Source organism: Oncorhynchus tshawytscha, linkage group LG26 (assembly GCF_018296145.1).
Source record: "Oncorhynchus tshawytscha isolate Ot180627B linkage group LG26, Otsh_v2.0, whole genome shotgun sequence".
Taxonomy (NCBI): Eukaryota; Metazoa; Chordata; class Actinopteri; order Salmoniformes; family Salmonidae; genus Oncorhynchus; species Oncorhynchus tshawytscha.
The window spans coordinates 18,586,807-18,708,702 of NC_056454.1; the positions used below are offsets into that span (position 1 = coordinate 18,586,807).

Below are 121,896 nucleotides of genomic sequence, written 5' to 3' on the forward strand. Positions count from 1 at the left end.
GATAGAGTTCAGTGTGTCAAATCGGAGGGCCTGTTGTCCGGACCTCTGGCAGTCTCTACGTGCCACAGGGTTAAATTCTCAGGCAGACTCTTTTCTCTGTATACATCAATGATGTCACTCTTGCTGCTGGTAATTCTCTGATCCACCTCTTCGCAGACGATACCATTCTGCATATTTCTGGCCCTTCTTTGGACACTGTGTTAATTAACCTCCAGACGAGCTTCAATGCCATACAACACTCCTTACATAGCCTCCAACTGCTCTTAAATGCAAGTAATACTAAACGCATGCTCTTCAACCGATCTCTACCAGCACCCACCCATCCATCTAGCATCACTACTCTGGACGGTTCTGACTTAGAATATGTGGACAACTACAAATACCTAGGTGTTTAGTTAGACTGTAAACTCTCCTTCCAGACTCACATTAAGCATCTCCAATCCAAAATTACATCTAGAATCGGCTTCCTATTTCGCAACAAAGCATCCTTCACTCATGCTGCCAAACATACCCTCGTAAAACGGACTATCCTACCGATCCTTGACTTCGACGATGTCATTTACAAAATAGCCTCCAACACTCTACTCAGCAAATTGGATATAGGCTATTACAGCGCCATCCGTTTTGTCACCAAAGCCCCATATACTACCCACCACTGCGACCTGTATGCTCTCGTTGGCTGGCCCTCTCTTCAAATTTGTCACCAAACCCACTGGCTCCAGTTCATCTATAAGTCTTTGCTAGGTAAAACCCTGCCTTATCTCAGCTCACTATAGCAGCACATGCCCGTAGCTCGAGCTCCAGCAGGTATATTTCACTGGTCATCCCCAGAGCCAACTCCTCTTTTGGCTGCCTTTCCTTCCAGTTCTCTGCTGCCAATGACTGGGACGAATTGCAAAATCACTGAAGCTGGAGTCTTATATCTCCCTCACTAACTTTAAGCACCAGCTGTCAGAACAGCTTACCGATCATTGCAGATCATTCCGGACTGTAAAGCTATGGACAGGGAACTGTCGCCGGAAGTTCTGGACTGGGAATTGTCGCCGGAAGCTCTCGACTGGGAACTGTCGCCGGAAGCTTTTGTCTGGGAACTGTCGTTGGAAGCTTTGAACTGGGAAATGTCGCCAGAAGCTCTAGACTTTGGAGGCACACTGGAGACCTGATGCTTGGTGCCGGCGCTGGTGGTACCAGGCTGAAGACAGTGCGGGGAGCAGGCACAGGGCGTACTGGATTGTGGAGGCGCGCTGGAGGCCTGGTGCGTGGGACCGGTACAGGTGGCACCGGGCTGAATTCATGCACCTAGGGCGAGTGCGAGGAGCAGGCACAGGACGTACTGGACTGTGGAGGCGCACTGGAGATCTGGAGTGTAGCGCTAGCACAATGCGTCCTAGCTGGATGCTCACTTGAACCTGGCAAGTGCGGGGCGCTGGCACAGGACGCACTGGGCTGTGCAGATGGAGACACAGTGCGCAGAGCCGGTGCAGGATATCCTGGTCCAAGGAGGTGTACTGGAGACCAGGAGCGCTGAGCCGGCACCATCCGTTCTGGCTGGATGCCCATTCTGGCCCGGCAAATGCGAGGAGCTGGAATAGAGTGCACTGGGCTATGAATGCAAACAGGAGACACCATGCACATCACTGCGCAACACGGTGTCTGACCAGTCACACGCTCCCCACGGTAAGCACAGGGAGTTGGCTCAGGTCTAACCCCTACCTCCGCCAATCTCCCTGTGTGCTCCCCCCAAAACATTTTTTGGGGGGTTGCCTCTCGTGCTTGCCTTGTTGTTATAACTCCTCGTAATGTCGCCGTTCTGCTTTTGCTGCCTCTATTTCTTCCTTCGGACGGCGATACTCCCCCGCCTGCGTCCAGGGTCCTGCTCCATCCAGAATCTCTTTCCAGGTCCATTCCTCCTGAACATGCTACTTGGTCTGTTGTGGTGGGATCTTCTGTCACATTCGTTATAAGGATCGGACCAAGACACAGCATGGTATTTGTACATTCTTATTTATTTAAAGAATGAAACACTGAACAAAATAACAAAATAACAAAACAAAACATGAAGCTAAACAAACGAGTGCTGACAGGCAACTACACATAGACAAGATCCCACAAACACCAAAGGGAAATGGCTACCTAAATATGATCCTAACTAATTGACCGACATTGGTTCAAATGATTTGAAATACAATTAGACTGAGTGTTTTCTGTGAGCTTGATGTACAGTTTCTGTAGAGATAAATCAGATCAAGCCTGAGCTGTGCGGTGTTGTTGTAGAGTCTGACAAGCCAAATTTCTGCATAGTTTAGCACAGAAAACGTGCTAATTAACTACAATGACCATCATCCATTGCGCACCCTCTTAAATTTGTCCAGTCTGTGTGGAGCAAGACATGGAGACTGAGAGAAGAGAGAACTGGTGATCAAGAGGGATAGAAAGCAGCTGCTTCGCAAGTCTGAAAATACATGATCTAAGTTACTTAAATAATCTACAAGATCAGATCATTTTTAAATCTACCGATTCGTGCTGAAGCAGAGATGAATATGCGTACATTTAGATGGCTTTCTTTAATTGATCCCTAAAATTCTGAACCCATTATTCTGAACCCAACTCATTATATTCTGTTGACAAAATTCAAACACTGAAATGCAACATGCAACCATTTCAAATATTTTACTAAGTTACAGTTCATGTAAGGAAATAAATTAATCGGGCTCTTAATCTATGGATTTCACATGACTGGGAAGTCAGATGTTGGTCACAGATACTGTACCTTTAAAAAAAGTAGGGGGCGTGGATCAGAAAATCAGTCAGTATCTGGTGTGACCACCATTTGCCTCATAAAGCACGACACATCTCCTTCGCATAGAGTTGATCAGGCTGTTGATTGTGGCCTGTGGAATGTTGTCCCACTCCTCTTCAATGACTGTGCCAAGTTGGTGGATATTGGTGGGAACTGAAACACGCTGTCGTACACATCGATCCAGAGCATCCCAAAAATGCTTAATGGGTGACATGTCTGGTGCATATGCAGGCCATGGAAGAACTGGGACATTTTCAGCTTCCAGGAATTGTGTACAGATACTTGCGACATGGGGCCGTGCATTATCATGCTGAAACATGAGGTGATGGCGGCGGATGAATGGCACGACAATGGGCCCCAGGATCTCATAACGGTATCTGTGCATTCAAATTGCCATCGATAAAATGCTATTTTGTTCGTTGTCCGTAGCTTATGCCTACCCATACTATAACCCCACTGCCACCATAGGAAACTCTGTTCACAATATTGACATCAGAAAACCGCTCACCTACACTATGCCATACACACTGTCTGCCATCTGCCCGGTACACTTCTCTCCAGTGTGCCAGTGGCCATCAATGGGGAGCATTTGCCCACTGAAGTTTGTTATGACACAGAACTGCAGTTAAGTCAAGACCATGGTGAGGACGACGAGAACACAGTTAAGCTTCTCTGAGACGGTTTCTGACAGTTTGTGCAGAAATTCTTCAGTTGTGCAAACCCACAGTTTCATCAGCTGTCTGGGTGGCTGGTCTCAGACAATCCCGCAGGTGAAGAAGCTGGGAGTGCAGGTCCTGGGCTGGAGTGGTTACACGTGGTCTGTGGTTGTGAGGCCGGTTGGAAGTACTGCCAAATTCTCTTTCATCTCTGGCAACAGATCTGGTGGAAATTTCTCCAGTCAGCATGCCAATTGCATGCTCCCTCAAAACGTGAGACATTTGTGGCATTGTGTCGGGGTAGGCCTATACTGAATAAGCAGTGCTTATTTTGGTGGAGAGTTAGGCCCATCACTTGCTATGCCGAATACAAAAAAAAAGCCTTTTGTGTGTCAATGGTAGTGATGGTGCTTCTTCAATGTGTTTGTTTTATAGTGTCGAGGGTTGTTAGTTTGCACCCCAGTGGTCATATATTACAAGTCCTTGTTATGCACCTCTTCCAAAGACCACTAATGTGTGGGCTGCATTTCAGAAATTGTAATAAGGTCCATTATGATCGGATCGAGATGACATTATTATATATATATATATAGTAAAAGGAAATGACTCACTAAAATCAGCGCTTCACAAGGTCTCCCAAAAGAACAGGGTGTAGTTTATGAAGTGTGAAGGAGAGGGATGAAAAGCCCATTAAAAATGATACACTTCCAGATATGTAATTGCTATCCATTTTGCCAAACAGGAAAAATAATACCATTTTTTTAAAGCTTTTAACGGTGAGACTGGTTTCCTCATTCCCACTCTGATTCGACCAGGAAATAAGGGTTACAACGAGGCCAGAGTGCTCCACCTCTTACAAGGTCAAATCAGAGTTTATGGCAATTGTCTCTGTTGGTAGATACATTTGTTTTGCTGAAACCCAGTACTGTCACTGTATTATATGGTATGGGTAATGGTCATTTTTATGAACTCAGTTTAAAGCTTCTTTAGATACTGTGGGATCCGGGATTATTGAATCCCTTGATAAAGCAAAAAAGACTGTATAAAATAAATATTGTATGCTTTAAAAAAAATAATACTAATACCAACATTTTATACTAATACAGTTTCTCAGAGAAAGAGATTAAATAAAAACTATGAAAAAAGATAGGGATCAAAATGATTGGATCCCCTCTTTTCAATGCTTCTGCACCCTCCCCTTGCGAGGACAGACTTTCTCTAAAACATTTTATGAGATTGGAGAACACATTGGGAGGGATCTTGGACCATTCCCTCCATACACAATCTTTCTTTATCCTTGCTATCCTTTGTCTGCGCTTATGGACTGCCCTGTTCAATTAAACCACAGGTTTTCAAATGGGGTTTAAGTCCAGAGACTGAGATAGCCATTTCAAAATGTTGATTTTGTGGTCACTTAACCATTTCTTTGTGGAGTTTGATGTGTGTGTTTGTATTATATATGTTTTTATTTTTTTGTAGCATATAAATACTGAGCTACTGTATATTGTATGTTTTGATTGTTGTGATTGTTCCTGTCTTTGTGTTTGTTACACCAAATAGGCTGTTTTCGGTTTTTCACGGTTCTTGTTTTTGTATATTGTTCTATTTTCATCTTGATTAAAGATGTATCAAAATAACCACGCTGCGTTTTGGTCCGCCTCTCCTTCAACAGAAGAAAGCCGTGACAATGTCAAATCTCTAATGTTTAGGTGTAGCTTAGGCTGCTTCAACATGTATGTAATGAGTTTTTGCTTGTCTGTCAGGAGGGATTATGTGTTATCACCTTTCTAAATAAATACAGTAGGAAAGTGGAAAGCCTACTTGTGTGAACAAAAAAATGTGCTCGTTTTAATCTCACTTTTAATGGATGATGCAATGGAAGCAAACAAATCATTCTGAATTGATTTCCACATCCCAGAGAGTACAGTACATTCCCTGTTTGTAATGGTTTTCTTCATCTGAAGGAGAGGCAGACCAAAGCGCAGCGTGGTGGTTATTCATATTCTTTAATTTATAAAGAAACTACACATGAGATAACTAACAAAAACAACAAATGTGAGAAAACCTAAAACAGTCCCATCTGGTGCAAAACACAAAGACAGGAACAGTCACCCACAAACACACAGTGAAACCCAGGCTACCTAAGTATGATTCTCAATCAGAGACAACTAATGACACCTGCCTCTGATTGAGAACCATACTAGGCCGAAACATAGAAATACCCAAATTATAGAAAAACAAACAGACTGCCCACCCAACTCACGCCCTGACCATAAATAAATACAAAACAAAGGAAATAAAGGTCAGAACGTGACAGTACCCCCCAAAGGTGCGGACTCCGGCCGCAAAACCTTGACCTATAGGGGAGGGTCTGGGTGGGCGTCTGTCCGCGGTGGCGGCTCTGGCGCGGGACGCGGACCCCACTTAACCATTGTCTTAGTCCGCCTCATTGTCCGCCTCCGTGGCTTTCTACCCATGGCCACCCCTCTCAATGACCCCACTGGACAGAGGAGCAGCTCGGGACAGAGGAGCAGCTCGGGACAGAGGAGCAGAAGCTCTGGACAGAGGGGCAGAAGCTCTGGACAGAGGGGCAGAAGCTCTGGACAGAGGGGCAGAAGCTCTGGAGAGAAGGGCAGAAGCTCTGGACAGAGAAGGGCAGAAGCTCTGGACAGAGGGGCGCCTCTGGACTGAGGGGCTCTGGCGCCCCAGACTTCGGCAGCAGCGCCGGACAGGCGGGAGGCTCCGGACAGGCGGGAGGCTCCGGCAGCGGCGCCGGACAGGCGGGAGGCTCCGGCAGCGGCGCCGGACAGGCGGGAGGCTCCGGACAGGCGGGAGGCTCCGGCAGCGGCGCCGGACAGGCGGGAGGCTCCGGACAGGCGGGAGGCTCCGGCAGCGGCGCCGGACAGGCGGGAGGCTCCGGACAGGCGGGATGCTCCGGCAGCGGCGCCGGACAGGCGGGAGGCTCCGGACAGGCGGGAGGCTCCGGCAGCGGCGCCGGACAGGCGGGACCACCTGCAGGGAGGAGACGGAGAGACAGCCTGGTGCGTGGGGCTGCCACAGGAACCACCAGGCTGGGGAGACCTTCAGGAGGCTTGGTGTTAGGAGGAGGCACCTGAAGGACCGGGCTGTGGGGGACCACTGGAGCTCTGGTGCGCAACCTTGGCACCACTTCCCCAGGCTGGACAACTACTCTAGCCCGGACCCTCCAGAGTGCAGGCACAGGTTGAACCGGGCTGTGGATAAGCACGGGAGATCTAGTGCTCACTACACGCATCTCTCCCCTAGGCTCCATTCCCACATTTGCCCGGCACGAGCGGAGCGCAGGCAGAGGACGCACTGCACCCTCCCAGCGCCCCGGAGACACAGCACGCAGAGCCGGCGCAGGATAACCTGGACCAAAACTGCGTACCGGCGACCAGACCCGCTGAGCAGGCACCATACGCCCTGGCTCAATGCCCACACTCGCATGGCACTTTCGGGGGGCTGCCCTATAGCGCACCGGGCTATGGACACGCACTGGCGACACCGTGCGCTTAACCACATAACACGGTGCCTGACCAGTAATGCGCTGCTTATCACAAGCATGAGGAGTGAGCTCAGGTCTGCTACCTGGCTTAGTACCACACCTCGTCTGCCCCCCCCCAAAAAATTTTTTTGGGGGCTGCCTCTCGTACCTGTCGCACTGCCGTGCTGCCTCCTCATATCGCCGGCTCCTCTCTCCGGCTGCCTCTGTTCTCCTAGCTGCCTCTGTTCTCCTAGCTGCCTCTGTTCTCCTAGCTGCCTCCACCTGTTCCCATGGAAGGTGATCCTTTCCCGCCAGGATCTCCTCCCAGGTGTAGCAACCCTTGCCGTCCAATACATCCTCCCATGTCCAGGAGTCCTGTGATGCTGGCCGCTGTTGTTGCCGCTGCTGCTGCTGTCGTCGCTGCTGTTTACCACGCCGCTTGGTCCGAGTTGGGTGGGTGATTCTGTAATGGTTTTCTTCATCTGAAGGAGAGGCAGACCAAAGCGCAGCGTGGTGGTTATTCATATTCTTTAATTCATAAAGAAACTACACATGAGATAACTAACAAAAACAACAAATGTGAGAAAACCTAAAACAGTCCCATCTGGTGCAAAACACAAAGACAGGAACAATCACCCACAAACACACAGTGAAACCCAGGCTACCTAAGTATGATTCTCAATCAGAGACAACTAATGACACCTGCCTCTGATTGAGAACCATACTAGGCCGAAACATAGAAATACCCAAATTATAGAAAAACAAACATAGACTGCCCACCCAACTCACGCCCTGACCATAAATAAATACAAAACAAAGGAAATAAAGGTCAGAACGTGACACTGTTGTAGGTCAGTTAGGCTCACCAATGTATTTTAAGAATGTAAAATGTCAGAATAATAGTAGAGATAATTATTTATTTCAGCTTTTATTTCTTTCATCACATTCCCAGTGGCTCAGAAGTTTACATACACTCAATTAGTATTTGGTAGCATTGCCTTTAAATTGTTTAACTTGGGTCAAACGTTTCGGGGAGCCTTCTTCAAGCTTCCCACAAGAAGTTGGGTGAATTTTGGCCCATTCCTCCTGACAGAGCTGGTGTAACTGAGTGGGGTTTGTAGGCCTCCTTGCTCGAACACACTTTTTCAGTTCTGCCCACAAATGTTCTATAGGATTGAGGTCAGGCTTTGTGATGGCCACTCCAATACCCTGACGTCGATATAGGACTCTTTTTTACTGCAGATATCAATACTTTTGTTCCTAATCCCTCCAGCATCTTCACATGTTGCTGTTGCTCTGGGATTGATTTGCACATTTTTGCGCCAAAGTACGTTCATCTCTAGGAGACAGAACACATTTTCTTCCTGAGCGGTATGACAGCTTTGTGGTCCCATAGTGTTTATATTTGCGTACTATTGTTTGTACAGTTGAACGTCGTACCTTCATGCATTTGGAAATTGCTCCCAAGGATGAACCAAACTTGTGGAGGTCTACAAATCTTTTTCTGAGGTCTTGGCTGATTTAATATTGATTTTCAAATGATGTTAAGCAAAGATGCACTGAGTTTGAAGATAGGCCTTGAAATACATCCACAGGTACACCTCCAATTAACTCAAATGATGTCAATTAGCCTATCAGATGTTTAAAAAGCCATTACATCATTTTCTGGAATTTTCCAAGCTGTTTAAAGGCACAGCCAACTCAGTGTATGTCAACTTCGGACCCACTGGAATTTTGATACAGTCAATTATAAGTGAATTATAAGTTAAATAATCTGTCTGTAAACAATTGTTGGTAAAATTACTTGTGTCATGCACAAAGTAGATGTCCTAATCGACATGCCAAAACTATAGTTTGTTAACAAGACATTTGTGGAGTGGTTGAAAAACAAGTTTTAATGATTCCAACCTTATTGTATGTTAACTTCCAACTTCAGCTGTACCTCTGCAAAGTCTTTGTGGTTGCCCTTGTTAGCTGAACTTTCCCTCTCACCTTTCCCTCCACTGCTAAGTAAAAGCCAACTCTTGCTGATACGCTGCTTGTGAACCTGTTTCTTCTTATTGTGTTCTTTCATCACATTCCCAGTGGGTCAGAAGTTTACATACACTCAATTAGTTTGAATTCGCAGATCTTCATTTATGTGGCATTTTCCAAGAAGCTTGAATCTGATGTTGGCAATGAAAGGAGTTCTTCAACAAAAAAATCCACTACATTGTTGTTAGCATTAGCTCAAGATTCTGGCAGGGAAAACTCTACTCTGGTAGCTAGCTAATGTTAGCACTTGCTACTAACGTTAGCAAGGCAAATTGAAATAAATTCCACTTACTCCACACAAAAAGAAAGTTCTAAAACCAAGAAAACAATATATAATCTCCTTCCTCCGTCTCCTATAGTTTGAAGAAACTAAGTTGAATTGAATAATATCCTTAAAATGCTCAACTATCACACTTCACTCTGTCTCTGTCCAATATGTCACCAACTCACCAAGCTTCCCAACAAATAGAACCTCCATAATGCTCTGTGGCACAACCCCAATATACAACACTAGATTTGTTCTCTGCCCCTAATCCTATGATTGGATGGATAACATGTCAGTTCAATTTGCAAAAGCTTTGACTGGTTGGAGGACGTCCTACAGAAGTGGTCATAATTACCATGTAGGTCTATGGAAGGGGGTAAGGCCTACACGCCTCCTGGATTTTGTATTGAAGTCAATGTAGCCAGAGGAGGACAGAGAATAGCTGTCTTCTGGCTACACCATGGTGCTAGCCTAAAGTGTGTTGTTGAGACTACTGTAGACCTTTATTGCAAAACATTGTTTCAATCAGGTATTTGGTGACATGTGGATATATTTAGTATACTTTTAATTATTCTGAAACTCACTGAGTAGGATGGTCTTCCCCTTCATCCTCTGAGGACCCTCCACTGTTAGATGTAGTAGGCTAGCTGGCTAATCGTTGTCCATGAAAGGAAGTTAGGCTAGCAAGCAATCATTTTAGCCAGGTAGCCTAGGACAACAAAAACTGAAAGTGTGGACTGTATGACAAAGTCTTAGACAGTTTCAGAAACATGGAAGAGAGGAGGATGGCTTTGGCGGTTCACTACAAGTAGAAGATTCACACACGCAGAAATCAGAAATCATGATATTTAGCTTACGTTAATTGGACGAAATTGTTTTTGTAATCTTTTAGTTGTTATTGTATTAGGCTAAGCATAGGTGATTTGATGATGTGGAAATGTTGAAGTTGAAATGGTGCTGGAATAGTGGAGGCTGCACCTGTTTTCTTTGCTACCTGCGATAACTCTCCAGTGTTCTAAATCAATAGTTGTTTAGTAGTCCAAAAATGTCGGAAACATTAACTTGATTGGCCATGCTGCAGGTCATGGAACTGTTTGTTACATGCAATAATGCTTTGTGGACTCCACCGGACAGAGGTTGCTCTCGGGTTTTGTGATGAAACAAATGTGTGGTTGAATGTATTCTGCCACTGTGTCTTATTGTCTTAGCCTTAGGCCTCCATATCACAGTGGCAAGGCATATGAACTAACAGGTTATAGAGCAAACAACACAATTATCATAACACATAGGTTGTAATATGTTTTTTTTCTCTCCTGGCTTGGCTTCCCCAGTCATTTTAACCACACCCTGCACACATATTACATGTAGCCTAATGGAGCCACAGTCATTTTGAGATAACTGTATGCAGCTCAGGCCCACAGTTATCGGAAGAAGGCATGATATGTCATTCAGGAGGGAAGCTGTTTGGAAATGTTGAAAAAAATGAAGGATTAGACATTTTGTTCCGCTCTGACTGCTTTCGCCATTTATGGTGTGTCTGTGAAGCAAAGTCTGAAGAGACATAACCCACCAGATTAAAGATTATTCATAAACTGTCAGAACAAACCCGTTTGGAATATTTGGATTGTTTCACAGATTTCTTCCATAAAGAGGCTTTGGATTTGTGGAGGGGTAAAACGGTTTTGCGTAACACATTTTGCTCGTCACGGTGAGTTTAGATTTGATCAGGAAGTCCTTGAGTTAGATGTGCGTCAGATGCCAAATCTCTACACTGGTTTATTTTGGTCATTGCTATGATGTAGGAAGTATTACAGGGGTAAATGGAAGGCATTTTATCAAACCGTTGTGTCAAACCGTTTAAAATCTGAGATTATCCAAAAGATATCATCGATGTGATGATGTCTATATTTATCCTTTATTCATTTTCACATTTTTAAGCATTTCAGTTTGAAAGCAATTCACCAGAGTACATTTGAATTGCAGTTTGTTGGTTGAAAAAAATTTCCCCTTGACACAGTTTCCTCAGAATGTTTACTGCAACAGAAATTCTTATTTGCCTTCTTCGATACATTACATGTGATGGCCTTTTCTTGATTGATATCATGAATGATGTGAGTATACCTGAGGAATGCACAAAATGTCTCATTCTGTAACGGTTTTCTAGGTGTGAAGGAGAGTCGGACCAAAATGCGGCGTGTAGATTGCGATCCATGTTTAATGAACAAACGTAAAACACGAATCAATATTCAACACTACAAAACAAAGAACGTAACGAAAACCGAAACAGCCTATACTAGTGTAAACTAACACAGAGACAGGAACAAGGACACTAAGGACAATCACCCACAAAACCCAACACAAAACAGGCTACCTAAATATGGTTCCCAATCAGAGACAATGACTAACACCTGCCTCTGATTGAGAACCACATCAGGCCAAACATAGAAATAGACAAACCAGACACACAACATAGAATGCCCACCCAGCTCACGTCCTGACCAACACTAAAACAAGGAAAACACATACGAACGATGGTCAGAACGTGACAGTACCCCCTCCCCCCCCCCAAGGTGCGGACTCCGAACGCACAACCTAAACCTATAGGGGAGGGTCTGGGTGGGCATCTGTCCGCGGTGGCGGCTCTGGCGCTGGACGTGGACCCCACTCCATAATTGTCTTAGTCCACCTCCTTAGCGTCCCCTGAGTGGCGACCCTCGCCGCTAACCTTGGCCTAGGAAACCTAACAACGGACCCCACTGGACTGAGGGGCAGCTCCGGACTGAGGTAGCTCAGGACTGAGGGGTAGCTCGGGACTGAGGGGAAGCTCAAGAGGAAGTTCAGGACTGAGAGGAAGCTCAGGACTGAGAGGAAGCTCAGGACTGAAAGGAAGCTCCGGCAGGTTGATGGATCTAGCAGATCCTGGCTGGCTGGTGGTTCCGGCAGATCCTGGCTGACTGGCAGATCCTGGCTGAATGGCGAATCCTGGCAGACTGGCGGATCCTGGCTGACTGGCAGTTCTGGCAGATCCTGGCTGACTGGCGGATCCTGGCAGACTGGTGGATCCTGGCAGACTGGCGGATCCTGGCTGGCTGGCGGATCTAACTGATCCTGGCAGACTGGCGGCACTTGCGGCGCTGGACAGACTGGCGGCACTGGGCAGACTGGCGGCACTGGCGGCGCTGGGCAGACTGGCGGCACTGGCGGCGCTGGGCAGACTGACGGCACTGGCGGCGCTGGGCAGACTGACGGCACTTGCGGCGCTGGGCAGACTGACGGCACTGGCGGCGCTGGGCAGACTGACGGCACTGGTGGCGCTGGGCAGACTAGCGGCGCTGGGCAGACTGGCGGCACTGACGGCGCTGGGCAGACTGGTGGCACTGACGGCACTAGGCAGACTGGCGGCACTGGCGGCGCTGGGCAGACTGGCGGCACTGGAAGAGTCCGGCTGACTGGCGGATCTGGAAGAGTCTGGCTGACTGGCAGATCTGGAAGAGTATGGCTGACTGGCAGATCTGGAAGAGTCTGGCTGACTGGTGGATCTGGAAGAGTCTGGCTGACTGGCGGATCTGGAAGAGTCCGGTTGACTGGCGGATCTGGAAGAGTCCGGCTGACTGGCGGATCTGGAAGAGTCCGGTTGACTGGCAGATCTGGAAGAGTCTGGTTGACTGGCAGATCTGGAAGAGTCTGGCTGACTGACAGATCTGGAAGAGTCTGGCTGACTGGTGGATCCTTACAGACTGGCAGCTCCTTGCAGACTGGCAGCTCCGTGCAGACTGGCAGCTCCGTGCAGACTGGCAGCTCCTTGCAGACTGGCAGCTCCGTGCAGACTGGCAGCTCCGTGCAGACTGGCAGCTCCGTGCAGACTGGCAGCTCCTTGCAGACTGGCAGCTCCTTGCAGACTGACAGCTCTGGCTGCTCCATGCAGACTGACAGCTCTGGCTGCTCCATGCAGACTGACATCTCTGGCTGCTCCATGCAGACTGACAGCTCTGGCTGCTCCATGCAGACTGGCATCTCTGGCTGCTTCATACAGACTGACAGCTCTGGCTGCTCCATGCAGACTGGCAGCTCTGGCTGCTCCATGCAGTCTGACAGCTCTGGCTGCTTCATGCCGACTGACAGCTCCTGGCTGCTCCATGCTCCATGCAGGCTGGCAGCTCTGGCTGCTCCATGCAGGCTGGCAGCTCTGCCTGCGCTGAACAGGCAGGAGACTCCAGCAGCGCAGGAGATGAGGAAGGCTCTGACAGCGCTAGATAGACGGGAGACTCCGGCAGCGCTGGAGAGGCGAGGCGCACTGTAGGCCTGATGCGTGGTGCTGGCACTGGTGGTACTGGGCCAAGAACACGCACAGGAAGCCTGGTGCGGGGAGCTGCCACCGGAGGGTTGGTGTGTGGAGGTGGCACAGGATGGGCTAGACCGTGAAGGCGTAGTGGAGATCTTGAGAGCAGTGCTGGCACAGGACGTGCAAGGCTAGGGATGTGCACAGGAGGCCTGGTGCGTGAGGCTGGCACCAACTTCACCAGCCGACTAACACGCACCTCAGGACGAGTATGGAGCGCTGACCCAGGTGCCATCAAATCCCTGACACGTTCCGTCGGGCGAATTCCATGCAAAATGCACCAACACAGCAACTCCCTCATTTCTCTCTCCTCCACAGTCTCTGCTTCGCTCACCTCCGACACCGGCTCTGGTTCTGGTCTCGTTCTTGGCTCCTCACGATAAACAGGGAGTGTTGGCTCAGGTCTGACTCCTGACTCTGCCACACTCTCCCTGAGCTCCCCCCCAAGAAATTTTTGGGGCTGACTCTCAGGCTTCCTTCCGAGTCGCCGTGTTGCCTCCTCATACCGGCGCCTCTCCGCTTTCGCCGCCTCCAGTTCTTCTTTGGGGCGGCAATATTCTCCAGGCTGAGCCCAGGGTCCTTCTCCATTTAGGATTTCCTCCCGCTGTTGCTGTTGCCTGTTAACACGCCACTTGGTCCCGTTGTGGTGGGTGATTCTGTAACGGTTTTCTAGGTGTGAAGGAGAGTCGGACCAAAATGCGGCGTGTAGATTGCGATCCATGTTTAATGAACAAATGTAAAACACGAATCAATATTCAACACTACAAAACAAAGAACGTAACGAAAACCGAAACAGCCTACACTAGTGTAAACGAACACAGAGACAGGAACAAGGACACTAAGGACAATCACCCACAAAACCCAACACAAAACAGGCTACCTAAATATGGTTCCCAATCAGAGACAATGACTAACACCTACCTCTGATTGAGAACCATATCAGGCCAAACATAGAAATAGACAAACCAGACACACAACATAGAATGCCCACCCAGCTCACGTCCTGACAACACTAAAACAAGGAAAACACATACGAAAGATGGTCAGAACGTGACACATACTGCAGTTTTTCGCGAGTTAAAGTTTTATGAACCTGTCATCTCCCCGTTGATTTAATGTCATGACTCAACAGAAAAAAAACAAATAATCAATCATCTCACAACTATGAAAGAAACCAGCACAGGCCCAAGCTGACAGCTTGACATGCACTTGCAGTGGAGGTGATGTATTAAGGAGTCCATTTCAATGACTGTTTTGGGAAATATCTCACAATTTGTACATCGGCATGTATGGATATAGCAAGCAGCACTACTCCAAACCTATGGACAGTGAGTGTGATCTGACAGAAAATACAAACTGGCAACCTATATATTTTAAATCTCCTTCATAGCGAATGGATTCCCTCTTCCAAATCAACTGAGAATCACACCCACCAATTATCTCACCTTGTTTTGCGAAACACATCAGGGTTTTGCATTGGACACCTTATCTAGGGGGAACATTTTATTCTCAAAAGCAATTATCTGATTCACCATTCACCACCCGGGGGAATTCCCCCTGGTGGCATGTGGTATTTCCTGGTTGGCTCGTGCCAGGCAGTAGTGACTCAGAGGTCAGTGCCGAGCAGAGAGGGACTTTTCCAGAGCCTATGGGAAGGCTTGCCAGCGTCACAGAGTTTCCCATTCCCAGGCATGTGTGTTTCCCCAGTGCCAAGGGGTGAGATATCAGGAAACTTCACATTAATGAGGAAGAACAGACTCCGGGTGGTTTATATGATGACGTGGGAGAGTCGCTTAGTCATGTTCCCTTTCAAGACACACCACAAAAGGTTTTCAGAAGACAAAAGCACAGCTTTGGGGGGTTGTCTTTAATCTTTGGTCAACGTAAATGGAAAGTGAAGGGCTCTTCGTTATTTCAAGAGTGACCAGCGAGCGTCCAAGTAATAAAAGAAAGGGACGGTGGTAGGTGGTGATGACTGGAAGAACACTTGACTTGGCTGGGCACCCACTGTTGTTTGGCTTTGTGCGGACAAATTCCAGCGTCAGCGAAGGGTAGTTAATCACCAGCCCGCCATTAGGCTGGTTCCACATTGCCACACCGTCACTCCTGCACAAAGGCGCCTGACCGTTCCTCGCTCGAAGAACGCCACTTTGGCTTTGGTGACGAGCCCATGTGTGGGCTGGATAACCAGCTGCACCCGATGCTTTCTAGAGACATTGACGCATTCTTGGGGACGTTGCGCATCAAGTCCTTGTGGTGTCATTCATTAGTCTTTTATTCCAGCTCCAGTTGAGAAATGTGAGCGGTGACAGTCACATTAATGACTGTGCTGCGGCCACATCACTTGGCAGACTGTTTGGCAGGCCTTTCACTGCATTGTGGTCTCCATAAATGTCGAATTATGACCTTCAAAGATCACATCCTTGAAACTATAAACTGAAAAAATTACTGTTATTTCTTTCTCCAATCGCCGTGTTGATTGACACATGGAAATGAGCCCTGTTTAGGGCAAACCCTTGACAAATAAAACCCAAGCATAATGACTCCGTAAACGGTCGAGGTGCTTTGTGACAAAGCCGAATCCTCAGAATGTCCATTGCATGTTTGATAATGAGGACCATGTCTCCAGCTGTTTATCTTTGCCCCGTCCCGACACTTGCTCTCAACTCCCTGGTATGTACAATATGTTATTGTGTGCACAAGACACAAGCAATCAGGGAGAACTTCTCCCCAGATGATGCCAAAATTAATTCCGATACAAAGATGTCAGCCCTAAATCATAGTAGATGCTTGTTATTCTAATGCTGCTTGGCCACAGCTTGTTTGACTAAGGGCTTGAATATTCCATTACGGATCACAGTTGGACCTTGCCACCTCCATCATCTGTTACGTAGAATAAGACAAGTTCAAACGGGCAGCATTCATAATCATTAAAAGGCTATTCTGTATGCCTTTCTGCTCCGCAAGAAATGTAGTGGGGACTTGGTAGGCTGGAACCCAGATTGGATCTGCTAAAATGTGACATGATCAGAAAGTTAAGGGTTGTGCAAGGCAGATGCCGTGACTGAAGGACTAGAGCCCACCATGATTGTATAAGCCTAATCTCCCCGGTAGTTTTATAGGACCCAGCACCTCATCAAGTCCTCCCGTACAGAGATTTGCATGTGAGTCAGATCTCGCTGGCTTGAGACCTGATCATTTGTTCCATGCATTGCAGTAGGAATTTGTGTTTGCCAAAAATTAGGCCTAAGCCAGAGATGGCAGACAGGTTGTGCTCTGTGCTGATTTTTTTAAATGCAATGATTCATTGTCTTTTTGCCTCCAGTTATCAAGTCCATAACTATCAAGTGAGTCAGTAGGTTAGGATTGTTGTGTTAGGAAATTATTATTAGGGAACTGGCAAACAAAATCCATCTTACGACATTGGAAGCTCTTCTTTGGGTATTGGAACGAGGGAAGGACCTGGGACAGCAGTAGAAACCCTATTGGCTGTTCAGAAAAACAGCACAGGCTGTTTCAGGACAAGGAATCTTGGGGATTGAAAGCCATGACAGGTGTGTTTTACACACTATTTTAAATTAGAAGGAGACTCCAGATGTATTGAAGTGGACACTGAGATGGCCCACATGGGAGAACAGCGTATTTCTCTCACCTCATAAAACTTGACAGGGTCTTCATTGGGACCAACGCTCACCTTTGAATGGTTCATATCATGTCTGCAGAAATGATCCTCTTGTGCAATTAAGTACTGTTTCCACATGGTCAGGTCCATGACTGCTCTCAATTCTCCATTTGGAGAAGACTGAGGCCTATGCTAAAAAAGAGATGTGCCTCATTTAACTCTGTGATTTGGTCATTTCGTGACCGAGTCAGTGAGAGAAGGGTTTGAAATAGGGATATAGCCTTTTGCGGCAGCAATTTTTTTTATAAGGTTTAGAAATACTTAATGTAAAATTTGACTTAAAATTGGTTCAATCGATGGAACGTTCATCTCAATTGCCTGCTGCATGGAGACCTTTAAAACGGGACCCTCTTGTCTAGCGTAGCAGGAGTTTGGAACTGTTTGGAACTTTTTGGAACTGTTACATTGAGATTGATTCTCACGTCCTCTGCTTTTGCATGCTGTGAATCTTATGACATTTAATACAATATTCCCATATTTATGCTTGTGCACAGCCTTCTTGCATGAGTTGAAACGAGTAGCTCTTTGAGAAGTATTAACTACCTAAAACCGCCAGGGTTCTCAGAAATAATGGTTAAAATTGCACAATATGACAGTTCCATGCCTCTTTATTGCCAGGGTATATTAATCTTGTTTTTTAATGTACTGTTATGGTGAAACGTAATGGCCACAGAGCAAAATGTAATTTAGAGTGCAAGGTTTTATAAATGCAGAGAGAAAGGTGGAAACACAATATTCCAAACATCTCCCTTTGAGTTGACTCCAAATGGAGACAAAATGAGAATGTCTCATGTGACTCAGAGGACACACAACTCGGATCCCACCTCGTAACAGCAAGATGAACACCTACCCTTTCCTAAAACAATAACCAGGAGTATTCAGTTTCATTTACAGTGATCGAGAATAACAGGATATTTTCTTCTCTTCAGCCACTGTGAATGAGTGCTGCTCCTAGCACATAACAACACTGATCATTTCCAGTATTGTTTCCAGTATGGGTCACGGTGACTCATTCCAGGGTCAAGGGTGGGAATATTTGTCATCTCCTTGGCAACAGCTTCCATGTGTCTTATCCTTCTCTGTGCCAGGCTTGTATTTCTCTACACTACTCTTATCCCTCCATCCCATCTCCACAGAGAACAGGTTAATCTCCGTGTATGAAGAGAGAGATTTTGATTCTCTCTCTCACTCTCTCTCCATCTCTCCCCCTCTCTCCATCTCTCCCCCTCTCCCTCATGGTGGATGCTCAATGATTTCCTTTTCTCTGGCGGTAGAACAGGTGGTTGTCCTCTTTATATTTGTGGAAGCAGTACTGATCAGTCACCCTGCGAGAGTATTAGTATCATAACCTCCTGCCTTGTTACCAGGATGACAACGGTTCCATACCAGCATGGTCTGTTGTCATAGCTGTCATTGCCATGAACAGGAAACCCACTTGCGAGAAAACAGGATATAATAAAGACATTTACATTAAATAAAGCCTTATATCACAGTAACTACAGAGGAATAACACATGTAATTGTGACAACACTGTAATAACCTAGAAATTACATATACTGTAGTCATAATAAGTATTCCTCAAGGTATATATACAAAATGTACTACTGCGTATAAGTGCAGTCAGTGCACATTGTTAAATTGGTGTCGCTATAACTATTGGTGTCGCTTTAAATTAAGTGCAGCATAAAAAGGCTTCATATGCCTTCTTAAAACATTCAGAAACACTACATACCTGTGTTACAAATCATCTCTAACTATATGTCATGCTTTATAAAGGGTTCATAAATGTGGCATAACAGTGTGACATAAATACCAAAAGTCAAATGCGACATAAATCTGTGCTTTCTAAAGGGTGGCATAAGCACAGTTTAATAAAGGCCTTATAAATCATGTTAAATTGAGGCTTCACAAAGTATTCACAATGCATCTTGGTAGAGCATTGCAAGGATAGTGGAGTTTATTTTTTTCCTCATCAATCTATACACAATACCCCATAATGACAAAGCGAAAACAGGTTTTTAAGAAATGTTTGCTAATTTACAAGATAATAAAACCCGGAAAAAAGCTTATTTACATAGGTATTCAGACCCCTTGCTATAAGACTCGGACTTGAGCTCAGGTGCATCCTGTTTTCATTGATCATCCTTGAGATGTGTCTACAACTTGACTGGAGCCCACCCGTGATGAATTCAATTGATTGGACATGATTGGGAAAGGCACCCACCTGTCTATATAAGGTCCCACAGTTGACAGTGCATGTCAGAGCAAAAACCAAAACATGAGGTTGAAGGAATTCCGTAGAGCTCTGAGACAGGATTGTGTCGAGGCACAAATCTGGGGAACGGTACCAAAATATGTCTGCAGCATTGAAGTTCCCCAAGAACACAGTAGCCTCCATCATCCTTAAATGGAAGTAGTTTGAAACCACCAGACTCTTCCTAGAGCTGGCCGCCCGGCCAAACTGAGCAATTGGGGGAGAAGGGCCTTGATCAGCGAGGTGACCAAGGATCCGATGGTTATTCTGATAGAGCTCCAGAGTTCCTCTGTGGAGATGGGAGAACCTTCCAGAAGGACAATCATCTCTGAAGGACTCCACCGATCAAGCCTTTATGATAGCCAGACGGAAGCCACTCCTCAGTGAAAGGCACATAACAGCCCGCTTGGAGTTTGCCAAAAGCTGTGCAGCGATACTCCCCATCCAACCTGACTGAGCTTAAGAAGATCTGCAGAGAAGAATGTGAGAAAATCCCCTAAATACAGGTGTGCCAAACTTATAGCGTCATACCCAAGAATACTCGAGGCTGTAATCGCTGCCAAAGTTACTTCAACAAAGTACTGAGTAAAGGGTCTGAATACTTGTGTAAATGTGATATTTCAGTGTTTTATTTTTAATACATTTGCTAACATTTCTAAAAACCTGTTTTTGTTTAGTCATTATGGGATATTGTTTATAGATTGACGAGGGAAAACAACAATTTAATCAATTTTAGAATAAGGCTGTAACGTAACAACATTTTTACAAAGTCAAGGGGTCTAAATACTGTCTGAATGCACTGTTTATTTCTCTAAAACATTTCTAGGATGGCCCAACCTCTTTTCCTCCTGGGTGCAAAGTCAAAATTGGACCTGACCTCAACTTTTCCCATAAAATGCTGTGCTGCAGGATGACACACGCTCTAAATTGAAGTCATGCAGGCAAAAAATGTTGGTAGGGCCTTTTAAAATCCGTTTACATTTTTTGTCTTTGTTTCCCCCCAAATTACATTTTCTCAGTTTCGTTTGTCCAGTTTTCGTATTTCCTAATTTTTTTCTGGGTTTTCAAGTTTGTCACACTTTTTCTAATAGAAAAACAACAACAACATTTGATTTTATGTGTTCACAACAATGCTTAAACCACATCAGGGGATGACATTAAGAGGTCTTCCCTTTAAAGTTGTTTGGTTAGCGGGTTTCCTGTAGTGCAGTAAGTACATATGTGATGATTATGTATTCCATATACACTGATATCCATATACAGTGAAAGTCCAGCAACACTCCATATTATTCAGAGCCCCATGTAATGAAACCATACATTCTACAGATTTATTGAGTATTCCCTACAAGTCTTTTACTGCGGCACCAAGAAAGGTTCTTGCTCTAAGCTAATATGTATTCCATATACAGTGATTCACATTGGGGCATTTATTTGACCTCGGAACATGTTTTAAAACCCACATTTTACACAAATGTCACTTCAATATGAACAACTATGTATCATTGATTAGGTTTAGACAATAACTCAATATATCATGAATAAATACAGGTTAAATACAGGTTATTGACACTTTTATACTAAAAGAAATCCCGTGACACGGAATCACTTTTTTAGTGTTGCTGACGAGACACTGATCATGTGATAAGTTTGCAAATCAAATGACCACTTGTGGTGCCACTGGACAGCGGAAATCAAGTAACGTAACCTTTATTTATTGTAATTTAAATGAGTTTGTAGTAGTTGAGTGTTGTGTTAGATTACATACCGTAGCTACCTCAATCATTATTTTAAATAATTTCAGTGACTTCAGAGCAATTGCTATCCATCCGAAATTGTGCTAGCTAGCAGGCTCACCTAAATAAAAATCCACCTAGATACAGCCACATCTCATTGTCACGTCATGAGATTTGTAATTGAAAGAGGAATATAATAATACAGATCAAATGGAGTTTTCCATCTCCAAATTTAGAGTTTCTGGCGCAGAACAGAAATGCCTTATCCAGATGGTGTGACAACAAAGACATTTCCTCAATGGCCTGCTAACTTTCTTTGTTACTTTTAAGGTTGGAACCAACATGCAGTACCTCCAGCAGGAAGAGAGGCAAGAATAATTTGTCTGCCAACTCAAGCTACACTATTCACAGCCCTGTGTAATGTCCAATGTAATTGCACTGCTGGACTATTTTAAACTTTATATATTTGTATTGTTTTTAAAATGTACAAATAAAAGGAAACGTATGATTTAAACAAATATTTAATGTTTATTTGTTTTAGCTGTTAGTGATAATTCCTGAAGTGTTAATACATTTTTTGTTTTACATCATTAGGCCTTTATGTCTGTGTTATCAATGACCAAAGGTGTCTGACTTTATAGTAAGTACAGCGTCATACGATACAAAGCATTTATGTCTGTTTTATAAATGACCAAAGGGGTCTCACTTTAAATAAAGTACAGTGTCTTTATAGATGTATCATCAACAACCAAAAGCATCTCACTTCACACTAAGTATTACAGAATATTACATAAAATGTCAATAAATAGGTTATTAACGTTCTGCTGATTTATAAAGGTTCTCTTATGATCCACAGGTTGCTGTAGTGTGTTGATGGACCTACAAAGTTTGTGTGTATGTCAGAACCACACCAGGTATTCCTCTTCTCTTCCCATGCTGGAGACCAGGGCTTGATTACAACCTGTTAACAATAGTGACAACATGTTGTGGCTATTCGTTCAGCAGGGGAGTGGGTGAATGTATCAAAGACCTGACTGGGCCCAGCAGAGTTCGGATTGGCTCGTTTTCGTTGTGTGCATGTTTGTGTACTGAGGAACATGCAACTTCTTTCCAGAAGAAAGACACTTTCAATTTCTTAAGTTTGGGGGCTTTCATCGAGGTTAGTGTTTTTTGGTGTAACGTCGTCCCCAGGCTGTTGCACACACAGCACATATAAGCCTGGGATATCCACCATTCAAAGTTGGCCTTAGGGAGAGTGACCATAGAAATCTATAGGAGTGACCTGAGTAAAGTATTTGTCATCGTCACTAGTTAAAACACTCAAAAGGTCCGAATTATGGCTAAACCCTGCCCATTTCCACAATTGATCTTCCTAAAATGTGATTTTAAATCTAACACTAACTAATGAAGGCCAAGTTTGATGCACTGGGCCAACAGACCTTGTGCGCATTAGAGCAGATGTGTCTGGGAATGAGACTAGGTATAATGTGACTAATATGACTTCACTTTAGAGCATATGCCATCCTTGAGCACAACATGTCACCCTTCATAAAGTGGGTTATGTCACACTTGACATTGGTAATTATGTCAAACAGTTATGCCACATTTATGAACCCTTTATAAAGCATGACATATGGTTATAGATGCTTTAACACATGTATGTAGTGCTTATGACATATGGTTATAGATGCTTTAACACATGTATGTAGTGCTTATGAAGGCATTATGAAGACTTTACGAAGTCTTTATAAGCTGAATGTCATTTTAAGCAGGACCCAACTATTATACCTGTTGTTGACATTTTAAACTGAGGCCACTTATATTATCCACCACAAATTGTTAAAGGGTTTATGGGCTTATGCTCTGTAGCTCTGTCTCCGTGGTGTAAAAGAATATAGCAATGACTATACATGAAAATGAAAAACTCCAGGTTTAATTCACACCCATTGTACTCCAACTGTCTAGAGCATAATGGGGATTGTGTTGCCTCCATTTGTGGCATAATCCACAAAATGAGATTAATCAGTGCACAGACCTATCTGCCCTTAGACACAGAAACCCAATATGTTAATGTCTGACTCCAGAAAGAAGAGAAAAAAAATGTTTGAAATACTGCTCTACATGTTGGGGCAAAAGGTACTGTAAGTCTAATGACTCAGAGAATGTTTGAGTGTCAAGGTGCATAGGATTCCTGTGTCTCCATTGGGATGAACATAGTATTTGTTCATGAGTAAGGGGGGAACCATTGTGACTTGGATCTTGAGGGTTCACAATAGGGCCTGGGCAGATAAGCATGCAGTCCAATCCTTTACTCTACATGGGCAGGGAAGCCTACCGAGCTGGATTGACAATATTTTAGAATGTTTCTACATGTAGAATAGGTTTACTTTGCAGTTAGCAAATTACAGCCAGCACTCTGTTCAAACGCTACCAGTGTGTCCGTGCCTTAAAGAGCAACTGAAGGCAAAGACATAATTTATCTGGTTGAAAATGGCCTATGTGACATCAATATTAGTCAGAAACGTTTATTCCAGTGCCAAAATTGACTAAAATGTGTAAGTAGGATCACTTTGCCCATCCCAGCTGCCATATTGTAAAATTCAAAACCCTTTCTCAAGCATCTTGTGTCCTACCGTGGCCTGTTTTGTAACATGAGTGACTGTAACGCAAGTGACTTGATTCAGCTAATGTGGCCTGCCTGCTCAAACGTATCTGCTAGCTACTACTAGTTGGCTTCATTGACAAACACAGATATGGAACTTATCTAGCTAGCTAGTGATTTTGGGCACCGATAAACAGTGTGTAATAGCTTGTGCTTTATTTACGAAATTAGTCCTGAGCGCAGCCAGCAGCAGATGATGCAGTCCAATTACCTTTTCATTTTTTTTTACTTGAGATATACCGCACCAAACACCTTAGCTAGATGTAAAATTGCACAAAGACCTCCTCAGCAAAAACATCCAAATTAACTCCCAAGACCCGAATTTTGTTTTTCTTAATGAGCAGCAGGAAAACATGTGGAATAGGTGAGTTCATCCCCCTTTAATACAGTAGAGATAATATACTGTCAGATGTACTTTCACTTAGATAATCTTTACAAAAATATAAACGCAACAGGTAAAGTGTTTAGTCCCATATTTCATCAGGTGAAATAAAAGATCCCAGAAATGTTTCACACTCATAAAAATCTTGTTTCTTGTTTACATTCCTGTTAGTGAGCATTTCTCCTTTGCCAAGAAAATCCATCCACATGACAGGTGTAGCATATCAAGAAGCTGATTGTACAGCATGATCATTACACAGCTGCTCCTTGTGCTGGGGACAATAAAATGCCACTGTAAAATGTGCAGTTTTGTCACACAACACAATGCCACAGATGTCTCAAGTTTTGAGTGAGCCTGCAATTGGCATGCTGACTCAAGGAATGTCCACCAGAGGTGTTTCTCTTCACGAAGGAATGCCGGTTTCAACAGTACTGGGCATATGGCAGACAGCATGTATGGTGTTGTGTGGGAGAGCGGTTTGCTAATGTCAATGTTTTGGAGTGGCCCATGGTGGGGTTATGGTATTGGCAGGCATAAGCTACCGACAATGAACACAATTGCATTTTATCGATTGCAATTTGAATGCACAGAGATAGTGTGACAAGATCCTGAGACCCATTGTCGTGCCAGTCATTTACCGACATCACCTCATGTTACAGCAAGATAACGCATAACGCAAGGATCTGTTCACAATTCCTGGAAACTGAAAATGGCCCCAGTACATCCCAGTTCTTGAGCATGTTTGGGATGCTCTGGATCGATGTGTACAACAGCGTGTTCCAGTTCCCACCAATATCCAGCAACTTCACACAGCCATTGAAAAGGAGTGGGGGAGTGGGACAACATTCTACAGGTCACAATCAACAGCCTGATCATCTCTATGTGAAGGAGATGTGTCGCACTGCATGAGGCAAATGGTGGTCATACCAGATACTGATTGGTTTTCTGATCCACATCCCTACTTTTCTTTAAGGTATCTGTGATCAACAGATGCATAGCTATATTCCCAGTCATGTGAAATCAATAGATTAGGGCCTAATTAATTTATTTCAATTGACTGATTTCCTTATATGAAATGGAAGTCAGTAATATCTTTGAAATTGTTGCATGTTGCATTTATATTTTTGTTCAGTGTAGTTGAACAAACACACTGATATGCATGTACAAGCAGAACAGCGGATTTCGTCATCTTCCATCGACTTTCATGTGTGTTAAATTGTCAAGTGCCTTGGCGGCCACTGCGTCTTGCACGGCCGTTCCAAAGAGGCATAACGAAAACGACTGCATCAGTGTGGAAACCGCATCAAACCATTTCACCTCTCCACGCTCAACTGGTGACTTGTCTGAACCAGGATCCTAACATTATCAGATGGGAGATTGTAATCCCTCTCTCCCTCTCTGTGCTCTCAGTTTCACATAAACCCTCTTTCCCTCCAGAACGTTGTAGCTGGATGTGTAGAGACACAACGGGCCAGTGTCTGATTATCTTCACAGCTTCCTCCCTTTGTCCTCACAACGCAGTGAAGAGATCTTATCCAGAGCGTGTTTTAGCCTGTGCGTTCTCCCCGAGACAAGTAACAGTGTACCCAACTCAGGGGCCTGTCCAGCTCAATGTCCAATTCTTTATTTTAATTTATCTCATGTCTTCCATTTAACCCTGTCATAGACACTTGTCATTAGCTTTTTTTGAGTGGTGCCACAAATGAAATGTGTCAGACAATAAATCAAATTAAATTAAATCACATTTTATTTGTTGTAAACAACCGGTGTAGACTAACAGTGAAATGCTTACTTATGGGCCCTTCCCAACAATGCAGAGCGAAAAGTACACAATGAGTAACGATAACCTTGCAATATGCACAGGGTACCAGTACTGAGTCGATGTACAGGGGTAAGAGGTAATGGAGGTAGATATGTACATATACTGTAGGTAGTGGTAAAGTGACTAGGCAACAGGATAGATAATAAACAGTAGCAGCAGCATATGAGATGAGTCAAAATAGTTATTTGCAAAAAAAGGGTCAAAGCAGATAGTCTGGGTAGCTACAGTATTTAGTGAACTGTTTTGTAGTCTTATGGCTGGAAGGTTGAAGCTGTTTAGTGTCCTGTTGGTACCAGACTTGGTGCATCCAAATATATTTTTGATACTGTCGCAAAGCTAACTAAAAAGCAGTATTCCCCAAGAGAGGATGGTTTTCACTTAAATTCATGAACTTCTTTGAGGAAAAGATCATTATCATTGGAGAGCAAATTATGCACTCCTCTTTAAATCTGCGTATTCCTCCAAAGCTCAGCTGTCCTGAGTCTGCACAACTATGCCAGGACCTAGGATCAAGGGAGACACTCAAGGTTTTTAACACTATATCTCTTGACACATTGATGAAAATAATCATGGCCTCTAAACCTTCAATCTGCATACTATTCCAACTAAACTACTGAAAGAGTTGTTTCCTTTGCTTGGCCCTCCTATGTTGAACATAATAAACGTCTTTCTATCCATCGGATGTGTACCAAACTCACTAAAAGTGGCAGGAATAAAGTCTCTATTGAAAAAGCAAAAGCTTAACTGAGAAAATATATCAAAAACTATCGGCCTATATCGAATCTCCCATTCCTCTCAGAAATATATGAAATAGCTGTTGCGCAGCAACTCACTGCCTTCCTGAAGACAATGTTTCCGAAACGCTTCAGTCTGGATTTAGACCCCATCATAGAACTGAGACTGCACTTGGGAAGGTAGTAAATGACCTTTTAATGTCGTCAGACCGAGGCTCTGCATCTGTCCTCGTGCTGCTAGACCTCAGTGCTGCTTTTGATACCATCGATCATCACATTCTTTTGGATAGATTGGAAACCCAAATTGGTCTACACAGACAAGTTCTGGCCTGGTTTAGATCTTATCTGTCGGAAAGATATCAGTTTGTCTCTGCGGATGGTTTGTCCTCTGACAATTCAACTGTAAATGTTGGTGTTCCTCAAGGCTCCGTTTTGAGACCACTATTGATTTCACTATATATTTTACCTCTTGGTGATGTCATTCGGAAACATAACGTTAACTTTCAATTCTATGCGGACGACCTGCAGTTGTACATTTCGATGAAACATGGCGAAGCCCCAAAATTGCCGTCCCTGGAAGCCTGTGTTTCAGACATAAGGAAGTGAATGTTCTACTTTTAAACTCGGACAAAACAGAGATGCTAGTTCTAGGTCCCAAGAAACAAAGAGATCTTCTGTTGAATCTGACAATTAATCTTGTTGGCTGTATAGTCATCTCAAATAAAACTGCAAAGGACCTTGGCATTACTCTGGACCCTGATCTCTCTTTTGACGAACATATCAAGACTGTTTCAAGGACAGTTTTTTTTCCATCTACATAACATTGTAAAAATCTGAAACTTTCTGTGCAAAAATTATGTAGAAAAATGTATCCATGCTTTTGTCACTTCTAGGTTAGACTATTGCAATGCTCTACTTTCCGGCTACCCGGATAAAGCACTAAATAAACTTCAGTTAGTGCTAAACATGGCTGCTAGAATCTTGACTAGAACCAAAAAATGTGATTATATTACTCCAGTGCTAGCCTCTCTACACTGGCTTCCTATTAAGGCAAGGGCTGATTTCAAGGTTTTACTGCTAACCTACAAAGCATTACGTGGGCTTGCTCCTACCTATCTTTCCGATTTGGTCTTGCCGTACATACCTACACGTACGCTATGGTCACAAGACGTAGGACTCCTTACTGTCCCTAGAATGTCTAAGTGAACAGCTGGAGGCAGGTGAAGGTGAATGGAAAGGCACTGGAGCCTTGCTGTCTCTGCCTGGCCGGTTCCCCTCTCTCCACTGATATTCTCTGCCTCAAACCCTATTACAGGGGCTGAGTCACTGGCTTACTGGTGCTCTTCCATGCCGTCCGTAGGAGGGGTGAGTCACTTGAGTGGGTTAAGTCACTGACGTGATCTTCCTGTCTGAGTTGGTGCCCCTCCTTGGGTTGTGCTGTGGGGGAGATCTTCGTGGGGCATACTCTGCCTTGTCTCAGGATGGTAAGTTTGTGGTTGAAGATATCCCTCTAGTGGAGTGGGGGCTGTGCTTTGGCAAAGTGGGTGGGGTTGATGACAGACTAAGGTGGTTAGGAATATTTAAAAAAAAAAGCAAAAGCAGAGTTCTTTCGCAGAGTGATCAATGAAGCGAAAGGAAATGGCAAAGAAACTAACAGGGAAGAGGAGCTGACAAGTCCAAAAACATCCTTAATTAAAGGTTAATGGGATTCTAATTCAAGACTCCAATTTCATATCCACCAGCTTTAACATTTTTTGTTGTTGACTCTGTCAGGGAACTGGCTCAAATATTTTCAACCAAGACCACAGTTCTCACTCCCATAGATAATAATACAAATTTCAGCATCAGCAGTGGAAAGTATTATTAGAGATATCCATAAAAAGTGTCGTTTAAAGTTTGCCACAAGCCACCTGGGAGACACACCAAACATGTGGAAGAAGGTGCTCTGGTCAGATGAAACCAAAATTGAACTTTTTGGCAACAATGCAAAACGTTATGTTTGGCGTAAAAGCAACACAGCTCATCACCCTGAACACACCATCCCCACTGTCAAACATGGTGGTGGCAGCATCATGGTTTGGGCCTGCTTTTCTTCAGCAGGGACATGGAAGATGGTTAAAATTGATGGGAAGATGGATGGAGCCAAATACAGGACCATTCTGGAAGAAAACCTGATGGAGTCGGCAAAAGACCTGAGACTGGGACAGAGATTTGTCTTCCAAAAAGACAATGATCCAAAACATAAAGCAAAATCTACAATGGAATGGTTCAAAAATAAACATATCCAGGTGTTAGAATGGCCAAGTCAAAGTCCAGACCTGAATCCAATCAAGAATATGTGGAAAGAACTGAAAACTGCTGTTCACAAATGCTCTCCATCCAACCTCACTGAACTCGAGCTGTTTTGCAAGGAGGAATGGGAAACATTTTCAGTCTCTCGATGTGCAAAACTGATAGAGACATACCCCAAGCGACTTACAGCTATAATCGCAGCAAAAGGTGGCGCTACAAAGTATTAACTTAAGGGGGCTGAATAATTTTGCACGCCCAATTGTTCAGTTTTTTATTTGTTAAAAAAGTTTGAAATATCCAATAAATGTCGTTCCACTTCATGATTGTGTCCCACTTGTTGTTGATTCTTCACAAAAAAATACAGTTTTATATCTTTATGTTTGAAGCCTGAAATGTGGCAAAAGGTCGCAAAGTTCAAGGGGGCCGAATACTTTCGCAAGGCACTGTATATAGATGGTAAACAGAAGGGGGCCTAATATTGACCCTTGTGGGACCCCAATGTTATATTAAAGAGAGTCCGACTGAGTGTCCCCCAAACAAACCCTTTCACTTCTGTTTGTGAGATGGGAAAACATCCAACTAATGACTTCAGTGAACACATTAAGGAAGGATAGTTTGGAGAGGAGGAACTCATGATTCACAGTATCAAAGGCTTTTTCAAGTTCCAAAAAGACTGAGCCGACCTCACCACCTATGTCCAGTTTAGATTCAATGCACTCCAGAAAAACAGCAATTGGCTGTTTCGGTAGAATGGTTCATTCTGAATCCAAATTGCATTTGATGTATTGAGTTGCCCTCAATACGGTGGTCAGTCAGATGATCAGCCACCTATCTTTCAGCCTCTTTTGATAGAACTGGAAGAATTCTTATAGGCCGGTAATTTTCCACCAGTGTTGGGTCACCAGATTTTAAAACAGGTATCACTGCAGCAGACTTCCAAACATTGGGGAATAACCCATATTTGATAGACAGATGAACTAGATGTACAATAGGGGCGATAAGAGAATATTTGTGTCTCTTCAGGAATGCAGTATCAAGACCAAATACATATTTTGTTCTAGAGCTCCTGAAGAAGATAATCCTGTTGTGCCTATGGGTTCCCATACGGGAACTACACCCCCCGTTCAGCTGAAACGGTGCGCAGGGAATGCAAAAGTATTCTTAGAAATATTTAACCTCCACACATTAACAAGTCCAATACCTCAAATGAAAGATAAACACCTTGTTCATCTACCCAGCGTGTCAGATTTTTAAAATGTTTTACAGCGAAAACATAGCACATATTTATGTTAAACCACCACCAAAACAAAGACCATAGGCAGCCATTTTGTAGAACAAAAGATACAATCACAAAAGCAGGATTAAAAGAAAAATCATTCACTAACCTCTTTAAAATCTTCATCAGATGACAGTCATATGACATGTTACACAGTACATTTATGTTTTGTTCGATAATATGCATTTTATATCCATAAATCTTGGTTTACATTGACGCCATGTTCAGAAAATTCTCCAAAATGTCCGGAGAAATTATAGAAAGCTACGCCAGATAACAGAAATACTCATCATAAACTTTGACGAAAGATACATGTTCTACATAGAATTAAAAAGATACACTGGTTCTTAATGCAACCGCTGTGTCACATTTTTTTTTTACGTTACGGAATTAGCCTACCATGCAATAATCTGAGATGGCGCTCAGACGTAGCAATATTTCTCCGCTATGTTGGAGTCAACAGGAATACAAAATTAAAACATAAATATTCCCTTACCTTTGATGGTCTTCAATCAGAATGTAGTGGAAGGAGTCCTACTTCAACAATAAATCGTTTTGTTTCATAATGTTCAATTCTAGTGTCCATGTAGTAGCATCTGCTACCACTTTCAGCTCAAATGCCCAAAAAATTACTTCTGGTCCAGAATAATTTTGCATTAAAACTTCCAAATTACATATTACAGGTCAACGAAACTGGTCAAACTAAGTGCAGAATCAATCTTCAGGATGTTATAACCGTACAAAACGAATGGCATTCCAACTGGACAATCCTAGTTCATCTGGGGCTGACTGGAACAGACAAAGCAGCCTAACGCATATGCACCCTCAAGCACGTGAATCTTTTGTGACACCGTAGCAAATTCCTCCCCATTAGGTCAAAGTTCACAGCAAATGCTCGATTACACTTTCTACTGAATGAGGACATCTAGTGGAAGACATAGGAAGTGTTTCCAGATCCATAACTTGTTGGGAAGGGAGGGGTCGATGACGTCAAAGTTGCCCCAACTTTCAGGATTCCAAAACTAGTTTGGAAAATTGCCTGCCCTGTGAGTTCTGTTATACTCACAGACGTAATTCAAACGGTTTTAGAAGCTTCAGAGTGTTTTCTATCCAATAATAATAATAATATGCATATATTAGCAATTTAGGACAGATTTTGATGCAGTTCACTATGGGCACGCAATTCATCCAAAGGGGAAATACTGCCCCCTATCCTGCATTGTTTTCTAAGGACTCGAAGTGAGGCGGCCATCTCTATCGGCGCCATCCTTTGCCTTGATGACGGCTTTGCCCAATCTTGGCATTTTCTCAACCAACTTCATAAGGTAGTCACCTGGAATGCATTTCAATTCACAGGTGTGCTTGTTAAAAGTTAATTTGTGGAATGTCTTTCCTTCTTAATGCTTTTGAGCCAATCAGTTGTGTTGTGACAAGGTAGGGTGGTATACAGAAGATAGCCCTATTTGGTAAAATACCAAGTCCGTATTATGACAAGAACAGCTCAAATAAGCAGAGGGAAATGACAGGTCATCATTACTTTAAGACATGAAGGTCAGTCAATCCGGAAAATTTCAAGAACTTTTAAAGTTTCTTCAAGTGCAGTCGAAAAAACCATCAAGCACTATGATGAAACTGGCTCTCATGAGGACCACCACAGGAAAGAAAGACCGAGAGTAATCTCTGCTGCAGAGGATAAATTCATTAGTTACAAGCCTCAGAAATTGCAGCCCAAATAAATGCTTCATAGAGTTCAAGTAACCGGCACATCTCAACATCAACTATTCAGAATAGACTGCGTGAAACAGGACTTCATGTTGCTGCAAATAAACCACCACAAAAGGACATGCTTTCCAGTATAATGTATCTCTAACAGAGATGGCTGATTGGCCAATTTTACTGTGTTGAAAAGGGACAACGCAATCCCCTCTAGTTTACTGCCCTTGTTATCCTGGATGTGCTTTCCTTGAGCATGATATGCCGACATAAGGGTGGAGGGGCAAGACCATGCAGGATCTTAAAGACAAGGCTTGCATCTACATACTGCTTAAAGCTATCCAGACTAAATAAATTATGTTTTTAAATGATATCATAATGGTGGTAACTGTTTGGTTTGTTATTAAAAATCTTAAGTCTTTGTTTGTAGAGTGATTCAATTGGTTTCAGAATAGTAGCTCCTGCTTGTGAACAGCATTTGAGGCAATATCTCAGATGTGCGAAGATCACAGCATGCATATATAGTTTGGCGGCCTCCAGAGGAAGGAAAGGTCTGATAAACCTAAAGTTGGATAATCCAAACTTAACCGTGTTAACCACCTTTTTCACATGTTTCTTAAAATAAATCTCAAGTTGGAGTCTAAAATGACACTAAGATACCTGAAGTTAGACACAACTTTCAGATTCTCCCCATTAACAAGAACAGCTCGTTGGGAAGAATCAATGGATTTCTTAGAGAAATTCATACAAACAGTGTTGTCGATATTTAAATGCAGGCAAAAAGTATTCATCCATTTAGAAACATGTATCATAGCTTCAGTTAACTTGTTAACAACCAATTGTCTATTTTTTGAGTGTACATACAGAACTGTATCGTCTGCATACATCTGCATGTTAACTTGTGGGCAAGTAAGTGGAAGATCATTTACAGTGCCTTGCGAAAGTATTCGGCCCCCTTGAACTTTGCGACCCACATTTCAGGCTTCAAACATAAAGATATAAAACTGTATTTTTTTGTGAAGAATCAACAACAAGTGGGACACAATCATGAAGTGGAACGACATTTATTGGATATTTCAAACTTTTTTAACAAATCAAAAACTGAAAAATTGGCCGTGCAAAATTATTCAGCCCCTTTACTTTCAGTGCAACAAACTCTCTCCCGAAGTTCAGTGAGGATCTCTGAATGATGCAATGTTGACCTAAATGACTAATGATGATAAATACAATCCACCTGTGTGTAATCAAGTCTCCGTATAAATGCACCTGCACTGTGAGAGTGCACTCAGAGGTCCGTTAAAAGCGCAGAGAGCATCATGAAGAACAAGGAACACACCAGGCAGGTCCGAGATAGTGTTGTGAAGAAGTTTAAAGCCGGATTTGGATACAAAAAGATTTCCCAAGCTTTAAACATCCCAAGGAGCACTGTGCAAGCGATAATATTGAAATGGAAGGAGTATCAGACCACTGCAAATCTACCAAGACCTGGCCGTCCCTCTAAACTTTCAGCTCATACAAGGAGAAGACTGATCAGAGATGCAGCCAAGAGACCCATGATCACTCTGGATGAACTGCAGAGATCTACAGCTGAGGTGGGAGACTCTGTCCATAGGGCAACAATCAGTCGTATATTGCACAAATCTGGCCTTTATGGAAGAGTGGCAAGAAGAAAGCCATTTCTTATTAATGTATTATTTCTTACATTGTTAGCCCAGAAAATCAAAATTTTTATTACATATAGCCGAGAAGAACTATTGGATATAAGAGCGATGTCAACTTACCAACATTATGACCAGGAATACGACTTTCCCGAAGCACATCCTTTGTTCGGGCCACCACCCAGGACATTTGATCTAATCCCAGAGGCCGACCCAAAACAACGTCGCCGCAGAAGAGGTAGACGGAGCGGCCTCCTGGTCAGACTTCAAAGGCGTGCACACCACCCACCGCTTCCAAGTATATTACTCGCCAAAGTCCAGTCTTTAGACAACAATGTGGACGAAATTAGGGCAACGGTTGCCTTCCAACATTCTCTGTTTGATGGAAATAGGGCTATCTCGGGATATGATGTCAGAGTCGGAACAGACACCGGGTTTATTCATGCGTCGCGCTGACAGAAATAAACATCTCTCTGGGAAGAACAAGGGCGGAGGTGTATGCTTCATGATTAACGACTCATAGTATAATCATAACAAGATACAGGAACTCAAGTCCTTCTGTTCACCTGACCTAGAATTCTTTACAATCAAATGCCGACCATATTGTCTCAAAATATTTTTCTTATTGGTTATCGTCACAGCTGTGTATATCCCCCCTCAAGCAGATACCACGACGGCCCTCAAGGAACTTCACTGAAAACCATATATCCTGAGGCTGCGTTTATTGTTGCTGGGGATTTTAACTGGGAAATGTTCTGGGTAGCCTCAGAGAATAACATTGATTTATACGCTGACTCGGTGAGTGAGTTTATAAGGTAGTGCATTGGAGATGTCGTACACACTGCGACTATTAAAACCTACCCTAACCAGAAACCGTGGCTAGATGGCGGCATTTGCTCAAAACTGAAAGCACAAACTACTGTATTTAGCCATTGAAAGATGACTGGGAATATAGCCGAATATAAACATTGTAGTTATGCCCTCCATAAGGCAATACAACAAGCAAAATGTCGGTATAAGGACAAAGTGGAGTCGCAATTCAACGGCTCAGACATGAGATGCATGTCGCAGGGTCTACAGGCAATTACGGACTACAAAAAGAAAACCAGCCACGTCACGGACACCAACGTCTTGTTCTCCGTAGCCGACGTGAGTAAGACATTTAAACTTGTTAATCTTTGCAAGGCTGCTGGCCCTGACAGCATCCCTATCCAAGTCCTCAGAGCAGACCAGCTGGCATCACACTGCACACTGTCCTATCCCATCTGGACAAGAGGAATACCTATGTAAGAATACTGTTCATCGACAACAGCTCAGCATTCAACACCATAGTACCCTCCAAGCTCATCATTAAGCTGGAGGCCCTGTGTCTCAACCCCGCCCTTTGCAACTGGGTCCTGGACTTTCTGATGGGCTGCCCACCGGTGGTGATGGTAGGAAACATCTCCACCCCACTGATCCTCAACACTGGGCCCCACAAGGGTGCGTGCTCAGCCCCCTCATGTACTCCCTGCTCACCCATGACTGTGTGGCCAAGCACACTTCCAACTCTATCATCAAGTTTGCAGACAACACAACAGTAGTGAGCTTGATTACCAACAACAACGAGACAGCCTACAGGGAGGAGGTGAGGGCACTTCGATTGTTGTGTCAGGAAAATAACCTCTCACTCAACGTCAACAAAACAAAGGAGATGATTGTGGACTTCAGGAAACAGCAGAGGGAGCAACCCCCCTATCCACATAGATGCAAAGGTAGTGGAGAAGGTGGAAAGTTCCTTGGCGTACACATCACAGAAAAACTGAAATGGTCCACCCACACAGACAGTGTGGTGAAGAAGGTGCGACAGCGCCTCTTCAACCTTAGGAGGCTGAAGAAATTTGGCTTGTCACCTAAAACCCTTACTGCACCCTCACTGCAACTGCACCGCCCTCAACCTCAAGCTTCTCCAGAGGGTGGTGCAGTCTGCACAATGCAACACCGGGGGCAAACTACCTGCCCTCCTAGACACCTACACCACCCGATGTCACAGGAAGGCCAAAAAGATAATCAAGGACAACAACCACCCGATCCACTACCTGTTCACTACTCTACCATCCAGGTGGTGAGGTCAGTACAGGTGCATCAAAGCTGGGACCAAGAGACTGAAACAGCTTCTATCTCAAGGCCACCAGACTGTTGAACAGCCATCACTAACACAGAGAGGCTGCTGCCTACATACAGACTCAAACATTGGCCACTTTAATAAATCGATCACTACTCACTTTAAATAATGCCACTTTATTAATGTTTTCATATCTTACATTACTCATCTCATATGTATATACTGTATCTTATACCATCTATTGCATCTTGTCTATGCCGCTGGGTCATTGCTCATCCATATATTTATGTACAAATGTACAAATTCTTATTCCATCCCTTTAGATTTGTGTGTATTAGGTAGTTGTTGTGGAATTGTTAGATTACTTATTAGATATTACTGCACTGTCAGAACTAGAAGCACAAGCATGGCGCTACATCGCACAGACACTGCTAACCATGTGTATGTGACCAACAACATTTGATTTGGTTTTGATTTGACTTTGAATAATCTCAAATATTAAAATATATTTTGATTTGTTTAACACTTTTTTGGTTACTACAAGATTCCATGTGTTATTTAATAGTTTTGACGTCTTCACTATTATTCTGCAATGTAGAATAAAAATACTTGAATAAGTAGGTGTGTCCAAAATTTTGAATCGTACTGTATATATAGACATAGTCTACTGGTAAATATTATGGTCTGCAGTTTATCATTAGGCATTCTAATTTAGGCGAGCAAAAGCCTCGAGCCTTGCTTAACATTAGAGATTTTGCACCAACTGCAGGTAACAAGGAAACACCCCTCCCCCTCTCATCTTACTTGAGGATGCCTGGAAAAGCCAGCGAGGTATATATTATCCATGTCCTTGTTCAGCCACAACTCTGAGAAACATTGGGTATTACAATTTTTCAAGGTCCCGTTGATAGGATAGTCTCGAACGGAGCTCGTCCAGTTTGTACTCTAGTGATTGTAGGTTCGCAAACAAAACATAGGAAAATGGCAGTCTAGATGCTCGCCGACGTAGTCTAATCATGACACCGCCTCGTTTACCTTTCTTTCACCGCTTCTCCCTCTTTCTAGATCAGGGCCTGGTACCGGGAAAGCTAGAAATCTAGAGCTGCCAACTCGTTGAAGTAGAAATCTTCATCCAAATTTAGTTTAGTGACCGCTGTTTTGATGCCCATAAGCTGTTTATCAATCGTAGGAAATTATGGCAAAAAAGTTAAGAACACGGGGAAAAAAGACAATAGCAGAATAGGTCAGAGCCCATAAGATGGCAGCTAACCACTGCAGCGTCATCTCTGACACACAAATAGGGAACTTAAGAAGCACCAGGGCTCCTGTGGCAGTGGGGAATCGTTTGAGGGCTACACGTGCCGGCTGATGTGAGAAGATTCCCTGGCCAGATGGGGGAAGATGTAGTGTCCGTTTCTAGGGAGAATAGGAGGGCATTGCAATAAGACAGATCATTGGAGGGGATGGAAAAGCTTTGCAACATCTCCATTACACATCACAGCATGATCAAATGAGTAAATGGGAATATAGGCATCAGAAAGGAACTACTCAAAGGCATTGGTTTTCCGATGCATCCTTCATTATTTGCAAAGAAAAAATACAATAAATCACACATTTTCTCATGTGTTTTTGGAATGATTATTATTTTTTATATGATCTAGACCAGAGGGAAAATGAATCAGATTCTTTGTGAGGACTCTCTGTAAGTGTCATTAATGTGTCATCTGGTTATGTTTCACCCACATAGCATCATCACAGCTAATCGTATTAGCATCCACTGTGCCATTACCTCACAGTACCTGCGCATCCCTTCGCACTGTATAGCCAAGCTCTGGCCAAGTGAGTGGAATATATGTGAACCGTTTCAGGAAACTAGGCATATGTCACAAGTCACGACTTCACAGGAGAGCCATTTGAATGTTTTTGGTAGAAATGTCTTCTGGAACATGTGAACTTTCATGTGTCTTAATAACAAACTTCTGTGCCATCTGTAAATATGAATAACATTGTTAATTACGAGCCGTGTTGATTAAGCCACAGGAAAAGACAGCAACCTTCCCACTAGCCATGATTGGCTGAAATAATGAGTAGGCTGGACATGCCAAGAGAGGATTGGTCTGCCATATAGAAGGCTGCTGTCTATTTGAGGTAGTCAGTCTGTGTCTGTGTTGGTTTCCTTTCAAGCTAAAGTGTACTGTTAGCTAGCTAGCTAACGTTAGCTGGCTGGCTCCCTAGCTATTGTTACGTGTATGACGTTATTATTCGCATCCCAGAACCATTTGTTTTGCTAGGTAGAGACTAATGTTAGCTAGCTAACATTGAACCTGGTTGGTTAGCTCCCAGCAGATTCATGCAGGGTAGTAACGACATGATTTGGCACAATGTTCATTGTTGTTTAACTAGCTAACGTTAGCTGGCTGGCTTGTTAGCTAATGTTACATAACGTGTGTGATCTTACACATTGTTTACCTGGCTAGGTTCATTGTTTACCTGGCTAGCTAGTTACATGTCTTCAGCTAAAGTGTACAACACCCGTTGAATATGGCCGGTGTCAGTAAACGTCGGCAAAAAAGCTCAACGAAATTGTTTGCTGCAGAGCTGGTTAGGCTGTTTTCATCTTATCCAAAGGTAAATCATTGACCAGAGCAATGATTGAGCTGAGAGCGAAACGAGATGGGTAGGGCTAAAGCTTAAGAGAGTGTGAACGATGCTGAATGGGTGTAGACAAGAAGAGTTCTTCACTAGATACCAAAACATTCAAAGGCCATTTTCTCAAAAGTGAGTTTACAAGTTCAATTTAGAAAGCAGAATAACTTTTCCATTGTTCCTCAAAAATGCAGTGTATGATATACCATTTTGTAGTTCTGAGTCTCTACTTTTATCCAATGTAAAAAACACAATTTCAGATGTTGCTACATAAGAACAAATCCAGGAAAACAACTGCCGATTGAAAGGGACAGTGTACAAAGGATTATGATATTGATATGAGTAATAACACACACACACACAGACACACACACACACACACACACACACACCCAGCGAGTAGTAATTGCATTGGGCATACACACCCACTGTGACATCATTGACACTGTAAATGTGGAGAATGAATGTCTCACATATTTCTCATCCACACACACACATCTACCCACCAATGCATTACATGCACGCTCACACGCATGCAAACACACAAACACACACACAAAGTAATGTACATGCATTTACCTTTTAACTTGCGTACATTTTTGAAGCACATGCAGTACCAGTCAAAAGTTTGGACACACCTACTCATTCAAGGGTTTTTCTTTATTTTGATATTTTCTACATTGTGGAATAATAGGGAAGACATCAAAACCTTTGTGTCTTGAAGTAATGATGGACTTTCGTTTCTCTTTACTTATTTGAGCTGTTCTTGCCATAATATGGACTTGGTCTTTTACCAAATAGGGCTATCTTCTGTATACCACCCCTACCTTTTCACAACACAACAGATTGGCTCAAACACATTAAGAAAGAAAGAAATTCCACAAATTAACTTTTAACAAGGCACACCTGTTAATTGAAATGCATTCGAGGTGACTACCTCATGGAGCTGGTTGAGAGAATGCCAAGAGTGTGCAAAGCTGCCATCAAGGCAAAGGGTGGCTACTTTGAAGAATCTCAAATATAAAGTATATTTTGATTTGTTTAACACTTTTTTGGTTACTACATGATTCCATATGTGTTATTTCAAAGTTTTGATGTCTTCACTATTATTCTACAATGTAGAAAATAGTAAAACATAAAGAAAAACCCTTGAATGAGTAGGTGTGTCCAAACTTTTGACTGGTACTGTATGTTTCTTCCACATCTTCACCAACCATTCAGCCATCCCTCCACAACCACTACCGGCAGTTCAAAAAGGAACATATCTTCTCTGATCGATCCAAAACCCCAAATGTACGACTGCTCGAGAAACAATAAAAAAAGGCACACTTAAAAAAATGACATGAAAACTCTAGGGCAGAGTTTAATAGTTTTGCTGACTCATTTTATAGGCCGAGTGACTCTGGCCCCTTTTCTACTGGAGACGCGAGCAGAAAGTGAGCGTGTCAGCACTATTTTGCTGTGACTCAACGTCTTGTTGCTGCCTGTCTACCATCGATGCAACGCCTGAGGATAGAGAGACGCCTGTCACGTCACGCCTTTCCACTGTGCCTGGATCAGCAGAAAATAGATTGGCACGACAGGGGCCAATTACTGTACATATCACGCAGCACACTGACTGGTGAAACTGGATATGCCTTGCGTGAAGTCTGCAGGGTCTTTTTCTCGTTTTGATTAGACAAGATGAGAGTGTTTATTGCAATGTAAATAGTATGACTCTCCATGCCGTATTGTGTGTGTGTGTGTGTGTGTGTGTGTGTGTGTATGTGTGTGTGTGTGTGTGTGTGTGCAGGTGTGCAAGCAAGCGTGCATGTGATATCCTTAAATAGCTAAAATGTGTTGTGCAACCACAAAGTCAGACACAAAACCCTCACATTAAATGAAATCTGAAATGGGGTTGCCGTAGGGTCTTGATCTTTACTAAGACTTTTCATTTCTGAAAAAAAATGTGATATTCTGCTTGAATACCTTTAAACACCTTTAAAATATGCAATGATATCCAGCTTATTGATAATCAAAACAAGTTTGTGATGAGACCACAACTGGTGAAAGCATTTCAATACAGCTAGTCTTATTCAGACCATGTGCTCAAAATGCTTGTCTAAATGTTCGAAACTACAGAGAAGAACTCCAAGCTTTAGCCTTAGGCTGTTATGATCATTTTTAAATCTGGAAATAAAACATATGGGATATATCAAAATAGGCCTCCATGAAGTCATTTCATAGACTGGGTTAAACAACATTCTCAAAATAGTAAATGCAGCATGTTGGTATCGACAAAACAACAGCATATTAAACATACTGTTTTACCACTTTACTCAACATATAAATAACCCCTTCATTATACAGTATATCAAACATTGCATACTAGATTAGAGGTACTGTAAAATCAGAAAGCAATTCAATATGGCTTCTCATTGTGACCATTCCCTGTATCACAGCCATGTCCCTCTCCCTATAAACAGCAGCAGATGTTCTACAGGTTGCCCTCCTCTGAAAGGGCCCTTTGTCTGGTCTGAAGACTGAACAAGTGTCTGTCTGGGGTCAAAGGTCAGGGTAGACAAAAGGCATGAGGTCTCCCCGGTGTCCTGACCTGTCCCGACCTTTTAAATGAGTGCAAAGTGATACGCACTAGGGGTCAGTGCTCACATGTTGAAACCAAGCCTGTGTGTTGTCTAATGTCCATCGACATCCCCCCGGCGATGGCGTGAGGGGAACACAGGCTCTCATGGGACACATAGAGGCTCGTGGGTGATTAGGAGAGCCAATCAAGCGAGCAGCTCAGCTGCTGGAATGACCCGCTAGACTGTACATTTTCTTTAGACAGGCTTCATTTCAGCCAGACCCATGGAGGATGTCTCACACTCATAAAAGCCTGGGCTTTATAGGAGTGCTGATATAGGATCAATTTGGCCTTTTTGATAATAATAAATAAGATTATATGGCCATGGGGGACCTGATTATAGATCAGCACTCACACTCTAAGACACTTTATTAAGTACAGATCTTGCTATTCAAGTAATAATTTGTACTTATTTAACACAGCCCCTGGATATGTGCTAGACACCGCTCAGTAGATGATTGACGACAGAACTCCACTTCTCCAAGGCTATAAATCTACATGAACTGCAGAAAATAACTTCCTAAAGAACACCTCTGTAATGTGATTAGCATTGGCAGACATGATCTACTGATTTGTGCAACCTCCTCTCCTCTATTTAGCAACGTATTAATAACCACATGATCTTTTAACAATGTCTTCGCTCAATTATCCCTCATTAGAGATTTATTTGGCCTTGAGTTTATAAAAAAAAATATGTTGTAATACTTGGATGTAGAATTGAGCTCATTGGCATCCGTCCTAATTTTTATGGGTACTTAGCTGTGGACAAATCTATCATCTTAGCATATCTGCAGTGACGTGATGTGTAACCACTAATTGAGGAGCTCCATGGCAACCGATAACAAGCTTAGCTAATGTCCGGTCTGTGACATAAATCTTTCACAATGGTTCAAGACTGAGGGAGAACAGACAAAACTGTAAACACGCAAAGACTCAATAATGTCAACACCAGATTGCTGCACCGTTTATTTGCTGGAACAGTTGACTTGCACCTACTCAAATTGATTGGCTGTCTGAAAGTCTGAAATGTGCAGGACGAATCTTACACAGTAGAAGGACATGTCATTGTCATTTTTTTGGGTGGTGGGTATAATATATGTTACCCCCTTGTTACCCCCTTGGCTGTATTTTATAGCTACAGCAAATAAAGCAGTGAATTGCCATACCAAATATTTTATTTATAAATTCCCACTATATCAATGACAATGGCTCATGTGTCTGACGTGATTTTGTGTAGGGCAGCAAAACCATATCAAATAAAGAATATCCTCCATTTGGAGTTAGGAATGATGAATCCAACCAAGTATTTTCCCTCAAGACTCCTTTTCAACATTTCCAGTTGTGTCCATAAAGTATGCCCAAAATCCCAAGTAAATAATCCTAATACAATTTGAGGATGATGAAAGTAATTTAAGTACCGTCAGTCAAAACTAATAGGGTCGTTTTGTAAGTCTGGATAGTCTTTTTATTATGGCTCTCTTCCTCTCCATAATGAACGCCTTACGAAAGCTGCCTCTTAAAAAGTCATGAAAATGGGGATCATTTTTCTCTCTTTCCACAGAGAAAGCGAGGCCTTTACCATTAACGTCGAGTTTCGTTTATGGCCAGCGTTCTATCAAAGTCACATTTGAGTAGGACTGAGGTAGAGAGAACAGGATCATGGGGAATAGGTAAATAGATCCTCAGAGATCATACTCCGTATACTGTATATTACAGCGTTAATACAACTAATGAGCTATATGCATACTGTATACATTACATATAGTTTTGAAGAAACTTGAGTCTATATTACAAAAGTTTATTTTGGCACAGAGCTGAAGTTAAGATCTCAGCATAAATTGAATGGCCTATATACATATAGGAAAATCCCATGCGAAATCATGTGAAAACACATTATAATATTCCACATGAAGTTTCACATGTGGATTTTCCCATGATCCCATAACATTTCACATGTGACATCATGTGAAACCATATGGTTTTGGAACACTTCACGTGAGATTATATTTCACATGGAGTTTCACAGCTGATGCCCTGCAAACAACAATGTGTTGTTAGGATGTCCCCCAGAACATCACGCAGTCTTTCAATGTACATATTTGACAAACATGATTATGTTGTATATGTTTATTTATACAGTAATTGTTATTCAACGTGTATTCACCTGGGATTTTAACTCAACACCTCTTGGTTCACGGCATTCTGATCTCAAATCAAACTGTATTTGTCACATACACATGGTTAGCAGATGTTAATGCGAGTGTAGCGAAATGCTTATGCTTCTAGTTCCGACAATGCAGCAATAACCAACGAGTTATCTAACCTAACAATTCCACAACTACTACCTTATACACACAAGTGTAATGGGATAAAGAATATGCACATAAAGATATATGAATGAGTGATGGTAGAGAACGGCGTAGGCAAGATGCAGTAGATGGTATCGAGTACAGTATATATATATATATGAGATGAATAATGTAGGGTATGTAAACATAAAAGTGGCATAGTTTAAAGTGGCTAGTCATACATGTATTGCATAAAGATGGCAAGATACAGTAGATGGTATAGAGTACAGTATATATATATATGAGATGAGTAATGTAGGGTATGTAAACATTATATTAAGTGGCATTGTTTAAAGTGGCTAGTGATATATTTTTTACATCAATTTCCATTATTAAAGCGGATGGAGTTGAGTCAGTATGTTGGCAGCAGCCACTCAATGTTAGTGGTGGCTGTTTAACAGTCTGATGGCCTTGAGATAGAAGCTGTTTTTCAGTCTCTCCGGTCCCTGCTTTGATGCACCTGTACTGACCTCGCCTTCTGGATGATAGCAGGGTGAACAGGCAGTGGCTCGGGTGGTTGTTGTCCTTGATGATCTTTATGGCCTTCCTGTGACATCGGGTGGTGTAGGTGTCCTGGAGGGCAGGTAGTTTGCCCCTGGTGATGCGTTGTGCAGACCTCACTACCCTCTGGAGAGCCTTACGGTTGTGGGCAGAGCAGTTGCCGTACCAGGCGGTGATACAGCCCAACAGGATGCTCTCGATTGTGCATCTGTAAAAGTTTGTGAGTGCGTTTAGTGACAAGCCAAATTTCTTCAGCTTCCTGAGGTTGAAGAGGCGCTGCTGCGCCTTCTTCACAACGCTGTCTGTGTGGGTGGACCAATTCAGTTTGTCCGTGTTGTGTACGCTGAAGAACTTAAAACGTACTACCCTTTCCACTACTGTCCCGTCGATGTGGATAGGGGGGTGCTCCCTCTGCTGTTTCCTGAAGTCCACGATCATCTCCTTTGTTTTGTTGACGTTGAGTGTGAGCTTATTTTCCTCATACCACACTCCGAGGGCCCTCACCTCCTCCCTGTAGGCCGTCTCGCCGTTGTTGGTAATCAAGCCTACCACTGTAGTGTCGTCCGCAAACTTGATGATTGAGTTGGAGGTGTGCATGGCCACTCAGTCGTGGGTGAACAGGGAGTACAGGAGAGGGCTCAGAATGCACCCTAGTGGGGCCCCTTGTTGAGGATCAGTGGGGTGGAGATGTTGTTACCTACCCTCACCACCGGTGGGCAGCCCATCAGAAAGTCCAGGACCCAGTTGCAAAGGGCGGGGTTGAGACACAGGGCCTCCAGCTTAATGATGAGTTTGGAGGGTACTATGGTGTTAAATGCTGAGCTGTAGTCGATGAACAGCATTCTTACATAGGTATTCCTCTTGTCCAGATGGGTTAGGGCAGTGTGCAGTGTGGTTGCGATTGCATCGTTTGTGGACCTATTGGGGCGGTAAGCAAATTGGAGTGGGTCTAGGGTGTCAGGTAGGGTGGAGGTGATATGGTCCTTGACTAGTCTCTCAAAGCACTTCATGATGACGGAAGTGAGTGCTACGGGGCGGTAGTCGTTTAGCTCAGTTACCTTAGCTTTCTTGGGAACAGGAACAATGGTGGCCCTCTTGAAGCATGTGAGGACAGCAGACTGGGATAAGGATTGATTGAATATGTCCGTAACCACACCAGCCAGCTGGTCTGAGGACGCGGCTGGGGATGCCGTCTGGGCCTGCAGCTTTGCGAGGGCTAACACGTTTAAATGTTTTACTCACATCGGCTGCAGTGAAGGAGAGTCCGCAGGTTTTGGTAGCGGGCCGTGTCAGTGGCACTGTATTGTCCTCAAAGCGAGCAAAGAAGTTATTTAGTCTGTCGGGGAGCAAGACATCCTGGTCCGCGACTGGGCTGGTTTTCTTTTTGTAATCCGTGATTGACTGTAGACGCTGCCACATACATCTTGTGTCTGAGCCGTTGAATTGTGACTCTACTTTGTCTCTATACTGACGCTTAGCTTGTTTGATATCCTTGCTGAGGGAATAGCTACACTGTTTGTATTCGGTCATGTTTCCGGTCACCTTGCCCTGGTTAAAAGCAGTGGTTCGCACTTTCAGTTTCACGCGAATGCTGCCATCAATCCACGGTTTCTGGTTTGGGAATGTTTTAATCGTTGCTATGGGAACGACATTCTCAATGCACTTTCTAATGAACTCGCTCACCGAATCAGCATATTCGTCAATGTTGTTGTTGGAAGCAATGTGGAACATATCCCAATCCACGTGATCAAAGCAGTCTTCCTGCTATGCCACCATATCTGAGTTTATGACTGATTTCACTTGTATTCCAACACTTTGCACTTCAAATTAAACCTCAGGTTTTTTATAAATATAGAAAAAAAACGATTATATTCATCATTGTGATTCAGGAGTTACATTTAAACAGAATAATATGCTCCACCAACATTAGACAATTATACAGAAAACCCTCAAATTGCTGAAATATGTAAATTAAATCAATGATGAGAAAATAGTCGGATTAACTACTTACTAAAATAGAAGTGCAGATGGCACTCTTTTCCTAAGTGCAGAGATGTATTATAGGTATTTAATCTGTAGCGGACTTCTGAGAAAGCTACAGATGTTGTGGAGCAGCAGAAAGATCCGTTCAAATCCCAGGTGGGGTCATATTGAAAAGTCAGCACTAAGTGCAGAATGTGAATTACACCATGATATTCAGGGGAGTCTCTCTGTTGGGTGCACAAAACCTAGTAATAAAGATGTAATTTAACTGTAAAAATGTATCACTATTTAATGTGGCATGAACACAACCAGTCATGATGCTTTCATCTGGTTGTCAAACAAATCAGCTACCCGTGCATGTTCGTCCAGTCCAAAATCATCCAAACAGTGCAATGACTGGAAATAGACATCTGTTTACAAAAGTGTGCCTAATGGCATTCAGCGATTGCCGTTGATTAGGCCTACATTCATTGATGCATTTTGCTGACAAATGTACCTTTTATGTAGCCTCAAATAGGGCTGAAACCGTACCGGGTACAATGGGATGGTCACCCTAACACACAAATACATTTACTAGACTAGGCTACATTGTGTAGGCCTATTGCCACGAAGTTCAAATAGGCCTACCGGTAGCCAGTGATAAAGAAGAAATAGGTGGGTAAACTTTGATTGCCTGTCGCAGTGAAAAAAGTATACTTTTTCCCTACAACACTGCCGGTAGGCTACGCTCTCAGCCGAGGTAATTTTGCACATATGAACACATGCAGAACAGAATTCAATATAATACATAAGTTGAATCAAAACATGTTTTTAATCAAATCACATTTTCTTTGTTACATGCGCCGAATACAACAATTTACCGTGAAATGCTTACTACAAAGCACTTAACCAACAATTTAATTTTAAGAAAATAGAGTTAAGATAACATTTACTAATTTAACAAAAGTTTAAAAAAATACAATAATGAGGCTATATAGAGGGGGTACTGGTAAAGAGTCAATGTGCGGGGTTACAGGTTAGTTCATGAATTGTCCATAATTCATGAGTTGAATTCTTGGAGTCTTCACAGATCGTGTAACATAAAACACTACCTTTCTTTCCTTACATTAATTACATTTATGACAGGGTTATTTGTAATTATTAAGCATTTAACAATTGAATTAGAACATTGAACTTAAACTCTGCATGATTCCTGGATCTTTGAGTTCTCGGGAAATGCACTGTAAGTGTAACTATGACTACATAACATTTCTTTATGTTTCGCCATGAAAACAGTTCTCATGGGCACACAAATCCAAAAGAATGTAGGCCTATGCCATTGCAAAATCGAATGGTGCTTACCGAAAGAGTCAACTATAGGCCTATGGCATTAATGTTGGATGGATTGGATGTGCATTCATGTCTAGCTGTTGGCCAGTTGTCTAGTGATATTGGTGACCATCATCAGCTGATCCAGGAAAGTAAACAAATATTAGCTGAGGCCAAATTCATCATTACTGAGTGGACAGCGCAGTGGACAGGGAGAGGGTTTGTGCAGGCACGTATATAAATCAATGGTTTAAACAATGACAGAAAGGTGGGCATGATCGTTTCATTTGGAAGCTTTTATTTTCATATTTACCAATACATTTGAAATGAATAGGAGAATGGTTACATTAGTGTTATTTAGAATCCCCATACAAAGTTTGACTTGTGTTGCATTCATGGGAACCTTTACATGTCGCCATATGTTATCACATTATCTTCACATAAGATCACGTGATCATATGTGAAATTCATGTAGTTTTTCCGTAAGGGGGGTTGGGGAAGTCACACTCAGGGCAAAATCAATTATGGATCAAGGCAACACAATGCTTTTTAACAACAATGGGCAACCATGGCACAATGCATTGACCAGCCATGGGCGACCATGGGCAAAGGCTATAGGGAAAAGGGAAGCTGGCATAGAAATATGCCCAGCTATGGCAGCCATAGTGTAACAGGCAACCTGATCATCTGATGTGTGCTGTAAACATTACGGTTGGCAACGTGGGGCGCCAACTGGACAGTGCTTGCCAGTGCTTGCCATCAAATTCAAGCTTTAAACAAAAGCCTGGAAATCCACTTTCACCACCGCAATGACAACACTACTGCCACAGACATAAAGAACTAGATGTTTTTGTGCAGCGTTGGATGGGCTTGAAACGTGTCACGCTGACAGTTTGAAACATTTTAAATAATCATCAATGTCCCCGTGGTAACAAAACCTGTCCCCATAGATACTGCTAATGTTAATGTGAAAACGTGCCAAAACTCATTGGCACTCCAATAAAGTGGTCCAGCAAACATTTGTGACCATGACTACCGTGGATGAGTGCAAAAATTCCCCCTTACCCCCCCCCCTTCCTGGGGCCACTGTGGAGCAGGCTGTGCCCCTTCTAAATAGGGCCTGAATGCAGCTTGCTTCCCAAAGCTTACAAGTTCCCCCCACTGGGTAGAAAGCATGCACAAACAAAAAGGCATTTTCTGGGCAGCCAAAAAGCGTGATGGCTTCTCCATTTTCTCAATTTGCCAGGGTCCAATTCCAGTAAATGAAGCCTAAACTTCAAGCATTCACTCAGAGGTTTCAGATTGAGGACTTCTGGGGAGCAGTTTGAGGTTGCACCTCACTGTTTTTATCATCACTGTTTTTTATGTATTTCTGCTCTCTCTCTGGGGGGTCTCTAAGTGTGGGTCTTACATTTCAAAGTAGGAGAGCTTGAAACCACTGTCAAAGACCATCACTAAGTAAATCCTATTGACGACGTTGTTAGCTTGAGTTTGCTCATCTCTCAGCTAGAATTGAGGTGAGTTATTCAGCGGCACGTAATGCAAACCATGGTTACCGGTTTTCTGGTCACTTTTTTTATCGGGTGAGGCACCATTGACACTGATAGACACATGCATGTGCACATACATGCACACGCACCCACACACACACACACACACACACAGACACACACACACTTTCAGGAGCTACCCTTTTTTTAAATGCTAAGGTGTGGAAGCTATAAGAATCCTGAATGTATGCAGAGTTAATATGGGTCTTTTCAATTCAACCATTTTTAAACTAAGTATATTTTTTATTTAACTTGGCAAGTCAGTTAAGAACAAATTCTTATTTACAATTACCACCTACCAGGGAACAATGGGTTTACTGTCTTGTTCAGGGGCAGAACGGCAGATTTTTACCTTGTCAGATTGGGGATTAAATTCAGCAACCTTTCGGTTACTGGCCCAACGCTCCAACCACTGGGCTACCTGAATTTCTGTGTCTAACTAAGCACACAGGTTGGCTCCTGTAACATATTATCTCTATCATAGCTAAACCATCAAGCTCTCTTCATAGTAATTCTTTTTGTCTCAGTCTCCCTTTTCCCTTTTTCTCACACTCATTTCTTTCTTTCTTTTTTTGTCTATCCTTTTATCCCTTCCCCCTTCATCTGTCTCTTTCAGTTCCTCTGACTAGAATTGTATCGCCAAACTCCCCTCAACTGATTAGAAAAAGATATGTAGAGTGTTTGCTTGGTTGAAACCTTGAGAGTGGGGATGATGGGCTTGATATACTGCTTGGGCTGCAAAAATAACAAACAACTTTGACAGTAGCACTGAGACACCCTGTCTGTTCGGCTGATGCTGGTGCCAAGACGTTTCAAGATGCTGTTTTGATACTCTGCATAAATTACTGCCTCTTCTTGTTTTCAACAACTGTGTTGCTAATATCAGTGTCTTATTGGCTGGCAAGTATAAACCCATATTAAAAACAAAATATGAAAATAAGCTGTATAGTCTTTGTCCACGGAGCACCATTAAATCCATTATTTAAAAATGGAAAGAATATGGCCCGACAACAAACCTGCCAAGAGAGGGCCGCCCACCAAAACTCACAGACCAGGCAAGGAGGGCGTTAATCAGAGGCAACAAAGAGATCAAACATAATCCTGAAGGAGCTGCAAAGCTCCACAGAGATTGGAGTATCTGTCCATAGGACCACTTTAAGCCGTACACTCCACAATGACCCTAAACATACTGCTAAAGCAACACCTGTGAAATCTTATGTGAAATGTAACCACGTGTCCTAATTCACATGATTTAAATGTGAAAGGTCACATGATCTTATGTGAAAATCCACATGTGAAACTTCATGTGAAATATTATAATGTGAAGTATTTCACATGTGAAATACATTTTTACATGGGCAAAACATGAGGAAATATCCAAACGTGAAATCATGTGGTTTTTCTGTAAGAGTGCTTTTTTGTTTTGGTTGGGAGCCTCCGGGTCCATTTGGGAGTCTCTGTAGTATTATAGACACAACCAGAGGATTGACCGAATCGAAATTCAAAACAAACCCTCTAATCAAAAACTGGAAAACACACATCCAGAGGCAAAGTTTTATGTCTACAGTTCACTAAATACCCTTACACCAACAGTCGGGGTGTAATTTGTGATTTGCAGTTTGGTCAAAAGTTTTCATTCGATCCATGGTAAACGAGCGCTGTGCTGAAGGAACTCTATTGTGACTGGTAAAGAGAAGTCCCATAATTATATTTGGCTGGTTTTGCTGAGAAAATCCCAAACGAGCTGTAGCAAATTCCCAATTGTGGTGTATGGGAACTTGGGAAGTCACAGTACCTTAGATAAGTAGGTGAAAATAGGACACCAACAATATGACCATTGTTGTACAGGTCTCTGCATATTTTCTACCGAGCACTGTCGACAGATAATTGGGTGAGGAGAAACATATTTTGGTGAAATAGTAACTAGACTGAGAGTGGCAGCTTGGCACGTCCAACATGTGTCAGGTCTGAATGAAGAATAACACAGAACAAAAAGGCAATGACCAGGTATGAGACACTACGGTACCACTTTATTTGGACAGTCCCAAGTAGTCGGTTTGTAGATGGTCAGTAGAAGTTCAATAACTGTCAACAACATTTCAACTTACTATCCACTAACCCTATCCCTAGCCATAACCCTTACCCTAACCCATATTCTAAACTTAACCCTCAAATCATGAACTTAGTAAGCAGTTGCATATCAACAGATAGTTTGTTAATAGTATCACCATCTGTAGAATATAGTGGACTATCCAAATAAAGTGTGACCAAAGCAACAACAAACAAAAATGTCTTACCTGTCATTTCAGAAAGACAAAGAATGAGAGATACAGGCATGCAGGCACACAGACAGACTACTGACAAACAGACAACACAGACATTTCAGTTCAATTCAGAAATTCAAGACTGCAGAGCTGTGGTCCATATCACCGTCCAATGAGTTGTCTAGACTGTATGACAACCAAAGCTTTGGAAAGAAAAAGAGCCACAATAGGAAAAGTCTGAACAGGTGCAAATACTTAGTAAATCTCCCCCAAAAGGTATGCGCAGGCAGACAGACAGACAGACAGACAGACAGACAGACAGACAGACAGACAGACAGACAGACAGACAGACAGACAGACAGACAGACAGAAAGACAGACAGACAGACAGACAGACAGACAGACAGACAGACAGACAGACAGACAGACAGACAGACAGACAGACAGACAGACAGACAGACAGACAGACAGACAGACAGACAGACAGACAGACAGACAGACAGACAAATAGACACACACGCATATCTCTGTCTTGGCTTTCATTGCTACGGTAATGCGTCTGATCTGCCTTCCAGTGGAGCCCAACGTTCTGGAACACATGCCAGGCAGCAGATGGGGTGTCTTGCTGGCCAAGAACGCGGTCCAAAACGCCAGTCATGGTCTAAAGGTAGGACATACCTGAGATGCCCAGTATCAAGGCTCTGCTTGCCACTGTTACTGTAATGTACAGCAAGCTGGCGTTGACACAGAGATGGGCACATCAACATAACTTAGATGGAGGGTACCACAGGGCATCAGATTGTATTCAATCCACCCCAAGTAGTTACAGGAAAGGGAGTTCTTACAACACTGTACTGTGTGTTCTGTGTAGAGGCAGTATATAATCACCTTAATTATCCTCTGCTTTTTTTATAGAGATGTTGATTCAACATTCCAATCAAGAAGAGGGTTGTCATTTACCACAAGTTTAAATTGTAAAATGTTCAAACATTCTAGGGCAACATTTTCATGGTGCAAAGGAGCACAGATCTGTGCAAAAAAAACTGTATGGTGCTATATTGCCTTTTCATAATGAAGTTGTGTAGGCAGTGAATAGTATATATTACTATTGTTGTGACATTAGTCTGGCAAGCCTGTCAGATGGCTATATCTACAATCAGAATAATTTAAGTAAAAAATTCCATGAGAATACATTATATGGAGAACATAACAATCCATCTGCCTTCTCCACAATGCCGAATTGGGAGACCTTGTGAATTATGAGTGCTGATGGAAATATGGACAAACAGGATACAGATTCAGAATTCAACCTACATAAAGATGCCTCAGGTAAGTCTTCTTGGAACTGAAGCTTAGGAAATTAGAACACTCAAATATATCACCTTTTAACAGAGCCAAACATTAGTCTTTTCAAACTAAGGGACTGGCTAAGGATTAGACCTCAGAGTAAGATCACCTTACCACACACACACACACACACACACACACACACACACACACACACACACAGGGAAATGATCACTTCAATATACATTCAACACACACAAGTGCTTTGTGGCAAACAACTTTGCAAAAAGTGCAAATAAATTAACTGACAAAAAATATTTACAAAAATATAGATTCAAAGTTTCAATCATCATTCAGGCTGACTCAAATGTTCATGCACACACATATGTACAGTACCAGTCAAAAGTTTGGACACATCTACTCATTCAAGAGTTTTTCTTTATTTTTGTGATATTTATGTGTTAATTCATCAAAACTATGAAATGATACATATGGAATCATGTAGTAACTAAAGTGTTAAATAATTCAAGATATATTTCATATTTTATTATTCAAAATAGCCACTCTTTGCCTTGATGACAGCTTTGCACACTCTTGGCATTCTCTCAACCAGTTTCACCTGGAATGCTTTTCCAACAGTCTTGAAGGAGTTCTCACAAATGTGACTGACCGCCTTGATTCCATCTCAAGTATCAACATCTGAATTTTAAAAAATGTTTTACATTGGATAAAAGCAGAGACACAGCGCTACAGAATGGTATATCATACACTGCATTTGAAGAACAACGGAAAAGTATTTCTGCTGTTACGGTTTTCTTCTATCTCCTCCTCTGAAGAGGAGGTGTAGCAAGGATCGGACCAAAATGCAGCGTGGTAATTTTGATACATGTTTAATGAACGAATAAACACGAACAATACAAAACAAGAACCGTAACGCGAAAACCTAAACAGCCTATCTGGTGCAAACAAACACAGAGACAGGAACAATCACCCTCGAAACACTCAAAGAATATGGCTGCCTAAATATGGTTCCCAATCAGAGACAACGATAAACACCTACGAGGAGCTGGTATGTACCACCAGTGCCAGCACCACGCATCAGGCCTACAGTGCGCCTCGCCTGTCCAGCGCTGCCAGAGCCTTCCTCCTCTACAGCGCTGTCGGAGTCTCCTGCCTGTCCAGCACTGCCGGAATCTCCCGCCAGTTCAGCGCTGCCAGAGCTGCCAGTCTGCATGGAGCAGCCAGAGCTGCCAGTCTGCATGGAGCAGCCAGAGCTGCCAGTCTGCATGGAGCAGCCATGTAAATAAATTAAACTAACCAGTAGGTTAATCGAGGCTGTAAATTAGAAGCTTATTATCCATAACACATCATTAACTAGCTAAATATAAGGCTAATACTGCATTGAATGTATTACCCGAAAGAGGTAGGCTAGGACATCTATATATACAGTGGCAAAAATTGTACAAAATCCATAAAAGACAACCACCTACAGTGGCAAAAATTGTACAAAATCCATAAAAGACAACCACCTACAGTGGCAAAATAAAGTATGTGAACCCTTTGGAATTACCTGGATTTCTGCATAAATTAGTCATAACATTTGATCTGATCTTCATCTTAGTCACAACAATAGACAAACACAGTGTGCTTAAACCAATAACACACAAATTATTGTATTTTTCTTGTCTATATTGAATACATCATTTAAACATTCACAGTGTGGGTTGGAAAAAGTATGTGAACCCCTAGGCCAATGACTTCTCCAAAAGCCTGGAGTCCAATCAATGACATGAGATTGTAGATGTTGGTTAGAGCTGCCCTGCCTTATAAATAAACACTCACAAAATGTTAGTTTGCTATTCACAAGAAGCATTGCCTGATGTGAACCATGCCTCGAACAAAAGAGATCTCAGAAGACCTAAGATTAAGAATTGTTGACTTGCATAAAGCTGGAATGGGTTACAAAAGTATCTCTAAAAGTCTTGCTGTCCACGGTAAGACAAATTGTCTATAAATGGAGAGAGTTCAGCCCTGTTTCTACTCTACCTAGGAATGGCAGTCCTGCAAAGATGACTGCAAGAGTACAGCGCAGAATGCTCAATGAGGTTTAAGAAGAATCCTAGAGTGTCAGCTAAAGACTTACAGAAATCTCTGGAACATGCTAACATTTCTGTTGACGATTCTACGATACGTAAAACACTAAACAATAATGGTGTTCATGGGAGGACACCACGGAAGAAGCCACTGCTGTCCAAAAAGAAACATTGCTGCACGTCTGAAGTTCGCAAAAGAGCACCTGGATGTTCCACAGCGCTTCTGTCAAAATATTCTGTGAACAGATGAAACTAAAGTTGAGTTGTTTGGAAGGAACACACAACACTATGTGTGGAATAAAAAAAGGCACATCACGCTAACATCAAAACTCATCCCAACTGTAAATTATAGTGGAGGGAGCATCTTGGTTAGGGGCTGCTTTGCTGCCTCAGGGCCTGGACAGCTTAATATCATCGACGGAAAAAGGAATTCCCAAGTTTATCAAGACATTTTGCAGGACAATGTAAGGCTATCTGTCTGCCAATTGAAGCTCAATGGAAGTTGTGTGATGCAACAGAACAACAACCCAAAACACAGAAGTAAATTAACAACAGAATGGCTTCAACAGAAGAAAATACACCTTATGGAGTGGCCCAGTCAGAGTCCTGACCTCAACCCGATTGAGATGCTGTGGCATGACCTTGGGAGCGGTTCACACCAGACATCCTAAGTATATTGCTAAACTGAAACAGTTTTATAAAGATGAATGGTCCAAAATTCCTCCTGACCGTTGTGCAGGTCTGATCTGCAACTACAGAAAAGGTTTGGTTGATTTTTTTGCTGCCCGATAGGAGGGTCAACCAGTTATTAAGTCCAAGGGTTCACATATCCTCCCTACACTGTAACTGATTACATGGTGTGTCCAATAAAGACATGAAAACGTATAATTGTTTGTGTGTTATTAGTTGAAGCAGACTGTGTTTGTCTATTGTTGCGACTTCGGTGAAGATCAGATCAAATTTGGTGACCAATTTATGAAGAAATCTAGGTAATTCCAAAGGGTTCATAGTCTTGTTCTTGCGACTAGGGCTATGTGTAAATCTAGAACAGGATTATCTATTTTGGATGAAATTTAAATGGAGAGAGAGAGAGAGAGAGAGAGAGAGAGAGAGGCTGTGAGTGCTCGCGTGTGCACTGCTTTAAAGCAACGATATTCCAGTGCTAACTCTGCAGCTGCAACTAAAAAAAAGTATCTTTCCAATGAAAAAGGCAAGTGACCCCCGAATGCCAGATGGATATGGGTAAATTAGACGTGCATTTTGGTCTTTATATTACTGTAGCATAGGCTACCTGTCACTAGAAAAAAAGTTCCCATGATAAGATGATACGTAAGTCTACATGCATTGTGAACTGCGCTCCATACTGAGATGGGCTGTCTGTCCCCACCCTGAGCGTTGATTCATCATGCAGAGGCCGTAGAGAAGCCAGATTTAGACATCACATATAACTTAACGCCATTTCACGCCATGCTGTTCATACAAATCATTTTTTTCGAATTTACCGGTTACTCGCAATTATTTATCCCGGGGAAAGGGAGTGGTTTTGGGGGTGGTAAATCCTGGTAAATCTCTGTAACTGGTTTCCCACCATTCAACCCTCGTGTGAGTGTTTGTGCACAGTATGTATTTGTGTATGTTTATGAATCATGTGTATGTAAATGAGTATCTGATGAAGTAGGACAGGAAAGCATTAAAGGCTCAGCTCTGTAGAAGTCTTTCCTCCATCTGTTGGGGCGAGGTATCACAGGACACACACACACACAGACAGCTTAAGCATACACACACTCATCTCATGCACGGCACCCACACAACCAAACTCCATGCATACAGCTCAGACACGTACATTTACAGCACACACATGATAGAGAGAGAGAGAGAGAGAGAAAGAGAGCTAAGTGTCACCATGAGATCAAGCCCGGATTAATATGATCTAGTCATTAGGTGAGCCAATTTCGTAAACAATGCAAGGACCACAATTGTTGATATTTATTTGGATTAAATAAGACACAGATGTACCATTAACATTTAAAGACACCCACATATTTAGACACTCACATGACCCCATTGCCCCACGACATGAAATGACCAACAAAATACAGCAAAATACCCAAGAAATCTTAGAACACTCATCCACAGCTGACTAATGGGGAAAATCAGTTTCACCCACTTCTATCCCACAATCTCACTCCCTATTAAAACGGTTTGGAAAAAGATGTGTTTCTCTTCTTTGTTTTGGTTGAAAATAAGTCATCTATTTAGTATGTGGGTGACTGTATACACAGAGAAATGAAAGAAAAGTAAATATTTTCTAACTGACAAAACACCACCCCCGTGCAGCACTACACTAGAACGATTCAAATGTGGACCCAGTTGCAATGTTTCACACCTAAATATGGTAAGATCAGTTTTGGTACTGAGGTTGTCCATATATTACTGTATGTTCAGGACTTTGTCTCAACAAAGGTGAAAGACATGTGGTTTATGAAAGTAATTCACATTGACCCAGGTGCTGAAGGAGCACCATTAAAGGGTCATAAAAATGGGGATCAAATGTTAAATCTTGAAAGGTTAAAAAGTCTGCTCCAAAGAGCATTCAGTCCTAAGGCATTTTCTCTATCCTGTACTTCATTAAACAGTGGTTTCAACAATCTACGTCGACAGGCTCTTGCCAGGTTTAAATCTGCTCAATAGGTATCAAGTCATTTCTTTAGGTGGAAATGGCTTAATATTAGAAATCAACGGAATGTGTCAGTGTTCCTCAACTCCTTGTTCTCAGACCACTACTCTTCCCCCATGACGTAAGGGGCAGTTTGATGCCATATCAGACTTGCATGTTGCGGTGAGTAGACACCACTCCCGGGAGGGGGGGAAATGACCATGGCAGCAGCACTGCACACCACAGAGCCGGCCTCAAGTCATTTGTGACAGTTTATCTCCTCATTAGTAACTGGATGACATTTCCAGCGTCTTTTCAACGACTTCTGTACTAGGGGGAAATTTCTGGCAGGTTTCAGTTTCTTTCCAGTGTTAAAAAAATCAAGCAAGGCAGACCAGGAGCAATTCGACACCTTATACGATGGGAATGGAAGCCAAGTTCAGACAGCAGTAACTGTGGTTTCTGGTTAACGCAGAGGAGGAAGACGTGGGGGAAAAAAAGGAGAAATGGGAAGGAAAGGATGCAAGAGCCATGCATGGGAAACCTGTGCCCAGATACAGAAGCAGACTGGGCAGTGCCAGTGGGCACACCACTATGTTCAAGATCCTTTAATGAATGGATCAGAACATTCACGAATGCTTCAAAGGAATAGACACTATATTATGCGAAATGTGTTGTAATCAGTTTGATAAAATGACATGGCAGACATGTTCTCAGGTGGTTTTGACACATCTCTGCACTAAAGATACACGGACAAAATGACAATAGTATAACGATGAATAGTAAAGCATGTGTGTGGTGCTTGTACAGAATGTTCAAAATAATCAAGAAAAATTATATTAGTAGTTCTGCATGGTCATTGTACTGTAGGTAGCCTAGTGGTTAGAGTGTTGGGCCAGTAACTGAAAGGTTCCTGGTTCAAATACCTGAGCCAACAAGGTGAAAAATCTGTCATTTTTTTCCCCTTGAGCAAGGCACTTAACCCTAATTTGACCAGGGGTGCCATACTACTATGGCTGACCCTGTAAAACAACATACTTCACTGCACCTATCCGGTGTACGTGACAATATGTCTGTTCCTTTTTTCTAATGTTTAGTTCATATTAATGTATCACACTAAACTATGTAGTTCAATAGGTCATATTAGAGCTAAGGTATGGAACATAACATTTATGTATATCTGTCTCCCCCTTTTTCAGATTGAGTTACATTAAAGTATACACCGCATACAGAAGCCAACATTCAAGAAACAGCCTGTGGCTACCTTCATATTCCCTAGCAAGCCATTTTATTGTCAGCCTTGCACACAGTGGTCGTGAACCTTCAACGATAAAGTTGATGGTTGATTATTTGTGGGAACTCCCATAGTGAGCTCTTGTCATTGGTAACAGCTCCTTCTAGTGGTCAACTGTCAAACTGTCAGAGCTAAATCAGGGCTGCAGCAAGAATCTCCCACTAACGAGATGAACAACTGAATGAGATAGAATGTTTTCAAATTCAGAAAAAATATAGCAGTCTTCACTTAGCCAGACTGCGTGAAAGGAGAACAAACAAATGATGGTCTCATGTTGAATTGAAGATGTCAGGCTATTACGCATCAGGGTCTGAGCCACTATATTCTACTCCCTCTGAGAGAGTAACACGCAGAAAAACCGCGCGCACGCCCACACACACACACCCACACACACACACACACACACACTCTGAGAGGCATGCATGTATTTAAATCAGTCAGTTGGCTACCTTTGTATCAGAAATGGTGTCCAATGGAGAGAACAGGTGCAGGCTTTAAAGCATGCCTATTTTTAGAGTGAAATAGGCATCCACAGCCAGCGTTATCTAAATACAAAACAGAGATCATCTTAGACAGAGTCTTCAAGCATTGCCTGATTGTTGCCATATATTCGTCAAGATCTACTACCCCTCCACTCTCTATACCAAGTTCGATATTGTGCCTGATAATGCTTACAGTAGCCTACAAAAAAATACAGTGCATGTATTTTCATTATAGGCCTATTCACATGCTTCGTTTATGCAGAATGTAGCATCCTTTTTTTAATGTATGTTATATTTAACCCTTATTTAACCCGGAAAATGACCCATTGTGACACATCTCTTTTGCAAGGGATACCTGGCCAAGAAAGAAGCTGCGGTCAATACACCATTACAAAATGTAAAACATACAATACAAACAGCACAACATGTCACCAAGAGGTGATCCGGCCTATAAGCATCAACCACCGAGCAGAGTTTGGAGCCAGACTGACATTGATGGGTATGTGTCAGCTCATACTGGTTCTCACCCCCAGACAGATTGTAGCCAAAGTACTGTAGTTGATGCAGCACAGTGTGCTATTCTGTCATGATCATGCATTTGACTCATTCCGTCTGTAATGCAACTATGATTTAAGAGAACTGGTTTTCCTTTCGTTTTGCTCGTAGCTTCGTGCGTAAGCTTCTTTTCTTTAAGTCAATCGATGTGCACCGCTTGAGACTGGGTGGAAAACATTGAGGGGTAAGAAAGAAGTGTGTGCTCGATTAGCAAAAGCACGTATTCAGTAACCGTGGATTCTAATTATGCTTCCAGATGAAGTGTTTAAAAATATATATGTTTTGATTAAGGTTGCATTTGTTTCTTGTGTTGCTCTTCGCACTTGGCATCACTTCAGCCTTCAGCGTGAAAGACTGATCCTATTGCTGTAAAAAAAGGTTGGCCACTTGCCAAGACCTGGAACAAGTGCGCCTCCCTTCCCTGCTGTTAGGCGTATTCATAGTTAGGGGTTTGGCTGATTTTAAAAAGGCAAGCCTGGCCTGAAGTTGATCAGTCTGCTCAAGAAACTTCTCTGGAGGGGAAAGTATTGGAATCGGTTTCAAAGGGGGAAAGGTCCAGGTTTTGTACAAAGAATTGCATTGCACCGAGAGAGGACATCAGTTCTGTCAATTAAGATAAACATTGCATCCCGAAGTGTAGTCTTTTCATGATATTTGACTTGTTCTGTGAATACTTTTTATTTGTAAATTCAAACAGTCTTTTTTTCAGTTTATTTAAACTGGAGTGCTGAAAACACTATACATTTGGATGCGGACAATTTTTTTGCTTTATAAATCGGATCATTTAACCCACGGGCATTGTCGGTCAATTCGTTCCACATTTGAGGTTTAACAATCGCGAGACGAATATGTTTCTCAGTTTTTGTCTACTGGTGACATTTGTCCTGGGGCTATCTGGGTGCTTGGGTTCATATGTGCCCTGCGAGCCGTGCGACCAGAAGGCACTCTCTATGTGCCCCCCAGTCCCCGTCGGTTGTCAACTCGTGAAGGAGCCGGGCTGCGGTTGCTGCCTAACCTGCGCCTTATCGGAAGGTCAGGCGTGTGGCGTTTACACCGGAACATGCACCCATGGCTTGCGCTGCTTGCCGCGAAATGGAGAAGAGAAGCCACTTCACGCGCTTCTCCATGGCAGGGGAGTGTGCACAAACGAGAAAGGATACAAACCCCTCCATCCACCCATAGGTAAGACGGCGCAATTAATGCGTGTGCTTAGGGGATCCAAGGGAGCTGTGTAAAATACAACATCATGATTATTGTCGCAGAGTTTAAATTCAGTTCCAGCTATACCGGCCCCAGTAAACTGCATCATAGACGTTTTGGTTCGTTTTTAGCAGCACTTTTCATTTGGTGCTTCCATGACCCCGCGCTAAAAACCTCGCAAACGAGCTTGCATGATGTTTCAGTTTTGTAAAGTAATGCTATTGTAAGCAATTCCATTAGCACACTGACGTTTTGGAATCCAAATTTGAAATAACTGCATAGCATGCATGAGTAGCTCCTATGAGCAAACGGTCCGATTTGTCAGAGATTGCGGCAGGCTTAATTGTGAATCTGGGTCGTTATTAAATTGCACACAAGTCGGATTCATCACATGCCACAATAACAGCACATGCAAATAATACATGTGCTATAGCATACAGATGTAGGATCTTACTTTGATCACCCTGTTGCAGGAGAACTGTCCTGCATTGCAGGAAATGTAAAGCTTGTAGTGTTTTTGAGGTTTAAAACGGCTTCTGAAGTTTGTAATTTCGTCTTTGAAATTTCAGAATTGATTTTCCCTTACGAAAAATGTATCAACCCCTACAAAAATGTCCATTCATTTGAATCCACATAATAATTCACATGTCCTGTTGCTGCAGGATTATTTACTTTGGGAAACCCTGAGTTAGAGAGCAGCACAGCCTTGACAGAGTTTGGGAATCCCTGCTCTAATTTGCAGTCGCTGTATGGAGTTTGTTATGAATACAATATGGTAGACTGACTTAAAGCATTCCTCTGCATGCTTATCTACAAGGCTGTGTCCCTCCCTTGTCGCAATGCCTGCCTGGACATCCATTCTTGTGCTCTCTTTCTCACGTGAGAACATATTGTATGTGGTAATACTAATTTCTGCTGTTCTTTTTTTCCTCTGGAAATGAGTTATATCCCTTTTCACTGTGTCAGAAACTTGCATTTCTCACAAACACAATTGCCACCCATGAAGAAAATATATATTTTCCAACATATAATATCCGGTTCTTCTTATTGTAGCCTAATTGACTGAAGAGGGCTTTGCTCTTGAGGCTACAGATCTTTTGAAAGCTGAATTTAGGTTTAGTCCCTGTGGGCGGTGTTGGGAGTCGGATTACTGCTCAAATATTACATCTGATGATGTGTGTGTGTGTATTTTTTGTGCGGGCCTGTGTGTGTGTGTGCGTAGTCTGCGCGCACTTCTAATTCTTAAATGTGTGTGTGCACACGGGCAAGAGAAGTTAGGTATAAATGAACCAAATGTCAACATTTAGAGGTCAGAGATAGGCACATGTTATGAGATGATTCAAGATTTAGGCTACATACAAGTTTTGGTGACATGCTAAATTTGATGAATGCTATTGGTTTATTCTTCGGTTGGCCAGGTGGAAAGACTCAGGCTATTTGGGCTTTGGATACACCCTGCATGTAACTCCCTCGGAGGACATACATCAAACAACATTAGAATGGAATTCAGCCCATTCAAGAGGTCACCATTGTCTGTAGTAATGGCAGCAAGGCTATACATAACATCCAACGAATACTTGCAGCTCTAACTGAAATAAACCCTAGTACTTTTGTATAGCTATAAGTGTCACTCTGATCTAGGAGATTGAATTCCAACATGCACTCTGTGTCAAGCCTGTGGGTGTGTGCGTGTGTGTGTGTGTGTGTGTGTGTGTGTGTGTGTGTGTGTGTGTGTGTGTGTGTGTGTGTGTGTGTGTGTGTGTGTGTGTGTGTGTGTGTGTGTGTGTGTGTGTGTGTGTGTGTGTGTGTGTGTGTGTGAACACTGACTTCTCCTTTGGCACTGGGTGGTAACCGGAGTGCGTCCGTTTTCCTGCCCCTGGTTAGGCAGTGTGGGTGCTCAAGCACAGCACAGTGATTCAGCAGAATGCCTCCGGCTGCTCTTCTCTGAAGGGCTGTCTGTCAAGGGCTACGATTGGAATTAGACACAAGCCTTTGGTTTCCTGCTGGGTAGGGTTTCAACCTGCTCTGACCAGCTGAGCAAGGCAGACAGAAAGAGGGCAGGTCAAGTGTCCAAAGACAGATCCTCAGGGGACCCAATAGCTTCTATCTCTCGGCTGCATTCATGCAATTCTACAGCATCCTAAGCAAGAAAAGTGGACCCACTTTACACAATCCACATATTACAAAGGCTATATATAGCACATGTAAGGTCTTCATACGTTGTAGTTTGTTTAAAGTGGGACTACCAGATCAGGATATGTTTCTTGAAGAGAGAGAATGACATTGAATCATCTATGTATTTCTCTCTAACAAATGTATTGACATGATATGGGTATAACATTGTAATAGAATGTTGCCAAACTACACACGACTCTGTTGTCTCTTTCTCATCTCTGCATAAGTCTGGTGTCACCCTCTTTTGTTGACTGTTGAGTTGTGTTCCAAGGAAATGGTGCTTAGCTCTGATGGCTGGGCATAGGAGGCTGGTTTGTGTTGCTGGCCTCTCAGTGCACTGTGCTAGCCCAGAAGAATAGGATCCTGGAACGCCTGCCAACAGATATGACTCCATGGCAGAAGGCCCCTTGCTCTCTGAGCTTGTGAAAGAGCCTTATGTTTGAACAGATTGCTCTTTGCCAAGAAACAAGAAGATGATTAAAGAGAGCGTACAAATCTAGAAAGCTTGACTTGCACATGAACAAGCACGTTGTGCTTTATAAGCACAGCATCAACACAAATGCAGCTTCTGCCAAAGCCCAAAAGAACAGAAAATGTTGAGTTTGGGGTTTGTGTTTGTGCTCCAAGATTTTTTTGTTGGCTTGGTGGTACATTTACACGTTTTAGTGCAATCACAAGCCAACGCGAAGAAGCCAGTTGTTGGTCACCTGTCCTTGTTAAGACAATTTACAATGACTATGGCACAAAACAAATGCTCGTACCCCAACTGTGGTGTTAGGGTTGGATTGAAATTCACACAACGGTTACCTGGAGGAAAATGGGGGAGGGTCATGGTTTTAACATTTCTGTCAATGGGAGGTTTTAGCTTTTTTTCAATCTACTCCAAGGGAGGGTCATGGATGAAATGTAATGGATGAAATGTAAATATTTCTCAGTGTTTTAGAAGTAGTCGTTTATTAGGCTATATATCGTTGTGTGTCCGAATTCCAGACCTCATTTCTGATTCTCCGCTGGGCGCGCAATATCAAGTGTGCCTATAGGATATTTAGTGTAGTCTCAATCAAATGATCCATAGCCTATAGGCTGTAAGCTACGAAGTGCATGCTTGGAGAAGCACATAGCAAAGTTATATGTCGAAGATAGCGGGACGGTGTAAATTAAACTAGGGTGCGTGACACACTGAATTGGATAGTCCAACCCTGAGCCCCAGCCTGCTCTGCTCTGGCTGATCAAATACATTTTTGTGTGCTACCTAACCAATGGCTGTGCTGTGTAGGCCTATTTGGCAGTTCAGGAGGAGAGTCAAAAGCTTCCTCAGATTATACTTTTTTTATTTATTAGGCCTACTCTAAAAAATGCACTATCTTGTACACAGACTAGCCTATAGACTATGTTCGGTTCAGTTTGAGAAGGAGAGCACGAAGGTGAGGAGGACCGGAGTGCAACTTTGATAGCTTGCTACTACTATAATAGATTTTATTAACAACAACATGTTTGTTGCCATGATGTATTTATCAGAGTTATTGACCTCACAATAAGCCAGATTCTAGAAAATACATATTGTGGTGCTGAAACTCAAAACATCAGCTGTGACACAATCAATCGGAAATGGACAGCTCATGGTACTGAAAGTAGGCATAATTCAGTTAAACGGTCTTCATTTTAATTAGACTACTAACAACAAGAGGGCTTTGTGTTGGAGCCTATTTCTTCCTATTTTAGAAAATGTTGCTATAGGCTGCTATATCCATAGATTTGTTGGTCAATTCCTCTGACCACCATGCACTCTTTAAATAGCCTACGTCCGTGTCAGTGAAGGACTGTCAAGTTAAAACCAAAAATTGAATTAAGGGGGTATGAGAGTGTATGCCATAGTTCCACCTTTAATTAAAGAAAATGGCAAAAAGCAAAGGCATACCCCTTGTTACCTTAAGATTCTGAAGAAAATAAAGAAGATTCAATTATATAACGTGATCTATAACAGCGCTTTGGTCCGTGATCCTTTATGCTAGAAACAAGCTGTAATATCTGTGGGAAAGAGGTGACTCTCATTGTTTTGTTGCTTTGACATTCAGAGGCTGAGCTACAACCTTTTATGGCTGAGGAGACAATAAATATAGTTTGCTTGGGAAGTAATCTAATTCTGTCACTATCAATTGATTAAGCTATTCACTTTCTGTATAATAGAAGATGTTTAAACCCAGACAGCTTTTAAGGAAACACTTGTTATCTCGTTGGGTTAAGCCCCGGGAAGAAGAGTAGCCAGCATTTGGTAGGCCTACTCTGTCTGGGGTGTAAAGCTAGGCCTACTCTGTCTGGGGTGTAACGCTAGGCCTACTCTGTCTGGGGTGTAAAGCTAGGTCTACTCTTGTCTGGGTTGTAATGGTAGGCCTAACTTTTGAAAGTACCATGCTCAGATTCCTTGCTCAGATTCTAAGATGTATTTATTTGCAAACAGGGACAGTTTCGTTGCAAACAAGACACACTGATGGGATTGGAGTAATATGATTAGATGGGCCTAGCTCTCTGTATTTTCTTAGCCTGTCGTTTCTGTAATTTGTGTGGTATTCTGCTAATATGTAAAATTATGTAGAATTGCATGAGATTTTGATAAAATGCTATTTTTTCTCAGACCTGCAAATAAGATCATAGATTCATGCATTGCTTTGTTATAAAGGAGATTTTTCCACCCCTACTCTTGTCCAGGGTAAACGGTAGACATGTTCTCTGCTATTTTAATTATTATTTTGGGTATAGGGGAGGGTTACCTGATTTTTTTGTTCAAACATTAAGGGAGGGTTTAGGTCAAATATATTTTGCTCAAGGGAGGGTAATCCATTTTCATTTCAGAGAAGTCCCATTTTCTCCATGTAAACTTTATTATAAATAAAATGTACTCCCTTAGCTTGACAACTTAATCCATGTGTCAAGTGATTTGTGGCTCTGTTGTTTAAAGGCTAGAACTAGGGGGACGATTCAATTTTCTTTATCCCTGGTCTTTTACAGATGAAATACAGCCCCAGCCATGTAAAGAAAATATTTCACGGTAGCAGGGTCAACTTCATGTATTTCCACACCAATTCTCCTCGTCTGAACTGATCAGACAGACCAGCAGAATGCCAGTGTGGGCTAGTTGACGTTGCACATCCCTACTGCCTTGTTATATTCCCTAATCGAGAAAACATCCTTTCATTTTGTATTTTACATCAGACAAGCCAGTCTCCTTCAATAGAGTCCACTGACAATACACATTTGTGTTAGGCATCTTGGTTGGCCTATCTACTATAAATGGTCTACTTGAACACTTACTGTAGTGTGGACATTGCACACAAATGGCTCTATCCGTTGTGGACAGTTCAGTTGACTCAGAGATGGCCCCGACTGTTTCATTGTTACATTGCTAAGGTCATAGGGAGAAGACCATTGCTGACAGGGATTTTACAACTCACTCACCATGAACCCCCTCCTCACAGAACTGGATGTTGTGGAATGCTAAATATAACCAACCTCATCAGATGTGAAACAGTTTATCAATGACATGCCGCCCTCGGCGTACAATATGTAGTCTTCTTTGGTGTAGGTTCTGGTTTTCTAGAATGCTGTGCCATCGCAAGTGTTAATCATGGGAAACCAATTGCTAATGTAAGGTCTCCAAAAGAACACTGCAAACATGCTCTACGGTCAAGCTATGGCATTGTTCCCATGCACAGTATTGAAGCTAGAGAACCTGCTTTTGGATTTGGCATGCTTGAATGAGTTCTTCCAATAAAGTTTTATAGCAATCAGTCTAGCATTTGTCACTTACACCTGGAAGGCTAGTGGGTAACAGCTGTGGAGAGAATCAGCTCACGCAGTAGTCTCCTCTATCAGAAACATGTGACTCCAAAGGTAGTGACATCCACATGCTGGCTTTAAAACCTGCGTGATCTGACCTAAACTGCGTAGGCACCAACGCTGCCACCATTTCCCGCTTCAACTCCAGGGTTGTGCTCAGTAGAGAACACCAAAAGATTTGCAACAAACAACGAAAATTTGTGTTTCGGACTTTTCTTTTCACTCTGTTTCAATACATTTTCTCCCTACTGGACACGACCCAGGACAGCATAAGGATGTTATTGGGCTCAAAATCAACTAATCACTTCCCACAGAAGAACCTAACTTGTTGAAAGTCACTGTAATGAGCTCAACAAAGAAGCCTGCCTCAAGTTTCTTTGCAGAACGGGAACAATGGAGGTCCTTATCTTTTGTCTGCAACTTTGGTGCCAGTTTCAGCTCCAAAATGTGTATCTTGTCATTTTCATCTTCGTCTCTGGCCTCGGTGTCTGAAGTTGAGCTTTGGACAGTGGACAGAGAACGTTCATGGCGAGCCAAAATAGTGGCCTCTGCCCCCAGGGATTATGTCACACCCAGCAATTGTGTGGTGGTGAAGGTTGACCCAGAAAAAGGCAGCGTCTGTCCATGTGGCTTGTCAAAAAAACAAAACTCAGATGTGTAATGAGACCTCAGACCAAAATTAGGCTTGCACAGGAGAGCAGCTGCATGTAGCATGGCGATAGTTTGCTTTCAACTGCTGTCGAACATTTATTTTACCTCAAAGGAGAAATGTCTTTGGTGCAGCAGTTGCGAGAGAGGGGGAGTGGGGTCAGTATACCTATGCCCTACTTGGAAGGGACTCTCATCCCTACTGAACAAGTGTTCCTTTCATTTTCAATCCCTGAATTGTTCCTGCGGCTATTTGCTGCTGCTATTTGCTGCTATTTTAAACTCTTTTTTTTTTTTGCACTATACATATTTGTTGCACATTGTACCTTAGAAAAAGTTATTTCCTGTAAGTTGCTGATTGAGTTTGAATTCAGTGCCAGAGGAGACTGCAATTGTACGGCCCAGATACAAGGTTCAAAACAGGAACCAACAATACATACTGCACAACAAACATACTGAACAAAGCAGTAGCATGGTCTCCTTGTCCAACCAAAGCTGTCGTTTAGCAGTACAAAAGGGTGTGTTAATAATGATACCACCTGAATATGATTACACTTTTTATAATGAGGTCCAGCATTTTTATTTAAAAGCAGAAAGAAAAGCACCCTGCTAAATTTCCCCTCTGAATCCTTTGTTTTGAAGATGTAATGAAGACATCTCCTATTAATGGTGGAATCATAATCTGCTTTGACTGGTAGTAGCCATCTAAAAGTGTCAATAAAGTGTATGGAAATAATGTAATTCTAGATACGATGTACATTACTATGATTTGACTATCCACCAGCACTCACAGTGCATTCGGAAAGTATTCAGACCCCTTGATTCTTTCCGCATTTTGTTACGTTACAGCCTTATTAAAACATCTTCACACAATACCCGATAATGACAAAGCAAAAACAGGTTTTTAGAAATGTTTGCAAATTTAAAAAAATATATATATAAAATAAGTATTCAGACCCTTTACTCAGTACTTGGTTGAAGCAGCATTGGCAGCGATTACTGCATCAAGTCTTCTTGGATATGATGCTACAAGTTCGGCACACCTGTATTTGGGGAGTTTCTCCCATTCTTCTCTGCAGATCCTCTCAAGCTCTGTCATGTTGGATGGGGAGCGTCACTGCACAGCTATTTTCAGGCCTCTCCAGAGATGTTCGATCGGGGTCAAGTCCGGGCTCTGGCTGGGCCATTCCAGGACTTTCAGAGACTTGTCCCGAAGCCACTCCTGTGTTGTCTTGACTGTGTGCTTAGGGTCTTTGGCCTGTTGGAAGGTAACTTTCACCCCAGTCTGAGTGCTCTGGGGCAGGTTTTCATCAAGGATCTCTCTGTACTTTGCTCCGTTTTCCTCGATCCTGAATAGTCTTCCAGTCCCAGCTGCTGAAAAACATACCCACAGCATGATGCTGCCTCCACCATGCTTCACTGTAGGGATGGTGCCAGGATTCCTCCAGACGTGATGCTTGGCATTCAGGCCAAAGAGTTCTATCTTGGTTTCATCAGACCAGAGAATCTAGTCTCTCATGGTCTAAAAGTCCTTTAGGTGCCTTTTGGTAAACTCCAAGCGGGCTGTCGTGTGCCTTTTACTGAGAAGAGGCTTGGTGGAGTGCTGCAGAGATGGTTGTCCTTCTGGAAGGTTCTCACATCTCCACAGAGGAACTCTGGAGCTCTGTCAGAGTGACCTTTGGGTTCTTGGTCACCTCCCTGATCAAGGCTTTTCTCCCCCGATAGCTCAGTCCTGTCTCGGAGCTCTACGGACAATTCCTTCGACCTCATGACTTGGTTTTTACTCTGACATGCACTGTCAACTGTGGGACCTTATATAGACAGGTGTGTGCCTTTCCAAATCATGTCCAATCAATTGAATTTATCACAGGTGGACTCCAGTTGAGTTGTAGAAACATCTCAAGGATGATCAATGGAAACAGGATGCACCTGATCTCAATATCAAGTCTCACAGCAAAGCGTCTAAAAACCTGTTTTCGCATTGTCATTATGGGGTATTGTGTGTAGATTGATGAGGATGAACATTTATTTGATCAATTTTAGGATAAGGCTGTAACGTAACAAAATGTGGAAAATGGGGAGGAGTCTGAATACTTTCTGAATGCACTGTATAGTAGCACTATCTCCACATACATTTTAGTTGAGGTTGTTACAGGACTACTGATAACAAATCAACATGTTCTTCTTACACTGCATTGCCCTCCAGCTGTGTTGTGCCCCAATGAGCAAGCATTTTGTAAGGCCAGTCGATGTGGAATTCAATGTGCTCCAATGACTGTACATTTTGTTTAGATCTCTAAAGGCTCTTGGTCTGGATCATGTATTCCTACCTGTAATATAATTACTCAAGTGCAATGTTACATTTATTTTATTTGTATTTTATTTACCCTTTATTTTACCAGCATCAGACCCATGGTTGGCCAGTATTATGGCTAAAAGATGACAGAGGACTTCCTGCTCCGTTATCACTATGCTATCGCATACCCCCTGACCCCCGGATTAGCAGCACCTTTACTCAACACCTAGGATCTTGTAAAGGTGTAATTTCAGAGGGTGTTCTGTGCTAGTTCATGGACTGTGAGCCAATGAGAATTTGAGCAGCTCATTGTTCTGGTGCATTTTCCACCCCAAGTTGCATGACTGTAAACTCAAAAAGACCAGCCGAGAGAGAGAAAAAGAACGAGTGGCTTATCGTTCACGCTTAGGCTTCCTGGCTGAAAGAAACTTCCCCCTTGGCACAGACGTCATATCAATGTTAATTCAACATCTATTCCACGTTGTTTCAATGTAATTTCATTGAAATGATGTGGAAACAATGTTGATTCAACCCGCGTGTGCCCAGTGGGTTGGGATATCCATGAAGCATAATTGCCCCGCACACATGTGCATTTTTAAACAGAGGTGTATCGGTTGCACCTCCTTTGCCTGTTCCGTTCCTCTTGTCTTAATGAAAACTTTAGTGAGAACAAGGGGAGAGATACCAATACCTTGTCAGCCTGGGCTTAATGGAGGGGGCTGCATGTGACCGTGCTGTCTTGGCTGGAGGCCAGCATCCTGGCAGTGTTTCAGTACTTAAACACAGGCCTACTAAGCCTCCTTTACAAGCTGGGGACCCTAAGCATGGAAAAACTGAGTTTTTGCCGCTGCAGTGAAGAGCCCACTTCAGAAAGTACAAATTTGGTGGTTTAGAAACAGAGAGGGCGAGAGAGAAAAAGAGAGCCGGAGAGAGAGAGACTCCATTGTCTGCAAACAGGCTACACTCTGGGTATTGTTGGCTAAAGATGGGTACATTCTGTCTCCATGTCTTTGAATTGCAGGGACAGCTTGTGAATTGGAAGCACAACAGCACTTCATTTACTCTGGGAAAGGAGCATGATGTACTAAAATAAACACTACATTTTGTTATAATAATAATATACATTTAAACGGTTGATGGATGTTCATTTTCGCCATCAAATATTAAGCAAACTTCTGCCATCCCATTATTTCAATAGAACATCCAATGTAACGTCCAATATTTCATCACAAGCTTATTACACACAAGTAACACCAAACTCTCATCCCTCACTTGAGCTAATGAGCCTGTTCACAAATCCTACTGCTAATGTAATTGGAGTGCATTGATGTCAGTGTGCTGACATTTCTCAATCTAATATTTCTCCACCCAAATCATATTAGGCTGAATGTGAATACATGTCATGGATCATGAGACATAGCAGTCTTTCTGGAAGATACTCAAATGTTTTGGATCTCACATGTAAAGTAGGTCATTGATGTAGTGTGTGTTGCATTTGTAAAATGGAAGGGGGATTACAATCTCCGGTTTGTTGTAACCCTGAAAATGGCTTGCAAAATCACAGAATCATTCATGAAGGCTTGAAACACACATGCAGCAGTGTCATCAGTGGTACTTTGAATAGTGATCAAATTAAGGATTCTTCCCCCAGCATCCAGGCATCGAGCACGTAGGAAAGCTCATTTGACATACTTATTTATAGCGTTTTATAGCCCTGGCGGTCTGAGCAGGGAGAGTCGAGGACGTATCCAAACACAGAGACGCCTGCCAAGTCATGAGTTGTGAGATTACTTTCAAAGCGAGGACGGCAGTTCAGAAGCCAGGGTCCCAATTCCGGTAATCACCCTCCTCCCTTCATCCCCCAACTCACCTCCTCCCAGACACCCCTGCTGTGTCCCGACTCTTCAGACATCAATTCTCTGGAATATACCGCTCAGTGGTCACACACCTCTATTTTTTTTCCCCAAGGTGGCCATGTACAAAGTCCAGACCACTAGCCTATACTTAATTAAGATAACATTAAAACGTGGTTATGTTTCAATTCTTTTTTTATGGTCCCACTCTTCAGCTGTCTGTCGATATATTGCGGTTGTCTCTCCCCAACAATACTATGCACATTCAACCACTACTCCGGTTGGGCCAGCCCTCCTCATTGCCACCGCTGCAATGACCTGTGGGTTTCTTTGCTAGATAAATATATCCCCGGTCATCTACTGGCACTGCGGCCGCCCACCAGTTGGGGCCTGGCAAAGTCCCATAACAGTGCCTTGTGTGCCTACGATAGACTAAGCAAAGACAGGAGAGGAGCACTCATCTCTTTGGCCTCAGAGAGCCTCATGCAGGCTAGGGCTCTTGGCTTATGGGGGCTGAGCCCAGAGGAGGGACTGGAGGAGAGGGGATAAGGGATCAGGACCCCAAATCGCTAGCCTGGTGGGAACTTCAAATGTACCTCTAGGACTGTAGTGCCCCCTGGGGAGTGGGATGGGGTAGGGTTGGGGGAGAGCACTGGTCTGTCTGCCTGGCTTCAGGCTATTTTACATTATTATGTTATGTTTCTTAATATGAAGTTATACTTTACATTCAGCCTACGATGTGTCCACCTCTGCCATAGGCTTCAGTTGCCATGGATCCTCAGTTACCATGACATCAACATCTGATCTGTGAGAGATGTGAAAGTCTGCAAGAATTGCCAGAGAAGTATTTTATTGCCAAAATGGCTTATGATCAACCAAATAAGCCATTGTTTCGCCCAAAATGCCACACACTTTGTTGTAGAGATGTCTTAGAGACAAGGTCAAGAATGTAGCCAGCATGATACAGAAGTGACTGAGATAAGCTTTTGTCATTTTTGGTCAGCATTCAGACACGTTTACTTTCTTTCCTTTGACCTCCATTAGTTGATTATGGCTGTTTGTTTGGTGGAGAAGGGGTGAGGTGGTGGAGGAGGTACAGTAGTTCATCAGCTGTTGATCCTTGATCCTGACCCCTCCTTTGTAAACAATGCAAAATCAACATTTCTGGGAACAAACTCTGGGAAAAGCATCTGGGAGTACATATCTTCCTTTGTGCAGGAAAAGCTTTTAGGTGGGGGTAATGTGACAAGTATGCACTGTTTTAGTTCATGTTAATGACACACCCATTGATACAAATATTTTTTCCACGTGTAGATCATGAGTCTCGGGAACACGAGGACACCCTGACAACCGAAATAATGGAGGACCAACTGCACCCTGCTAAAGTGCCGCTCCTCCCCAAGCAGGACGTCATCAACAGCAAGAAGATCCAGGCCATGCGCAAGGACAAGGACCGCAAGCGCGCGCAGGCCAAACTGCGCTCCATTGGGCCCATGGACTACTCCCCACTCCCCATTGACAAGCATGAGCCAGAGTTTGTAAGTATAAGAGTGGAGAGTAGGAAAGATGGGGTCTAACGCTAATATTGTGCTAATGCTGATGCTTGCTAGTGTGCATCTTCAACTCTGGTCCTAGGAGAGAGAACTGACTGTGCAAGAATTTGTTCCACCCATGGCGCTAACACTGGGAACTAATGTTAGTTGTATTGTTCCTCTACAGGGTCCTTGCAGGAGGAAGCTGGATGGGATCATCCAGGGAATGAAGGACACATCCCGTGTCATGGCCCTGTCCTTGTACCTCCCCAACTGTGACAGAAAGGGCTTCTTCAAACGCAAACAGGTGAGAACTATCCCTCCGTCATCATGCTTATTCATGGTTTAACATAGACCAGTTGTATACTGATGTGCCTCTTCAGATCCACATTGGCTCCAAAATAATGTTTGTTCTTACAATGTCTATCTCTCGCTCATTCTCTCTTTCCCTCCCTTGTGTTGCTGCACATTGATCGCTCCCACAGTGCAAACCCTCTCGCGGCAGGAAGCGGGGCATCTGCTGGTGCGTGGACAAGTACGGTGTGCAGCTGCCCGGTACAGACTACAGCGGGGGAGACATCCAATGCAAGGACCTAGAGAGCAGCAGCAACAACGAGTGAATAGGCTGCTCCAACCCCGTCCCGATCACCTGACCCAGGGCCCTGCCTCCTCCTTTCCCTCCTGCCTGTCTGCTCCGCCCTCCAGTCACTTTTTGAGATTTTCAAAACAAAAAAAAATATAAACATCAAATGAACGAAAGGACAGGCTTGAAAAAAGGACACCTGAAATCTCTTTTTTTTGTGTGACTGTGTGCTCATCTCTTAGTAGACGGAACCCAGGAGGTTTTAAGCCCTTGTTTGACCCTCGGGCCCCTCCCCCACTAAGAGCTGGGAACCACACTAATGATTCATGAAAATATATACTTGTGTTGATATATTTTTATAGAAGCTGGGGTGTAAGCACCAAACTTTGTATCATGTAAAGCTAACATAAAAGTGATGAAAAAACGAAAATAAGGCATGCTGATTATAAACGGGACTGTTTTGATCTTTCACATCTATTGCTATTGAGGTGTCAAGAGGAGATAGCTGGACCTTCTATTGGCAGAGGTATTTGTTTTTTTGTTTGGTTGCTTTCCAAAAAAGAAAAAAGAAGCATGTGATAGGGTCTTTCTGAGACAGTTGACTCTATTTGGGTATTTGGTTCTGTCACAGCACTTATGAATAGGGGAACCTGCTTGGATATGTGTAACTTCACTAAGTTTGTGTGGGCGTGCATGTATGTGTGTTTGAGTGTGTGTGTGTGAGAGAGAGAGAGAGAGAGAGAGGGAGTGAGCCTTTAACACAAGAATGTCATTTTTCTTTCTCTTTTCGTCTTGTCACAACAACAACATAACAAGCATTATTGCTGGTGCTTGAAGTAGTCTTGAGGATGGATTTCTCCCACTAGCCTATGAAACCTATGTATCTGGGAAAATGGAGAGTGTTTGACATAATAAGCAGCTCATTACAGACGAACCTATGTAAGTGACTCTTTGACTCTGTAGCTAGCCTGATATGCCAACTGTGCCTATTGTTAACAGACACTGCCATGCAGGGTAACACAGAACTTAATGGAGAACACTGCCCCTACTGGTGAAGGGAATACTGCCTCAAAGTGCCCATTCTCTCATCTGATCAGAGCTGTGCTCAGCAAGACTCCATTGGTCCCAACTACCTGGACTTAAAGAATATTGAATGTGGCTGAACAATCATGCAGTCCCCCCCAATAACTAACAGCAGTAATGCATTTTATTGCTAAAGTCTGGACAAAAATTGGGAGAACGAGGGGAAAAAAGCATGCTGGAGACTTGCATTCACCAGTGAGGCTAGATGTTTCCCCTTTGTGTCTCAGTTGCTCGAGGGTGTAGTCTTGTATGGTTTTGTTTGTGCTGTTTTCTTTGCCTTCAGTGAAGTAACAACCGCCCACTTTTGAGCCATGTTCCTTAACCAAGTGGTCCCCTAACAATGCTACGGTGTAACCTTGGTGTATTACTTTTACCTACAGATGAATGAATGTTCTTTTTTTTTAAACAAACAACTACAATGTACTGGTGCTTGGAAAAGGACGTGTGTATTTTAGCCTGTAAACAATTTGAATAGTTCCATGACATCATCCTTATTTGAATATGAGACAGTCAAAAAAAAAGCTATACCCCATCTATATCCTTCCCTCTTTGCTTGCATGCCGCACCCCAAAATTGTTCCCTCTTTCTCGACAACTTGTTTTTCAGCACCACACAACATTACTTGCATCGGAAAATGGTGAGCAGTTTTCCTTCCGCTGAAGGGAGGCAATCGTTGAACACTACCTACAGGGTCAGTTGAAAGAGTAGTTTATGTCCGTCTGTGTGCAAGTCGCAGTGCCTTCCTACATGCAAATCCACATTTGAATAGTGATGCAAATGCAACGTGGTAGCTGTCTAAGTTACAGAGACCCTGCACATGCTGAGAGGCCCCAGAGTAGTTGTTCTTGGTGTAGTCCAGACAAAGGGTAACTCTATAGGATGTGACATAGCCCTTGTAATCGTGTCACAGTCACATTATGAATCCGTTGCTAATCCCTCTCTGTGGGCAAGGCGGACCAGAATGAATACCCCTTCTGTCTCTTATTTTCAAACACACTGATAAGCTAGAACATTGCTTTCAAAGTTGACTGCCAATGTATTCGATTGCCAGAAAATATAAGCCAAGTGATATTACAATTCCGAGTTAGCACTAGCAAACTGCTGCTGCTTCTCTCTCCCAGTAGTCAAAGAAGAGATGTACAAGGCATTACTAGCCATCAGATCCTATTCCACAGCGTAAGTGATCATAGTTACTCTAGCCACGGAGTGGGAGGCAGAGGGAAAGGCCATCAGCAGACAACAAATTAAAGAGTTTTTACTCCAGCCTCAGTTGAGTCTGTGAACCAACCATTACGTAATATTATCCGTTTGGACATACAGATGTGATGGATAGGATACTCTTGATTTTTATGGCTCATAATGGCAACGAGATGCTGTAACACTAACAATGGGGTCAATACGTTCAGGCCTATAGCTTTATACCCTCATTTACTATGAGACAGAATTAGTGGGGAAAAAGTCACTATACCCTGCTACCCTTCACATCCTTCTTATATGGAGGTGAACTATACAGCCCCTGTGGCAAATCTCAAATCACTAGGTCCTCCTATACCCAATGCAGCTTGGCACCCTTCCCCACCTCCACCCCAGTCCACTTTGAAAGAAAGCAGCTTGCACTTACTGTATAGAAGTTAAAACAACTACAATATTAATACCGACAGACAATGTCCTGTAATAGTGTTGCTTGTGTATAAAAACAAACAAGCTAAACATTTACTGTGATTCAGAATCAGGCCTCTGCAAGGCCTTCTGGGTAATCGTTGACAGGGGCTTATGTGGCCCATGCCTGGGACCTCCATCACCAACGTCCAATAAGGAAAAGGAGATCATAACACACAGTACCATACATTAGCAACCACAAAACTGTCCCGCTTTGATCTAACTGTTCTCATGGACTCTAGCACACAGAGAGTGAGAGAGAAAGAATGACAGAGTGAGAGAGCGAAAGCAAGAGACAGAGCACCATGGACAGGGGTCATGTTCAGGGCCCTAGCCACACACCACCCCATCACGGAGGGGTCACCAATCGCATGACAGTAGATACAGTTAGGAACAGACACAAGGAGACCTGGGAATCTGAGGAACAGGAATGCAGCTAGCGACTGATGTTTAGATGTTGACTCCCTATCCAGCTTCAATGTTCACCTTCCATTTTAAGAGCAGTCCATCAGAAGCCTATTGAACTTGGCCATCCATAATGATGCAGTCTAACTGGGCATTTTCAAAATCAAGATTTGCCAAGGCTATCTTGGTTCAAAGAAAATGTGGATAAGGGCATTGAATAATTTGAGGTCTAATCAACAAATTGACACAATTCAAACAAGCTGCGAATTGTGCAAATTCTCAATACATTTTCTTTGTGGTATGGCGTTAGATTGAGGTGTTGGAGAGGTTGAGTTTTAAAGTGTCTTCAGATTCCTAGTCTTCAACCTGGTTATAGACTCATACAGTTCATACTACAATAGTAACTACAGCTTTTTTTTCTGAATGCATAACGTTTTTATGGATGAAACGAGACAAAATCAATTGGTTAACTTAATAACATGTGGTGTTAACTGGCTTGTGAAAAAAGACCCATTGGTGCCGGAGGATTGTTACAAGAAATGGTCAGCATTTGGAACTCTTCATGAAACAAATATCAAAAAAGACAAAAAATCTCAAATTATTAAAGTGAATATCACTGTGTAATATTTATTCAACATGTAATTTATGTACTCTTTTAACCTTTGTCTTTTTTGTTATGATAAAGCATTTATTTAAATAAAGTTATGTATTCATTTAAAGACTTAGTAGTGATGTGTTTTTTGTGATGTGCAGTGTGGCCTCAAGACCTCAAAACCTACTTCTAAAAATGGTTTATCTCAAAACTATTTTCATGCTATTCCAAGGCACTAACATATAGTCATATACCAAAAATACAGTACAGCCATACAAGAGGGATATATAGGGAGTATACTGTATGTGGGTTAGTGGAGGTTTGAAAAACCTGACCACAACAACTTAGGTTCTCAGAGTAATCCTAGCTATTCAAATGAGCCCATACAAATAGTTCACTCCTTGTGCCGACGCCCCCAGATTAAGCCGGCTAGAACCAATGAAAATACTTCCATGTTGTTACCAGGAGCAGTGTGAATGGGGCCTAAGGGTGTGGTGATCAGATATGACATGATGAGGACATGCTGTATCTACAGACACTGGCTGTGATATCAGCTGCACGATTGTGGTCTTGCTTTTGTATACTGCAATGGGGATATCATTTTTGCCTGAGGACTGATCACACTTGCCCTGGTCATAGAAATGACTCAAAGCACAATACCCCATCCCATAACATACATATACCCAATGTTGATGAATATAATCTATATTTAAAGGGGAAATCCACAGTTGAAACAATAAGAAAAAGTTATCCCCACCAATGTTTTGATAAAAAACTGAGGGATGGAGAAATGTATAGACAGAGGTACAGTACGGATGCAAGGACTGACCATCCACGACATGAAATAGCTTTAACCATGTTTTGAGGCTTTACAGTATATGTTTACAAATATGTTGTTGACAAACATTGGAATAAAACAAGCTTATATTTTGGATTCTGATGGGATTTGACAGTTATAAGCACTGCTTATATTTTTCAAGAATCAATGGTTATGTATCATTAAGTCCAACAAAGGATGTAGCATCTGAAGATTTCTGCTTTAAGGCCTGGAAATAATACAGGGTTTGTAAAGACTAAATGACCCATAATATAAACGGTACAAGTTCATACTGGATGACTGAATAAATCCATCCAGTCGATGCAAATTTAATCAGATGCCATAAACTTAACTGTATACAAACTATTAAAATCCAGTGTAAAGACTTGGGAGACGATTCTAGACCCGAATTAAGCGAGTGTAAACTTTTCACACTTTTCCCTCTGTGTATTCTGACCTTGAACTTTAATAAAGCATGAGAATTGCATGCTATTCACTCGCTATTCTTTCGAGGTGGAGATCAAATAAATGAATGTGAGTCTACAATTGCGGCGTATTCTGACCTTGATTACGTTTTTTTATAATTCCACAAATTTCACGCGTGAGGAAACCCTTGAATAAGGTCTAGCGCAGGGTTTCCAGTACTCAGTCTGATTCAGTTGATTCAAATCATCAAAACTCAGTCTGATTCAGTTGATTCAAATCATCAAAGCTTGATGATGAGTTAGTTATTTGAATCACCTGTGTAGTGCTAGGGCAAAAACCAAAACCGAGATTGGGAAACCGTAGTCTAGTGAACCGATCCGGCTCCAAGTGGAAAAAGCATTTGCAATTTTTTTGTTTTGTTGTTGATATAACACCATTCTCCATAATTTAAATTGTATAGCCTTTTAGGGAAAGGGGATACCTAGTTAGTTGTACAACTGAATGCATTCAACTGAAATGTGTCTTCCGCATTTAACCCAAACCCTCTGAATCAGAGAGCTGCAGGGGTTGCCTTAATCAGTGCATGGGAAGCAGTTGTTGTGGTGTTAATTGCCTCGCTCAAGGAAAGAACAGCAGATTTTTCCACCTTGCCAGTTCAAATATTCAAACCAGCAACCTTTCAATTACTAGCCCAATGCTCTTAATCACTAGGGTACCTGCCACCCTTTTAACTTGCAAGGGCACTCTTGAATGTCTTAATTATAACATACCCTTACTTTCTCAGTTTTATATTTCTATCATGTTAAATATTAGCCACTATGAGTATCGACCGTCAGTAGCCCTAATAACCACACCTATTCAACTGCCATTTTACTGTTCCCTTCAGTTGGCATAGCTTACATTATCATTCCATTTAATTACATTGCTTAGTTTACCTTACTGTCACGGCTGTGTGGTTGTTGCTGAGGATCATTCGTTTTATTTGATTTTTTATGTATTCTTTATTTTCCATTTACAAAGAACAAAAACAACAACATAGTGACAACAAACATCCAAACATGACAATAAACAATAGATGGGGGAGGTCGAGGGTAGGTAGCCTGGGTCCAACCAGGAAACACAGGATACCCAGCGAGCCCTACCACAGCAAGCCAGGCATCCTGTGTGACCTGGCAGTAGTCAAATGTCCATGCTGAAGCACTGCGGTTTACACTCTTTCCGATTCATATGTATTGTTCGTTTGACTGATGGGAAGGCCAGTGCAATTATGTGTTGCATGGTTCTAGGTTGGATATTGTCCACCCTACTTCCTAGCAAGCACACTACAGGACATATTGGGATATATAGATTCAAAATTCCAGACAACATATCATATTGGACCTCAGTCCAAAATCTTTTGACGGCTGGACATTTCCAGAACATACTCATTAGTGTAATAACCTCACCACACCCACGCCAAGACAAATCTGAAAGACTTTGATCCCTTTTTTTCAACCTGTGCGGTAATATAAGCCCTATGTAATATAATATATAATATAAGCCCTATGTAATATAATATATAATATAAGCCCTATGTAAGATCTTCATTTGATTAATTTTATACCTTACACAATTGGACATTGCTGTTGTGTTTTTCCATAATGCATTCCACGGTAGTGCGGTGAGACAAATCCTGTTCCCAACGTAACTGAGTAGAGATGTTGCTGTTTGGGGAGGAGAAGAGAACAAGCTTATAAGGCGGAAACCATTCTTTTTCCATTAGCAGCACTCCTCAGTTTGTTGTCCGTCACACTTTTAGATCTCACATCAATACCACTTGAGGAAATACATTTTATTATTGATGAGGATCATTGGTAACAAGTAGGCTAATTAAATTGTTATGGAGCAGAGCACAGACCAAGCCATAACAGTTTGAACCCGACACATGGTTCATTACTTGGCTGTGTCATCACACAATTCCATGGTTAGTGCAGGCAATAGACGAGTGTATAGTCCACTATTGTACACTATACGCCCTATTGTAATTCTATGTACACACATTTTCCAACATTACCATGGGTTGAACAACAGCTCAGGCTTTGGGCTCCCGAGTGGTGCAGGGGTCTAAGGCACTGCATCTCAGTGCTAGAGGGTTCACTACAGACACCGTGGTTCGAATCCAGGCTGTATCCCAACCGGCTGAGTTTGGGAGTCCCATAGGGGGAGCAGAATTGGCCGGTGTAGGCCGTCATTATAAATAAGAATTTGGTCTTAAATGACTTGGCAAATTAAATGTAAAAAACTGAATGTGGCATTTTTCTGAAATAATCACAACACTGTTTCCTTTCTTTCATGCGTAAAGGCTCTCCAAACTTGTTTTTTATGATTCATGACTGCTTTCCTAAACCTAAATAATCTGTAAAATCAGAGTATTTTACAATCTACCAATTGGTGGTGAAACAGAGATGAAAATGCATATATTTAAATGGTTTTCATTCACTGATCGCTAATATTCTGAACCCGTTCTCTCAATATATTCAATATAGGGAGGGTCTTTTATACAAAAATTAATGTGGAGTCTGAATGGTTTGACCTACAACCTATTAAAAGCTATCTATGAAAAGGTGAGCGAAAACAGGGTTTTAGATATTTTTACAACTGTATAAAGTAAAAAATGTAATACCTTATTTACATAAGTATTCAGAACATTTGCTATGAGACTTGAAATTGAGCTCAGGTGCATCCTGTTTCCATTGATCATCCTTAAGATGTTTCTACAACTTGATTGGAATCCATCTGTGGTAAATTCAATTGATTGGACATGATTTGGAAGGGCACGCACCTGTCTATATAAGGTCCCATTGCAAGTCAGAGCAAAAACCAAGCCAAGAGGTCGAAGGAATTGTCCGTAGAGCTCCGAGACAGGATTGTGTCGAGGCACAGATCTGAGGAATTTGGGTTTGCAACATTGAATGTCCCCAAGAACACAGTGCCCTCCATCATTCTTAAATGAAAGAAGTTTGGAACTACCAAGACTCTTTCTAGAGCTGGCCGGCCGGCCCAACATGGGCAATCATGGAAGAAGGGCATTGGTCAGGGAGGTGACCAAGAACCAGATTGTCACTCTGATAGAGCTCCTGAAGGAGAAACATCTCTGCAGCAGTCCACCAATCAGGCATTTATGGCAGAGGGGCCAGATGGAAGCCACTAAAAGGCAAATTACAACCTGCTTGGAGTTTGCCAAAAGGCACCTAAAGGAGAAACAAAATTCTCTGGTCTGATGAAATTCAGATTGGAAGCTTTGGCCTGACTGCCAAACGTCACACCCAGAGGAATCCTGACGCCATCCTTACGGTGAAGCATGGTGATAAAAGCATCATGCTAAAGAGATGTTTTTCAGCAGCAGGGACTGGGAGACTAGTCAGGATCGAGGGAAAGATGAACAGAGCAAAGTACAGAGAGATCGTTGAATGAAAACCTGCTCAGGACCTCAGACTAGGGTGAAGGTTCACCTTCCAACAGGACATCGACCCTAAGCATACAGCGAAGACAACACAGGAGTGGCTTCGGGACAAGTCTGAATTTCCTTGAGTGGCCCAGCCAGAGCCCGGACTTGAACACGATCAAAAGTCTCTGGAGAGACCTGAAAATAGCTGTGTAGTGACGCTCCTCCTCCAACCTGACAGAGTTTGAGAGGATCTGCAGAGAAAAATGAGAGAAACTCCCCCAAATACAGGTGTGCCAAACTTGTAGCGTCATACCCAAGAATAATCAAGGCTCTAATCACTGCCAAAGGTGCTTCAACAAACTACTGAGAAAAGGGTCTGAAAACTTATGTAAATGTAATATTTCCAATATTTTTTCATAACTTTGCTACATTTTCTAAAAAGCAGTCTTTCCTTTAACATTATGGCGTATTGAGTGTAGATTGATGAGGGGGAAAAACGATTTAATCCATTTTAGAACAAGGCTGTAAAGTAACAAAATGTGGAAAAAGTAAAAGAGTCTGAGTACTTTGCAAATGCACTCTATAAATGAAAAGCCAATTTTTGCTGGAATCTCCAGACTGACGGGGTTATTAAGAAACATGTACTGAAAACCCTATTCTATGAAAACTCTGAAACCCTATTCACGAGAAAATCTGTTGGCCAGTGATTTAATTACAGTGGCTTGCGAAAGTATTCAAAAATCCCCCTTGGGATTTTCCCTATTTTGTTGCCTTACAACCTAGAATTAAAATGGCTTTTTGGGGGTTTGTATCATTTGATTTACACAACATGCCTACCACTTTGAAGATGCTAAATCTTTTTTTATTGTGAAACAAACATGAAATAAGAACAAAAAAATGAAAACTTGAGTGTGCATAACTTTTCAACCCCCCCCCCCAAAGTCAATACTTTGTAAAGCCAACTTTTGCAGCAATTACAGCTGCAAGTCTCTTGGGGTATGTCTCTATAAGCTTGGCACATCTAGCCACTGGAATTTTTGCCCATTATTCAAGGCAAAACTGCTCCAGCTCCTTCAAGTTGGATGGGTTCTGCTGGTGTCCCATCAATATTTAAGTCATACCACAGATTCTCAGTTGGATTGAGGTATGGGCTTTGACTAGGCCATTCCAAGACATTTAAATGTTTCCCCTTAAACCACTCGAGTGTTGCTTTAGCAGTATGCTTAAGGTCATTGTCCTGCTGGAAGGTGAACCTCCATCCCAGTCTCAAATCTCTGGAAGACTGAAACAGGTTTCCCTCAAGAATTTCCCTATATTTACTGTCATCCATCATTCCTTCAATTCTGACCAGTTTCCCAGTCCCTGCTGATGGAAATCGTGGTGTTCTCGGGTGATGAGAGGTGTTGGGTTTGCACCAAACATAGCGTTTTCCTTGATGGCCAAAAAGCTCAATTTTAGTCTCCTCTGACCAGAGTACCTTCTTCCATATGTCTGAGGAGTCTTCCACATGCCTTTTGGTGAACACCAAATGAGTTTTGCTTATTTTTTTCTTTAAGTAATGGCTTTTTATGGCCACTCTTCCGTAAAGCCAAGCTCTCTGGAGTGTACGGCTTGAATTGGTACTATGGACAGATACTCCAATCTCCGCTGTGGGGCATTGCAGCTCTTTCAGGGTTATCTTTGTCTCTTTGTTGCCTCTCTGATTAATGCCCTCCTTGACTGGTCCGTGAGTTTTGGTGGGCTGCCCTGTCTTGGCAGGTTTGTTGTGGTGCCGTATTCTTTTCATTTTTTAATAATGGATTTAATGGTGCTCCGTGGGATGTTCAAAGTTCCTGATATTTTTTTATAACCCATCCCTGATCTGTACTTCTCCACAAATTTGTCCCTGACCTGTTTGGAGAGCTCCTTGGTCTTCATGGTGCTGCTTGCTTGGTGGTGCCCCTGCTTAGTGGTGTTGCAGACTCTGGGGCCTTTCAGAACAGGTGTATATATACTGAGATCATGTGACACTTAGAATGCACACTGATGTACTTTATTTAACTAATTATGTTACTTCTGAAGGTAATTGGTTGCACCAGATCTCATTTGGGGGCTTCATAGCAAAGTGGGTGAATACTTATACACTCAGCAATCTTAAGTTTTGAATTTTTTTGAATTTTTTGAAACAAGTTATTTTTTTCATTTCACTTCACCAATTTGAACTATTTTGTGTATGTCCATTACATGAAATCCAAATAAAAATCTATTTAAATTACAGGTTGTAATGTAACAGAATTGGAAAAAAGCCAAGGGGGATTGTAACGGTTGCCGTCTTCCTCTTCTGAGGATGAGTAGGAAATATCGGACCAATATGCAGCGTGGTAAGTGTTCATCATATTTATTACACTGAACACAGAAAACAAACGAACAAGAGAATAAAGGAAAACCGAAACAGTCCCTTATGGTGAAAACACTGAAACGGAAAATAACCACCCACAAACAAAAGTGGGAAACCAGGCTACCTAAGTATGGTTCTCAATCAGAGACAACGATTGACAGCTGCCTCTGATTGGGAACCATACCAGGCCAAACACATAGAAATATAAACACAAGAACAAAACATAGAATGCCCACCCCAACTCACGCCCTGACCAACCTAAAATAGAGACATACAAAAGGAACTAAGGTCAGGACGTGACAGGGATTAATTATTTTGCAAGGCATTGCAAATGTATTCAGCGCGCGCAAGGTCGCCACACCTGCAGAGCTTGTTACATGACTGAATAAGGTAAATCTGAATACCAAATACTGAGAAGTGTGTAGGAAGGTTGTGTGTAACAAAAGACATACATTCCTAAATCTGAATCGGCCCCTTGAAGTATACCAGTAGTAAAAGAAAGGTGGATTATTTAGGATGATAGCATTTGGTCTTGAACAAAAATTATTAGTTGGACCAATATGATCAGCGTGTTACTAATAAAGCTTGCAGACTAAGACGAGGGCCCACAGGATGAGAATAGAATACAGGATATTACTTTATTAAAGGCCTGCCCGGGGGTGAGTCACCTGGTTTTCAACACAAATCAAAGAGATTGCCCAGGAACTAGGAAGTCATTTAACATGGGGTTTGAACTAACTTCAAGGGGGCAGAACTCTGGCGGCACTAACTTTGCTATTCAAATGGGGAAAGGGTAGCCTAAGGAGCCCCATCATGTTTTGAAAAATTAACCTTTATATGACTCGCAGACACACACCCACACACACACACACACACACACACACACACACACACACACACACACACTGAAACGAAGGTCCACACACATGGGCGCACACATAGACGCCCACGCCAAATAATGTGAATGTTTGTTATTTAGCAGATGCACTTATCCAGAGCGACCTCCAGTAAGTGCATTCATCTGAAGATAGCTAGGTGAGACATCACAGTCATAAACCAGGTGCTATGAAATTTGGTAAACTCCAAATGCCGACAAAACAAAATAGGCTAGACAAGGTGGTATTCTTCTGGGACCAGGACCGACTTTGGGAAACCCTTAGTCACAGCCCCCATAGAAATTGAGGGGATGTTTGAGTGGCAGAGCTTGTTAAGGGGTAAACAGTATTGAGGTTGTCCTTAGAAATGTACAGTCAGTGCATTCAAGGTTGATAAATCAGAGAAACTAAACGTTTTCTGTAACCGTTACGGAAAATGTTGTTGTAGTTTGGTATGCATTGGTTTTCAAAATAATTGTAATTACAACAACTTATTTTATGATATACACTACCAGTTAAAAGTTTGGACACACCTACTCATTCAAGGGTTTTTCTTTATTTTTACTATTTTCTACACTGTAGAATAATAGGTAAGACATCAAAACTATGAAATAGTACACATGGAATCATGTAGTAACCAAAAAATGGTTAAACAAATCAAAATATATTTGAGATTCTTCAAAGTAGCCACCCTTTGCCTTGATAACAGCTTTGCACACTCTTGGTATTCTCTCAACTAGCTTCATGATGTAGTCACCTGGAATGCATTTCATTTAACAGGTGTGCCTTGTTAAAAGTTCATTTGTGGAATTTCTTTCATTCTTAATGTATTTGAGCCAATCAGTGATGTGACAAGGTAGGGTTGGTAAACAGAAGATAGCCCTATTTGGTAAAAGACCAAGTCAATATTATGGCAAGAACATGTCAATTAAGCAAAGAGAAACGACAGTCCGTCATTAGTTTAAGACATGAAGGTCAGTCAATTCGGAAATTTTCAAGAACTTTGAAAGTTTCTTCAAGTGCAGTCACAAAAACCATCAAGAGCTATGATGAAACTGGCTCTCATGAGGACCGCCACAGGAAAGGTTACCTCTGCTGCAGATGATAAGATCATTAGAGTTAACTGCACCTCAGATTCCAGCGCAGTTAAATGATTCACAGTGTCGTGTCTTTGGCTATGCCGGATTCAGTGATATGCCATGCTATTCTATAAAATAATTTCTCCGTAATTAATATTACCTGATTGAGCTAATCATGTAAATGTAATTAACTAGAGAGTCGGGCACCACAAAATAATATTTATAGAGCTGTTATCTTCCCGAAAAAACTCTTAAAGACCTAGTAATATTTTACATCTGTAACGCTCAATGAGTGAATGGGTGTGGAGTCAGGCGCAGAGAGCAAAGGATGCGGGAAAAACACACTTTAATGTCCAAAATCAAAAAGAACCACACTATTACTACAATAAGTACCCTTAGGTAAACAAAACACGAACGCCTCTCACAAATACAGAAGAACAAGCACACACAAACAGAAGTGGGCTAAACAAACTTAAATAATACCACCCTAACAACCAAACAATGAACAGGTGAAACCAAACGAACACGGAACAAAGGATCAGTGGCAGCTAGTAGACCGGCGACGACGACCGCCGAGCGCCACCCGAACAAGAAGGGGAGCCACCTTCGGTAATATTGACAACATCAATAGCAGTCAATATTAATCGTCATCTTAATTCAGTCTCATCTGAAAGTTGTAAATTCTTAGTTATCTGCACGAACCCTGGCTAACAAGTTGAATCAGCAACGCAAAATTGGGTTTAATTATTTATTTACTAAATACCTAACTAATCACACAGAATTACACATACACATAATTAAATCATAACTTGATTACAAATGACGTCATAAAGGAAAACGTCCTTAGCCGGCGGAACAGATATGACAGCTTGTTACACAAAAGAAAAGGGGCTGGGTGAAAGTGAAAGAGCGGGTTGCCTGAGGAAAAAAGGGCGAAGCTGTGCTATCGTAAATACAGTATCTTGTGCATTCTAAATTACCGCCCGTTTGGAAAAGGAAAATGCAAAAAATATTTACTCTGAGCTGTGCTTCGGTAGGTTGGTGGTAGATGTAAGGACGTGTTGCCCAACCGAGTCCTGTGTCCTTTGAAGAATGTCTCTGCTGGTAAATTGAATACGTTGTAACGTCGTTGTGTGGTAGACGGGATACTCTGTCTGTTCCTTCCTAACCCTCGTTTGCAGCGGCTGTTGCTTACTCAGCGGCTAGGAGGTATCACTTTTGTAGTGAATAAGAGTTCAAAGTTCATACCATTCGCAACCAAAGCTCACGCTGATGTTGGCTTTGTTCTGTAGTTATTATCTGAACCATTCTAACATCAGACTGTGGTCCTCACGTCCTCGGGAACAGGAGGTTACCTTGTCGTCAAGGGCTTATATAGGAAGGGAGAGGAGGGTGTGTTTGAAAAGTGTTATAGCCCATGTCCCTTCACAGGGGCGGGCCACTGATTGAGCAGAGCCCTATCTTATGAAAACCCAAATCTCACATTTTAGAAGCTAAAATCACATTTCATAATTTCATATTCAAACATTTAAATTGAACAACAATTCCATGTGAATCCGATAACTCTGATGTGTAGACTTTCCACTGTAGAGTTTATGTCATCTTATCATTGATGAGAATGTCTCAGATGACAACCGAACTGACATCATATTCATTATGTACCACCGCATATGTTCCATTGGTCGGATTACCAGAATATAGTTCATTTCCCCCGCCATCTGATGTTCCCAGAATCTCTATGTTAACCAAGGATTTTGCAAATGTAACATCAGTAGGGTAGAGAGAGGAAAAAGGGGGAAAGAGGTATTTATGACGGTCATAAACCTACCCCCAGGCCAACGTCATGACAACAGAGTTCAAGTAACAGACACATCTCAACATTAATGAGCAAGAGACTCTTTCCCACTGATAACTTTTCCCCAAAATGCACTATGGAAATTACAGAAAGATCTTAGTTTGCTGTAAAACAAATTAACAGTATTTTACTGTGCATTCTACGGTAATCTACTGTATTCAGTGTATACAGTATCATAGTGTTGATTAAAATGGTAAGTTACTGATGAAATAAAAACGGCTAACAGTATATGGAAGAAATGGCAGTTATGCCAAGTCAAAGTTTTCGAAGGACAAAGTTATTGAGCTGTGTTATAAGTTGTTGCTCTCTGTCTCTCTCTCTCTCTCTCTCTCTCTCTCTCTCTCTCTCTCTCTCTCTCTCTCTCTCTCTCTCACACACACACACACACACACACACACACACACACAAACACACAGAGAGAGAGAGAGAGAACATTTTTGGGCTCAATAACGAAAAAGAGGAGGGTACTATCAGCTCATCTATCACACACCTTCCTCTGAAGGTAGTCTGGCTTTTTTCGGTTTTGGGGGAGAAGGAGAGGGTGTAAGGGGAATTGTTTGCTGACGACTTCCAGGAAACAACATGACGAGACAGGGATGTTGGGGACACGAGGACTTGACCAACTTCAGATGTGTGTGATTGACGCAGCATCGGCACACAGACACTGAGGGAGGAGGACTTGGCAACTTTGTTCCCCTGTATAGTCGGATCAAGGCATCAGTAATATAAGAGGGAAGCCGGGTAGACTCTGTGGAGAAGGAACATGTGTAGAGGATTTGATTTGTGAGATAGTGAACATGACAATTACTATTGCCTTCAAAGACACTGACAAGTGCACTTAGGGCTTCAAAGCATTCATGCCCCTTTTATTACAGTATTAGGCCAACAATTATGGATGGCTACATATAATCGCAACAAGGGCCTCGCTACACCAAACCTGTCCTAGAACAAGGTGATTCATGCCAAGTATTTGAGGTTTCAAAGGTTTATCGGTCCACAAAGTCGCGCAGGGGGTTTTGTGAAACGTATATAATGTCGGTCTGCTAAAATGTGCTTAGCAGTATTGAATAACGTTCTAATAACTGATGGAATTAATAAACAGATTTCATCTCAATTCCTCAGTACTACTCAATTCGAAACCAGCCTCACTTTCGGAGAGCTTCCCAAGTGCAGGACATCGTGATATGTGTAGATAAGAGAGTCAAAAACATAATTAATAACGGCAAGACAAATGAAACACAGACCTTGGAGGTAATATGCTTTTAATCACCCCGATATTTTACTACAAGACCTACAAATACCAAATTACTGCTTGTGTTCTCCTACATGTACTACTCTCTCCATCTCTCAAAGGGTAATAGGGGTTCTTCTCCATTTGGAATAAAGATGAAAGGCGATTTGAGGAATGCGCAGCATGGGAGTTTTCTTTTTTACAACCAAATCTCGATTGTTGAGGTAAATTACATGTTATAGAAGGGTCCAGACCCTTTTTTTGAGATTTTACTTGTTTTTGAGAATCTCACCACAACCAGCGATTAACTTCCTTATCCTTCTTGTACAGTATGTGGGCTCCAAAAAAAAACATTAACAAATGCCCCAAAAACACATGAAATTGTGCCATTCAGAACTTTATATGCAATGCGATATTTCATGTTGTGCGACTCGAGACAGTTTCCCTATCGAGCTGTTTATTTCGATGTGTAACCCGCTGCTAGAATGGACTAGAATCGCTCCAGTCGCAACCAAATGGAATACAACGTTGCAGATAAAGTTCTGAATGACACAATTTCATGTGTACAACAAAGACCTGCATCACTATACTGAGAATTTGCGCTTATTTGGGCTTTTCTAGAGCCTATGTTCATGTTTTCGGAGCCCCCGTACTCTACAACGAGGGTGAGGAAATAAATTGTTGGTTGGGGAAATTTTCTCTAACACAAGTGAAATTACAAAAAAGTGCCTGGACCCTTCTATAACACCCATTTGCATAAAAAAAGAGATTTAGTTGAAAAAAGCAAAACACTCCTTTAAAGCGCACTATCCCCCAATGCTGGACCTGTATAACTAACATCTGTAAATCCCAGAACATCTGATCAAATCTCATCCTAGAGTAAAACAGTCAGAGTTGGGTTAATGTTTTGTTGTGAGATGTTACAGTGAAAATGTTAACAAACCCCCCCCAAAAAATGTAACCATTTTTCGTGGTATCCAATTGGTAGTTACAGTCTTGTCCCATCGCTGCAACTCCCATTAGGACTTGGGAGAGGCCAAGGTCGATAGCTGTGCATCCTCCGAAACACGACCCAGCCGAGCCGCACTGCCCGCTTACCCCGGAAGCCAGCCGCACCAATGTTTTGGAGGAAACACCGTACACTTGGCGACCATGTCAGCGTGTCATGCGCCCTGCCTGCCACAGGAGTCGCTAGAGCGCGGTGGGACAAGGACATGCCAACCGGCCAAACCCTCCCCTAACCCGGACGATGCTGGGCCAATTGTGTGCCGCAGACTGCTGCGGCAAAATTTATTTTGACACATTCAGTGAAGCATGATGTTCCACATCTTTCAATATTCCACATCAACAGTTTATAAAATACTGCATATATACTGAACAAAAATATAAACGTAACATGTAAAGTGTTAGTTCCATGTTTCATGAGCTGAAATAAAAGATCCCAGACATTTTCCATACGCACACATTTTTTTATTTCTCTCAAATTTTGTGTACAAATTTGTTTACATCCCTGTTAGTGAGCAATTCTCATTTGCCAAGATAATCCATACACCTGACAGGTGTGACATATCAAGAAGCTGATGGCATGATCATTACACAGGTGCACCTTGTGCTGGGGACAATAAAAGGGCACTCTTAAATGTTCCGTTTTGTCATACAAGACAATGCTAGATATGTCTCAAGTTTTAAGGGAGCGTAGAATTGGCATGCTGACTGCAGGTATTTCCACCAGAGCCGTTGCCAGAGAACTGAATGTTCATTTGTCTACCATAAGCCGCCTCCAATGTCGTTTTAGAGAAAATGGCAGTATGTCCAACCGGCCTCACAACTACAGACTACGTGTAACCATACCAGCCCAGGACCTCCACATCCGTCTTCTTCTCCTGCGACATTGCCTGAGAACAGCCACCCGGACAGCTGATGAAACTGTGGAGCGATTTCTGTCTGTAATGAAGCCTTTTTGTGGGGAAAAACTCATCTGATTGGCTGGGCCTGACTTCCCAGTGGGTGCGCCTGGCTCCTAAGTGGGTGGGCCTATGCTCTCCCAAGCGTACCCATGGCTGCGCCCCGTCCCAGTCATGTGAAATCCGTAGATTAAGGCCTAATGAATGTATTTCAAATGACTGATTTCCTTATATGAAATTAGTTCATGTTGCGTTTCTATTTTTGTTCAGTATATCTTACGCAAATCAGAAAGAATGCTAGAAGGTGCTACCTTAAAATTAAACATGAAGTAAAAACAAGGAAGGAGAACACCCGGTGAATGTTCTTGGCAGTGCACATGGTGCTTTGCTTTGCTTCAGAGAATTCCCTCTGTCACCCAGAGTGAGCTTCTCCAAACCCAAGGACCTGCTCTGCAGCATATGGTAAACACTCACTCCACTCTGTGCTAAACCACTCCCCCCCCAAGAACGCATACATATGCACACTCTTAGCCAAACCTACCCCTTCTTCACACACCGGCACACACACTCCATCAACACACACACCACCCACTTTAGCCCACTCTGACAAATCAATATACCCAAAAACCACAGGGATTGGTTTCTCTTTGTTTTCAAAGTAGGCCAGCCTCAAACTACCGTTAAATTTAGTGCACTACCAGAGGGCACAGAGGGATCTATACAGGAAACGAACTGCCAACATCCTCAAAGCACTGAAATCATACTAAGCACAACTAATTTACTCTACGAAAACAGTAACAAAAAGGAAATATGAAAATACTTGCTCCAATTCCACATGGAGCGTGCCATGGTTGATGATGCATTGTGACTGGTGTGGCACCTTGCTGGCATACTGGTAACACATAAGGTCATAAGGTCAAAGCCCAGTCACATGTGGGCTTACAGAAAAAACACATGACTTCACATGTGAAAATGTATTTTTGGAACCCTTCACATGTGATCACATGTTTTCACATGTAGTTTCATGTTATCACGTGTTGCTTTACATGTCACATGTTATCAAATTTACTTTAAATAAGATCATGTGGTCATATCAAAATGTGTTTTTGGACCATTTCAAGTGATCACCAAAAATGTTGTTTTTTCCATAACGACAGTCTCACACATTAGTTTGTCCTTTCTTTTAATGTTTTAGTTGTAAATCTTTGATACGTTGATATGGTATGACATGCTTGCATGTTTGTATTCATATCTTCATTCGGTCAGTGGGCCATCTAAGACAGTCAGTGGTTGGCTCTCAGCATTGTGGAAAGAGCCCATAGAAAAGTATGGGAAATTCAGATCCAGGGTTGGATAGGACACACAAGTGCAAGACCCTCCTCCTCCTCCTCCTCCTCCCACCAACCCTCACCTCCCTTCTCTCAGTTCGCCCTCTGCCTAGCAGTGTGTGGACTGGAGGTGTAGCAGCCAGGCCTCAACGTTGGCATAGCGGACATACATTTGGGAACCTATGTTTATTTATAGACACTTTAACCCACTTAGTATCACATTTGTCAATGTCAGCCCTGGGTTCTAATCTCTCACCACTGTCAACACTTCATTAGTAACCCGCAACACCCCCCTCCACCCTCTTTTTCAAACCACCACCGATCCCCATACACCTTTCCCTTTGACCACCCACACCACCCTTTGCCAGGGGCATCACCACATGGTCAGGATGCATGACAGTACCAGAGGGCAAAGAGACACACACAAACCACCACATCAATTCCACTGCAGACTGGTGTCATCATGGAACAACATTGGTAGAGAGGTGGGAGGAGTGGACGAAGAGAGTGCAGAAGATGGATAGATTGGAGAAAGGGAGTGAGGAGGGGGTCAGAATTCTGGAGGATCAACAAGGGGGAGAGGACACATGAGGTGAAGGATAAAGAAGAAGGCAGAGTAGAAAATAGTAGAAGAGAGAGAGAGAGAGAGAGAGAGAGAGAGAGAGAGCGAGAGACAGAGCTTGGTTGGGTACATTTTATTCAGACATTTTATTCAACAAGAGATGTACCTACATTTGATGAACTAATCAAGGAATACTCAAAAGATGAAAGTTATTTGAACATAAATGACTTAACCTTGTTGATGTGAGGGACCAACAGGATACATTCATGCACAGGCTATTTCTCGGAATATCTTTAAAGGACAGAGCTATATCAATAACAAAAACATGAGACTGTCTATCAGAACGAGGAGAGGACGGAAGAATGTGTATTGAAGAAGAGAAATCATTAACATTACAGTTACCCTGTAGAAAAATCTGGAACACTTTGATTAACACGAAACAATTTGGTAGCAGAGTACCTTAAGTTGCTTCTGTAGCCTACCTATGTAACTACACAGTAGTAACTGTAGTAACAACATTGTAGTTACATAGGAACTGCTGTGTAATAGCGTTGGTAATAGATGGCCGTATAGGTTATTAAGGTAAAGTGTTTCCAACCATTCAAACTAGCATTAGCATGTAAGTACATCATCATCATTGGAATGATGCACTAACAACAGATTAGTGTGCATTGTATGTAGACACCAAAATGAAGTGTCACCCATGGTTCGTTAGTTTGGTACGGATCTTCTATATGTCAAGGGCTTAATGTGAGGCTTTGTTAGTCCACCACACATATTGACTAGTGTGATGAGAGAAAGGTTGAATAAATAGATGTGGAACGTGGCATGGAAGGCAAGCAGCTGCATAAATGGGAGGTTATATGCCGCCTGATACACCAATTGAACCAGATGCAGTGACAGCCCCGTGATTAGCATAGTGTTAGCTCCGGCATCCATGCTACTCGCAGCACCTAGCCCTATGAATAGCAGGGGACACAGCCAGTCAAACACACACACACAGATACAGACACACGCACACACACACATGAGCAATCAAGCAGGCAGGCACACACGCACGTACAGTGCGTATGCCCACACAGTAACTACATATTCATGAAACCTGCTTTGAATTGTAGCATGGATAATATCTTTGCCTTGCTCTCACACCCCTTTTTATCAAACATCTTCATTTGCGCAAATCTTTTTCACACGAGAGACCTGTCCTAAGACAAGAGAAGTACTCGTTATCTGTCCCTCTCACGCACACATAAACATATAAAGACAACACACCCCCCTATACAAACACTTAAACAAAAACATGTCGGCTACATAGAAAGAAACCCATGCACATGACAACAATATCAGCTGTCAGTCAAGTTGAACCTTTCCACCGTCGGGGATATCTGGATGTGGGTGAAGCTCTGCTATGTCTCTGCCATATGGAGGACAACAGTGGGCAGTGTCCCAGTCGCCATCTCCTGCTCCTCCACATACTGGCTGCATTTGGGGTCCCCCCGCACCTTCGTGGACTGGGTGATCTGGACACCCGTGAAGGGGTTAACGCACCAGCACTCGCCCCGCTGACCGTGGGTGGACATGTGGCACTGGAACACACGAGGGGGAAATGAGAGAGAGAAGGGGGTGGGGGGTGAGGGGGAGAGGTGGGGGTTTAATGAGGCACTGGATACAGTCAGAGATGGGGCGTTTGGGGGGGGGCGTAGGCGGCATAACAAGAGGGCGTTTGAATTTGGATTGGCTGAGATGAGGTGGATGGGTAGGGCTCCCGCCCGCAATAACAGCCCATCCTCGGGACATTCCCACCTCCCCATCCTCCCATCCCCCTCTGTCCCCTCCAGCATGCTAGCTGGCCTCGGACCCCCATTGAGACCCTTCCCCCCTATCCCGAGAATGAGGTTATAATTGAACTGATTTAACTGGACACTTCTTAGGCCACGCAAGAAAGGACCACGGGGACAGGGCCTTAGGGGAGGAGAGAGAAAAAAAACACACTTTCCATTTTTTCCTTCAATGAGAAAGAACAAATAGTGACAGTTACAGTAATTGCGAGAGGAACAAAATGATTACCGAACGATTAAGTGTTGTTGGAGGTGCAGTGTTTTTTGAGCCCTGGGAACCAAAGAGTTTTGTCATCAAAACAATGCCCTCATTTGCCTCTCTCTCTCTCTCTCTCACTCTCTTTCTCCCCTGTCCTCATTTTACCTCACACAGATGCCTAGAAGAAGCATTTTCAGGATGCAGATATGTCATATCATTGTTTTGACCACATTATAAAAATAAATGGGTCCTTCCAGCAGCAAAGACAAGCTTGCAGAGGAAACTGGGAAAAGCCTCATTGGGAAACATTGTTTCAACTTAGTTTGGAAATCTTCCCAAGGTCTGCCTGAAAACAGCTTTATTACCTTGTAACTCTGGATACAGACGCTGTCGCCCCCATGTTGACAAAAATCACCCCATTCTCGGGCATGGGGCGGGTGAGAGTGGTGTGTGAGGGATGGTGGTGGATAAAGGGGGCATACTTTCCTGCTGGGCCTCTACCCACTGACTCTGCCTTTCAAGGCATTCTTGAAAATAAATGTGTGTGCGTGCGTGTGTGTGCTTGTGTACAGTGTGTGTGCGTGCAGATTATACTACCCTTTTTAACAGTATGAGTTGAGTTAATGGTCCTGCACAGTCATCTTATTTCCCAAGTAAAAATAGCCTTGAAATTACCAAAACATCACCCATAATATTTCTATGCTATTTAAATGCTCAGAATTGAAGAAATTGTACCTTTTCTCTTATCTGTAACTATCAGGGAGCCTGAACGAACAGGCTGAGTGGGCAGGGAGCTTATAATCATGAGCTCGCCTTGACTGACAGCTCTTTGAAACACCCTTGTTGTTGCCAGGTAACAAGGTAAACAATGGGCCACATGTCATTGATGATAAGGTAAACAATGGGCCACATGTCATTCCAAGCCTAAATATCAGTGTTGTAGTACCCGAGTCCGGTCTAAAGACCACATATTGAATGTCTTGATCTTGTCTCTGTGTCATATACATTTTTACTTGGCCTTGACTCTGTCCCGGACAGTGAGAACTCATAATTTCTTTCCAAGATTAGCAGAGTAAAAAATTCATAATTATCAGCTTCCATTCAGTGAGTGCATGAAACCACATCACCAGGCTATATCATGAATCATTAAAGGGAGCCTTTGGGATGTCCAGTATGAAAGAAGTTAGAGGTAGTTTCGAGAGCCAATGCTAACTAGCGTTAGCACAATGACTGGAAGTCTATGGGTATCTACTAGCATGCTAGCAGATACCCATAGACTTCCAGTCATTTTCCTAACTCTAGTTAGAATTGGCTAGCGAAACTAACTATAACTTCCTCTATACTGGGCACAGAGACAAAAAAACGGGTATCCACAAGTTCATCTGACTCTGGGCAAGTAGATAAAGTGCCTTATTGCCAAAACCCAGAAGTATCCTTTTCATATGTTATTGCTTATTAAAACTGGGCTTTCTACTTCACTCATAACATTACTGTCCATTCATTAAAGAAAATCCTCAAACTTTGTCGTGATCGTCAGAATTTCCTCGATTCATTGGATTGGAAGAGTAGGGAAATTGTTTGAAGGTTGAACGCTCACTATTAGTAAAGGAAGACCGTGAGAAGTTGTAACAGTCTTTATGTCTATTATAGACATGTTTGCGCAGTGGAGAACCATCACTACTGGGGAAAAATAAATCTTCCAACACGTTGTACCAAACTCAAATATGAAGAAAAATAGCAGAAAGGTAGTATAATTTAATGCGCCCAGCTGAATCAAACAGGCCCGAGGCTGAGCCAAGCTTCGGGCTGCCACTCACACAGAGACAGTACCTGCACGGATAATGCTACCAGCAACAACACTGCTTACACAACCTATGGTAGACTAATGCCATCACTATCACACTATCACCAAAAGTGACAACAGTGACACATCAAAGGTTGTGTGTGACAGGCTTGTGATGCAGGCGAGTGCACTTTTTGTAAAACACATAGCTGGGGCCAATAGAAAGACAGCACTCACACACAGCATGGTGTTAAAGGATAAGCAGCCTATTCACTCAAACATAATAAGCCAGTACAGTAGGTCCCAATCATAACAACACAAAAACACAACCATTAGGCATAGGATTTCCCAATCAAAATGTACAACTCTTCCTTTCGCATTGCAAACATATTTTTTTATGTTCAGCACACAAATTAAGCGGTTATCCAAAGTTTAAACGCAACAAGTTTAATGCAAGTCATTTTCAAAGAGATGGCTAACGACAGCAAGCGGGCTGCAATAAAAAACACAGCTCCACTCCACCAGGTGATGATAGTTTGAAAAGGGCAAACCTAAGCAATTAGCGACAATATCCTGATGAAAGAAATAAAAGCCGAAATAAATCATTCTCTCTACTATTATTCTGACATTCCACATTCTTAAAATAAAGTGGTGATCCTAACTGACCTAAACAGGGAATTCTTACTCAGATTAAATGTCAGGAATTGTGAAAAACTGTTTAAATGTATTTCGCTAAGGTGTACGTAATCTCCGACTTCGACTGTATGTACTGTATTCTATTCTATTTTAGTCAATGCCGCTCCGACATTGCTCGTCCAAATATTTATATATTCTTAATTCCATTGCTTTACATTAGATTTGTGTGTATTGTTGTGAAATTGATAGATATTACTTCGCTGATGGAGCTAGAAACCCAAGCATTTTCCAGTTCCCATTGGCTGTAGTGGCCATAACATCGTGGCAATAACAAGGAAAGCCAACGTGTCAAAGGTTGGGCCTAAAGCAATTTATAAGAGATCTTACAAAATGTTTTCTTAGGACTCTTTTGTTAAAATCATTTCTGTTGATCTGATGTGTATGAGGAAGTGAATATGGATACAGCACTGGGTGTATTTATCAATGTATTTGTGCCCATTGTTGACAAGTATGCACCCGTTAAGAAAATCACTGTGAGAACTCTTAGAGCCCTCTGGATTGATGATGAATAAAAAAAATGGTATGGTTCAAAGAAATGATGGAAAAGAGGTGGCAAACAAGTCATGCTGCTCAGCTGATTGGTTAACAAACTGTAAATGGAGAAATGTTGTACCTAAACTTACCAAAATGAAGAATAAATGATATTACAAAACCAAGATAAATGACAGAAAACACAATCTAAAAATACTTTGGAGTACCTTGAATTATACCATGCGAGGAAAACCCAATTCATTTCCATCGTTCATTGAAATTGATGAGTCCTTTAGCTATTGCCAATCATTTCAATTACTATTTCATTGGTAAAGTGGTAAAACTCAAAAGTGAAGTTACAACATCGAACGATGAACCACCATATTTTGCTAAAAAACATCTAACAACGAAAGGGAAGGATTGCTGTTTTGAATTTGGTCAAGTTAGTGTGGGAGAGGTGAAAGAATTTGATTTGAAGTAATTCCACTGCCTAAAAATAGTAAAGCACCCTTTGCTGGCTCTAACAGCTGCCCAATCATTTTGCTGCCTGTTCTTAGTAAACTGAAGGAGAGAATTGTGTTTGACCAAATGCAATGCTATTTTTCAGAGAACAAGTTCACTACTGACTCTCAGCATACACATAGAGAAGGGCAATCAATTTATACTGACTGACTCAGATGACAGATTATTAGTGAAAAGACATTGATAGTAAGATTATATTTGGAGCTGTATTGTTAGATTACAGTGCTGCATTTGATGTTATTGATCATACATAGGTATTGAAGAAACTCACTTGTTTTGGCTTTACATTACCTGCCATCACGTGGTTGGAGAGTTATTTATCCAATAGAACCCAAAGTGTTCTTCAATGGAAGCGTCTCTAACATCACATATATACAATGCGTCGAGGGAAGTTGTCTTCGGCCATATCAGTGTTACTTTTCATGTTTTGTGTTTTTTATGGACCCCATGACGAATAGCTGCAGCCTCTGCAAAAGCTAATGGGGAATCAAGTAAACAAATAAATAAACAAATAAATAGACTTCTGATGAGTTGTTCAGTGTTAGAATTCTGAGATTCGGTTGAAAAATATATTAGTATTGTCAGAAATGCTACAAAAATATAGCACATCATTGCTTATCTATTTGGCACTTGAAACCGATAAATTATAAATTGAATCAAAACTGTTGCCCCTAAAATGTATTCAGTCCGAAAGGTGGCAAGTCTAACTTTATGGATGCTGTAGTCTCGTTCTTAACCAATAGCGCGATATTGAGCTAGGTGGGGGGGGATCCGGTTCTCGGAAATGGCCAGATGGCTCATGACCAGGGGCTGGGAGTGCGTACCTACAATCAAGGTGATTTGCAAATTTCATCAACAATATTGGTGTAGTAAGTACATTTTAATTTAACATTGAGCTTCAACCAAAATCTACAGATGAATAATATCATAAGGCCTTACTTTGATGCCCATGTTTACCCCAATATAGGGTTGTTAGGAACCTACTGGTTTACAGGCCGCATCAGGCCTGCAAGTCGCATTATACTGACTTGCGAAGTGATATGTAATTCCTATTGGAATCCAGACAGAGTTATGACATCCAACAGTTGGAATTTTTATTCAACCAAAACCTGCATTCCTTAATGACACTCAGGGTTGGGAATATTGATAAAGGGGACTACCTAAACCATTTAAACTAGAACAACCATTTCAGTAATGGGTGCAATAAATCTACCTAACTGATAGTAGTTAGTTAATTATCTTTGTGTAGCATAAGATTAATGTATCAATCAATGTACATTCAAAAATCGACCTGCAGTACAGCATGCTGATGATAATGATAATGATGGCCATAGTTTTGATAGAAATGTTTTACTCTCCACAGAGTAAAACAGACACAATCACAATCTCACAGTCAACAATGGATATTAACATCAACACTGTGGTTCTTTTAGAAATGTTACACTGAAAAATCAACACTGACCAATATGCTGTGAGGCGGCAGTATATTACATTAACCAAATCAATGATTAGAGGCTCACCTGTTTGAGATTGTATTGGCCCCTTCTGTCACAATTGGGGAAGTTGAGCTCGTACAGATCCTCCAGTGGTTCCCTGTTGTCATGGAAGGTCATCTTGGAGATCTCCTCCAGCACCTTGTCCATCTCCTGTTGACAATGGCTCTGAAAAGAACAGACAATATGCTGACTGTTGAACTAATACACCTTCAACTCAGCACCATCCCGTACATAGCGTTGAGCCAGTAACTGAAAGGCTGCTGGATTGAGTCCCCGAGCTGACAAGGTAAAAAATATGTTGTTCTGCCCCTGAGCAAGGCAGTTAACCCACTGTTCCCCGGGCGTCAAAGATGTGGATGTCGATTAAGGCAGCCCCCCGCACCTGCCTTAAGGGGTTGGGTTAAATGCGGAAGGCATTCAGTTGTACAACTGACTAGGTATCCCCCTCTCCTTTCCCTTAAATAAGTGATTGAAATGTATGACGGGTGCACAGTGTGACAGAGCTGAGGGCTGAGTTTTGCCGGCCTATTTATACTATACAGTAGTGTATGACAGCCAGCAAAGTGGATCAGTGTGTCCTCCAATGGTTTGGTCTGGGACAAGCGGGGGGCATGACCCTCCTTATCTGGACCTTACAATAACCTATGGATGCTAAGTTCCCACACATTCTATTGAGGGAAGGAGGAGCTTTTAACTTCTCATCTCTAGATGGAGTAAATAATGATCTCACTATATCTACCTCAAACTCCAAACACTCACGTTAACAGGAAAACCCATTTTTAACACTCCATTTCACCAAACCCCAGGCTGGAACATTTTTGAATTGTCATTTTAGTTGTCCCTCCACAACCCACAACTTACCAACCCCCAGAACTGACTCCCCCATTTGCCTACCCCCATTTACTGCATTAGTATATCCATTGTTGTCTCTAATGGTCTCATCAATTGTGTTTCCCTCGCTTATTTTGTGTTTTGTGGCAATACATAGAGTTAAATGAGGGAGAAGATCTGGGCATGTATATGATTGTTTCCTAGGTCGGAACACTTATGGCTCTTCTCTGTGGGCCCCGGGGGCCACGCTTATTAGCATGCCACATATTTTTGCTTTAAACAAAGTTCACATGAACCGGACGACAATGGGTTGTTTGGGAAATTAATTTAGGGCTAACTAGGGTTGTGTTAGTCAACTAATAACAAGGTTGTCCTTGTAAGCCACGTGATATTGAATGAAGCACATAAACACTGTTGAATGAGTGCTGTTTGTTTGCAGTGTGCAAATTTAACACAATTCAACTTAGCTCTAATATTTCTACTGATTGACGGTGAAAATACTGCCAATATTTGATAGTATTTTGTAAACAGTTACCAATTGCAGTATTAAAATAAATGTATAAGAATATTGGCCTTCAGTGGTCTATGTAAATAAATGACAATCTGTCAACACATATAAATATATAAAGATTTTATTGACATACAAAGTAGCTGTGTCTTTGTGTGTGTATGGAAGAGGGTACTGCCGTACCAAATACCAACCAGGGTCATTAAGGCCAGTATTCAATCAATTGCATATAGTGGATTTACAGATACCACTTTCAGAACTGTGATCAATTTACACAACAGCGTGTTTAGAAAGGTTGGGAGGCTCTAGGATCCTACCAAAATTCATGTTTTTCTCTCCAATTTCATGATATCCAATTGTTAGTTACAGTCCTGACCCATCGCTGCAACTCCCGTACGGACTCGGGAGAGGCGAAGGTCAAGAGCCATGCATTCTCCGAAACACGGCCCTGCCAAACCACACTGCTTCTTGACACACTGCTCGCTTAACCCGGCCGAACCAATGTTTTGGAGGAAACACGGTACAACTGGCGACCGTGTTAGCGTTCATGCTCCCGGCACGCCACAGTCGTTAGAGCGCGATGGGACAAGGACATCTCGGCCGGCCAAACCCTCCCCTAACCCAGATGATGCTGGGTCAATTGTGCGTCGCCTTATAGGTCTCCCGCTGCGACAAAGTCCGGTATCAAACCCGGTTCTGTAGTGACGCCTCAAGCACTGCGAAGCAGGAAGCAGTACCTTAGACCGCTGCACAACTCAGGAGGCCCTAAGTTTAGCCATTCTAAGCTATGTAGTGTCATAATACTAATTGCTCATCAAGTTTCTGAACTTTATCTCTCGGAAAGCGGATGTGAACAAAGATGGATTTTTATTTATTTTTGGAATGGTTTGTCCTGACCTGAGTGGCCCGCTGGGTCCTAGGTTCCTCAGGGCGGGTGTTGGTCTTCATCTTGGTCTTGAGCTCGTTCTGGGCCTGCCTCAAAGCCTTCTGTTTGGACCACATCCAAGGTCTGGCATCTTTGGTCGGCTTCTTCTGAGGGGGCCCTCAGTGCCCTGCAGCTCCTCTATAGATCCTGCATGCACACACACACACACACACACACACACACACACACACACACACACACACACACACACACACACACACACACACACACACACACACACACACAAACAAAGACTTAGTGCACTCTTAGAAAAAAAGTGATACTGTATCTAGAACCAAAAAGGGTTCTTCGGCTGTCCCCATAGAAGAACCCTATGAAGAACACCTTTTGGTTCCAATTAGAACCCTTTTGGGTTCCTTGTAGAACTGTTTTCAAAGAGGGTTCTACATGGAATAGTTCTCCTATTGGGACAGCCACAGAACCATTTTGGAACCTTTTATTCTAAGAGTGTACATGCCCCGAATACAAACAAGGATATCTGCACATAAAAAGTTTTAATGCACCGGAAACTCGTTCCAAACAAAGAGAAAATGATTGCTCAAGAAAATGTTCCCTTTATAGACTCTCAGGGTCGACAGAACACATACACCCACACCCATAGATACACACACAATTGTTTGCTCTCCTTTAATTAATCCCAAAGGAGCTTTCAAAGCACTATGTTTCTAATGACAGGTTTCTGTAAACAATGTGTTATCTTTGGAAGACAAAGATTCACATTGGCTTCCTCAAGGCACCATCCTGCTGGTACAGTATGTGGCTCACACCCTGATGTCACTTCTCCTGCTGGGCAGTGAGTCTCAGAAGTGGTCGGGACTATAATCTTATTGCTGACAGTTTGTATGTACTACAGGTTGTAAATAATGATGAGAGATGGTGCCTAAGATTGGTTGTGTTGTTAAAATCAAAGCCCTCAGCACATACGGTGCCTTCAGAAAGTATTCACACCCCTTGTCTTTTTCCACAGAAAATTGTGTTACAGCCTGAATTTAAAATGGATTACATTTATATATGTTTTTGCCACTGGCCTACACATAATACCCCATCATGGCAAAGTGGATTTAAAAAAAAAAAAATCTATACAAATGATTTTGAAATTAAAAACTGAAATATCTTGAGTCGAAAAGTATTTTCACTGCCTTTGTTATGGCAAGCCTAAATAAGTTCCGGAGTAAAACTCTGCTTTAACAAGTCACATAATAGGTTGCATGGACTCTTCTTGCAATAATATAGTTTAGAACGACTACCTCATCTCTGTACCCCGATGCCGGCTCCGACCGGGAGACCTATGAGGCGACGCACAATTGGCCCAGCGCCGTCTGGGTTAGGGGAGGGTTTGGCCGGCTGGGGTGTCCTTGTCCCATCGCGTTCTAGCAACTCCTGTGGTGGGCCGGGCACAGTGCACGCTGACATGGTCGGCAGTTGTACAGTGTTTCCTCCGACACATTGGTGCGGCTGGGTAGGCCGTCATTGTAAATAAGAATTTGTTCTTAACCGACTTGCTTAGTTAAATATAGGTTCAATAAAACATTTTAAAATAATCTTTAAGGTCCCTCAGTCGAGCAGTGAATTTGAAACACAGATTAAACCACAAAACCAGGGAAGTTTGCCAATGCCTCTCAAAGGAGGGCTCCTATTGGTAGATGGGTCAAAAATAAAAAGCAGACATTGAATATCCCTTAGAGCATTGTGAAGTTATTAATTATTCTTTGGATGGTGTATCAATACACTCAGGCATGACAAGGATACAGGTGTCCTTCCTAACTCAGTTGCTAGAGAGGAAGGAACTGCTCAGGGATTTCACCATTAAACCAATGGTGACTTTAAAACATGGTTGTGATAGGAGAAAACTGAGGATAGATGTTTGCAATAACGCACTTATGTAAAACTGCAAAAAATTTGGCAAAGAAATGAACTTTATGTCCTGAATACAAAGTGTGGCACATCCAACTCCACTCATAACCGAGTACCATTCTTCATATTTCAAGCACGGTCGTGGCTGTATCATGCTATGGGTATGTTTGTCATCGGCAAGGACTAGGGAGTTTATTTATTTATAAAAATACATGGAATAGAGCTAAGCGCAGGCAAAATCCTTCAGTCTGCTTTCCAACAGACAATGGGAGACAAATGCACATTTCAGCAGAAACATTAGCCTAAAACACAAAGCCAAATATACACTGGAGTTCAAATCAAATTGTATTTGTCACATGCGCCAAATACAACAGACCTTACAGTGAAATGCTTACTTATAAGCCCTTAAACAACAATGCACTATTTATTTTTAAAATAAATGTAAAAAACATTTAAAAAAAATAATAAGACATAAAAGTTTCAAATAATTAAAGAGTATTAGTAAGATAACAATAGCGAGGCTATATACAGGGGGTACCAGTACAGAGTCAATGTGAAGGGGCACCGGTTAGTCGAGGTAATTTAGGTAATATGTACATGTAGATAGAGTTATTAAAGTGACTATGCATAGATGATAACAGAGTAGCAGCGGTGTAAAAGGGGGAGCAATGCAAATAGTCTGGGTAGCCATTTGACTAGATGTTCAGGAGTCTTATGGCTTGGGGGTAGAAGCTGTTTAGAAGCCTCTTGGACCTGGACTTGGATCTCCGGTACTGCTTGCCGTGCGGTAGCAGAGAGAACAGTCTATGACTTGGGTGACTGGAGTCATTGACCATTTTTTGGGCTTTCCTCTGACACCGCCTACTATATAGGTCCTGGATGTCAGGAAGCTTGGCCCCAGTGATGTACTGGGCTGTACACACTACCCTCTGTAGCACTTTACGGTCAGATGCAGAGCAGTTTCCATACCAGACGGTGATGCAACCGGTCAGGATGCTCTTGATGATAGTGCAGCTGTAGAACTTTTTGAGGATCTGGGGACTAAAAATCTCTGGGGATTAAAAATCTTTACAGTCTCCTGAGAGGGAAAAGGTGTTGCCGTGCTCTCTTCACAACTGTCTTGGTGTGTTTGGACCATGTTAGTTTGTTGGTGGAACTTGAAACTCTCGACACGCTCCACTTCAGCCCCGTCATTGTTAATGGGGGCCTGTTCAGCCTTCCTTTTCCTATAGCCCACGATCACTTTGTTTTGCTCACATTAAGGGAGAAGTTGTTGTCCTGGCACCACACTGCCAGGTCTCTGACCTCCTCCCTATAGGCTGTCTCCTCATTGTCAGTGATCAGGCCTGCCACCGTCATCAGCAAAATGAATGATGGTGTTGGAGTCGTGCTTGACCACGCAGTCATGGGAGAACAAGGAGTACATGAGGGGACTAAGCATGCACCCCTAAGGGGCCCCAGTGTTGAGTATCAGTGTGGCAGATGTGTTGTTGCCTACCATTACCACCTGGGGGAGGCCCGTCAGGAAGTCCAGGATCCAGTTGCAGAGGGAGGTGTTTAGTCCCAGGGTCCTTAGCTTAGTGATGCACTTTGTGGGTACTATGGAGGTAAACGCTGAGCTCTAGTCAATGAACAGCATTCTCACATAGGGGTTCCTTTTATCCAGGTAGGAAAGGGCAGTGTGGAGTGCAATTGAGAATTGGAGTGGGTCTAGGGTTTCCAGCATGATGGTGTTGATGTGAGCCATGACCAGCCTTTCAAAGCACTTCATGGTTACCAACGTGAGTGCTACGAGGTGGTAATCATTTAGGCAGGTGGTCTGTTTGAAACATGTACGTATGTAAATTAGACATTTCTGTATTTCGTTTTCACAAAATTCACAAAATAATTTCTAAACATTTGTTTTCACTTTGTCATTATGTGGTACTGAGAGTAGATGGGTGAGAAAAAGCATACATTTGATCAATTTTGAATTCAGTCTGTAACAAAACAAAATGTGGACTAAGTCAAGAGGTATGCAAACTTTATGAAGGCACTGTATATGAGCCTCTAGCTGAGAGAGATCGAATCCCGGTCCCACCTGTCTTTTACACTGTTTCTCTTCTATCTGTAAAAATATATATAATTATAAAAAATTTAACAATTGTGGTGGTGGATAAAGTTGTACCCAACTGTTAATCTTTGTTTGGTCCACCTGAACTTTTATCATCTTTGGCAAAGCGTTATCTGTATTACAAGAGAAGCTGCTCCCAGTTACTGTCTTTCACACTACCCTTTTGTAGCATCGCTCGGTTCACTAAAATCAGGCTGAATTGGCCCAACAATGGATATGGGGTATTTTTCAGGAGGGCTCAGAATTACAAAACGTCTACATTCTGATATAGTTACACTCATTTCCTAATCACTCAGTTTTGAAAACCCGAAACGCTGTTTATAATTTAGCTGAATTTTGCTATTCTTATAGAGAACACTGGTGCAGAATTGTTGACTACGGATCAGAACATTACTCCCTATCATGGGAAGCGAGCACGGAATAGTATGGAAGCACTTTTAGCCTGGTTGTCTTGCTGAGTAAGGACTTTCTGTCTGCCTTCTCAGTGGAGGTGAACTACCTCCTGGGGGCACTGTGTGAGCATGTGTGTGTTTGTGCATGTGTCTCTGTGTGTGTGTGTGTGTGTGTGTGTGTGTGTGTGTGTGTGTGTGTGTGTGTGTGTGTGTGTGTGTGTGTGTGTGTGTGTGTGTGTGTGTGTGTGTGTGTGTGTGTGTGTGTGTGTGTGTGTGTGTGTGTGTCACTCCACTAGCTCTTATCTGTAATTAGGGAGACACAAACAGAGGAATGCAGCTCTAAGACAGTAAACCACTCCCAGGAGGGAGAGCAACCCATTGACTTGACAAAGGTATTCAAACAGTATTCAGAGAGAGAGAGAGAGAGAAAGAGAAAGAAGAGAGAGAGAGAGAGAGAGAGAGAGAGAGAGAGAGAGAGAGAGAGAGAGAGAGAGAGAGAGAGAGAGAGAGAGAGAGAGAGAGATTTTTTTCACTTTTGTTTATTATCTAGTTCAACTGCTTTGGCAATGTTAACATATGTTTAACATGCCAATAAAGCCCTTAAATTGAATTGAGAGAAAGAGAGCGAGAGAGGATGAGAGGATGAGAGAAGGGGTATTCAAATCTAATTTTGTGTGTATTTATATACCATTTTTTATTACTTTACTTAGTATGCTTCTCCTCAAAATGTACGGAATGGCTTACTGTCCACTCTGGTTAAAATGTCCACAGCAGTAGAGAGTATAGCGTTCAGAGTTCTGGACAGATTAAATGCTTTGTGGCAGTAGCTATTGAAATTCCAAATTTCAGAAAATTATACAAGTTTCAGCCAACAACCGTCAGCTTGTTAGTTTTACTTTGAAACACTAGTGTTGATCCCATCTTGGCAGCATAGCAACTGCATGTTAGAAAGCTATGTGAACCTTGGCTTTGAGAATGCTACTGAACATGCTTTCACAGCTGTCTGAATTAGTGATATACAGTATTTACAATGTCAATTAAAACGGTATCGTTCTTTTGGACATTGGTTGTCATTTACAGTATAACTGTGCTCAAAATGTGGTAAATAGGTTGAAAATCACACCTTTTTTCTTCTGACAAGATAATGGCCGTACCTTGTGATGGTTCCTTCCACCTGCGGCTACACCTCTTCAAACAAGTTCAGTTGGCAAACAGTCAAATTATTGTGTAGGTTTTGTCGAAGCAGGGAGCCCAAACATATGATGGTTTGCCTCATTTTCCATCCCAAAGGACATGAGGTTGTCCTAATGGCTAAAAAAAAAAAAACTAGATTTGAATCCTTGTGATGGTTCCACATCCTGCGGCTATCACCGAAATTCTTCAAACAAGTTCAGTTGGCAAACAGTTCGTTGTCTCATTGGGAAGTCTGTAAAGGAATGGGGGAGCCCAAACATTCCAGCTCAAGTTCTCTGCTCCCAAAGGACATGAGGTCTAGTCTTTTGGGACTTAGCACTTATTCCAAAAGGAATAACTCATTAAAAGGAATAATGACCAGCCTTTCAAAGCACTTCATGGCTACAGACGTGAGTGCTACGGGTCGGTAATCATTTTGGCAGGTTACCTTAGTGTTAATTTCGGCACAGGGACTATGGTGGTCTGCTTGAAACATGTTGGTATTACAGACTAAGTCAGGGACAGGTTGAAAATGTCAGTAAAGACACTGGCCAGTTGGTCAGCGCATGCTCGGAGTACACGTCCTGGTAATCCGTCTGGCCCTGCAGCCTTGTGAATGTTGACCTGTTTAAAGGTCTTACTCACATCGGCTAGGGAGATCTTGATCACACAGTCGTCCGGAACGGTAATTTAGCTTGTCTGGTAGGTTCATGTCGCTGGGCAGCTCGTGGCTGTGCTTCCCTTTGTAGTCTGTAATACTTTGCAAGCCCTCCACGAGAGTCAGAGATGGTGTAGTATGATTTAGTCTTAGTCCTGTATTGACACTTTGTCTGTTTGATGGTTCCTCTGGGGGCATAGCGGGATTTCTGAAAGGCTTCCAGGTTGGAGTCCCGCTCCTTGAAAGCAGAAGCTCTACCCTTTAAAGCTCAGTGCGGATTTTTCCTGTAATCCATGTCTTCTGGTTGGGGTATGTACTTACGGTCACTGTGGTGGTGATGTCATCGATGCACTTATTGATGAAGCCAGTGACTGCTGTGGTGTACTCCTCAATGCCATCAGAAGAGTCCCGGAAAATTCCAGTCTGTACTAGCAAAACAGTCCTGTAGCTTTGCAGGACTAAATTGTGCATCATCAGTATTCATTATACATCACCAGTAATACCTGGTTTGCATACCTATTCTTGCCTTAGCATTTACTGGTAGATATCATAACTTGGAAATCTTTCCTACTGCTTTCCTCCATGCAACAACCAGTTGTTTGAGAGCTGCATGCTGTCTCTGCCCAACAGATTATCTATAGGCTATATGTGTGCAGCAAGCATGTGATAAATAATCAACTTAACAAATGAACAGCTTTGGGGTCCATCTGTTTTTTAAAAATCAATTATATAGCCTCAATAAAAAAAAAGACATTATTACATTATACTGTATTTATTGGCGCAAGCGGGCCACTGACGGGGATGATCGACTGCCTTGGAGGGTTTCCAAAACCTTCCCTGTATGTTGGTTTAGCCCTGACACACACAGACAGGGGCATTCCCCTGCCTTTGTTCCCTATTCAGAAAGTTGGTTTACTTTTGGTCAATTGCACATTAATGTTCAAATAAATCATGATGATAAAAAAAGCTACTTTTTAATCAAAAACTAATGTGACCAGATAAAAAATTGGTAGCTTGGAAAACTATATTTTCAGAGTTGCTTCCCCACACTGTTAATGGATATGCATTTGGACTTTCTCCCTGACTTTCTATTTTCATTTGGACTTTTTCCGGAACTTGCCACTGGGCTAATGAAGGCTGTGTTTGAAGCTTTGGTCTACCAGACATTCTGAGCATTGGTAGAAAGTCTGGTGAACAAGATTATGATGTGCATAACTTGGCTAACTAATGCTAACAAGATGCTACAGTGTACAGCTGCTATTGTGAGCTCTGCCTTCATAACATATTTGATTAGTTTGGAAATTGACCTTTTCAACTCGTCTCCATCCCGTTTTGACCTCTAAAAGGCTCAAATGTCCTGCACAGCTAGAAATGCAAACCTTTAGTGTTTTGAGGTTTTAAAAGGCTTCTAAAGTTTGTAATTTCCACTGTATAATGTCTGATTTAATTAGAATCCACACAATAATTTACATGATTTTCCTGCTGTGGGAAATGGGTCAAATTAAGTCTCTCTCTCTCTCTCTCTCTCTCTCTCTCTCTCTCTCTCTCTCTCTCTCTCTCTCTCTCTCTCTCTCTCTCTCTCTCTCTCTCTCTCTCTCTCTCTCTCTCTCTCTCTCTCTCTCTCTCTCTCTCTCTCTCTCTCTCTCTCTCTCTCTCTCTCTCTCTCTCTCTGATTAAAATCCTGTAGGGGTGTGAGCACACCATTACCTGCGGGGCTACAAGGGCAATCCCAGTTCACAGACAATGCATAGAGAAGAACTAGAAAGAGAGAAAGTACGAGACAATAAAGAGGCAAACGTGTAGTTGTTTGCAATCATCATGCAAAGACAGTCACTATTAGCTCTTCCAAATCTGGGAATCTTTTTGTCAGAACCCACTGTTTTTGAGAGACTGAATGCAGTTCCAGCCTATGCATTGTGTGCTCAGTCAGATGAGGACAAATCTTCAAACATCCACCCAAGCACAGAATCCCTTGAAAATGATGAGTTCATCCTGAGTGTACTGTATGTACTCTGAAGTTTTGTGCGTTTATTTTGGTACGAAAGCACATGAGTTCGTACAGCATTTCCCATTGCTGAAAGATGTGATGTCATGCCAATAACAGCAACAGTTATCAAACAAACACATGATGGAGGGAGGGAGATGGATGGAGGGTGGAGGGGGGAGCTATGTGTAGGAATATGACATGCTACCTAATTAAAGATCATTTAGAGAGCCCCAAGCTTACAAGACACCTGGCACCTGATAGTGCCTCTTTTACACTTGACTGGCTCATGAAATGGAAATCTCATGTGAAGGGGATACTGTATGTGAGATGGCACTAAGTTACTGCCGGCAGCATGTGCTTTGGGCATTAAAAAAAGGGGGAAAATTGTCATGCACTTACTTTGTTTAAAAAAACAGAGAAATAGGATCAGACAAACATGGTTAGCAGTTTGACAAAAATAGATGAATAGCATTTGGATCTACCAGTTAGTCCAAACACACCACGGATGTCAACATTCATTCCCAGAAATCAATGATGATCCATTGAACAAATCCTTGTTATTTCTAAATACATGTTTTGCCATTTACACCTAATAAGGGGACTACTTGGGGTATTGATTTCTAATGGAAACATATAGAGAAGCAATAGATCTCCAGTATACCAGCCTATGACATTCAGCAGATACCATGCACTTCAATATTGTGAACTCCTTTGTGGCCGATTAAAGACATGTATAACACAGAATACTTGTAACCCTACAATAATGATAACCTTCTCTTAGCGACAGTCTAGTTACTTACCACTCTTGTCCTGATGCTCTTGAGTGAGGTTGGGTACCGGGTCTACTTTGTGTGAGCATCGTCCTGACCCCTGAACCAGCTGCTCCAAGGGCAATTCTGAATCTGCAGTGGGATAACAATGCAGCCCTGTGGAACACCGCGGTGTGTAGATGCCGCAGAATTCGCCTTCTAACCGGGAACACACTGGGCAGCAGCCACAGCTGGGCTCCCTGACTATCTCAGTGCAGGTTGTAGCAAGCTTAGGACATGCAGCTTGGCGCTCCGCAGCACAACTCGGACAATGGAATACCACGCCCCCGAGCAATAGATCCGGCAGAGCAAGAAATGTAAGCAGCAGCAAACTGCAGCCATAATATAGCACCATTCTACCTCGAGCTGTACCGTCTAATAAAGAGTAACATGAATAGATAAGGATGTAAACTTTGGGTCCAAAAATGGAACCTTCAACTGTGTTAGCATGGTAAACAAGTGGGAGACCCAGTGGTGCAATCTGCAGGGTCCTATCAACTGTCATGTTTCTGATATTTTATGTCTTGAAGGCAGGTAATTAACGACATGTAGCTTGCAGTGAGTTGTCTCTTGCATAACATTAGTGTGCAGTAGATAACGAATTATTGAAGGAACAAATGATCAAATGTCAATATCTGAATAAATATGTTCGAATAGCCATGCTTCGACTATAGCAAGAGCTTGCTTTGTGCTTTCAAATTATATTATCTTTACTTAGAACATTTTAAATATTATCTTAGGCTGCACTGCTGTCCCGAGTGAAAAAGGATCCTAAGCATTAATACATCTGATTCAGCCATAATGTCAAGATAATTTTTGCTCTTCATGAGAGTATGTTTAAACAACAAGCAGCAGAGCAGAGAAACAGAACTTTCCAAGGGAATATTACAGCGTGTGCTGGGTGTCTCTGACATGACCACTCCATTTCTCGCATTTCCATTTACACTCAATTAAAGCTGTCCCAAGGACCGAAATGGCTCTCCCTCCCCCATATGTCCCATTGATTTATTGGTAGTGAGTAGGGGTTGTTGTGCTTATCCAGCAAGCAGGCTTCTGTAAACTCATACAGGGTATCTGTGTCTCTTGGCCACCGTGGAGAGCAATGTTTGTTGACTCAAGGGGTCCAAAGATAGCACAACCACTGTAGGAGCCTATCCTGCAGGGGCCTACGTTAGCAGATATTAATGAAGTTTATTTGTCTTAGTGGGTGCCTTCTTACTTTATAGCATGTACAGTTGAAGTCAGAAGATTACATACACCTTAGCTAAGTACATTTAAACTCAGAATTTCACAATTCCTGATATTTAATCTGAGTAAAACTTCCCTGTCTTAGGTCAGTTAGGATCACCACTTTATTTTAAGAATGTGAAATGTCAGAATAATAGTAGAGAGAATGATTTATTTCAGCTTGTATTTCTTTCATCACATTCCCAGTGGGTCAGAAGTGTATCATCTGTTGTGGATCTTAATGTTTTTCCTCATAATCCTGGACTATCGGACCACTATTTTATTACGTTTGCAATTGCAACAAATAATCTGCTCAGACCCCAACCAAGGAACATCAAAAGTCATGCTATAAATTCACAGACAACACAAAGATTCCTTGATGTCCTTCCAGATTCCCTCTGTCTACCCAAGGACGCCAGAGGACAAAAATCAGTTAACCACCTAACTGAGGAACTCAATTTAACCTTGCGCAATACCCTAGATGCAGTTGCACCCCTAAAAACTAAAAACATTTCTCATAAGAAACTAGCTCCCTGGTACACAGAAAATACCCGAGCTCTGAAGCAAGCTTCCAGAAAATTGGAACGGAAATGGCGCCACACCAAACTGGAAGTCTTCCGACTAGCTTGGAAAGACAGTACCGTGCAGTACCGTAGAGCCCATACTGCTGCTCGATCATCCTATTTTTCTAACTTAATTGAGGAAAATAAGAACAATCCGAAATTCCTTTTTGATACTGTCGCAAAGCTAACAAAAAAGCAGCTTTCCCCAAGAGAGGATGACTTTCACTTTAGCAGTGATAAATTCATGAACTTCTTTGAGGAAAAGATTATGATTATTAGAAAGCAAATTACGGACTCCTCTTTAAATCTGCGTATTCCTTCAAAGCTCAGTTGTCCTGAGTCTGCACCTCTCCCAGGACCTAGGATCAAGAGAGACGCTCAAGTGTTTTAGTACTATATCTCTTGACACAATGATGAAAATAATCATGGCCTCTAAACCTTCAAGCTGCATACTGGACCCTATTCCAACTAAACTACTGAAAGAGCTGCTTCCTGTGCTTGGCCCTCCTATGTTGAACATAATAAACGGCTCTCTATCCACCGGATGTGTTCCAAACTCACTAAAAGTGGCAGTCATAAAGCCTCTCTTGAAAAAGCCAAACCTTGACCCAGAAAATATAAAAAACTATAGGCCTATATCGAATCTTCCATTCCTCTCAAAACTCAAAAATTTTAGAAAAGGCTGTTGCGCAGCAACTTACTGCCTTCCTGAAGACAAACAATGTATACGAAATGCTTCAGTCTGGTTTTAGACCCCATCATAGCACTGAGACGGCACTTGTGAAGGTGGTAAATTACATTTTAATGGCATCGGACCGAGGCTCTGCATCTGTCCTCGTGCTCCTAGACCTTAGTGCTGCTTTTGATACCATCGATCACCACATTCTTTTGGAGAGATTGGAAACCCAAATTGGTCTACACGGACAAGTTCTGGCCTGGTTTAGATCTTATCTGTCGGAAAGATATCAGTTTGTCTCTGTAAATGGTTTGTCCTCTGACAAATCAACTGTAAATCTCGGTGTTCCTCAAGGTTCCGTTTTGGGACCACTATTGTTTTCACTATATATTTTACCTCTTGGGGATGTTATTCGAAAACATAATGTTAACTTTCACTGCTATGCGGATGACACACAGCTGTACATTTCAATGAAACATGGTGAAGCCCCAAAATTGCCCTTGCTAGAAGCATGTGTTTCAGACATAAGGAAGTGGATGGCTGCAAACTTTCTACTTTTAAACTCAGACAAAACAGAGATGCTTGTTCTAGGTCCCAAGAAACAAAGAGATCTTCTGTTGAATCTGACAATTAATCTTAATGGTTGTACAGTCGTCTCAAATAAAACTGTGAAGGACCTCGGCGTTACTCTGGACCCTGATCTCTCTTTTGAAGAACATATCAAGACCATTTCAAGGACAGCTTTTTTCCATCTACGTAACATTGCAAAAATCAGAAACTTTCTGTCCAAAAATGATGCAGAAAAATTAATCCATGCTTTTGTCACTTCTAGGTTAAAGCACTAAATAAATAAATAAATAAAGCACTAAATAAACTTCAGTTAGTACTACATACGGCTGCTCGAATTCTGACTAGAACCAAAAAATGTGATCATATTATTCCAGTGCTAGCCTCTCTACACTGGCTTCCTGTCAAAGCAAGGGCTGATTTCAAGGTTTTACTGCTAACCTACAAAGCATTACATGGGCTTGCTCCTACCTATCTCTCTGATTTGGTCCTGCCGTACATACCTACACGTACGCTACGGTCACAAGACGCAGGCCTCCTAATTGTCCCTAGAATTTCTAAGCAAACAGCTGGAGGCAGGGCTTTCTCCTATAGAGCTCCATTTTTATGGAACGGTCTGCCTACCCATGTCAGAGACGCAAACTCGGTCTCAACCTTTAAGTCCTTACTGAAGACTTATCTCTTCAGTGGGTCATATGATTGAGTGTAGTCTGGCCCAGGAGTGGGAAGGTGAACGGAAAGGCTCTGGAGCAACGAACCGCCCTTGCTGTCTCTGCCTGGCCGGTTCCCCTCTTCCCACTGGGTTTCTCTGCCTCTAACCATATTGCAGGGGCTGAGTCACTGGCTTACTGGGGCTCTCTCTTGCCGTCCCTGGAAGGGGTGCGTCACCTGAGTGGGTTGATTCACTGTTGTGGTCATCCTGTCTGGGATGGCGCCCCCCCTTGGGTTGTGCCATGGCGGAGTTCTTTGTGGGCTATACTCAGCCTTGTCTCAGGATGGTAAGTTGGTGGTTGAAGATATCCCTCTAGTGGTGTGGGGGCTGTGCTTTGGCAAAGTGGGTGGGGTTATATCCTTCCTGTTTGGCCCTGTCTGGGGTGTCCTCGGATGGGGCCACAGTGTCTCCTGACCCCTCCTGTCTCAGCCTCCAATATTTATGCTGCAGTAGTTAATGTGTCGGGGGGCTAGGGTCAGTTTGTTATATCTGGAGTACCTCTCCTGTCCTATTCGGTGTCCTGTGTGAATCTAAGTGTGCGTTCTCTAATTCTCTCTTTCTCTCTCTCTCTCTCTCTCTCTCTCTCTCTCTCTCTCTCTCGGAGGACTTGAGCCCTAGGACCATGCCCCAGGACTACCTGACATGATGACTCCTTGCTGTCCCCAGTCCACCTGGCCGTGCTGCTACTCCAGTTTCAACTGTTCTGCCTTATTATTATACGACCATGCTGGTCATTTATGAACATTTGAACATCTTGGTCATGTTCTGTTATAATCTCCACCCGGCACAGCCAGAAGAGGACTGGCCACCCCACATAGCCTGGTTCCTCTCTAGGTTTCTTCCTAGGTTTTGGCCTTTCTAGGGAGTTTTTCCTAGCCACCGTGCTTCTACACCTGCATTGCTTGCTGTTTGGGGTTTTAGGCTGGGTTTCTGTACAGCACTTTGAGATATCAGCTGATGTACGAAGGGCTATATAAATTAATTTGATTTGATTTGATTTGATTTGTGTACATACACTCAATTAGTATTTGGTAGCATTGCCTTTAAACTGTTTAACTTGGGTCAAACAGTTTGGGTAGCCTTCCACAAGCTTCCCACAATAAGTTGGGTGAATTTTGGCCCATTGCTCCAGAAAGAGCTGGTGTAACTGAGTCAGGTTTGTAGGCCTCCTTACTCGCACGCACTTTTTCAGTTCTGCCCACAAATTTTCTATGGGATTGAGGTCAGGGCTTTGTGATGGACACTTCAATACCCCGACTTTGTTGTCCTTAAGAAATTTTGACACAACTTTGGAAGTATGCTTGGGGTCATTGTTCAATTGGAAGACCCATTTGTGACCAAGCTTTAACTGATGACTTGAGATGTTGCTTCAATATATCCACATATTTTTACTTCCTCATGATGCCATCCATTTTGTGAAGTGCACCAGTCATTTTACTGTGGATATAGATACTTTTGTACCTGTTTCCTCCAGCATCTTCACAAGGTCCTTTGCTGTTGTCCTGGGATTGATTTGCACTTTTCGCACCAAAGTACGTTCATCTCTAGGAGACAGAACGCGCCTCCTTCCTAAGCAGTATGACGGCTGCGTGGTCCCATGGTGTTTATACTTGCGTACTATTGTTTGTACAGATGAACGTGGTACCTTCAGGTGTTTGGAAATTGGTCCCAAGGATGAACCAGACTTTTTGAGGTCTACAATTTATTTCTGAGGTCCTGGCTGATTTATTTTGATTTTCCCATGGTGTCAAGCAAAGAGGCACTGAGTTTGAAGGTAGGTCTTGAAATACATCCACAGGTACACCTCCAATTGACTCAAATTATGTCAATTAGCCTATCAGAAGCTTCTAAAGCCATGACATATTTTCTGGAATTTTCCAAGCTGTTTAAAGGCACTGTCAACTTAGTGTATGTACACTTCTGAAACACTGGAATTCTGATACAGTGAATTATAAGTGAATTAATCTGTCTGTAAACAATTGTTGGAAAAATTACTTATGTCATGCACAAAGTAGATTTCCTAACCGACTAGCCAAAACTATAGTTTGTTAACAAGACATTTGTGGAGTGGTTGAAAAATGAGTTTTAATGACTCTAACCTAAGTGTATGTAAATCTCCTACTTCAACTGTATATATACTGTACAGTATATGGTCAGCGGGTTGCCTACCCGGAATGAATCGTAGAGGGCAGAGGAGGAAGCTGAAAGGCTAGTTTGGATAGTCCATTAATTACATTTGATGACTACCTTACCATGGGATTCATAATATGAGATATATATGAGATCTCTCGAACACCTATGAAACTAAATGTAAATCACCCATGCAAACGTTAGCTTTCACATGACAATCAAGGGAACTCTAGCTGAGAACCAATGATACATTATAATTTGAGGGCTCAAATAATCATTTGAGGGCTGGGTTTACGCCATTTGTTATAATTAAGTAATTGACCGTATCTTTGTAGACAGGTATGACTATATGGTTAAATTATGATCAAAACTGAGGATAGCCACAACATTTTTGCAGGATGGCACACTGGGCGACCGGGTGAGAGGGAGAACACTAGTGTACCTTTTCCAGTTGACATACTTTTCCACACTTAAACACCCTTCCTGCGTCTGACCTGGAGTGAGAAGTGGAATATCCGGCTTACAGAATAGCTTTACCTGTCATGCCTCTGTGTGCCGCAACCTGGGACCACCAGCCTGGGACGACACCTCTGGGCCCGGCATGTGAGGTAATGTACGTATGTCTGTCCATCCATTCTCTTGTCACCATGTTTGTCCTTCCCTCCCCTACCACCCAGCGGCCACTGTGGATCAGACCTGGGTTCAAATAGCATTTGATTTCTTTCAAATACTTGCGTCTGATTGAGTCTCCCTAGAGCGCAGATGGGCAGGATCTACACTCCTGGGACTATACCGTGCATTGGTTCCACTGTGCCAGGCAAGCTCAATAGTATTTCAAAAGAAAGTAAAGTATTTCAAAAGAAAACATCATTTGAACCCAGGTCTGTCATGGATGTACTGAATTGGCTGTGGTTACTCTTTTGGCACATTCACACTACAATTTGCCCAGGGCTAAGAGCCACCTTATCCCTGGGTTAAGGGATATGGTTAGCAGCAACTTTTCGCGGTTAGCCCCAGAAAGTTGGTGCCAAAATAGCGAGTGTAAAACAAGAACAACGCCTTGATTTCTCACTGTCCAATCACAAAATTAGCCCTTTCACTTAATTTACATATGCTCGTGATGCCAGTAACGCGTTCTGCATAATTTTATTTGTCAAATGAATATAATTTAATCCTGAGGACACAAAACAGAGCACATTAAGAACAATGCAGTGTGAAAAGGCCTTTTATAGGAACAGATAGGAATGCACATGACAGAAGAGACGTCTAGGAGGTTCTACAGTAATAACCTCAGTGTAGAGGAACAGGTATAGAATAAGCTTATACCCTCCCGAATAGCTTAACCCTAACCATTAGACAGGGAAACAAACAACTAGGGGTAATTTCATATACTCAGACAGAGTGCAGTCCCAGTACAGGCTATGGAGCTATGGAGCCCCTGTGGATATCCAACGACTGTGTCTGTACTCACTGTCAGGGTCATTTTGTCATTACCACATTCTTTCCACCCCCGAGTCATCTAATTAAGCATGACATGCGGATCTCTCTCCCCAGCATGAGGAGGGCAGGCGTGCAGGAGGTGGAGTCTTGGACAGTGGAGCGGCATGACATGAGGACCATAGGCAGGTGCTTGTCCCAGTCACGCTGGTGTTTGGCTGCTGTCCAAGCGTTTTGTTGAAGCGCTCCACAAGGCCATAACTTTGAGGATGGAGAGGAGTAGTGAGGGTCTTGTGCATACCCAGCCTCTCACACACAGTGACGAACACACAGGACTCACAATTATGCCTTGGTTGCTGTGGTGGGACTCCACAGCTCCAAACTTGCTGAACATCCCTGCTGTCAGGGCGTCGACTATGGTATCTGCCTCCTGGTCAGGCAGAGCAAAGGCCTCGGGTCATTTTATTAAATAGTCCATGGCCTTGAGCACCCAGCGGTTTCCACTGTCTGTGGTGGGGAACAGTTAAACTACATTCACTCCCCCCCTCCCCATGGAAGCCCCCACTGGGAACTGTTGGAGCTGAGCATGAGAGCGGCCTGGGGGGCCCTTTCTCGCTGTGCAGTTGTCACAGCGGCGGAAAAAGTCCTCCACATCCCTCTTGTGCTTCCCCCATTAAAAGCCCTGACAGAGGCGGTGGAGTGTTTTTGTGACCCCAAAGTATCCAGTCCCCACCCCCCCATGAGTGCTCTGGAGCACAGCCTCCCGCAGTGCTTTTGGGACCATCACCTGCAACGTCTCCTCTCCCGTAGCTGACCCCTTCCATGCCCGCTGTAGCACGCCATCAGCCAGCCGCAGTCTCTCAAACTTTGACCACAACCCTTTGGTCACGAGTGAGAGCACTGCCACCTCTTCCCACGGTGGCTTCAGCTGCGCCTCTACTCACTGTAGCCCTGGCTGTAGGTCTGTGTCCCGTCCCTGCTGCTGCCCCCATTCAGCCACGTTGACAGTCTGCAGCTCACAGCAGACAGACCCCCTCCTCCACGCATAGCTCTCTCTCACGGCACTCTCTCCGCTCACAGTGGCGGCAGCCATCTGCAGTACAGTGCCGACGGGACATGGCGTCGGTGTTGGAGTGGTGTGCCCCTGCCCTGTATGGCTGAAGCTCCTCCAACCAGCATGCAACCTGTCCCTCTGGCTCTCAGAAAGACATGAGCCACTGGAAAGCAGAGTGGTCAGTCCTGACATTAAATGGCAGGCCACCCAGGTAGTACTTGAAGTGTTTGATGGAAGCCACAACAGGGGCTCCAGCCAGGTGACACAGTACCAGCACTACTGTGTCACTCTCTCCCCCTCTGGCCCCACCTGGGCCAGCACCCCACCCATGCCCACATTGCTCACATCTGTGTCCAGGATAAAGGGCAAGGTAAGGTCAGGGGGGCAAGCACAGGGGCCTCGATCAGTGCACATTTGAGGGTGATGAAGGCCTCCTCGCACCCCACTGTCCAAGTGAAGGCCTTGTCCTTCGGCAGCAGGCGGTTCAGGAAGAGCAGCGATGCCAGGCCCTGGAAGCTCTTCAGCTGATGCTGGCCAGTCTTGGACAGCCCCGACCTTATCCTCCATGGTGCTGATACCCTCCTTCCCCACTCGGTGGCCCAAGAAGGACACCGCTCTCCTCAGGAAGTGGCACTCCTCGGGGTGGAGCTTCAGGCCTGCGGCAGCCACCCTCTCCGGCACATGCCGTAGTGCCCCCAGTGCTGACTGGAAGGAGCTACCATGGGCCAGGATGTTGTTGAGGTATATCAGACACTCCTGTTGGGGGATGCCATCCAGCACCCTGTTCATCAAACGCTCAAAAGTAGCTGGGGCGTTGCACAGGCCGGAGCACGGGTCCTTGATCTGCCAGTGTCAACAGTTAGTGGAGAACACAGTTTTGGCTCTGGCCTCTGGGGAGAGGGGTACCTGCCAGTAGCCACTGCGGATGTCTATTGAGGAGAACTAGGAGGACCCCCTAACCGCGTCCAGCAACTCACCAATACGTGGTATGAGGAATGAGTCCTTCCTGGTTACCTCATTCAGCCGCCTGTAGTCCTCACAGAACCTCAGCTTGCCCCCTTTCTTAGGAACCATGATAAATGGCGCCGCCCAGGGGCTGTCTGAGGGCTCAATGAAGTTGATATGGGGATATGGGGATATGGCGGGGACACCCAGGGGTTCATCTGTGTCGATCTCATGCTGCACCAGATGAGTCTGACCCATCTCTTCCTCATTCAGCGCAAAGCGGTCTCTGAGTTCAAACAGCATCTGCCACAACTGTTCCTGCTGCTCGGGGTCAAGACCAACACAGTTCCTCCCCCATATCTCCTTCACTGCAGACAGTGTCCTCTCCTCTCCCATCTGGGGTCGCTGGGCTATGGGGGGCATGGCCAAGGCTCACGGACGGATGTGTCGTGGAGGTAGCTGGGGGAATATAACACACAGCCGTAGGTGACAGAGGGGCTGGCGAAAAGTCACAGACAGATGTGGGGAAGTGGGGAAAGCCATGAGTCTCTGCTGCTTTAACTGTTGGAGTAATGAGTTTGTTGGGTTGTGTGAATGTGACATTAGGGGGGGCCATATTGACTGCCGGCCCTCCCTGGAAGCTCAGCGTGCCCTCATTTAGGTCTAACTGGCAGCCTGTGCTCCTAAGAAAGTCCAACCCCAGGATACAAGGATCCTGCACAGTCGCCACCCACACAGGATGACGCACAGACCTGCCCCGTAATGTCAGAGTCATTATTCCCTGCCCTTTCAGCTCACCTGTGACTATGCGGAGCTGCACAGTTGTGGGCTCAATCTGAGTCCAGCCTCGCACAATATCCGGGCCTCACCAGGGTTACTGTGGACCCAGTGTCCACCAGTGAAGTGCAGGGCACCCCCTCCACAGTGACTGGAACATGACAAAAAAAACAACACAGGTCCAGCCCACCACCCTCCGTTTGCCCTTCTGGGGGACGTGGACTCCACCGTGCGTGTCGGTGGGCTCCTCCTGAAGATGGTGGTGATTTTGAAAGAGAGCCAGGTGTCCGC

General features: G+C 42.8%; 1 protein-coding gene and 1 pseudogene across 1 annotated transcript; one reads left to right on the plus strand and one right to left on the minus strand.

The window, feature by feature from the left end:
* Window positions 1–59,981: 59,981 nt before the first annotated feature.
* Window positions 59,982–77,487, plus strand: LOC112225301 (insulin-like growth factor-binding protein 5). The gene is made up of 4 exons (XM_024389116.2): window positions 59,982–60,682; window positions 72,821–73,044; window positions 73,226–73,345; window positions 73,524–77,487. Exons 1-4 carry the CDS (start codon window positions 60,349–60,351, stop codon window positions 73,656–73,658), a joined length of 813 nt encoding a protein of 270 aa, XP_024244884.1. The 5' UTR covers window positions 59,982–60,348; the 3' UTR covers window positions 73,659–77,487.
* Window positions 77,488–94,551: 17,064 nt separating this feature from the next.
* On the minus strand, window positions 94,552–111,872 carry LOC112224925 (annotated as a pseudogene).
* Between the last annotated feature and the right edge of the window lie 10,024 nt (window positions 111,873–121,896).

Coding starts and splice junctions, on each gene's coding strand:
- LOC112225301 (XM_024389116.2), top strand. CDS start 60,349: ATGTTTCTCAGTTTTTGTCTACTGGTGACATTTGTCCTGGGGCTATCT. Junction 60,683..72,820: donor ACCCCTCCATCCACCCATAG/GTAAGACGGCGC, acceptor TTCCACGTGTAG/ATCATGAGTCTCGGGAACAC. Junction 73,045..73,225: donor ACAAGCATGAGCCAGAGTTT/GTAAGTATAAGA, acceptor GTTCCTCTACAG/GGTCCTTGCAGGAGGAAGCT.